At 41.2% G+C, this 101,229-nt stretch overlaps 1 protein-coding gene and 1 pseudogene across 1 annotated transcript; one reads left to right on the top strand and one right to left on the bottom strand.

Annotated features, from left to right (window-relative positions):
* Positions 1 to 6,362: 6,362 nt before the first annotated feature.
* LOC122915754 lies at positions 6,363 to 8,198 on the bottom strand (annotated as a pseudogene).
* Positions 8,199 to 17,546: 9,348 nt separating this feature from the next.
* On the top strand, positions 17,547 to 82,041 carry EIF2AK3 (eukaryotic translation initiation factor 2 alpha kinase 3). The gene is made up of 17 exons (XM_044261586.1): positions 17,547 to 18,017; positions 29,501 to 29,630; positions 49,283 to 49,477; positions 50,948 to 51,078; positions 52,672 to 52,906; positions 54,237 to 54,399; positions 55,384 to 55,524; positions 56,985 to 57,107; positions 58,471 to 58,691; positions 59,034 to 59,146; positions 62,606 to 62,728; positions 64,821 to 64,970; positions 66,089 to 66,866; positions 70,451 to 70,618; positions 76,814 to 76,915; positions 79,258 to 79,320; positions 80,808 to 82,041. Exons 1-17 carry the CDS (start codon positions 17,713 to 17,715, stop codon positions 80,985 to 80,987), a joined length of 3,321 nt encoding a protein of 1,106 aa, XP_044117521.1. The 5' UTR covers positions 17,547 to 17,712; the 3' UTR covers positions 80,988 to 82,041.
* Positions 82,042 to 101,229: the final 19,188 nt, after the last annotated feature.

Below are 101,229 nucleotides of genomic sequence, written 5' to 3'. Positions count from 1 at the left end.
ATGTTCTTCTTGTACCATCTTTTCCCAGAGGTAACCTCTGTGTCCTCTACTGGTCTTTGAGAGCTATCTTATTTTCTTATAAAACAAATTATTTTAAAATCATCTTGCACATATCTTACCCAAATCTGGAATGAGTTGTTTCTTCAAGAATGCCTGATTCCTTTAAGTGAAAATTGATATTTAAAGATGTAGGTGCTAGGAAGCCAAAATATTCTTTCTCTTTGAAAAAAGTTTTTTAATTTATTTGACATAGTGAGACATGGCAAGAGACAGATCATAAGCAGAGGAGTGGGAGAGGGAGAAGCAGGCTCCCCACTGAGCAGGGAGCCTGATGCAGGGCTCGATCCCAGGGCCCTGGGATCTTGGCCCGAGCAGAAGGAAGACTCTTAATGACTGAGCCACCCAGGCATCCCACCAAAATATTCTTAAGTTTAAAATAAAGATGCAGGGGCACCTGGGTGACTTAATCCATTAAGCGTCTGATTCTTAGGTCATGATCTCGGAGGGTCCTGGATAAAGCTCCACATCCAGCTCCATGCTTTGTGGGGAGTCTGCTTGAAGATTCTCTCCCTGCCCCTTTGACCCCCCACCCCCAACTTGCTCTCTCTCCCTTTCTCTAGAAAATGAATAAATAAATCTTTAAAAAAAAAATGAAGGGGTGCCTGAATGGCTCAGATGGTTAAGTGTCTGCCTTCAGCTCAGGTCATGATCCCAAGGTCCTAGGATCAAGCCCTGCATCAGGCTCCCTAAACAGCAAGAAGTCGGCTTTTCCCTCTCCCTCCACTCCCGCCCATGCTCACTCTCTCTAAAATAAATAAAATCTTTTTTTAAAAGGTGCAAAATAAAGAGACCATGGTATTTTTTAAAAGCAGGGAAAATAATAAACATTTGCATTAGCTGACTTTTCATAACCGAGTTCAGAAGAATTCATAAGGAACTAATAAAAGTGGTACCTTTGGGTGCCTGGGTGGCTCAGTGGGTTAAGCCGCAGCCTTCGGCTCAGGTCATGATCTCAGGGTCCTGGGATTGAGTCCCGCATCAGGCTCTCTGCTCAGCGGGGAGCCTGTTTCCTCCTCTCTCTCTCTGCCTGCCTGCCTCTCTGCCTACTTGTGATCTGTCTCTGTCAAATAAATAAATAAAATCTTTAAAAAAAAAAAGTGGTACCTTTGAGGCATTAAAGGAGGGGGTAATGGGCAATTTTTTAAAAATCACACTTGAAACCCTTTAAATACCCCAAAGAAGAGAATACAGATGTATAAACTCTAATAAGTCAGACATAGTCAACACTGGAACAGGTTAATTTTTCCTCTGGAAAACACCAGATGAAATTATAGGCTTGAATTGGGGGGGGTCATTTTGAGTGACAAATACATGTCTTTAAATACTAAATCACACTCAACACAGCATGAAGTCCCAGCTAAGAGCAGTAATTAGGAATCAAGACCAACCCCAGAGATTCTCAATGCTGCCTGCACAGTAAAATCACTTGAGGAAGAAGTAAAACGATCTCTGTTTGCAGATGATATGATCTTATAAGGAGAAAACCCTTAAGATTATACACACACACACACACAAACCTGTTAGAACTAAATAAATTAAAGTAACAAGATATAAAGTCAACACATAAAAATCTGTCACATTTCTATAGACTCACAATAAACAATCTGAAAAGAAAATTCAAAAAAAAGTTCCATTTATGGGGCACCTGGGTGGCTCTGTTGGTTGAGCACCTGACTTTGGCTCAGGTCATGATTCCTGGGTCCTGAGACATGCAGCCCAATGTCCGGCTTCCTACTCAGCAGGGAGTCTGCCTCTCCCTCTCCTTCTGCCTGCCACTCCCCTGCTTGTGCTCTCTCCCTTTCTCCCAAATAAGTTAAAAAAAAAAGTTCCACTTACAATAGCATAAAAAGAATACAATATTTAGGAATTGAGTAAAAACTTGTACAAAAACTATAAAACATTACTGAAAGAAAGTAAAGAAGACAGAAACACACCCGTGTTCATGGGTTGGAAGACTTAAAATGTTAAGACATCAATACTACCCAAAGTGACCCACAAATTCAATGTAATCTCTAACAAAATTGTGCAGGAAAAGAAAACCATCCTCAAATTCATATGGAATCTCAAGCAACAGTGAAGAGTCAGGAGAGTCTTGAGAAAGAAGTCCAAAGCTGGATTACTCACTATTCTTGATTTCAAAATTTGCTACAAAGCTACAGTAATCAAAAACAATGTGGTACTAGAATAAAGACAGACATATAGACCAATGGAATAGAAAAGGCAACCCAGAAATAAACTCTCACATATATGGTTAAATGGTTTCTGGCAAGGGTGCCAGGACCATTCAGCAGGGAAAGGACAATCTTTTCAGCAAATGGTGCTGGGGAAACTGGATATCAGCATGCAAAAGAATGAAGTTGGACCCTTACCTAACACCACCTACAACATTTAACTCACAATGGATCAAAGACCTAGATGTAAGACCTAAAACTATAGAACTCTTAAGAGAAAACATAAGGCAGACGCTTCATGATGTTCAACATCAATGATTTCTTAAATAGGACCTCAAAGGTGCATGCAACAAAAGAAAAGATAGACAAATTGGACTTCGTGAAAAAAATTTTAAATTTATGCATCAAAACATACCATCAACAGAGTAAAAAGATAACCAACAGGGTGGGAGAAACTATGGGTAAATCCCGTATCTGATAAAGGGTTAATATCCAGAATATATTGAGACATTCTAAGACTCAACGGCCAAAAAATAAATAACCTGATTCAAAATGAATAAAGGACTTGAATAGATATTTTTCCTAAAACAATACATTAATACCCAATAAGCACATCAAAAGATGCTTGACATGACTATCATTAGAAATGCAAACCAAAACTATAACAGGATATCTCCTGAAAATGACACGTGTCAATAAGGATGGGGAGAAATTAGAACCCTTATGCACTGTTAGTGGAAAAATACATTGGTGCAGTCATTATGGAAAACAGTTTGGAGTTTCCTCCAAAAATTAAAATAGAATTACCATATGATCCAGCAATTCCACTTTGGGCTATCTTCATGGAAGAACTGAAATCAGGATCTCAAAGAGATATTTGTGTACCCATGTTCATAGAAGTGTTATTCACAATGGCTAAAATATGAAAGCAATGCAAGTGCCTAATGACAGATGAATGGATAAGCAAAATATGTTATATACATAGAATGGAGCATTATTCAGACTTAAGAAGAAAGAGGATTCTGACACATGCTAATGACATGGATGAACCATGAGGATATTATGGTAATTGAAATAATACAGACCAAAAAGTCAAGTACTGCATGATTCTACTTATATGATGTAGTTGGAAAAAAAATAATAGAGACAGAAAGTAAGATAATGGTTTCCTGGGGCTGGGCTGAGAGGTGGGATTTGTTATTTCATGGGTATAGAGTTTGGGTTTTATAGATGAAAAGAGTTCTGGAGATGGATGGTTGTCATGGTTGTATAGCATTATGAATATATTTACTATCACTGAACTGTAGCCTTAAAATGGTTAAGATGATAAATTTTATGTCATATGTATTTTACCACAGTTTTTTTAATTAGGAAAAAAATCACTGTGGAGCTCTTAACCTGAAGCTTAGGCTGTGCCTCTGACTAATTAATTACATCAGGCATCTATATATGTTTTTTTAAGCTCCCCCGGTAACCCAAGGGGTCAAGCTAAATCCCTGATCACTAAACGTAAAATAGATGTCACTTCTCCCTTCTCAAGCTCCTCAGGAACAACACTATGTGAAATGTTATGTAGGACCACCTATACATTAAAAAAATTAAAAACCTGTATTATTGGGACACTTGGGTGGCTCAGTAGGTTAAGTGTCCAACTCTTGATTTTGGGCTCAGGTCGTGATCTCCAGGGTCCTAGGATCAGGCCTCATGTTGGGCTCTGTGCTTAGTGGGGAATCAGCTTTAGTATTTCTCTCCCTCTCCCTCTGCTCCCCCCACTCCCCAGCACTCACTCTCTCTCAAATAAATAAATAAATCTTTTTTAAAACCTGTATTATTTAAATGATTATTTCTCTTGTATCTTTTTTTCCCCACCTTCCCCCATTTTGTACTTTCCCTCTTCCTCCCTTCCTTTCTGCCAAGTATACCTGATTGAATCTATGCAAGTTCAGTATTTGTTTGATGCTCCACTTGTCCTCCATCAGTTTGTCTTCCAAAGCAGAGATTCACGCCTTCCTGGCCTTTCCAGCTCCAAATCTGTATCCTGTCTTGAGATCTAGTTCCAGGGGCACCTGGCTGGCTCAGTCCTCAAGCGTTTGCCTTTGGCTCAGGTCATGATCCTGGAATCCCAGGATTGAGCCCCACATAGAGCCTGCTTTTCCCTCTTCCTCTCCCATTGCTTGTGTTCCCTCTCTTGCTGTGTCTCTGTCAAATACATAAAATCTTTAAAAAAAAAAAATCAAGATCTAGTTCGAGTCCATAACTCACCATCCCCTTTCCTTTCTTTACCTTTCATCCATTAGGTATGAACATAAGAATGAATATAGCTCTCACCTAAATTACATGCCTGAGTTGCTGCCTTTAACTTCTAGCATTCCTGAGATGATGTGCCCATCAATTCTGTCTGGAATCCTCATTTTCTCCTATTCATTGCACATTGTTGGGTACTCAGGGCTTAGTAAGACATGTTAGCCGATTGAAGAGGAGAAGTCTTTGGGCTCTTTGAGATTAGGTGTGGGGTTGTTGATTGAGTTGGGTGTGAAAAGCAGGACACTTAGGGGAGGTAGAAATATGAAAGCTTTTGTGCACCAGTCTCCATGCAAAACCCCAGAGATCCAGTTATGAAAGGCACAGCATCTGCCCTGAGGAAATCACTGTCTAAAGGGGACCTAGGTAATTAAACAGGTGATTAAAATACCTTATAGTAAATGCTGCGCTAGAGGTGAGTATAGGTTCCATGGAAACTAAAGGAACCAAAACTACCATGGGAAGGTGAAGGTGGAGTCAAGGAAGGATTCTTGTAGGAGACCTTAAGTTCTAACTTATTTTTAATTTAGTTGGGCCCTGTGCTGGGAGTGGAGTCTATGTGAGATTCTCTCTCTCTCTCCCTTTCCCTCTGCCCCCCACCCAACCTCTCTCTCTCTAGAAAAACAAAAAACAAAAACAAACATACAACAGCAGCAACAAAAAACCCATAGGTAACATAGATTCACTATAGCAAATTAGAGTGAATTAAGAAAGAACATTGAAGATGAACATAAACACCTTTTTGAAAACTCTCTGACTTGTGCCAAGTTGGAGGGAGTTAAGAGACCAAATGTATGATCACTCGTTGCACATGATGCTATCCATGCTTGGTGACAAGTACCTGAAAATGCTGACAGAGTGCTATCTGAAATCAATGCTCTGTGAGAGGTAGGTCCCTGGAGATGCAAGAGAGGGTAAACATGGAACACAGAGAGCTTCCGTCCATTCTCTGATTGCTGGCACAAAAGTTACCCAACCACTGTTTTCGTTAAAACATTGAAGGGTCCTTCCATTTGGGGTATGCCTTGCGCTCTATTTTATTTTTTCATTGCATGGATCCCATAAGCACCAAATGTGTGTCCCCAACTACTGAGGGCTGCAGAATGCAAAAGGGGATACATACAGTTGGAGTTCCTCCAACTCCATAGGGATACCAATTTTTTTTTTTAAGATTTTATTTATTTGACAGACGGAGATCACAAGCAGGCAGAGAGGCAGGCAGAGAGAGAGGAGGAAGCAGGCTCCCCGCCAAGCAGAGAGCCCGAAACGGGGCTCCATCCCAAGACTCTGAGATCATGAGCTGAGCCGAAGGCAGCGGCTTAACCCACTGAGCCACCCAGGTGCCCCAGGATACCAATTTTCCTAGGAACATATAAAATGAACACTGTATGCTTCTGAGGACAGGATTATTTTCTGAGTATGCAGTCTCAGTGCTTATGGGGCTGGTGACAGCCTAAGAATTTAAATTACGTGGGGTGCCTGGGTGGCTCAGTGGGTTAAAGCCTCTGCCTTCGGCTCAGGTCATGATCCCAGGGTCCTGGGATCGAGCTCTGCTTAGTTTGACACCCAGACTCCCTGGTCTTTTATGACTATAAATGGTGGCAAACATATCCCAGTGTGCACAGGACTTCCTGTTTTAAAACAAAAGTTCCAGAAAATCTCCCAGTCCCAGAACTATTAAATCATCCTAGTAGATTGATAGCCTTTATTTCTTTTTTTTCTCCCCAGGAGATGGTGAGTTTTATTTTATCTTTTCTAGACAGAAGTTTGATTTGCTCTTGAATGTTCCAGGGTGGTGAGAGACTAGGAGGGAGCACAGGATATAGAGACCTATTCCATGTAACCTTCTCCCTCATTCCTATCTCCACTATCAACTGAGAGAGCGGCATGCCTGCTTGCAGACCTGGACTTGGAACTGACCTTGGAAGCCATATTTTCTTCAGGTTCTTCGTCTCACGTTCAGATTGGAGGACTTGACCTCTTTTGCCGTATTTCCTATGTGACTCCTTCCAGTGGTCTTTCTTCCCTCATATCCTGAACCACAGCTGGAGTTCCCACTTTGACCTTTTTTATATTCATCCCATATACTTAATTTTCATTTTTCCATGCTGGTTCTTTCTCAGATGGTTGAGCAGGAACTACCTCACCCTTGCAGGGGGTTGCTGCTCTGTGTCTGAGCTCTGAGATCCAATGGATGGCTAGAACTTCACTGTACCCAAGTATTCTACTTTGGCGGAGGGGCTGGCATTACCTTTAGAGGCTGTTTGGGTTTGGGAGATTTAAAAGTTGGAGAGTGACAGTCTTCTTCTTAATTGAGTGTTTCCTTTGTAGAGACATCTCACACTGTCTCCTTGGTGCACTTCTGCCAGCTGGGGCTGAGGTTCCAGCCTGTGATGATTCACTTCCTGCCCTCAACCATTCCCTTACTTGAGTTTCTTTATCTTGCCAGCTTGGAATCTCTCCCAAGGCTGACATTCTAGCTTTGCTTCATCCAGCTGACACCCCTCTGTTCCTTCTTCCCCCTGTCCCTTCTGTAGCTACTCTTCTACTTCTCCTGCTCTAGCACCTGTGTCAAATGGCTTTGCCTCTCCATAGACAGGCTATTTGAATGGGTTGTGAGGTGCTAGCAGAAGAACCATCCTCCTTGGAAGTACTCCAAGGCTTTAGACTCAGTTTGTTGGGGGCACCTTTATCATCATGCCTATAATCATCTTGAGAATATCATCTCTGGAGTTCCATGACCAATCATTTCTTCTGTCATATCTGTTTTCATAGTGGTCCCTTCTTCCTCTATAGACATTATCCTTACAGTACCTGCTACCAAATGCTCTTCTGCCACTGCATATCCTGGAATCATAGCCTCTGTCGTAGTCTCCACTGCTTCAGTCATCACAGTGATCCCAGCTCCCATACCAATCCATATTCTGGTGTGGGCCTCATGGTACCACATCTCAATGCCCATCAGGATATTGGCCAGAATCACAATCTTGAACATGTCTCCAAAGCTATCATTGCCTCTTCTAGGAAGGCAGTCATCAAAGCTGTCTGTAGCAGGATGGGCCCTCCAGTGTGTATCTGTTTTGTCAGAATCCTGATTTCTATCTCCACCAGAAGAATGATCATTCCTGCTTTCGGCCTCAGTCTGAGGAGCAAGATCCACTCAGATTCTCCTGTTACCTAGAGACTCTTCATTTGAGGCTCAGGGCACTTAGCAAGGAAATCCAACTCAGGTCCTCAAACTTAGCATAACCCAAATCTTTCAGCCTCTCTGTGTTGCTGGGTTCACATGGCAAATGTATTGCACTGATATATAACCTTCCAAAGAATTCCTTAACAGAGTCTTCTGTCACAGCACAGGGCACATTCCCTAGAAAAGCAGTGAGGGTGGCAATTTGGGAAGATAGGTGTGCTCGATAATGGGTTCCTGTGCAGCCCATGGAACAGCGGGCAGGATAGAATGGTCAATTGGAGGAATCCTACACCCATGGTCATTGGTACTGTGCCAAGTGGCTGAAATATCTCCTTGCAGGTTATATGTTTAATCAACCCAGTCTACTGGTTTAGGGACCTAGGTTCTTCCTCCACCAGTTCCCCATTCTCAACCAGAAAGTCTGTTAGGTAGACAATCTTCCCGTTCTTATTCTTGTTTTTCACTGGGGCTGCCATGTTGGGAGAGAGAGAGTGCACTTTGATCCATGTATGATTATAAAATGTCCCCCTGTATTTCTAGAAATCTTTCTTACCTTAAAGTTGACTTTACCACAGACTGGGAGAAAATAGTTGCAAAAGACATATCTGATAAAGGACTGTTATCCAAAATAAACAAAGAAGTATTAAAACTCAACAATTAAAATAAAGAACAACTTAGTAAAAAAAAAACAGGCAAAAGACCTGAACAAACACCCATTTGCTATATATAGAAAGCAAACAAGCAAAGAAAAACATGCTCAAATTATGTGTCCTTAGGCAAATTATGTCCTAATGCAAATTAAAATGAGATACCATTACACATCTATTACAGCAGCTAAAGTCCAAAGCACTGACAATACCAAAATCTGGTAAGGATGTAGAACAACAGAAACTCTGGGTTATTGCTGGTGGGAATGCAAAATGATACAGCCTCTTAGGAAGACAGTTTGCTGGTTTCTTACAAAACTAAATAAACTCTTACCTTTTCCCCAATGGAGTTCAAAACCTGTGTCTACTCAAGAACTTGCACATGGGTATTAATAGCAGCTGTATTCATGATTGCCAAAACCAGGAAGCAATCAAGATGTCCTGCAGTGGTTGAATGGCTAAACAAACTGGGGTCCATCCAGATATTTAGAATATTAGTCAGTGCTAAAAAAGAAATGAACTATTTATAACCACAAAATTACATGGAAGAAGCAATGCACTTAGGATATTAATTATGTTATAGCCTTTGTCTGATATCATCAATATCTCAGTTTCCTGTGGATCTGATCTATTTCTGTGTTTTTCTTCTGAATATCTGTCACTTGGTTCTATTTACTGACATAACTTGTAGATTTTTGCTCAAATGCTAAACACTGTGTATGACTAATTGTAGCAGCTCTATATAATGTTTTCTTTCTCCAGAGATAATTTCACTTTCTTCTGGCAGAAAGAGTAGGGGCAGATCACCCTCATCCAATTAGGGAATACAGTATTTTAAGGCTCGTTTTTTTAAGGCAAATTTATTTCTACTTTGTCCTCCTTTCCCTTCATAGTGTGTCTAGAGACTCACCTGGAAATGTTTTCCAGAGCTCCAACTCCCTGCTGGGTCTTGACTTCCACTTTTTGACTCTCCAGCCCAATGAGATTGTTTCATTTATCAGCCTGTTATCTGCTTTTTTCTGCTTGGACTCCTGATCTCTTCCCTGCATGGTGCCCAGCTAAGGAATCAGCAAATGCCTTGGTGGGGAAAGGAGTTGGAACATCCGCTCACTTTTCAATCATTCTCTTTTCTCTGGGATGGGAACACTTCCAATCCTGGCTCTCTTGCTAGCCTTGAACTCCACATTTTGTTCTGGTAGCCCAGAGACTCCTCAAAGCTCCCTGAGAAGCACCTCTCTGCTTGGGTTCTAGGCCCTGCACTTTTTGCCAATAATTCAGCAAATGTCTCAGGCAGGGAATGATAGAGAATGTTATCCCGATCTCATTACATTTTCTTTCTTTCCTATTCTTAGCCCTTTGAATCCTAAATGCCTTGGTTGCTTTCCGATACCTTCAAAGTTTGGTTTAAAAAAAAAAAAATCAAATTTACCATCATTCTCAGTGAGATATTTGGTCTAAAAGCAGCTCTTACATCAGAGCTGGAAGCAGTTACTCAAATATTGTCAGCTAAGATACAGTTTTCAGTCTGGTTGCCTCATAAAATTATGTGTAGTGTGAGGATCTGACTCTCCCACCACTTTTCTTTATTTGAGCCATGTAGAACACTTGCTCTCAGAGGAACCATGTCTTTTGTTTTTTGATAGGAATGAATCTTTCATATATAAAATGCAGCTTATTTTTTTTCTCTGTTGCTTATGAGAATTAAAATTCATGCTAATTCAATAAACATAGATGCAAACTTGGGCCTGAAATGTCAAAGAGGTTTAGCCAGATGAGGCAATAATTATATTTAATTTTTATTTAAAAAATTATCATCCAGGGGCACCTGGGTGACACGGTCGGTTAAACATCCAGCTCTTGGTTTCAGCTCAGGTTATGATCTCCGGGTCTTGAGTCCTTCCCCCCACCCCAAAATAAATAAAATAAATCTTTAAAAAAATTATCACTCAAATAGAAACACAAAATTTAAAATATTTTATTCCGTACTTGCTGACCATTAAGAATATATTGGTGAGCCCATGAGAGAAATAATTTTAGCTATGACTAGTGATATAAAGAGATACTTGCATTTGTCTTTACTTATTGTTACCCAGTTGTTTAGATTTTTTTAAAGATTTCTTTATTTGAGAGAGAGAGAATAAGCAGGGGGAGCAGGAGAGGAAGAAGGCACCCCACTTAGCAAGGAGCCCAATGTGGGGCTGGATCCCAGGATCCCGGGATCATGACCTGAGCTGAAGGCAGATGTTTAACGACTGAGCCACTCGGGTGTCCCTATATATATATTTTTTTTTACATGTAATGTTATATAAATATTCTCTATAGAAAAAAGAGGCATAACATCATAGAAAAATGAAACCAAGTGACCAAAGAGAGTCCCTGGTATAAGGGACCAAAGAAAGCCCCTGGGGCAATTAACAGAAGAGCGTCTGGGACAAATGACCGCAGAAAACACTGAGATTCAGGAAGAAGCAGATTGTCCCAGAGAACACAGCAAGTTACTTGGCATTCCAAAATTAGTGCTGATTAATGTCTCTATTTTGTCTTAAATTGGAAGAATTACATATAACTGGGAGACTAAAACTACCCTCTCCCTTTCCTTCAGATAGAAAATAAAGGCAATGAAGCCCTTGAGTAAGAATTTTCCAGTGCAACGGTCTTCATGCATTTAAGGAAATGCTGGCTGCTTTCCTGTTCTTGCAGACCCACAGGGATTTGATCACGAAAAGGTAAGACTGAAGAAAAGTCACTGATATTACTCAGCATAATGTAAAATCTTAATATCATCATGAAATAGGATTCTTTGCAATTTATGGAACAGTTAGGAAAAAATCCATTTTCTACTTAAGAGTTTAGCCTCTGAAAATCTCTGAGATTCAGCTTCTTTTGAAGGAAAGCCACATATAACTGGACATGTACACACACACACGTAGCACATGTGTGGGTATATATGTAGGGATTTGTTCCTGCATTTGTGCATACACGCCTGCAGATCCCACTTTTAGAGAGATCTCCAGGGGCACCAGAAAGGATCATCTATATCCATCCAAGACTAGATCCAACTGTGTAAATTCCGAAGTTGATAATCATCAGTTACCATCCTGGTGAAGCCTTAAGGCACTTCTGTAGACTCAGTCACCCAGATAAGGGAACAAGTACGCATCATAGGTGTGGTCGACTGAAGTCTGGTCTTCTCTCTCCTGTGGTAGTAATACACATGCCCACTATAGCCATGGTCTCTTACTGTGATGGCTCTGCTTCCTGTCCTTCCACTTTGGATGTGGTTGTGTGGCATACTTTGGCTATAGGGATATTATCAGACATATGAAAGCAGGGGTTTGAAATATGTATGTGTGATGCTCTTCTTTATTGCTAAGTAGTGTTCCATCACAAGGCTGTCCATCCATTTGCTTCTCCATTCACTAGTTGACATGAGTGTTTCCAGTTTGGGCAATTACGGGGAAAGCTGTTATACACATTCACATATAGGTCTTTGTGGGAACATATGCTTTCCTTTCTCTTGGGTAAAAACCTAGGAATGGGGCTGTGAGGTCATATGGTAAGTGTATGTCTAATTGTGTAAAAAGCAGCCAAAGTGTTTCCAAAACAATTTTATCATCTTACATCCAGGCCAGCAATGTATGAGAGTTCCAACTGCTCTATGTCCTCACCAGCCCTTGCTCCTTTCTTCTCCAAGAGCTGTTCTAAAAGCCATGGAGTGATCTCATTGTATATACTGCTTTGAAGCAAATTATTCATGCTAGGCTCAGGCACAGATATAATTAATTACTCTCATAGCACTTGGGCTAGATTGGAATTTTGCTCTCTGAAATCCTATACCCATGACCTTTGTCGTGTGATTTTTGCAATTACTCTCACTAGTGGCAAGACATACTTTCCTGCTTCATTGATATTGGGCCTGGTCATATGCTCACCTTAGCCAATGGAATCTGAGTAGAAGTGGCAATACTGCAGTTCGGACTCCAGTTTTCAGAGGCCCTATAAACTTCCAATCATCTTTGTGTTTCTGCCATTGCCATATGAAAGATGTGTTCTGTGGGTGCCTGGGTAGCTCAGGTGGTTAATTGTCCAATTCTTGGTTTTGGCTCAGGTCATCTCAGGGTCATGGGATTGAGCCCCCAGTCAGACTTTGCTCTGAGTGTAGAGCCTGCTTGAGGCTCTCTCTCTCTCTTTTCCTGCCCCCTCCTCTGCTTGTTCTCTAAATAATAATTAAATAAAATCTTTAAAAAAAAATTCTTTCTCTCTCCCTTTGCCCCGCCTCCCATGCTCTCTCTCTCTTAAAAAAAAAAAAAAAAAAAAAAAGACGTGTTCTGGCTAGACCGACCCCCACCCCCCAGGTGAAGGGTATGAGTTCCATATAAGTATAAATGTTACACAAGCACATCAAAGAAAGGTCAAAATCATTAGTCATCACGGAAATACAAACCAAAACCACAGTGAAATACCTCCACATACTTACTAGAAAAGCAAAAATTAAAAGACTTAACAATATTAAATTTGTTGAGGATATGAAACAACTAGAACTTTCAGACACCGCTGGCAGGGGTGTGAAATGAAATCACTTTAGAACACAGATTGCCTTATTGGAGAGTTACATCTCTTTTTTAGGTATGATTGCAATTCAAAGCATTTACAAAGGAAAGAATTTATAGGGGTAGGCACCCAACAGTTTGGCACACAGTGAAACATACAGTGCTTTATCAATTGACTATTGTCTTAATAACGCTGTGTAAGAAAGCACCCCCAGGGCGCCTGGGTGGCTCAGTGGGTTAAGCCTCTGCCTTCGGCTCAGGTCATGTCTCACGGTCCTGGGATCGAGCCCTGCATGGGGCTCTCTGCTCAGCAGGGAGCCTGCTCCCCGCCCCACCCCCAGCCCCACCTGCCTCTCTGCCTACTTGTAATCTCTCTCTCTCTGTCAAATAAGTAAATAAAATCTTTTTAAAAAAAAGAAAGAAAAGGGGCGCCTGGGTGGCTCAGTGGGTTAAGCCGCTGCCTTCGGCTCAGGTCATGATCTCAGGGTTCTGGGATCGAGTCCTGCATCGGGCTCTCTGCTCGGCAGGGAGTCTGCTTCCCTCTCTCTCTCTGCCTGCCTCTCCATCTACTTGTGATTTCTCTCTGTCAAATAAATAAATAAAATCTTTAAAAAAAAAAAAAAAAGAAAGAAAGAAACCATCCCCAAATGCAAGGCTTAAAACAACAGAAATTTATATTCTCACACTCTTCATGTGGGGATTGATTGATCTAGGCAGAGCACAAATACTGCTTGACAGATTCAGATAACGTTAACATACATCAACCAAATGAGCCAATAATTCCACTTTACTCAAGAGAAATAAAAACCTATACCTACATAGAGACTTGAATATGCAGGTTCACAGAAGCTTTACCCTCGACAGTCCCAAATTGGAAATATCCCAATGTATACCAACCAGCAATGGAATACAATTCAGCAATAAAAATGAAGAAAGTGTTGATACATATAAGATCATGAACGATTTTTAAAACATTATATGAAGTGAAAGAAACCAGACACAAAGTATCTAACTGTACAATTACATTAAAAATTCTAGAAAATCTATTATGACAAAAGACAGATCAGTGACTACTCAGGGCCTGGGGTGGAAGAAGGACCTGTGAGGAGATACAAGGAAGCTCTCAAGCATGGTGGGAATGTTCTGTTACCTTGTCTGGTGTGTACCTCTGTTGAAACTTATTCAGGCAGGCACTTTCTACAAGTACATGTATTAAACTGCAATAGTGTGGATTGCAAATTCTTTCCCTCATCCTCACCAGCAGAACCCTAGTTTTGTTCAGAGTGGCAGTATGCCTCCTTTTTAGCTCCAGATGACTATTTGACATGGTCTTGGCCTGTGAAAGGTAAGCAGAAGTCCCTTACTGGGGCTTTGAGAAAAGCTCTTGACAGAGAGCAAATTCAGACAGCACCAGTTATAGACTTTCTCTGCTAATAGACTGAGTCTTGTGATTTGAAATCACTGACCTCTTTTGCTTACTTCCAGACCATGCTCAGTTTTAGAATCTCAATTCTGAGCCGTGGCAACACTGGCTCAGATCCCTAAGCACCAATTTCTTTTCCCGGCTCAGGCTCATTGATCAGCTATCCTACCTGGTTCCAACTACTCCTAAATTTCCCTGAGGAACTCACACTCATAGTCCATGGCTCCCATGCAGCCACCATGACTCTCCATGTTGTCCCCAAACTGGCAGGTTCTCTCTTCCCCCCTTCAAGTTATTTTCCTAGTCAGCTGACCATGACTCATGATTATGACTCTTCTTTTTCCAAAATGGAAATATTCGTATGTTTTTTTCAGAGTATAAACCTTGATTGTCCTTACTGGCATTTTCCACCACCGAACTCTTCTGCCAGTGCCTTTTCCTCATGGCATTTATTTTGTTTTCATAATATAAATATATATGTAATTATTAAAACAGTGTCAGTCTCCTTTACTAGAGGAAATGTTAAGCTCCAGAAGGGCAGGGACCATGCCTCCTTTGTTAACATCCTTATTCATATGGTACTTGCTAAGTGGTAATGAATAAATAAATGAACACAACTTTGACATCTATTGCAGGTGACAAGCAGACTCCTAATTCGTTAGCTCAGATTACTGTTCATGCCATGATCATTTTTTTGAAAAAGTTAAAAAAACATGAAGACTACGTTCACTAACATATACACACTAGCTAATTTCAAATTGATCATTACAAATAGTCAATAATCGTTTTTCGGCTCCTGTTAATTTTTTTTGACACCTTTCTTATATTATCAATTAAATATCACTTTGGCATGAAATCTTGTTTTCTGTTTTATTGAGTAAATCATGATCAGCTAGTTTGAACTCTCTCAATATTTTCTTTTGAGAAATATATATTTCTCACCTATATTTTCTTTCAAAGTAAGTTGTTCTTGGGACGCCTGGGTGGCTCAGTTGGGTGTTTGCCCTCGCGTCCTGGAGTCCCCCATCTGGCTCCTCGCTCAGCGGGGAGCCTGCTTCTCCCTCTGCCTGTTGCTCCCCTCTACTTGTGCTTTCTCTCTCCCTGACAAATAAGTAAATAAAATCTTTAAAAAAAAAAAAAAAGGTAAGTTATTCTGTAGGGGTACTTCTTCAACTTTCAACATGAAAGACATGCCTCTGTTTCCCCTGATACTCTGGAATCTTGCTTCCTTAATCATCTCCTTCGATCTACAGCAACTGCAATCTTCCCTACTATTTGTCTCTTTCCCCTCTGTCCTGTTGAATGAATTAAGAAGTGACATGTAGGACATGTTTCAGTTTTTAAAAGGGTAGTTAGGGGGCGCCTGGGTGGCTCAGTGGGTTAAAGCCTTTGTCTTCGGCTCAGGTCATTATCTCAGGGTCCAGGGATCAAGCCCCACATCTGGCTCTCTGCTCAGCAGAGAGCTTCCCCCTCTCTCTGCTTGCCTCTCTGCCTACTTGTGATCTCTGTCAAATAAATAAAATCTTAAAAAAAAAAAAAAAGGTAGTCAGGAGAGGCTTCACTGGGAATGTAACAGAACCTTGAAAGAAGTGAAGATATCTGGTTGTTAGAGACAGAACTGAGTACCCTCCCCCATTTCCAAAGTCCTATGAAGTCCTTAACCCACCCCACCCCCCCAGTACCTCAGGATGTACTGTATTTGTAGAAAACCTTTAAGGTAATTCAGATAAAATGATGCCTAACGAAGGTTATGACCTGGCCCATGGGGCAGGAAAACCAGGGAAATATATTTTCGCAGGGAAGACTGAGTTACTGGGTTAAATATAGCTGAGAAGATGACAACAAAATTGTCTTTTCAGCAATGGTGGCCTCAGTGAGAGCAGTTTTGGTGGAATTGTGAACTTGAAAGCCCGACTGTAGTGTGCTTGAGAGGGAGAGAAGAGGAATCGACGACAGTGACTTTAGACCACTGGAGAGTTTTGCTGTTCTGAAGAGAAGGGAGATGTGGTTGGATGTGCAGGAGGAAGTGGGGCTTTTTGTTTGTTTTGCTTTCGGAAGAGGAGATCAGAGCCTGTTTGTACGTCAGTGTCTTCTTAAAAAAAACCTTCAGTTTTGATGAGGCAATGGCCTCCCAGCTAGCTTCCTCATCTTTGGTGTTATTCTTCTGAACACATTGCCGAAGGACGCATTTTGCTGTTTCATTCATCTCAAAAATTTTCAGGGTCTCTAACTGCTGTATGAAAAGTCCCAATGCCTTAGTTGAACATTCAAATTTTCTGCAGTTTGGCCTTTTGCAGTTTGATCTTGCCTTCGTCAGAGCCCTATGGTGAGGCGCAAAGCATGCCAGACCAGAGTCGGAAGACTTGGATAAAGTCGGGGAGCCAGGAGCACTAGGCGTGTGACTTTGGACAAGGGAGGGCAATGCACTGGGCCCGGGCTCCTTCCCCTTTGTAACGAGGAAGGGGGCGTGTCAGGTACATGCATCCTCCGTGGGTCCCCGACATCTCTAGCAGGCTGCAATTTCAGCCCCAGCGTGGCCACACGCACGATACTCTCCTGAGCCCGCCCTGCCTCTTCCACTTCTGGGGACCACACCTCCCGGACCGTCACGTATGTTTCCTGCTTCGCTTTTGCCTTTCCAAACAGAGCAGGCTTTAGAAGAACCACAGTGGCAGCTCCTTTAAGGTCGGCCGCCTCCCGGCCACCAGGGACTCGCCTCCTACTCCCGCTTTCATCTGGGACCATCCACTTCCACAGTCAGAATCGGCCACGTATTAAGTGCCGCTTCCAACCAATCAAGAAGAAGTTACCTCAGACCTTTGGAGGGACATCCACTTCTACCAATGATCTTCGAGTCTTCTCTAGCGCCTCATTTTTTAGGGGCGAGGCCAACCGCAGCGATGACCAGTCTGCTCCAGGGAAATGTAATTCGGGCTGCGGAGCCTACCAATCAGGAGAGGGGATTGAGGGGAGGGGCGATTCTCATTGGTAAGCGCTTCCGGAAGAGGGCCGAGCCTCGGGAGACGGCAATACGATTTGATTGGCAGGCGTGATGTTGACATCCGGGGAAAGCCCACCTTCTCCAAGAGGACTAGCTTAGGAATCCAGAGTGACGGTGGCCGCGGCCAATCACGGGGGAGACGCGCGGAAAGTTTGTTCAATGGGCGATGACTGAAGGAGGCTGTCACTCAGGTGGCGGTGGCGGAGGCCGGGCTAAGACGTGGCCGGTGGAGCTCCGCTCAGCTGTCCAGGCCGTCGGGGCGGCGGCAGGGTGTCCAGCGCGTCCTCGTCCTGGTCAGGCGCTTCCAGCAGCGAGAGGGGCAGGCGCGGGCGGCTGCACCTCCATGCTCGTACGCGGGGCGGGACGCTGATGGAGCGCGCCACCCGCCCGGGGACGCTCGCGCGGGCGCTGCTGCTGCTGCTGCTGCTGGGACTGGCTGCGGGCGCGGTGGCAGCGGGGCGCGCCTCCGACCTACCCGCGCCGAAGGCAGAGACGGCGTTCGGCCTGGGGGCAGCGGCTGCTCCCACTTCTGCAGCGCGGGTGCCGGCGGCCGGGGCCGTGGCTACGGCCGAAGTGACGGTGGAGGACGCAGAAGCTGTGCCGGCGGCCGCGGTGGAGCAGGAGCCGCGGGACCCGGAACCCGACGACGAGGCCGAGCTACGACCGCGCGGCAGGTGAGGGGCGCGGGGTCGGCTTCCCGGGAAGCCACTTGTTTATGGCACATGTGCCGCGGAGGATCTGGGGTTCGGGGTCCTCCCCCTCTGCTGTGGTCTCTCTCAGAGGATGGACAGCTGGTGACCCGGGAGCAAGCGCTGGGCCGCGTTCCCATCCCCCGGGCCAGCGATGGGCCTTTTCTCCCGTCCTTGCTCGCAGGCAAAAGCAGCATAATCAAATGTGTCTGGAGGGTGGATGCTCAGAGAATGGAGCGCAAAGGTGGGAAAGAAACGTCACTTTCCCTCTTTTTTGGTTTTCGAACTTTATTCGTGTTGCAAGGACTCCCTCCCCTTTTCCTTCTTCCATGAGTCATTCCGTATCTCTGCTGGGTTGACATCAGTTTGGGAAAGGGACTTTACTATGACATTTCTACATTTCCATTTCAACCTTTCAACCCTGTAGTGGCCCCTGGACCGGGGGTGATGTCAGTATTTCTCGAACTGAGATCTGCAGAACATCTCCCTCAGAATCGCCTTGGGGTGCTGGTTAACTGTACAGTGTTTTAGGCCCCACCCCAGTGGTACTGAATTAGGCTTTCTTGGGGGCAAGAACCTGAAATCTGCAAGTTTAACAAGCACTCCAGGCAGTTCTTGAACGCACTGAAGTTTAAGAGCTGCTGGTAGATCTTGAATTTTGGCAGTTCTTTGATATTTAGAGAGCTTAAGGTACGTAGACATTTAAAATAGGGTTGTCTTGGTTAGTTTGCTTAGCCTCCTTAAAATGTTACTGCAAGGTACGTGTTTTAAAACACTTTTCAAAATCTGGACACAAATGTAAGGTATTTTTAATGCTAAAGCATTTTGCAGGCAGTTGATCTCAGCACAACTGGAGAGAAAGTGATGTCCCATCTAACAAATGGGGGGATAGAAGGAGCATTCGGTAAATTAAACCAGAGTGGGCTAGAATCTGGATTAGAACGTATTGTAAGCTTATAATGTAGCAATTGCTAGATCCCAGCAAGTTAGATTTGATTTTCAGTTAAATATCAGAACCTTGATCTATATACCTGGAGACTACTAAAATTGGATAAGTACCAAAATTTTCTAGGCACTGTATGAATGCTTATGTGTAGATTTTTTTTTCCTTTAAGTAGCACATATTTGACAATATTTTCGTAGATTTTGCTAAGGGATTAACATTCCTGGAAGAGTGTTTTTGTTTATCTTAAGTGTCTGAAGCCCCTGCTCGAAGTACATTACATGAAGTAAAGTGAGATGTTTCATTTTTCTTGGAATACAGATCCACCCGCCACAGGAGCTTACTGGCACGTACAACCCACAAGATGCCCCAGGGTTAACAAAGGTTAGGTAGACCGTCCCTGCCTTCCAGGAGGAGGGTGTTGCCTAGCAGTGAGGATTGACTGAAGAGACCCATAAGGATAGGACAGAGCAGAAGTAATGCAAATGAAGTGCCGTGACTGTCCCAAGGTTTTTGTAGTGTTCCATGGGTGGGGTCTGCGGTAAAGTAGTTAAAAAGGTAAGAGAAGGCTATGGCAGAGTGAGTTGGTTTGTGAAATGTGAGTAGGATCATAATGAGCAGACACCGGACTTGAAGAAACAGCAAGAGAGGCACAGAAGCTAGAAAGTATGTTTAGGGAACATTTTTGTTTGTATTCCTCTGTGTGTGCGTGTGTGTGTGTACTCTGTGTATGTGAGGGAGATACAGACATGCACATGTGTGTTGGGCAGGGAGTTGTGGAAGATGAAACTAGAATAATAGGTTAGGACCAGATCGTATGTGTCGAGTCTTAACACCAGTAGCATCGTCATCACCTGGGACGTGTTAGAAATCAGAAGCCGGCGCCCCCCAGACCCACTGAAGGAGTATATGCATTTTGACAGGATTACTAGATGATTCCCAGGCACGTGACAGTTTGAGAGTTATTGTTTGAGAAGTGTTGTGTAGGGTATTTTGAATGCAAGGTCTGATTACAGTTTGTTGTTAAGTGGGTCTAGAACAGACAGGAGAGATTTGAAAGATTTGAGGCAGAATCTTGGTTCTTAGCAAATGAACTGATTCCTCCTCAGTGACGCCCCCATCCACAGATTGAGATGGGATGGTCAGAAGATGGGAGCACACATGGGAAAGTAGGGAGATTGAGGAGAGCAGGAAAGAAAAGGTCAAGGGCTCCTTTTTGGACATGTGACTTGAAGGTACAGGCAGGCCATCCAGAGGGAGAAATTTGGGAGGCAGGTAGAAGAGACCGACTGTAGTTGGAGGGGGGTCAGAGTCAGGAGGTGAACGTGTGAGAAAGAGAAGGCCCATGATGAGACCTTAATGAATGCCTTAAATTTTAGAGAAGATGAGCCAGCAGAGGAGACAGAAATCCAGCTGGCTGGATTGGAGGTGTCGGGTGAGGGCTGAGAAGAATGAGGAGGGATTTGGAGGTGAGCATACGTAAGAATTCAAGTCAAGCAGCAGAGAGCCCTCAGATTGTAAGACGGTAAGGATTCTTCCTTCTAAAGCCCCACTTCCTCCTTCGGCCCTATTCAGCCTGACAGCAGACAAGTGTATACATTCAGAGGAAGGAGCCTGCATAGACACGTTGAAAAAGAAAGGAATGGAGGAGGGAGTGGAGGTAGTTGAAGAGGATCTCCTTGGCAAGCAGGAGGACCACTTCCTCTTCAGAAATGAGAGTGAAAAATAGAAGAGTTGGGCCTGGCAGAGTGTAAATGATCTTCTGCTCACAGAATTCTCTAAGAAGAGATAGGCCCGTGTTAAGGGGTGTGCCTGGTAGCTTGAGATAGTGTGGAAAGTTTGAGAAGCCTTGGATAAGTAAATTGCTAGTATCAACAAAAGATCAATATGCAAAGTTTATAAAACTTCTTCCTAAGTGCTCTTTAAAAAAGTGAAAAACCAGAGACTGTCAGTGTTCCATAATAACAGACCAATATCCTGTTTGTTTAAAGGAAGAGGATTAGGGGAACAGACATGAATTAACCAAGCATTTCTCACAAACAGCTGTGAAGAACTATGGTACTTGCAAAACTGTTTTAAAAAGAGGGAGGTGGGGAATTAAGGTCACTCTTTTTGCATGTTGTCTTTTGATGCCCAGGAAGCAATATAGACTTTCTGGTTCATTTTTCTTCCCTTGATAATGAGCACCTTGATAATGAGCATGATGGAGTTTTCATTGGTTTTATCCTAACTTCTTTTCTCTACATATCAAGAACATGGGAATGAGTGAATAAACATTTTTTTTTAAAGTAGCTAAAATAAACTTGTTTTTTCTGATAGCGGCCTTGTCAGTGCTTCTGTTGAACGTTACATTTAGTTGAAATCTAAATGGGATGCTCCCTAAGGAAAGCTGGGAAGAAAGTTGCAGTCTCGCCTCACTGCTAGATTTTGTGCACATTGACGTAGTTAAGAATTCCCTGTTTCCTGACTCCAACGCAGACCGGCAAATTGCTAAGCGTTACTTGGGGTTTTGGGGATGGGGTGGGCATCTTCATAGTGACTGCCTCTGATGACCTCAGGAGTAGTAAAGAACTAATTTTATCTTAACTGTCACACTAATTTGTAACCTATTTCTACCTCCCCCCGCCCTCCTTCTAATTCCCCTCTAACAACAGTGTTACTAAATTTAATGTTAATCTGTGGTGTTTCTTTAATTTGTCATCTGTGAACTGAATTCTTTGTATTTAATGAGATAACATGAAAATGTTTTGCAAATGTAAAATGATTTCATTTATTTCTCTCTCCTGTCTATCCTTTCACAAACTGATTGGCTGTGAGTCGTGGTACGGAATCTGGTCACCCTCAGATTCTCAGATTCATAATTAGGCTTTTTGTTTCTTTGTTTAAGCTAATATACCCATTGAATAATAGAATTTCAGCATACAGTGTTGAAAGAGAACTCAGTCATCTGGTCCCAGTACTGCTCACTTTTCTGACCTCGACTTTTAAAGTTAACTAGAAATCACATTTAAAGAAGAATCAAGGGGCGCCTGGGTGACTCAGTGGGTTAAGCCTCAGCCTTTGGCTCAGGTCATGATCAGGGTCCTGGGATCAAGCCCCACATCAGCATCATTGGGCTCTCTGCTCAGCAGGGAGCTTGCTTCCCCCACCCACCCCCACCCCGCCTGCCTCTCTGCCTACTTGTGATCTCTGTCAAATAAATAAGTAAAATCTTTCAAATCTTTTGCATAACTTTCAAGGCAATTTGTAAGCCAAAATAAACCTTGAGGCATGTAATGAATTATCCTTCCTGTCTACAGTTGTCTTTTTAGCTTTATTGACACCTGGGCTCTAGATATGATATGTGAGAGGACTGAGGAGACTCCTTCTTTATTCGAACTCTGAAGCCTTTACACACCTAGGCATTTTGCAGAAAGGGACTTGGTCTTCATCAGCTGCTGTGAGCTGTGGCTCCAACACACCTCTTCACTTCTTAAATACTGCCTGAGAACTCTCATCTGATTTTTTCCTCTTTTTGTGAGAGAAAAGCTACTGAACATTTTTGCAACAAATTATTTTAAAATATAGAGAGCAGAACTTGTAAGTTACAGAACTAAATGTGTGTGGGGGGGTTAACTTTGTTTTTTATTTTTTCACACTGTTCTGTTTGCAAATGACCATTTTGATTAAAAATCTTTCCTAGAACAAAGTTGAAAATGTGTGTCCAAAATTGTTTTAACCTGATAGAGAAAGAATATATGTTGCTCAGGTTGTCTATAACATTGAAAACTTAAATGGTATTTCTTTAAGGTATAGCTGATAGGTCAAAGTTACACAGTCTATTTGGTAGTATTTGACATGTTTGTTTTGATTTGGGGCAGGGCTAGTCTTGTGATATGTTTAAATAAAGGAAGTTTGATTTGAAGATTTACTTAGTAGGTGAGGACTGAGCAGTACAGTCCAATTAGTACTAGTTTGTTTTTGAACAAGAACATATGCTTTCTTGACTAACAGCATGTGTTTAGATGGAGGATTCTTGGCTACATCTATCAAAAAGCAGGTTTAACTAAATCACATTTTTTATTTTCTAGAGCTTTTTTCCCCTCTCTTTCTCTCTCCAGGAGAGAAAATGAGCAATTTAAAAATAAGCAGTTATTAGTGTAGAAACTATTCACTCACTGTAATGTTCTCCTGTCACCTGCTTCTCTTTCACATGGGAAATTTTTACAAGAAGTAAGCCTCCTTTAGAATTATTGTATCAAAGAATTCAGCATCTACTTCTCAGACTCTGATAAACTTAATTGTAAATAGGCAGGTATTCTGGGTGACTTAAGTCAGAGTAAACAATTTTTTTAAAATAGGATCTTCATTGAAGTAAGGTCATTTCTGCTCAGTTGAGGGTAAATCAGAGCAGTAACAGGATAAATGGCTTCTTGATGAAAATGAACAAAAGCTGCACATTATAGTAATATAGTAGTCACTACTTAATGAAAACTTACTGTTAACAGAATGATAGAGGTTTAAAAACCTAAATTCATGCTTCTGTCTAAAACCTCTTATTTGGTGCATGACTTGAGGCAAGTCACATCTTTTCACATCTTTCTCAGCTTCTGTTTTGTTTTTGTTTTATGTGTATCATAGTGTCTGCCCTACTAAGATGTTTCATTTTCATTCAACAAACATTTATTGCACTTCGTTTAGGGACTAGGCACTGTTTGGTGCCTTAAGTAGATAAATGGGCCGCTGAGCTAGCCCTTGAGCCCTAAGTCTGACAGGGAGATCATTGTGTTAAAGAATTAACTACACGAGAATGGATAGTGAGTGACACAGGAGTAGTTTGAGAGTAAAGACAATGGAAGTATCAAGTGAGTGAGTCCTTGAATGTCAAGTGTCAAGGCCAGTCTAGGCAGCAGAGCCCAGAGCAGTGATTTCCAAGCCAGGGCTCCTGGACATCTGTGGATCTGCAAAGGTACAAATGGGGATCCATGAGATTGTTAGTATTTTTAAATAACTGAACGAATTGGATATCCAGTGAGGAGAAAGCTAATAAAACAGTCAAGTTTCTTGGCTTTGAACTAGAATTTTATCAAACTTAATATAGCAATCTTAGCTATGTCTTCTCAGAAATCTTCAGTATTTTGATTGGTACTTAAATATTTTCTCTAGAAATAGGGGAGTTCATTAGAAATAATGTTTATTGGTCAAAATGAAATTGTTTAAGATGTGAGATAAAGGATAAATTAAAAAGGAACTTTGTTGAAAATTTAAGAAACGTGTGTGTGTGTGTGTGTGTGTGTGTGTGTGGCAGTGAGGTAGGGGATTTTGCCTGATTATGAAAGGCTCTATGTGGTATACCAAGCAGTGTGGCCTTTATTCTGTGAGCACAGGAAGCTTCAGAAGTTTATCGGATTTCTGTTACAGAAACAAAACTGTTGGAACTGCAGAGGGGACAGAGACCTGAGGCAGGAAAAAATGCCAGAAAGGCTTTTGAAGGTATTCTGATGAGAAGTGAGAATCAATTCTAGGGCAAAGGCAGTGGTAATGAAGAAGGACAAGATTCAAAAGCTTCAGAAATAGAATCAATAGTAGCTGACTGTTGTTTAAATGTAGAGTGTGAGGGAGAAGGTAGACTTGTTGTCTGATGTAAATGTTAAGTGACAGAGTACATGGAGAACTATGTAGGAGAAGAGATTTATCTGAACACATTGTGGGGTAACAAGCATGCCCTGCTGAAAATGCAGAACTAGAGCGGGGAGAGAGTCAGTGGACTGTAAACACCATATAGGTTTGGGAGCTGTCATGTTACAGGTGAAGCTGTGGGCAATGGCTAAAGCTAGAATTCCATGGCCTGCTTCCTGGAGTTTGAGAGCGCTAGGAATGATGGGATGAAGGGAAGTGGCCTTGTAGAAGCTGGTGTAAGGAGAAGGTCTAGAATAAGGAGCCCAGCACTTTTTCAGCTGCTGCTGCAGACAGATTTGATGAGGAGAATGGATCTGGCAGGAGGAGTTTGTTGAAAACCTTGAGAATAGCTTTGAAGAATTGGGTCATGCGAAAGAGAACAGTGCTTGCTGTTGAATCATCCAAACAAATGCCTTTGTAAAGTAGAGCAAGGTGTAAGGAAGAGATAGAAGTTTCTAAAGAGTTTATTGGCAGAGTTGGCCAATAGGCCTTCTTCATCCAGGTAATAGATTATTTTTTTACTCAAGGAAGCAGTCCTTTGAGGTAAGTCAGTATCAGCCAACCTGGTCTTATTGCAAGACTCAGCTTGGGTACTTGTCAAGCTCTGGCTCCCAAGCCCCGTCTGGGGATGGGACCCAGGAATGTTTACTGGCTTTTAACAAGCACCCCAGATAATTTTTATGATCAGGCCAGTTTGAGTTATGCTGACCCAGGGAAGTAGTCAGATCTTACCTGTGAGAAAGCAGGTGGAATGAAGCTGTGAGCAGAACAAGTGCATAGTCATGGGGATGTGAGCACTGGTCTGATTTCAGAGCTCCAGTTCTCTCCACAGGAAATGCTGCCTCTGCAGTACCGTCAGTTCTTGAATATGTTAAGGTTTTTATCTTGTTCATAGAAACCTGAAAACGGAGCAAATGGATTGTGGGGATATAAAATGGCCTTATATTCTCCCTATTTGGGGAGGGGGGTTCATTTTTCTTCTCTGATTGATGTTTGTTTTGAACACTCACTGCTATCCTCTGTTTATCCCTGCATTCAGCATTGTCTGTCTACTTGATGCTTTTCTCAGTTGGTAGTATGTCCGTGAGCATCTCTCTCTTAGAATGTGATTAGACGTAATAGTCTAAATCGTAGCATCTTTTACGCCCTGTCATGCTGCTCAATTTCAGCCACAGCAGAAGGGGTACTTCCCTCCAGAGACATGCTGGGGAAGGTGCCCACAGTGAATATTATGGCTAGCTTGTAGCAGATGAGAAAGTGAAGGGGTTTTTGTTTGTTTGTTTTAATGCCTGATGGAGTTGTAGGGGATTTACTCTTATTCCCATTAAGAGGGTTAGAAGAATTAAGGGTACCCCATTCAAATCTAAGAACCAGATTACATTAAGTATCAAAAACAGTTAAGAGAATAATATACTTAATTGTTCCTGCCCCTATGTTTGTATTTCTTTTGTTACTCAAATTTACACTTATTCTCTAGATATAGTACAAAATCTAAAACTATCTTGTTTAAAAAAACAGAACTCTTGGGGCGCCTGGGTGGCTCAGTGGGTTGGGCTGCTGCCTTCGGCTCGGGTCATGATCTCAGGGTCCTGGGATCGAGTCCCATATCGGGCTCTCTGCTCGGCGGGGAGCCTGCTTCCTCCTCTCTCTCTCTGCCTACTTGTAATCTCTCTCTGTTGAATAAATAAATAAAATCTTTAAAAAAAAAAAAACAGAACTCTTGACTCAAATGCAGTAAGTTGTCAGTGAAAGAATCATTAGATGTTAAACTCCAGGTGACTTATTAAAATGTAGTTTTTATATACACAGACATATATGTGTATTTTATTGTTGGATTTTTCTTTCTTTTGAAGATGAGGCCTAGAATTTTACCATTCTCTGCTCAGAAAAATTACATACTCAGAAAAATTACAGGGTTTTGTTGTTCTTGTTGTTGTTGTTATAAGTAGAATGGCTAGGGTGATAAACAATGTTCATTCTGAATTTAAAACAAAAAATAGTGTCTGAAGTGTTGCAGTGATCTAAATTTTTCATGGGTTAACAATGCTTATAGTAAGTTTTATTTCAATTAGAGTGGTTTTCATTCAGCCATTTATTTGTGGTTAATGGTTACTGAACAGAATAATTAGACATTTCTACAGTGGTACTAGGAAAGAGTTAACTTGGCTCGGAACCTTGGATCATTAACTTAATTAGATTCTGTTGCATTTATTTGTAAATTGGCACATGTAAGGTATGAATTTTTTATGCCCTTCATTATAAAATAATTTTCTTCCTCATAGTATCCGTCTTCCCCCCTAGTTCCTGCTCGCTGTCTTTAAAAAGCAGGGTAATGTGTGGGGAGGGTAGTTGAGTTGTTCCTTTTATTTTTGTTAGTTATCTAAAATTACTAGGATTTGTAATGTGTCAAAAATCTTTATTTTCACCAATTAGACTTAGAGTTACCATTTGAAAAATTCAGAATGAGAATTAGTATATAGTTTGGGAAGTAAATTAACAATTTTATTTATTCACTTGATAAATTTATTCATTTAATAAACAATTAAGTTCTTTGAAAGGTTTCAAATGAGTTTATTGAACTGTTTTGTCTTGGTCAACTTATAGCTTCACTTTGAATTTGTATACATTGTATTTCAAGTGAAATAGAAAAGATGAAAGTTGTATTTTTAATCTTAAAGTGGAACATAAATGTGTGTATTCGGAATTTGCACAGCCCTTGAAGCAGACAAATATACCTAACAAATTCCTAGAACAACTCTATAACACATTCTTTCATTCAAAAGATATTTTGGGTGGACCTGTTATATATCTAGGAGAATATGTTCCAGGCAGTAGCTGCAAAGGCCTTGAGGGAAAATCACGATGTGTTTGAGGAATTAGAGAAGTCATTCTGGAGAAGCCATTCTACCCTATAAGTCTGGTAGGCAGTTAGGTATGTAAGTCCATAGAGTTAGGGAGAGATACAAATTTGAGAGTTGCCAGCATATAGATGGTATTTTAAGCTATGAGACTGGATGAGGCCATCAAAAAAAGTACATGTGGGTAGAGAACACTTTGAGAGATAGAAGCAGTGAGGAAGAACCAGAAAATAAAACTGACAAAGAGTAGCCTACAACTAAGAAACAAAAATCAGGATAGTACAGTGTCCTGGAAGCCACACAAAAAGTATGTCACATTAAAGGCAGGAGATGTTGCTGGCCTGGTGCTGCTAGAACAGGTTAAGTGAACTGAGACCGTACCATGGGATTTTTCAAGATGAAGGTCATCTCAGTGACCCCAACAAGAACCTTTCAAGTGAAGTGACAGAAGCAAAATCTTGATTAGAAATAGTTCAAGACAGAAGAAGGGGAGAGGATTTGGAGACAGAAAGTCTATGAACTCTTTTAAGGAGTTTTGTTACAGAGGCAAAATGGAGTGGTTTGGAAGCTTAGAGGGGGGAGAATGGTTCATTTTGTTTAACTGGTTTGGTTTCTAGGTTGGGGAAAACAATAGCAGGTGTGAACATTGAGAGGAATGCTCTGGTAGAGGGGAAATAATTGATATAAGAGCACAAGGAGATATGTGAAGACTGGCAAATAGGGATCTGCTGTCTGGGCAGAAGTGTGGGTAGTACATGGGACCATGAACAATTCACCCGCAGTAATTGGAGGAAAGGTAGAATGCATGGGTCCAGGTGGTATAAAGAAAGACTTGATGGTGGAATTTCTTTTGATTATTGCTGAGATGAATGAACTTGGAAGAGCTAGTGTTGGAAATTCAGGAGAAAGGAGAAATAACATAGTTTAATCTAGGCCATCGGTTGAGTAGATAGACCAAGGTAGTATGCTGTGATAGTGGGGCAGCATTAATAGCCCTTTTCACATTGGTGGCCATGACTAAAGTGAGTCCAGTCAGCATGATTGTGTTTTCCTTTGGCCACATTCAACTGCACGGAAGCAAGAGTGAGAAAATGCAGATCATTGAATTTAACCAGGGTTGGAGTTCTGCTAAGTGTGATGAGTGAGGGGCCAGGAAGTGGTCAAAATGAAGGACTGTGGGATTTAAACTCAGTAAAAAAAAAGAAGTGAGGGCCTAATGATGGTGCAGCTTAGGGTAAAAGTGTCAGATTGATGGCTTGAATGCTCTGGGGCGGTTAGAGATTAGTGGGAAGCAGAGGAAATGAGCTGGAAAGGCATTGGTGGCAGGGGCTGGAATGCTTGAAATTTCAGTGGGGCTGGGGAGTTGTAGCAATTGGTAATGCCAAGGGCTAGGACCTTGCCATGGCAGTGGATGAGGCAGGGTTAACAGATAATGAAAACTCAAAGGCTGTGTTAATAGTTACAGTTAAAACCGGTAGCTCAGATCCTCAAGGAGTGAGGCTAGTGACCCAAGGATCAGTAGACAGTTACTGGGAAGGGTAGTGGCTGGAGCAATCTGATCCTGAGGATTTGTAGAGAGGAGAGAAAGAAGGTGGTCTGAAAAGTGGTCTCTTTGCTTTGGAAGTGACGTTCTCAGGAAGATCCAGGTTTCTACTCAAGCAAGAAGACAAGTGAACGGTTTCCGGTTTCAGAGATTGGGGAAAGGAAGAAGAGGACAGCACTGGGAATATTGAATTCCATGTGGGAATTACAGTGTGAGAACAGGTGGTGACGCAGGAGTCTGGGGCTTTTCATAAGTGACATAAACAGATAAAGTCCGTATTACAGTGGTCTTGGTGGGCTTTAGACCAACAGCGATAGCAAGTCTGCAAGTGTTGTGAGGAGGTGGCGCCTCTCCCCCAGCAGCCAGAGGTCTGGGGACGGCCTGGTTTTCTTTCCAGTGTATACTGTAAGTGCTTGATCCCATTAATACCTTTTAAACTTTGTCTTATTGATTTTTAAATTTATAGATCATTAGTGATTATCAGCACTTTAGATGGGCGAATTGCTGCCTTGGATCCTGAGAATCATGGTAAAAAACAGTGGGATTTGGACGTGGGATCCGGTTCCTTGGTTTCATCCAGCCTCAGCAAACCAGAGGTAAGAATTTTCTATTAAACGTTGGTTCAAAAAAGCTACAGTGAGAGTTGCTCATACTCGTAGTATGTATTTGCTGGTACAGCTGGGACTCAGGGCCTGATGGCCTAAGTGTGAGGCCAGTCTGCCTTTTATGAACTTGATCACCTTCTGGCAACTACTTAACTTTTCTGTTCCTCAGTTCCCCTTCTTTAAAATGAGCGGCTGATATCAACAACTTCTTAGGATGGTTTTGAATATTTAATGAGTTAATCATATACACGAGTGACTGAGAATGCTACCTGTCATATCAATCAGTTTAGCTCATTATCTGAGCTGTAATTTGATCATCATTTCTTCCCCCTTATTATCGCAAGGTGCCTAGGAATAACAAAACAAATATAAGTTAACTTATTAACTGCATCTTAATAGTTAGAAATACATACTGCAAAATCCCATAAATAATTCCCTGCGTTTTGCCTTAAGCATACATCCTAATTATAAGCATGAAATTTTCTAAGAATGTTATTTTAGACGAATTTGATTATTTGCAAAAACAAAAGGAGAGCTGGTGCGTCTAAAAGCTCCACTGACACATGACTTCAAGACTTGGGCAGCAACTTAGCTCCTCAGAACTTTAGTGTCCTCCTCAATAAGTAAGGACACTGCCTACTTTGTTGAGGTTCAGGGTGGGTTAAATGAGAGTTTATTTTTCTCACCTTTTATCTGGACTCTGATAGATGAAGTTTCTATCCTCTTCTAGAGCCTTATTCTCTAGTTTAAGTCAATAAACTAAGTAAGTCCCTCTTTTGAGTTGTAACTGCTAACATAGAAGCTGTCACCTCTGTTTTCCAGAATACCCTCAGCCTTCTATCTAACCAGTCTGTTCCTCTGGGACACTCTCTCTGGGTGGTGGTGGTGTTGTTGTTTTTCTCTCATCATCAGTTGTTCCCTTTCAGAAAGCTTTCTAGGGGCCCCTGGGTGGCTTAGTCAGAGAAGCATCCAACTCTTATCGCAGCTCAGGTCTTGATCTCAGGGTCATGAGTTCAAGCCCTGCATTGGGCTCCATGCTGGGTATGGAGCCTACTTAAAAACAAAACTAAACTAAAAGCTTTCCAGCTGGTATCAACTTTGAAAAAGACAAAACCTAACATGAGGGACTTAAGAATGACCTGATTAGTGGTGATGGAATTTTCTGATGGGAATACTGCTATCAGTACCCCATCTGCTTTTCTGTAAACTCAGCCTGGATGCTTTCCTTGAGTACCCAAGCAGGTTCTTAGGGAAACAGCACTTCCCACCTCTGTGTATGCTAAGCCCTGACAAGGCTTTCAAAGTACTTACTATTTATCAAACCATACAGTTGGCTGAAAATATCTGTGAAGAATCCTGAACTTCTGTTGTATTGTGAATTATTAATATAAATTAATATAAATAGCAATTTTATTATAAATTATATTAGTAAATTTGAATCAGGTGTAATATTCAGATGAATTGCCATTTAAGCTAGACATTCATTGATTTGTGTTCTGCTGGGATTATGCTTGGGTATGCATGTTTTGCTTTATTTTTTAAACTAGATAAAAAAGATGATCAACAAAATCAGAAGATTATAAGCTGTTTACATCTGAGGTAATATTATGGTGTGTCTTAGTGGTACAAAGCATGTGTGTGTTTGCAAAGTAAAATAGACACATGGACAAAAGATAAATTGCATGGTTTGACAAAGTAGATGCAAATAGTTGTAATATCTTGAGTGCTATTGAGTGTGTTTAAAATATGTTAGCCATTTTTTTAAGTGCAGTTCAACTTTCTCATTGTTCCTAGTCCATACCATTTTCTGTGGTTTATTAGGGCTTTCTTGTTTTAAGTGCCCTCCTTTCCACCCACTGCAAACCCCAGATCCTTTGGCTAGAACACTTGTGAAATGTTGAATCTCAAGCATATTTGTGAAGTTTCATTGTGTCACTCTTACACAATAAATGAAAAGCTCACTGGCCGCCTTCCATGCAGGAGAAGAATCCTGAGGCCTCTTTGCATTATCCAGATTTTCATTTTCTATTTTATGGGAAAAAAACAGAAAATCTAAAGATACTGACCCTCTGGGGTAACATGACAGGTTTACTAGACTTTACTGCTACGCCAGGTTCTTGAGACCATTTCTTGAAACAACACTGTTTTCGGAGTTGTAATATACACCTTATGTACTTGACACACAGTATAATCCTCATAAAGATCCTCCTGAGGTTGATGTGTTGGTATCATTTTGTAGAAGAGGAAACGGAAGCTCAGAGAAGTTATCTGCTTGAAATTGCAGACCAACTGGATGATAAAGCTGCAGTTGAACCCGGGCTTGCCTGACTGTGCTCCATTCTGCCTGCTCTGGGGCCATCTCCCCGTTGTGGGTTCACCTCCACATCACAAACTCAGACTGCTCATCTAGTAGAGCAGGGCTCCGACTGTTATGTCTCAGGACCCTTTCCATTCTTCAAAGTTGTGGAGAGTTCCAAAGAGCTGTTTCCATAGGTTATGTCTATCTAGACTTAAATCATGTTGGAGATTAAAAAAGAAATTTTAAAGACTTGTTATTAAATCATTTAAAAAAAATGAACCCATTGATGATAGCATAAAAACATATTTTTATGAAGAATTGTTTCTCGTTTAAAAATATTTTAGTGAGAAGAATGGTGGCATTGTTTTATACTTTTATAAAGCTCTTTAGTTTCTAGTTTAATAGAAGAAAACGGTTTTCATATCTGCTTCAACACATTCAATGCATTGCGTTCTTGTTTTGGTTGAACTATATGAAGAAGAAAATCCAGGCACATGCATATATGTAGTTAGAGAAGGAAGATGTATTTTAGAAGCCTTTTCAGAATGATTGGATCATTCTTTTTTGATACTATACCAAAACAAGTGGAAATTTCTTAAAGGTTAGTTGCACTGTTGGATCTGAAACCATATCAATGAACATTCTGTACTCTGTTACATCAACATCCATATGTCTGTCTTGCCTTTTACTCATGCATGATGTTCTAACATCATTTGATAAATGTTGATTCAACAAGTTATACAGATCTTCCAGATGTTGACCTATTTCTTGGTAGATAGAATATTTTAAAAATCAAATTTGCTATTATTACCACTGATCTCATCAGAAAAGTCTCTAAGTCCTGGAAAACTGTTAGCTCATGCTGGTAGGGAGAGGGTTTCCCAAATTCTAATTTTCACTTGAAAACTTGAATTTTGTCACAAATATAATCTGTTGTTTTCCTTCAAGGGAGAGGGTGACTTTGTGTATTTTTGAAAAAAATACCTGACAGATTCCCGAGTCTCATAAACATCTTTTTCCCCTCAGTTTTTTAAGTAGAAACAGAGCTCTGTGAACAGAAAGTTCACAACTCGACCACACAAGATGTGTTTCATTCGGTATGTGGCAGGGTGCTGGTGCGTACTTCCTCTGTGGGCATGCCAGAAGAGTAAAAAGATGTGTGCTCAGGTCCCGAAAGAATGAAATTAATACTTTCTATTGCTTCATCAGAACATTCTTAAGGGAAACTTTTCTCTTTCCCTTTTTTTTTTTTTTCTTCTTGCTGTGAGTATATACCAGTGAAAAGTACAATGACTGCTAGTTTGGTGCTTGATTCTCTTGATTTTCGTGCTAAGGCACCAGCAGTTTTAGTCACCATTGCTTTTTCTTTTTCTTTTCTTTTCCTTTTTTTTTTAAGTAGGGCATGGAGCCCAGCATTGGGGCTTTAACTCATGACCCTGAGATCAAGACCTGAGCTGAGATCAGGAGTCAGACGCTTAACTGCCTGAGCCACCCAGGCGCCCCTAGTCACCATTGCTTTTATATCCTCAGTGCAAATATCACTGCAGTAAGGAAGCAATTAACACCTGAGTAGCAAAGCTTCTTGACTCTGTGCACCTCTAAAAGCATATGCAGACCACAGTTTGAGAATTGCTGATCTAGTATGGGATAGAAATATTATAAGAATATTTGTGTAAGATGAACAGGAAAGTATTGTGAGCTTGAGTCATCTGTTCCTCAGCAAGGTATGCGTTGCTCAGCATCTACAAGTTGTGTTCAGAAGTTGGACAAAATACCGCAAAAAGGACGCGTGGGTGGCTCAGCCAGTTATGTGTCTGCCTTTAGCTCAGGTCACGATCCCAGGGTCCTGGGATGGAGCACCAAGTTGGGCTCCCTGCTCAGCAGGGAGTTTGTTTCTCCCTTTCCCTCTGCCCCTCCTCCCCACTCATTCTCTCACTCACTCTCTCTCACTCTCTCAAATAAATAAATAAAATCTTAAAATACCACAGAAAGAAGATCAAAAATTGCTATTTGAAATGCCTTGAGTATGATGCATAGAGCTATATTACCTTTTTAAATGCATCTGATCCGGTATTTTATGAAGGACCCTAACTTTTTGTGAGAAATAGTTAATTTTCTCTGTCTGAAGCCCAGTGTTTGGTACAGAGATAAAGGCAAAACCATCCAGATGACAGGAGGTAGATCCATGGCTCCACGTGGGGACCTCTGTATTAGAATGTTGCTCTTTCCATGCTTTCATCAGGGACGCCTGGGTGGCTCAGTTGGTTGGACGACTGCCTTCGGCTCAGGGCGTGATCCTGGAGTCCCGGGATCGAGTCCCGCATCGGGCTCCCAGCTCCATGGGGAGTCTGCTTCGCTCTCTGACCTTCTCCTCGCTCGTGCTCTCTCTCACTGTCTCTCTCTCTCAAATAAATAAATAAAATCTTTAAAAAAAAAAAATTTAAAAAAAAAAAAAAAAAGAATGCTATGAAGAGGGGCGCCTGGGTGGCTCAGTGGGTTAAGCCGCTGCCTTTGGCTCAGGTCATGATCTCAGGGTCCTGGGATCGAGTCCCGCATCGGGCTCTCTGCTCGGCAGGGAGCCTGCTTCCTCCTCTCTCTCTCTGCCTGCCTCTCTGCCTGCCTTTCTGCCTACTTGTGATCTCTATCTGTCAAATAAATAAATAAAATTAAAAAAAAAAAAAAAGAATGCTATGAAGAGGAAACAGATAAAACCTAGATCAGGGAAGATATATTCCCTGTGGAGCAATTAGTAAAGCCACTTATTAATCTAATGAAAAGGCTTTGATAGACTGTGTAATAATTTTTTAAACTTTTATTTATTGAGTAATCTCCACCACCCCCATGGAGTTTGAATCACAACCCCAAGATCAAGAGTTGCATGCTCTTACAACTGATCCAGCCAGGTGCCCCAACTGTATAAAAATTTTTAAGTTACTGGGGCACTTGGGTTGCTCGGTTAATTGGGCATCTGCCTTTGGCTCAGGTCATGATCCCAGGGTCCTGGGGTCCAGTCCTGGTTTAGGCTCCCTGCTCAGTGGGGAGCCTGCTTCTCCCTCTCCCTTTCCCCTGCCCCTGCTCATACTTACTCTTGCTATCTTTCTTTTTCTCTCAAATAAATAAATAAATTTTTTTTAAAAAATTTAAGTTATTAATGATAGAGCAATTGCTGATGAATCACATGTACTTTTGCTGAAATAAAAAAATAAAGCCACACAGGAACTTCTTACACTGTGTAGGATTATGGAGGAGGAGCTTGGATTCAGGATCTTGAGTTCTAGAATGTCAGGGTTCTTCCATTAACTGACTAGATGGCCCAGCTAAATCCTTCAGTTCAACAGAGCTTTAATTTCCTTCTCTGTAAAATTATGGGATTGTACTAAATCTTAAAGATTGCTGCAACTTCAGGGATCAAGTACCATCAGATACATGATACATGTAAATAAATTATCTAGAGGGAGTTTTCAACTCCCCCCCCCTTTTTTTTTAAAGATTTAATTTATTTATTTGACACACAGAGATCACAAATAGTCAGAAAGACAGGCAGAGAGAGAGGAGGAAGCAGGCTCCCTGCCTAGCAGAGAGCCCAATGTGGGGCTCGATCCCAGGACCCTGGGATCATGACCTGAGCCGAAGGCAGAGGCTTTAACCCGCCCCCTCCTTTTTTTTTTTAAACTACATTTAAGGATTCTTTTAAAAAATAAAGCACTTGGGGTGCCTGGGTGGCTCAGTGGATTAAAGCCTCTGCCTGGGATCAAGCCCCACATCGGGCTCTCTGCTCGGAAGGGAGCCTGCTTCCCCCTCTCTCTGACTGCCTCTCTGCCTACTTGTGATTTCTCTCAGTGTGTCAAGTAAATAAGTAAAATCTTTAATAAATAAATAAATAAATAAATAAAGCACTCAATTCATTAGAAATTACCATTAGGTGCATATGTTATTGCCTCCTGGCCTGTTCTGATATGATTTTTAACCTTCTCTGATCCAAAAGGCATATAAAATAGTGTATTATGTTGCTTTAGTGGTGTTTTGATTATGTCAGTGAAAAAATAAATTCCTAGAGGATAAGAGAGATTGATGGTTTCATTAAACAAGCATTTTACATTATATTTAGAACAGTCTGATGTTGGAAGGTTGAGGTGTCTTGGGACACAGATCTGATTTGCCACTCTTTCCTCTTGATTAGGTATTTACAAACTTCCTCAAAAGAATAATGATAATAAACCAAGCTAAAACTGTGTGTGTGAGTGTGTGTGTGTGTGTGTGTGTGTGTGTGTAGTTTACTCCATTAGCTATAACAGATGTGCCCTAGGTTTTAAGCTTAATACTTACATAATAGTAGCTAAGTATTTTGTTTTTAATTTTTGAAAAGACCACCTGAGGTGAAGTCTGATTTGCTTTCCTCTGGTAATTTATATGCAGATTAAACTAGAAAAAGCATTGAGGAGGTTTGGCTGTGGTTCTTAATTGGTTGTCTTATTTTCTTTTTAAAGGTTTTGTTTATTTATTTGAGAGAGAGGGAGAGAGAGAGAGATTTTATTTATTTATTTGCGGGAAAGAGAGAGAGCGAGTATGTGTGTGTGTTTGTACCAGCAGGGGGAGGGGCAGAGGGAGAAGCAGACTCCCCATTGAGCAGGAAGCCTGGTGTGGGGCTTGAGCCCAGGACCCCAGAATTGCAACATGAGACAAAGACAGACACTTAACCAACTGAGCTACCCTGACGCCTCTCCTTGGTTGTCTTAAAATTTTGTTTTGTAACATATTGGCATAGTTTTTCTTTGGGGTCTGTGGGTGACATTTGGATCACACTTCAAATCTAAGTAGATATAATATTCTTGAACTATCCACTTTTCTGTGTTTGGAGCACATTCATAAAAACACTGAGACCTTCCTTATCTTTATTTAGAATGCATGTTATAATTATAAATAGTTTGTCCTTAGATAATACCTATACCTTTAGAGATACCATATCTGTTCTTTTGTTTCAGTTTTCTGTTAAAATGCCTTTTTCTTCCCCCTCTTAAAAAGAACAAACAACTCTATTATAAGTCTATAGTTAGAGTTTGGGGTTTTGTTTTATTTTCAGCTTGTTTCTCCCCTGGGGACACCGCCTTTCTGTTTCAGACAGATGCAGAAACAGACAACTATGATGCTAGAGCTTTCCAGCTTCTTCCTCACCCCTCATCAGATTGCATTCATTGAGAAGGGCCTTCATAGGTGGGGGTGAGGAGAGCTTTTGAAAAGGGTATACTCTTAATGGTTAACTTGATTTGCTCACAAAGAATTCATTAGTAGACGGTTAGGGTAGTGCTTTTATTAAGAGAAGATCCGTAATCTCTTTTAAAGATTCTCCAATTTACACTGAAAGGTGTCTGGTCATTTTAGTTTTTTCATTTGTGCATAAACCAGCACATTTTGGGCTTGGATCTGTCCTTGAAGATTGCAATATATTTGGAAAAGTCACTCTCAATTCAGTCATGTAGCAATGCAATATGTAAATAATTGCTTAGGTTAATTGCTTTTCTTTTAATTATAGAAATGAAACAGTGCTTTGATTTAATTTTGTTTTATTAATCCCTTAGCATGGGTGAAAGCCTTGCTGTGAACTAAACCAGTTTACTCTAGCATGCATGTTGCTAAATGAGAAATTGATTTGACCTTATTTTTTAGGAAATTGACTTCGCATGCATATTACCTACTTCATGAATGTATAATGATCTAAATGAAGGGAGAGGAAGTTACTAAAATCGGTGTTTTTCATCGTGAATGTGAAAAGTATGCCTAAAACTAACTTTTACCTCAATACTCCTTGAGGTATTTTGTTCTATAGGTCGAATGTAGTTTGAGGAAAGAAAGAATGAAATAGGGGCACCTGGGTGGTTCAAGGGTTTCTGGGTGGTTCAGTCTTTAATCATCTGCCATGGGCTCAGGTCATGATCCCAGGGTCCTGGGATCAAGCCCCACATCGGGCTCCCTACTCTGCAGGAAGCCTGCTTCTGTCTCTTCCACTCCCCCTGCTCTCTCTCTCTCTCTCTCTCTCTCAAATAAATAAATAAATAAGATCTTTGATTTAAAAAAAAAAAAAGAATGAATGAAATAGTCATTATCTCCTTGGCATCTCACTGCTCTGGGTGTTAATTCACAATCTTTGATGACGAGAAATAATCAAAAGGGTTCAGGATTTGTTTTTTCTTCAGCATTTCCTTTTTAAGAAAAAAAAAAGTCTACATTTCCTCTTAAGCACATCACGTGGGATGCCTGCTCTAATACCCAGATCTACCGAAAGACCTCATAATCCCTCACGTTAGATCATCTAGTAGTTGATAACCGTGCCCCATTCCTTAGTTTGTGAAGTATGATTCCCAGGAACACTTTACTTTCAGCAGAAAAGCTTTCTTTATTCTCCCTATCATGATAATTTCAAGGTTTTCTGGGAAATAAAAAAAATATTTCCTTAGTACAGTACTAGAACATTTTTTTTCTTTGAAAGTCACAGAAAGTCAATTCTGGCATCTAGTCATCTAGTCACTTACTGGTTTTTGTTTATTAAAAGTTAACCATTTTATGTTGAATACACAGTGTATCATTTTTAAGGAAACAAAATATACAAAAATATGCCTGTTAATTTTAATATTGTTCATCTTTGTGATAAATAAACTAGTTTACAATCCTTTAGAACTTCTACGTGATAAAGGAGCATTTTAGGATTGATAGAGATTTCTGGTAAATCAAGACTGGTACAGTTCGGTGTATTTAATTCTTACATTGAATTCATCTTTATTTACCTTTGAGGCTTTGTTTTTAAAGGGGTGTTGTAAATCCAGGGTTGGGAAAGAAATAATTGATATGGCATAGTTAAGCTTTCTGCTTTCTCCTTGAATTTACTTTTGGAGAAGCTATTTAAATGCTAAAAGCTTTTTTGCAATTTTTGAAATTTGGTGATCCTGAACCATAGTTACTTACTGAAGTTACCTTGTAGAGAATAAAGGAGGGTTCATGATGAATTCATAACTACTCAAATGAAGAGTTTATATTTTGTTTTAAACATTTTTTTCTTTAATAAGTATACATATATACGCATATACACATGAATTATGTTAGAGATTCAGAGTAGCATTACGTATACATAACAACTTTTGTTTGATTATTATTTTATAGTGTATAAAGTGATACCAAAGCCATTCTTATTTAATCTTTGCATAACCTTGTAAAATATTCTTTTTAAATGTTATTTTAGAGAGAGCGTGCATGTGAAGGGGGGTTGCGGATCCTAAGCAAGCTCCACGCCCTGCATGGAGCCCAACTCAGGGCTTAATCTCAAGACTCAGATCATGACCTGAGCTGAAATCAAGAGTCAGTCACTTAATCTACTGAGCCACCCAGGTGCCCCATAAAATAAATATTCTTATTAGCTCCTGTTTTTCAGATGACAAAATTAGGGCTCAAAATGGGTCAGAGATCTGTCCGATATGATAAAGCCAAGACTCAAACCTAGATCTTTGGACAAGTCTCTGTCCTCTTTCTGATGCTTCGTGCTTTTTTTTTTTTTTTTTGCATAGTCTTAAAAAATCTCCCATCATTCAAATATTTATTCTTTACAAGGGAAAAAAAGGAATTGTACAGTGGGGAAACCCAGCAGATACCAGACATCTCCTTAACGAAGTGATCAAGGTTAACATCAACGAAAAGAAGACTTACTATCCTTAGGAGCCTCCTGATACAATGCAGTGAGAAGGGTACAACATCACTCCTGTAGTTTTCTTGCCAAAAATGCATAACTTCAATCTAATCACGAAAAACCATTGGGCAAAATCACATTTAGAGACATTCTACAGAACACCTGACTGGTGCTCTTCAAAAGCCTTAAGGTCTAAGGCTTGAACAACAGCAGGACTAAGGAACTGTTACAGATTGTAGGAAACAGAAAAATATGAAAATACAGTATGTAACCCTAGACTGGATCCTGGACCAGAAAAAGGACATTAGTGAAAATACTCATGAAATTTAAATACAGTCTATAATTTATTAATGACATTCTTCCAATTTCTAAATTTCAAGATGGTAACATTAGGGGAAGCTAGATGAAAGGTTTATAGAAACTCTTTGTACTAATTTGCAACTTTTCTCTCAGTCTAAAATTATTTCAAATTACAATTAAAAAGAAATCCATACATTGGGGGGAAATTCCCAGGAGTTCCTTTTTTGGCAGTCTTTCCTAAAGAAAGAATCTGGAATATAAAAGATGTTCATCATAGCGTATTCATAATTTTAAAATTTAGAAACAACTTGTATGTTCCTTAAAATGTTGTTGGTTGTAGGTTGTTTCTAAATTTTAAAATCATGAATAACACTATTTTATGAACATTTTTTGTATTTCAAAAGGATACTGGTTAATAAATTATGATCTCTGGGCTCTTGGAATTAAACAGAACCTGTGTGCTGTTGACACCCCAGATACATCTCTGCTGATAGAGCTGACTTTACATCTCTATGTAGAGGAAGGTTTAAAAGTCACATCAAATCAGTATCTGCAACCTCAACCTCAGTCTTCCCTGTGGCTTAGGTGAAACCTACAAGTCATCTTTGAGTTCCTTTCATTTCATTGTCTTCCAGACTTGCGCCATTAACAAGTCCCTTTGCTCTCCCTCCAAAGCATTCCATTGACCCATTTACTCTCTTCAGCACCATTGCTCCTCATGATGCAAGCCCCCACCACCTCCCTTGGACCACTGCAAAGTATTCACACCAACTAGCAGTTGGGGCAACCTGGAAGAAAATAGGAAAGTTCTTAAAATTCATTGGAAGCATCAACTCTTGTGTTATTCTAGAGATGCTTAGAGTTCTTGAGGTGGGACAAGTTCTTGAGATGTGCCCCTTTAGTCAATATTCCAGAGTAGTTTTTTCCTGTCCTTTCTCATAGCCTTTGTTCCTTCTTCCTTATCTGTACTCTTGACAGGTCTGAGTCTTACCATATGCAGTTTATGACCCCTTTTGTTCACCTTCTCTTCCCTTTTAACTTTATTGCTTTTTAGCTTGTACTTGGGACTTGGCTTTTGTATCTCTCAGGACCAGCGTATTCTTTTTCCCTCTATCCTGGTCAGGGAACACTGGATGCAACTCTTTAGATTTGAAAGGATTTAATGTCTGAATCACCCCTTGAGAAAATAATAGTGTATGTAAATCTAGCTTCCAAGGCTAAAGGAGAGAAACTTCTTATTTATAGAAAAACTCTCATTAATAAATGCAGGAAGATATAGAATTAGATATCATGGTCTTGTTCCTTTACTGAAATAGTAGGTCATCAATTGATAATCAGATGGTGAAAAGGTGATGGAACACTTTAAAATGGAGAGATCAGGCTGACTTCCCCAAATCTACTGATTAATAGTAACAAATATGACATAGCACAGGGGTTGGCAAACTTTTTCTATAAAGGGCTAGACGGTGAGTATCTTGGGCTTTGTGGGCCTGATGGTCTATGTAGTCGTGGGGGAAAGCAGTCAGACAATACATAAATAAATGGGTATGACCGTGGTCCTATAAGGCTTTACTTAGAAAAACAGGCAGTGGGTCAGGTTTGGATTCTAAGCTGTAGCTTGCTGGCCTTTGATGTAACAGAAAGTGTGTAGTGCCACCTATGAAGTAGTCTTTTGGTGGGAGAGGGTCAGAGAGAGAGCACAAGCAGGGGGAGTGGCTGGCAGAGCAGGCAGAGGGAGAAGCAGCCTCCTGGCTGAGCAAGGAGTCCGATGTGGGACTCAATCCCAGGACCCTGGGATCATGACCTGAGCTGAAGGCAGACACTCAACTGACTGAACCACCCAGGTGTCCCACCGATGCAGTAATCTTATAAGAAAACCAAACCTGCATCAGACCAAAGTTCCAGGTTTAAAAACACACTTTCAAGAAAATACAGGGGATAAAGGAACAAGTTAAATGACATGCAAAAGCCAGACTCTGGGACAGTCTGCAGATAAATAATATTCTGGTTTCTCAAGCAAATCAGTGCATAAAAGAGGGAGTTAAAGGGGCTCCTACGAGGGCAGAAAAGAATCAAATTTAATGCATGGAGTTTGAATTCCTTGTTGGAGCAAACCAATTGTATATGTTTGAGACAATCAGGGAAATTTAAATATTAGATGATTTTAAGGAATTACTCTTGGTTCTGTTAGATGTGATGTTGACGTGGTAGTTACTTCTCAGCAATGAATCCCTGAAGTATTTATAGGTGAAACGGCATGATGTCTGGGATTTACTTTAAAACATTCTAGTAAACAAATATATGTCCTGGGTGGATGGAGAACAGATGAAACAATTGGCAAAATTTGCTACTTGTTGAAACTGAGTGATAGATGCGTGAGGGATTGTCTCTTTATACTTTGTATGTTTGAGAATGTTCCGAATAAGTTAAAATAAAGTTGGATATACCCCCAAAAGTATATGTGCCCATGATGAGGGGTGGGGGTACGTAGAAAAAGAAGGAAGAACCAAATTTAAAAATGTATTTTATACAGTTACAAGAATTTGTGTTTTTATTGCTGGTTATATTCATTTTAGTAGTAGCACATCCTACATTTTTCTCAGTTGAAGTTCCTTCTGTCACTTAGCAATAGAATTTTTATTTTCACACTCTAATTTCAAATAGTGCTCCCTGATTACATGTGCCACTGGTATTCATTATGCCATTTAGGTTTTGTTCAGAAATAGAAATTGAATTATTTTACCAGACTGCTTTGCGATTGCAGAGATAAAGATCTTGATTGGCTCTTTGGCATGAGTTTGCCAACGAATGCGATAACCTTTTATTTTAAAATTATGAACAGGAAAAAACAAATGGAAGGGGGGGAAGCCCATAAAATAACAAGAACTTATATTTTTTAAAAATGACTGCTAGAGGAAGCAAGTCACGCAGTTAGCCTGAGAGGCAGAGCAGCGAATCTGAGCAAACAGCTGCTCACGGAGACGAATCAGTGGAATGTGAAAATGCATCACTTCACCATAACCTACATTTTTTTCTACCAAGAGATTTGCAGCTGACTCTCTGAGTGACTCATTCCTGTGCTGGGAGGGTGAGGTAATGCTCTGGTGAGGGCTGATGTCATCTCACTACCTGAACGGCATGCATATAGCATTCTTGTGGCTGTCAAGGAAAAGCGCCATCTGCTTTCACATATGCAGCCTGAAAGACTTCACCAGGATTGGTGAAAAGGTTAGCAGCCCTGGGGATGACTCATCAGCAGCCAATTAGCAAAGAGCAGCTATTTCAAAGTGAGCTTTTAAAATCATCCTCCAGAAATATGACATGATAATTAAGTATTAAATCAGAAGGCTTTTTTATTGCTTTGGGTTTTGCACTTTTCTCACCGAGTTGATGCTGCTGAAGGTTTCACTTTTATAAACAAGGCAGCTTTTCTCAGTATGGTCCATCATGTCAAATCTTCTTGGTTGTTTAAACCACGTATCTGTATGTATGTATGTATGTATGTGTCTAATTTTTTTTTTTAGTATATGTGTGGCCAAAGTGAGCATTAAACCTTTTTTTTTTTTTTTTAAAGACTTTATTTATTTATTTATTTGACAGAGAGATCACAAGTAGGCAGAGAGGCAGGCAGAGAAAGAGGAGGAAGCAGGCTCCCTGCTGAGCAGAGAGCCCGATTCGGGACTCGATCCCAGGACCCTGAGATCATGACCTGAGCCGAAGGCAGCGGCTTAACCCACTGAGCCACCCAGGCGCCCCTAAACCTTACTTTTAACTGTGGAAAAGTTTGTTTTCTTTTACATTTGGAGGCATGTAAATCCATCTTATAGCAGAGATGAATTGTAGGTCATATTAGTTTGACAGCTTTTTGTTTGTTTTTTAGTTTTGGGGCTTTTTGCAGCACTTAATTATGTTTCTTAAGGATCTGTTACTGCTTTAGGAGAAAAGAGGTGGTTAATGGAAGAGGAAACAAGTAAAAATAAATGTTATCTGTTTCCTACAGACCCTCTGACTCCTCTTCCTCTTTCTTTTAGTGATGCACACCTGCTTTCCTTGTTTGTACTTAACTAGAACTGCTGTTGATATGACCAGATGACTGAAATACCTATTTTTTAACTTTATCATAATTTGAATTTACTGTTCTAGTGAATAAAATAAAGAATACCTAACATAAGGTGAAGGGTAGGAAGCAGTAAATACTTTATTTTCTAACTGATAGGTAACTCAAACTGGGAGATCATATTAGCTACATACTGTTTTCATAGGGTATGTATACTAATGACCTAACTCGGTTCTTAATGACAGCTTCAAGATGGATGTTCTACAAAAGATGAAAAGAAAAGTTTTAATTTTTAAAAAACAAAGTAAGAAAGCAAAGAATAAGATAGTAATGTGAAAACTGTATGAGGCAGTATACTGATCCCATTTAGAGTTTATTAAAAATTTTTAAAGGTTTTTATTTATTTGACAGACAGAGATCACAAGTAGGCAGAAAGGCAAGCAGAGAGAGAGGAAGGGAAGCAGGCTCCCTGCCGAGCAGAGAGCCTGATGTGCGGCTTGATCCTAGGACCCTGGGATCATGAACTGAGCCAAAGGCAGAGGCTTTGACCCACTGAGCCACCCAGGTGCCCCCAGATGTTTTTTTCAGTAAAGAGCAGTAGTGAGATTCAAATACCCAGAATTATGATGAACGTTTGTTTTCTTGACATAGCCTTCTGAGTTTAATTACAGAGCTCTTGTATGGCTCTTGTGTACCATCCTTTTCTTTTCAACCTTTTATTTGGAAATAATTTCAAACTACAAAAAGTTACACAAGTAAAAATGATACCCCCCCCAAAAAGGGACCAATCATTTTATACTGAGGTTTACCTACCCCAAACCTTGTTTGCTTTATCTTTTGAGTTGTCTCTCTTTCTTACTTTTTCTTTCCCACAACCTCTCCTACGCATTTTTCCCCTAAAACATTTGGAGATAAATCAGCTATCCATCCATTGGGGTCCTTTACTCTCAAATACTTCAGTATCTATTCCTAACAGAGATATTCTCTTAACATAATCACAGCATAGTTGTCAACTTCATAAATTTATATTGATACTTTAATCTGCCATCCATTTTGCATTTTGTGAGTTTATCTCGTACAAGCATACCTCGTCTTACTATATTTTGCAGATAATGCATTTTTACAGATTGAGGGTTTGTGACAACCCTGCATCGAGCAAGTCTGTCAGCACCATTTTTCCAGCAGCATTTGCTCACTTCACGTCTGTGTGTCACCACCAGTAACTCTCACAGTATTTCAGACTTTTTCATTATATTTGTTAAGGTGATCTCTGATCAGTGATTGTGACTAACTGAAAGCTCAGATGATGGTTGGCATTTTTTTAACAAAAAAGTATTTTTTTAATTCAGCTGTGTACATGATTTGGTAGACAGAATTTGGTAGACAGAATGCTAGCATACGTTTAATAGACTACAGTATAGCATAAACGTAACTTTTACAGGCACTGAGAAACCAAAAATTCATTTGACTCATTTTATTGAGGTGGAACCAAACCCACAATATCCCCAAAAGACACCGTAATATCTTTTGTAGTGTCCTTAACTTCCACTACACCTTCTGGTCTTGGGTCAGGTAGTACATTTATTTGTCTTGTTAGACTCTTTTAATCTAGATTTACCCACAGACTTTGTCTTTTATGATATTGACATTCTGAGGAATACAGTCTCTCTACTCTTTTATTAAAAAGAAAAGGAAATTTCTTCATTTCGGTGTACCTGGGTGACTCAATAGATTAAGTGTCCAACTCTTGCTTTCAGCTCAGGTCGTGATCTCAAAGAGTCATGAGTTCAAGCCCCATGATAGGCTCAGAGCTGGGCATGGAGTCTACTGAAGATTCTCTTCCTTTCCCTCTCCCTCTGCCCACGGCCCCCCTGCCACACACACCCCCCGCATGTATACATGTACATTCCCACATGCACTCCCTCTCACAAAAAAAAAAAAAAAAAGAAAAAGGAAAAAGAAATTTCATTGTGTGCTTGTCCAGTGTTCCCTGGTGATTAGATCTAGATTGTTAATTCTTAGCATAGAATCCTACACAGGGGAAGTGACCTCTGTCAGGGTATCACATCTGTCACTCTTTGATGATGTTGATTTTGAGCATCTGGTCAGGGTATTATCTAAATTCTCCACTGTATAATTACTAGGTTTTTTTGTTGTTTGTTTCTGTTTTTAGTTTCGTCTAACTAATAAGCAGTCCATGGGCAGATGCTTTAAGACCATGCAGTTATCCTACTCCTCATCAAATTTTCCACCTTCCTAGATTTAACACCATTGCTTATTTTTGCTTGCAGTCTTGACTACAATGTTTGCAAAATTTTGATTTTTCCAACTTCGTCCCTCCCTTCATATTTAAAGGCATTTAATTGCAGTTAAGAGCCCTCCCTGGGGCACCTGGGTGGCTCAGTGGGTTAAAGCCTCTGCTTTCGGCTCAGGTCATGATCCCAGGGTCCTGGGATCGAGCCCCGCATCGGGCTCTCTGCTCAGTGGGGAGCCTGCTTCCTCCTCTCTCTCTCTGCCTGCCTCTCTGCCTATTTCTGATCTGTCTGTCAAATAAATAAATTAAAAAAAAAAAAAGAGCCCTCCCTTCTCCCCCATGTTTTGTTTATCAACTTATTATAAGTAGGCCCTTGGTACTTTATAATTCAGTACTTGATTATTTTGGTACTTAAGTTGTTCCAGATTTGGTCAGTGGTGCACTTCTATCTTTTTTTTTTTTTTTTTTGTAAGATTTTATTTTTTCTTTTCCTTTTTCCTTTTTTTTATTTTTTTTAAAGATTTTATTTATTTATTTGACAGAGAGAACTCACAAGTAGGCAGAGAGTCAGGCAGACAGAAAGGGGGAAGCAGGCTCCCTGCTGAGCAGAAAGCCTGATGTCGGGCTCAATCCCAGGACTGAGATCATGACCTGAGCCAAAGGCAGAGGCTTAACCCACTGAGCCACCTAGGCTGCCCTATTTATTTATTTTTCAGAGAGAGAGCACAAGCTGGGGTAGTGGCAGGCAGAGGGTGAAGCAGGCTCTCTGCTGAGCAAGGAACCTGATGTGGGACTCTGTCCCAGGATCCTGAGATCCTGACCTGAGCTAAAGGCAGACGTTTAACCAACTGAGCCACCCAGGTGTCCCTTTGCTTCTTTATTGTGCACATCCTTACTCTAATAATAAGAATAATAAGATGTTGAAGTCTTATCTTTTCCCTCTCATGCCCCAGCCCTGGAATCAGACATTTCTGTGAGGAACCTTGTCTCCTTCAGTGGGCAGTGGAATTGGAAAACAAAATGTGGGCACTAAGTTTGGGTGCATTGCTTTTATAGCCACGGTATAAAAACTGTAGAAGGGCACTGTAGAGGCACAGTAAACAATTTTTGAGAACGTAATGCTATCTCAGTTTATAGTTAGAGCAATAAGTACAGTGTTAAGGAACTGGAAGATCTTTGTCAGCAACCTTATGCTGCTAAAATTTTTCTTAGACTTGAAAGCAAAAGTGTAAATGAGGCTAACTTGAAGGCCAGCTGGGATTTCAGTGGGCAGTGTTGGTACCAGAGGGTATTCCAGGGAGAAGAGGTGACATTGACAATGACATCACTGAACAATAACAGTAATATTATATTAAATATCACGCCTAAGAGGTGAGACCTGATTTCTGCCCATTTGGGGAAAAGTGGAAGACAAGGAAGAAAAGGTTGTTTGAGGTCATGTTTAGAGGACTTTGAAAATATCAGACTTGGGATTTGGGGTCTTTAATAAGAAGATAATGGAGAACTGTTGAAGTCTTTTGAATAATGTCATAACAAGCTTAACTCTGACTCAGAGATTAATCTAGAAGATACCGTAGAGTTTAGATTGAGGAAACTGCCAGTTTAGAACTGTAAAGAGGCTATTATAATATTTCAGGCAGGAGGTACAGGGATTTGAACTAGAAGATGAAAGAAGTGGATGAGAGGAGTGGTTTTTTGCCAGCCGGTGAGAATCCCAAGGTGTGGGGCCAAGCTAGAGGGAAGGGAGGATGTGTAAGCACTTGTAGTGACTATATGGGCATTTTCAGGTTAAGTATCCCTTTGAAGATAGGATTCTACTTGAGAAACAAAGAAGTTCATAGAGAAATTTTACTGTAAAAAAAAGTTAAGATCATTTTTGGACTTTTTCTTTTTAACATTTATTTATTTTGAGGGGGGCAGAAAGTGAGGGAGAGAATCTCAAGCAGACTCCCTGCTGAGCCCAGAGCTGGACATAGGGCTCAATCTCACAACCCTGACATCATGACCTGAGCCGAAATCAAGCGTCAGACATTTAACTGACTGAGCACCCAGGTGCCCCTTGTTTTGGGGGGATTGTTTGTTTGTTTGTTTGTTTATTAAACTCATACTTCTTTATATTCCTTTTTTCCAAAGTTCTGAGCCTGGTCAGGGAAATAGTTGTGTCATTAGCTGAAGTAAATCAAGATGTATATTTTTTTTTTAATTTTTTTTAATTTATTTTTTTTTCAGCATAACAGTATCATTATTTTTTCACCACACCCAGTGCTCCATGCAATCCGTGCCCTCTATAATACCCACCACCTGGTACCCTGACCTCCCACCCCCCAAGATGTGTATATTTTTAAACGCCAAAAGGTCAATGTTACAAAGCCATGTACTAATATCTCTTTCTCAAGAAACAAGATGTTCAGGGCCAAAAACTTTAGAGTTTTCCTGAACTCTGTGCTTTTGCTTATACTATACAGGGACTCCTCCATGAAATCCCGTTGGCTTTGCCTTCCTGTTATATCCCAAATCTGACTGCCTGCAACACCTCCAGTGCTATTGCCTGAATTGGAGCAATCATCATCTCTTGCTCTCCATGCCTCCCCCCTTGCCCCATAGCCTTGTTCCCACTCCTTGTGCTTCCTCCAACGTGAAGGACTGTCTTGCACCTTAAGGTCTTCACAGAGACTCTTTCCCAGATATGGTCAACTCCCCCAAGTTAAGGGTTTGCTCAGATGTTACTTTCTCCGCAGGACTTAACCAACTGAGCCACCCAGCTGCCCCATACATTAGCATCTTAACTGCTGCAAGAACTCCTGTAATAACCCCTTCTTGAACTCACTTGATCACAAAACTTCCCTTTTGGCAGCTCGCTTACCATTATGGGACACCCATAGCAAGCAGAGTTTGAAAACACTAGAGTATTCTAGTATTCTAGTAGGCCCCGGGAGAGACTGGCCCTTGTTTCAAATTGTATTTTAGTTGATGAACCACCCCAACTCGCATACTGTTGAAGGAGACCAGAGAAAGTCAGGCTCAAAGTTATTATGCCTTTAAAAGTTAGATTTTGTTTTAGGTATTTGGGAATAAGATGATCATTCCTTCTCTGGATGGAGACCTCTTCCAATGGGACCGGGACCGTGAGAGCATGGAAACAGTTCCTTTTACAGTTGAATCACTTCTTGAATCTTCTTATAAATTTGGAGATGATGTTGTTTTGGTTGGAGGAAAGTCTCTCACAACATATGGACTCAGCGCCTACAGTGGAAAGGTGAGTGAAAATGTTGAATTATTTGGGGAGAAATCAGATAAATAGGGATAGAAGAAATAATGTATTAAGCTATACTATTATTGGTTGAGGTTAACTATTATTTGTTCCCCAAGGATATCATTTGTTTTAATAAAAACACTGCAAAGTAGAAGGAGCAAAATATTATTAAGGAAACTAAATGTATCCAAGACAACAGAATGAACAGCAGAGCCAGGAATAGCAGGAGGAAGAGAATTAATAAATAATGTCTAGTGTGTGTCAGTTGCATTTTACATACATTATTTTGAAATCTTTACAATATTCTTAAAGGTCATACATTTTTGTCTCCATTTGGACAGATGAGGACTCCTCCAAATATTAATGATCCTGATAAGAATAATAGCTACCAATTTATTTATCTAGTTTGATCCTCTAATCCAAGAGGAAAGTTGTCCTCATTTTACAGATGAGAAAACTGAGACTAAAAAGTTCAAAAATGTCTGAGGTTAAATTTGACTTAGGTGTGTCTGATGATAAAGTTATACTATCAAGACCTAGATTTTCTCTAACGTTAGTTTTTAGGATACAATCATAATCTGCTTCTAATATTGGGTCTTATACTATAGATCTCTTATTAGGAATAACTAAAAACATCCTTTGAAGAAAAGTAAAAATCTTTTTTTAATCCCTTAACCTTGATATGTGAGTATTTTATATATAGACTTAAGACTAAAGCAGGGAAGAGTAGAAAAATGACTTTTGACCCTTGAGTTTTTCAAACATTAGTGATTCTTTATCTAAGTGTTAGGCCCATAGCCCCTCCTTGCTCTTGCTGACACTTTTCTGCCTTCCCCACTCCCCACATCAGCGTTGTACTGAGGAGGCCTTGGGATCCTCTGTTGCCTTCAGTATTCTCATTTGTAAAACAGTGGGATTGAACCCAATCATCTGGTTCTCTGATTTGATGTGCTGCTACAAATTTCTGGTAGTCTAGCAGGTATGCTGTTTTCTGGGAGGATTTTAGTTCAGATCATGTGACGATTCCTTTTTCTTTCTAATGAAGATTTGAAGGAGGCACTTTCTTTTTTTTTTGAAGGAGGCACTTTTAAATACAATATCTGTTTGGTAAGGTTTAAGTCTTTAAATAACCCAATACTTCCATCAAATGGAAACTCTGAGGCTGATTTTTTTAAACTCACCTGGAATTTTATTAATGATATTATTGCTAGGAGATCACAACTGGTTCTGTTCTTTTCATGTATTCCATAGAAATGCCCCAAATAAAACTAAAATTATCTAAATCCTTAAAATCATTCCCTGAACTAAATATTTCTTGTTTCCTTTCTGGTTCTAAGTAACTCATTTTTAGGAGTTGGTAGTCTAACTGATGCTTCTTAATACTTGGGTATTTCTTAGAGATTCTTGATTATTTTAATGTCTCTGATCTCCTGTAACTTATATTTTTCACAAAATTTATTTCTGTCTTTTCAGGTGAGGTACATCTGTTCAGCTTTGGGTTGTCGCCAATGGGATAATGATGATATGGAACAAGAAGACATCCTTCTTCTGCAGCGCTCCCAGAAAACTGTCAGAGCTGTCGGACCTCGCAGTGGCAACAAGAAGTATGTGTTCAGAGAACATTCCTGTTGATAATTACAAGTTCAGCAAACCCCAGATTTATCCGATTTTCCTTTATGGAGATTTCCTGAACTCTGTTCATGTCCTTAAAACATACAACTCTTTTAAGAGAAATGTAGGCCTTAAATTAAAAATGGTCTCATGATTATTAACATATTACGAGTTGAAACTCTCACCCTAGGCTCTGGAAGCAGTAACCAGGTGAGGCCCATACAGTGACAGCTTCACTGATCAAAGTTCTTTGAATGCAGAGCACTCTTAAGACAAAGTTAATGTGCTTTATTTCAACGTGGTTCTCTAACTCTGTAGTTCCGTCTAGTAAGTAGTTTCACAGTGTGTTTGACAACCCCATTTTTAGAACGCATTTTAGTTTGGTCAAGTGCCTTTTTGTTTCCCTTTTCAAATAATGAATTCTTTATGTAATTTTTACATTTAAATATGTGATTAAAAAGCAGTATGATTAGATAACAAGTGCTGGTCCTAAATCACATGCTGGATTTTTTTTTTAACTTTTTTAAATTTTAACTTGCTGTAGTAAAAATCGTTTGAGATCTCATCTTTCTATCTTTGAAAGTCAACCAAACTTTCGGATTTTGTCTAGTCTGATGCAATATAATTCAGTTTCCTTTCCTGTTTTCTCAAACTCAGTTAAGAAAATATTAAAAAAAAAAAAAAGAAAATATTTCTATGTTCACTGGACTGTGAATAGGGCTTTGCATCTGCTGGCAACCTGACCTTCTTTATCCTGATGGGATTTTGTTTCCTTAAGTATCTGAGTGCCTGCTAGGTGTCCAGCCACCAATAGAAACAGATGTGCAGCTTAACAGAATTGTGAATCACCAGAATGGGAAGAGTCTGGGGTCTAAGATCAGTGTTCCTTAAGTATATTTTTTAAATAGATGTCAGGATTATTAAGCCATTTTATATCTAAATGATAGCTTATTATATTGTCATTAGTTAAGTGATTTTTCTGTATATTGATTATAGTGGAAACCTTGTTACTGCCACTTTATGAATGAGGACACTGAAACACAAGAAAGTTTCGATGACTTGCCAGGTCTCAGGAGAGGTCTCAGATTGGAACTGAGGTGCTATGACCTTCAGGCTTGGTGCACTGGGTGATATTGCCTTTCGGGGCTATGTTTTCATATAAATACAAAATTGATGCATTCAACTTGCTGTGTAATTGGTTTATTGGAATGTATTAATTTCTTTGCACTTGAATGAAATGTGCACAGACTTTAGTAAAGAAAGCAGACTGCTGCTACCCTCATTTTAAGGTGACTTTGGTGTGTCTGGAAAAAATCATTCTGATTTGGAAATGTGATTTGTTAATTTTTGAGGTGTCTCACAGCCATTTTTGGTTTGTAACTTAGAAACATTGTTTCTAAAGGATCAGAACGAAGTGATGCCCTCTTGTGGCAAAAACCAGCAGAGCACTTCAGAAAATGCTGTTCAGTTTTTCTTTTTCTCATGGCAAGGTTTTAGTGTTTGTTTCTTGAATGTAGAACTGTTCTGTATTATTTGGTCCATTTACATAAGTGTAAATTTCTAAAATAAACCTTTGTAAATTTAAGGTGGAATTTCAGTGTTGGCCACTTTGAACTTCGGTATATTCCAGACATGGAAACTAGAGCCGGATTTATTGAAAGCACCCTAAAGCCCAGTGGGAACAAAGAAGGGTCTAAAATTATTTCAGATGTGGAAGACCAGGAAGCCGCCATGATGGACACAGTGATAAAGGTCTCAGTTGCTGACTGGAAGGTGATGGCATTTAACAAGAAGGGAGGACATCTGGAATGGGAATACCAGGTACTAGAGACCACTGAACATTTGTAAATACATTTTTTCCTTTCCCGGTTTGACCAGACTTTTTGGGTAGAGGGAAAAAACTGTCATTTTGGATTCTCAGCCCGTTCTCTATGCTTTAAGAAGTGCTTTTAAAAAGTCACTCCTATTAGAATGACTCTTCTGAAAAAGACCACAGAAAACAAGTGCTGGTGAGGATGTTTGTATCTCTGTGCCCTGCTGCTGGGGGTGTGAAGTGGTGCAGCCACTGGGGAGAAGAGTGCTTTCAAAAAATTGAAAAGAAAGCTACCCTATGATCCAGCCATCCTGTTTCTGGGAAGATAGTCAAAGGGAGTCAGATCGGTATCTCAAGAAGATATCTGTACTGCCATGTTCAGTGCTTTGTTCCCAGTAGCCAAGATATAGAAGGAGCCCAGGTGTCCATCAGTAAATGAATGGAAAAAGAAAATGGGTTTGTATATGTACACAGTAGAATATTATCCAGCCTGGAAGGGGGAAATGCTGTCATTTGCAAAAACATGGATGAACCTGGAGGATGTTATACTAAATGAAATAAGCCAGGCATAGAAGGATAAAGAGTGCATGATCTTACTTACTCATGGAATTTTAAAAAGTTGAACTCACAGAACAGAGAGTGGAATGGTAGTTGCCAAGGGCTGGAGGGGGTGGTGATAGGAGAAATGGAGAGATGTTGGTCAAAGGGTACAAGATTTCAGTTATGCACGATGAAGAAGTTCTGGAGATGTAATGTACAGTGTGGTGACTATAGTTAATAATACTATATTATATATTTGAAATTTGCTTAGAGTAGATCTCAATGCAGGGCTTGAACTCGCGATTCCAAAATCAGGACCTAAGCTGAGATCAAGAGTCGGACAGACACTTAGACCAGCTGAGGTGTATAGATGAGAATTTGATATGCATATACATTGTGAAATGAAGAGGGTAGATTTTATTTTTAAGATTTTGACAGAGAGAGAGAGCACAAGTAGGCAGAGAGGCAGGCAGAGGGAGAGGGAGAAGCAGGCTCCCTGCTGAGCAAGAAGCACAATGCAAGGCTCGATCCCAGGGCCCTGGGATTATGATGTGAGCCAAAGACAGATGCTTAACTGACTGAGCCACCTGCACTTGATTTTGCTAATCATTTCATAATGTATACATATGTCAAAATGTGGCATTATATACTGTAAATATATACATTTTTATTTATCAGTTATACATGGGAAATCTGGAAAAAATTTTAAAATTTGTGGTTTTTAAATGCCATTTTAGGAGTTGAATTACATAAATACTGCTTGAAATAATGTAAAATTTCTTTTCTATTTTTGTTTAGTTTTGTACTCCCATTGCATCTGCTTGGTTGGTTAAGGATGGAAAAGTCATTCCCATCAGTCTTTTTGATGATACAAGTTATGCATCTAACAATGAAGTTTTAGAAGATGAAGAAGACATTGTAGAAGCTGCTCGAGGAGCCACAGAAAACAGCGTTTACCTGGGTGAGTAGATGTCTCTTATATAGTGATAGGACTTAATGACACTTAAGTTTTACTCCTGCGTTGTTCTTTTCTACCTCAAGTATGCCTATAGCAGTTTTAATTCCTAAATACATTCCCTGGCTTAGATTGCCCTTAAGATTTATACTTTGATTTCCATTCCTACTGGGTTTTTTCCATTTATCCAATTCTGAAACTTTGAATTACTCTGGTATATTCTTTTCCTCTGAGACCCTATTAGAAAGTCTTAGAAATGTTTCCATGATACAAGATGCTGTGAATTACTCATATATCCTTAGATTCTAAAACTTTCTACGTTTTTATTTGCATCTGCGTCAATTTGCTCCCGCTTAAAGATTATGGGGGGTTTTTTCCTGTGTATCTTTACAACTTATCTGAAAAATAGTAACAAACTTCTTGTGTGCTTGGGCAATTGGAGGCCTTTACCAAATAAAATTTGCAAACTTTTGAGTCTCATTATTTGCACTAGTGTTGGTGGTCAGATACTCATAAAATTCTTTTAAGCTCTGTCAGTGTGCTACCCACTCCTCAATCTTAATGAAATGCAAGCATTTGGAAGAATAACATGTCACACATGTATCGTGATAGTATTTAACTGATGTGTTAGCAGTACCTCTGGAATTACAGGTCTTTTGGTTTCCTTAAAAAGAAAGTTACTTCATCTAAGCTGTTAGTTTTATAAGTGTCCAGTGATTTATTTGAACTTCCTTACTGGAAGTGTTCCAGTAACTATTGACAATTACTATTTAGTGAGCAACATTGTAACTTATGTATAACTTTCCTATTTTTGTTAAATAACCTTTGAGTTGCATTCGAGTATTTGAGGCCTGATTCTTCTTTGAAAAGACTTATGAAGCACATAAAGAAATAATGAATGAATCTAACTGTACTAAATAAAAATGAACCTTTTTGAAAAAAATTGGTGCTTGATTCTAAATATAATTGACAATGTTCTCATTGATTCAGGGATGTTCCGAGGTCAGCTGTATCTGCAATCATCAGTCAGAATTTCAGAAAAGTTTCCTACAAGTCCCAAGGCCTTGGAATCTGTCAATAATGAGTATGCAATTATGCCTTTGCCAACAATCAAATGGAAACCCTTAATTCGTAAGTGAATTATGAACGTTTGTAGTATTATTGAGGTGTTCAGAGGCCTTATCATGACTGTCTTTGTCCTAGTATTGAATACCACAGAGATTACAACTGTTATATACTCTTTATTTTCTGACACACTAGGTAGGTATTTCAGATGTCGGAGAATTTGAATTATCTTTTACAGATTGATTTCATTAAAATAGCAGCTGCTTCTAAAGAAATCAGTGTTAATAAAGTATTTCTCTAGACAACATAGAAACACTCTTAGCCATTCGCTGACTATGACTAAATATCATTTAGCTCTTAACATATTAAGAATTTATGGGTCTCAGGGTCCTGGGATCAAGCCTTGCATAGGGCTCTCTGCTCAGCAGGGAGCCTGCTTCCTCCTCTCTCTCTCTGCCTGCTTCTCTGCATACTTGTGAGCTCTCTCTCTCTGTCAAATAAATAAATAAAATCTTTAAAAAAAAATATTTATGAAACAGGGGCACCTGTTTCATGTTTATGAAACAAAGGCACTAGGGGCTCAGTTGGTTGAGCTTCCAACTCTTGATTTGGGCTTGGGTCATGATCTCAGAGTTCTGGGATTGAGCCCACTTTGGGCTCTGTGCTGGGCATGGAGCCTGCCTGAGATTCTCCCGCTCCCTCTCCCCATCCCCTGTACTCGCTCACATGCGCTCTCTCTCTCTCTCTCTCTCTTTCTCTCTCTGTTATTCAGTAAAAAAAATTTTTAAGGGACGCCTGGGTGGCTCAGTTGGTTAAGCGGCTGCCTTCAGCTCAGGTCATGATCCCAGGGTCCTGGGATCGAGTCCCACATCGGGCTCCTTGTTCGGCGGGGAGCCTGCTTCTCCCTCTGCCTGCCTCTTTGCCTGCCTGTGCTCGCTCGCTTTCTCTCCCTCTGTCTCTGACAAATAAATAAATAAAATCTTAAAAAAAAAAAAATTTTTTAAGAATATTTATGAAACATTATCTGGTTATTACATCATATGCTTTGAGACGTTTAAATGAGTTGAAGTCAAACAGTAAGCCACCATTTCCTTCAGTTATCTTTCCATAGCTTGCATATGGTTTTTATCGCATATGTCACATCCTATTTTAATTACTTATTTAAATGACTCATCTTCTCTACAAGACTGCCTTTTTTTTTTTAAGATTTTATTTATTTATTTGACAGACAGAGATCACAAGTAGGCAGAGAGACAGGCAGAGAGAGAGGAGGAAGCAGGCTCTCTGCTCAGCAGGGAGCCTGATGCAGGGCTCCAACCCAGAACCCTGGGATCATGACCTGAGCCAAAGGCACACCACCACACACACTATTCTAAAAGAATTGCTTTTCAAGGGGAAGGAACCTTGAGCCATTTACTTAACATATTTGAACAGAACTGTGGTTGAAAACCTGTTTTTTTGAATGAATGAAGTACCTACATTTTCACTGAAGTTTTAACAGTTAAGATTTTACCATTTTCTTTTAGATTCTCCTTCCAGAACTCCTGTCTTGGTAGGGTCTGATGAATTTGACAAATGTCTTAGTAACGATAAGTTTTCTCATGAAGAGTACAGTAATGGCGCACTTTCAGTCTTGCAGTACCCATATGGTAAGTGTGATGAAGCTTGCATTGAAAATGCTGTTTCATTTTTCCTCTTAGTTTATTTATTAATTTGAAATTAATTAGTAGAATTCAAATGAATGGTAGTCATTTGGAAGGTCGAAAATATCCTCGGAGGAAAAGTATGAATGGTGGCCAAAGGTCTAAGTTCCAGAGTTAGAGTGCCAGGGTTCAAATCCCAGTTTTGCCACATACTAGGTTGGGCACACCTAACTTACTGCCTCTTGGTTCCTTCATCTGTAAAGCAAGGATAGTAATCCTGATATTTACTTATTGGATTGTTATAACTTCTAAATGAGATAATGTACGTATAATCTTAACTAGCACTGTGTCTGGCAAATATAAGTGTTCAGTAAGCATTAATTCTTGTGATTAGCTTTCATTTAGTTATCAGCCTGTCTAATGTAATCTGTATAATATCAGCCTGAGTAATGAAGAAAATAGGTGTTTCCTATAATGCTAAATGAAAACACTATAAAATGAGGGGGTTTTAATTTTGTCCTTCAACAAGAGAAATTAGTGCAAAAGTCAAGAGTAGGTGAAATTTGACCGGAAATACATTCCAGGGTATTTAAGGTTAGGATGCATTCAGCCATGGAAGGACTTTGAATAGTTAGATATAAAAAAAATTGTCAGTCTGCATTAGACAAAAAGAGACTCCTTAAGAGTTCACCTTAGATGCCAGTAATGGGAAGTTATTGTAAAATTTAAATTGACAGAAACACAGGACTCTGACCTAGAAGCAACAGTCTTTATCTGATGCTGATCCAAATACAAGATAAGAGAGAATTATGTAGTCTGTCCCCGTACTACAAAATAGAAGCCAAACAGTCAGGCTGCTTTCTAGGACAGCCTCCTTTTGACAGCTTAAAATGAACCAAGGAGACTGTTAGAGCAGTTTTCTTCTGAGTTTGCAAAGAATAATTTATGGTAAAATTTGTATATCATTGATGCCAAATGAGAGTAAAGCTTAAAAACCTAGGATTGAGTACTGTCTAATTCTTTCTTGCATTTAAAGAACTGGATTATTAATGAGGGAACAAATAAGGTGGCCCTTAAGGTTTTTTGCTAGTCTTATTAATTAGTACAAAAAAAAATCTATGATGCTATGGAATAAAGGAAAATATGTTTGTGTAGGAAAAAAGAAAAAGTAGGGTAATGAGGCTATTGAAAAGTGCTAAGGAAGAGATGAAACTTTAATAAAAGGAATTAGTAATAGAAGTGACAGGAAAACATACTTTTTAACAACTAAAGGAGACTCCGTATTGGTTTATCTTTTTTAAAAAATAATCTTTTATTTTTGTGTGTTTGTTTTTTGTTTTTATGTGTATTTTTATGTTTGTTTTTGAAGATAATGGTTATTATCTACCATATTACAAGAGGGAGAGGAGCAAACGGAGCACACAGATCACAGTCCGATTCCTCGATAACCCAAATTACAGCAAGAACATTCGCAAAAAGGATCCTGTCCTCCTCTTACACTGGTGGAAAGAAATAGTTGGAACTATTCTGTTTTGTATCATAGCAACAACTTTTATTGTGCGTAGACTTTTCCATCCTCATCCTCACAGAGTAAGACATTTTTCAGAATCTAATGTATTTCAGAGTGTTGGGAGAATAGTGTGTGTGGTGGGGGCTAAGGGAACATTTACTTAAGTTTCACCATGAAGTCAGTGTTACCCACCCTCTCATCTCTCCTGACTTACCACCCCTTTCACTTCTCAACCTCTACCCATCTGGCCTTTACCCCGCCCATTTCACTTCTCACTGACAAGGGAAATGCTGTATTCTGTGTTCTTATAATACTTTTCTTTTTGTTCTTGTTATTTATTTTTTAAATGTTATTTTATAGCTTAAGATTGTTAGCTAACTGCAGTTCAGTTTTGATAGTGATTTTTTCCCCCACCTTATTAGCAAAGGAAGGAATCTGAAACTCAGTGCCAAACTGAAAGTAAATACGATTCTGTCAATGGAGAAGCTAAGGACAGTAGCTGGAATGACATAAAAAATTCTGGATATGTATCACGGTAAGAGTCTTGTCATATATAAAGTATGTACGTGTTTGCTACAGCTTCGGGTGACAGCTGTTTGAATCAAGGAAGAAATGACCTCTTGATCTTTAAGATCTTATTTAACTTTTCCTTTAATGTGTCAATATCCAGGGAAGTAAAACATAGACTTAGCCCTGAAGTAACTTAAATTTATTCACAGTGATATGTATCCTAAGAGGTATAAAAATAGTGTTATATAAGTTCAAAATTAAGTTCTTTTTTTTTTTTTTAAAGATTTTATTTATTTATTTGACAGAGAGAAATCACAAGTAGACAGAGAGGCAGGCAGAGAGAGAGAGAGGGAAGCAGGCTCCCTGCTGAGCAGAGAGCCCGATGTGGGACTCGATCCCAGGACCCTGAGATCATGACCTGAGCCGAAGGCAGCGGCTTAACCCACTGAGCCACCCAGGCGCCCCCAAAATTAAGTTCTTATTCAGATAACTTTATTATCAAAGGTGTATTGTGTACTGGGCTTGGTATGAACAGAACCAAATTATTATTGTGTTATTAGAGTGTGATTAAATCTCTATATGTTACTTAATCTTCAATTATTTATTTAGTCTTTATTCTGTCTAGATAAGAAGTAGAAAAATGAGGGGAAATACACCAGTAGGTCATTTTTAAATTAGAAGAGGGAGGTGAGTCACATAAAAAGTAGGCAATTCAAATAATTTGAAGGTAAAATAAAAGTAGAGAATCTGTTAGCATTGGTCAGGTTTTCATGCTTTGTGGTACAGGAAGTGGAGCTGTGTTTCCCTTTTCATATTACTTGGTTTACTCCTACATTTTCCCTTTGTTTTTATATATTTTCCCTTTGTTTTGATATCATACTTAGTGCTTGGTGATATGGGGACAAGGAAGAGATACAGACCTTACTGCATAATATCTAGGGTAATGGTTTTATGACAGAAAAGATTGAAAATTACAGTGAAAAAATGTGTGATACTTAGATGATGTGTAGACATAATTTATCTAAGCTGCATTCATACTGTATTATCACGAGCTGAGAATTGACTGTAATCCATTTGTTTTGGCTACAAGTTTCCCAGAGCAGAATTTACCAGGTGACTAAGAAATGATAAAGGATTCAGTACCCTTTCTGATAAAGATGCTGACTAATTATGTCAGTGGCCGGCAATAGCAGCAGGCAGAGAGAGGGAGAAACTAGGGACCTGACAACTCTCACGCGGTAATCCGCCACCGAAGCCATTCACGGGCCATTCAGCATTTTATTCAGCATTTACTCTGAACATCCGAGCGCAGGACTTGTATTTCTGACTTTAGGAGAAATAAAAAGACTGGGCCTGTGCCAGACGGGCTTAAAGTCTATGAGGGGAGATAATACTGGACTAAACAAACAGCTAAGAAAAAGCGGCAAACTAAGTGACTTAGTCACTGGTTGTAATGATTCAAGAGGGCATCATACGTGAGGTCACATTTTCATTGAACCTTAAATTGTGAGTTAAGGAAGAGTTAGGGAAAGACAGCGAACAGTAGGTGGAGTGAATAAACTTACATCTATAAGGCTCTTGTGAGGAGAACTGGAATAATGTACTCTGCAATTGAATTCAATTTAGTTTTCCTTTCACTTTATTCAATGTGGTGAGTACAGCTGATTGTTTTTTAAATCCAGGTGGCTCTATGCTAATGCCTAATGTTTATTGAATGCCTGCTATATGGTGGGCATCATGAAGAACCAGAGCTCTGGGTTCAGTCATGAATTCAAGTCTGAACTTGGTCATTGTGAGTTGGGACCTTCGGCAAGATGATACTTTCATTTTATATGAATCATATAAAATGAAATCATATATTCATTTATAATATATAAGATGTCTCTCTTTTTAGAAGACGTATTCATTTTCTTTAATATAGGACAATAATGCAATTGGCCCTGCAGGAGTAGGATGTGAATTTCATGAGCTTTGTAGTTGGGGAGATGGATCTGTACCGAAGTGCCTTGACTAGCTATTTTTAGGGACGCAGATTATCATTCTTCATTCTCTATGAAGGTAATTGGCCCACAGAGGATTGGGATCGATTGCCTCTCCTCAGCTCTGTGCTGTAACCAGCTGAGCCAACTATTAAATGAATGAGTGTGCAAATCCTAAAGTAATAAACTTAGCCTTTTGAGAGTAAAGATAATCGAATTCAACTCTCCCCCATATGGCTGGAAGAACAACTTCTAGAGCGTGCATGCGTTCATTTATTTTTTCATATATTATCTGGCTGAGATTTGTTAGACCTTCCACTTGACAGGTAAGGCCAAGCTCTGGAAATACAAAAAGAAGTATGAATGCCTTCCTGCACTCAAGGCCCCCACAATACAGAGGAAGCAGGGAGAGCGAGCTTTCTACAAATAGCTGCAAGCTATTGAGATTATGTTTAAATAGTTCAAAAAACTATGTGCAAAGTGCTATGAGAACATTGAGACAGGTCTAGGAAGGTTCCAGAATAAAGGGAAAACAGAGGTTCATTAAGTACAAAGAAATAGGCCATCTCAGTAGAGCATCTCAGAAGCAAAAGCCCCAAAGCTGGGAGAGAGCCTGGTACAATCGGCTGGAATCTGGAGCGCCGAGTGAAGAAGTCAGGTGCGGAAGGGAGATGAGGCTACAATGTGTGTGTCAGCCTGTAAGTCACAGATGCGGAGTTAGTTTCTGTCTGAATTCCTCTGGTGGTGAGCACACTGACTCATGAAGCCACCCAGCTGATTCCACACAGCTTTGGTTCCTAGAAAGATTTCTGGCTAAAAGAAAAAAACAATGCTTAATAGGATTGATTACATTTTTTAAATAAAATTTATAGAGACTGACATAAAATTAAACTGCTTTTTCTTTTTTCTTTTTTTAAGATTTATTTATTTATTTATTTGAGAAAGAGTGTGCACACAACAGACGGCATTGAGGAGTCGGGGGACAGACAGAGGGAGAGAAAGAGAGAGAGAGAGTCCTCAAGCAGATTCCCCACTGAATGCAAAGCCTGACATGAGCTTGATCCCAGGACCCTGAGATCAGCACCTGAGCCAAAGCCAGGAGCAGGATGCTTAATCCAGATGCCCCTAAGCTGTGTTTTTCTAATTGAGTGCAGAATGCGACAGAAGGCAGAATTTTAGAGAAGGAAGGGTAGAATATTTTGGTAGGTGATGGAAAGTGCTGGACAGGTTAGAACAGTAGTACAGTTGCTGTAAAAACAAGTGATTAATAAGCAATTCCCAATAAACAGTAGCTTTTTTATAAATTTCCAAGAAAGAAGTTAGAATAGGTTTGCTTCATTTATTTAAACAGAAGAACAAAGAATGCTAGTAGTCGAATTTGAACTACAATCTATTAAAATAAGCTTTATGAGACTTACTGAGTCTATGTACTCTTTATATATCTATCATAAAGTAAGATTGAACTATTACCTTATGAAATTTCCTTTTTTTTTTTTCTTTTTAAGCTATCTAACAGATTTTGAACCAGTTCAGTGCTTGGGTCGTGGTGGATTTGGAGTCGTCTTTGAAGCCAGAAACAAAGTAGATGACTGCAATTATGCTATCAAGAGAATCCGCCTCCCCAACAGGTAAGGGAGGGTGTTGTTAGTGGGCTTGCAACTTGCGCCATATTGCTCATCTCATAGGCAATATGTCCTTCTTGCTATAGTCTGTACATATAGAAAACATTGTTTCTGACCTTCTGAACCTTAGCTTCTAAGCGCCACCAGGTAACCAGCCGTCGAAAAGGGCTGATGTATTTAGATTGCTTTGCCTTGACTTAAAAAAATGTGCCCTTGTTTTTGATTCTTAAACACTCAAGACTTTTCCAAAGTGGATTATGATGACTCTCATATTTACTATGTAGCACCATTTAAAAATAACTCATGTATTGTGGAAAATAGGGAAAAATATTAAAAATCTTCCTTGTCTTCTCTTCCTAGTAATGCTCACTATTACCATTTTTGGGTATTTCCTTTTATTTTTTTCTGATCATAAATTTCCCTAGTTAGTAGCATAGTTAACAATACAGTACAGCTTAACCTGTTGCTTCCTTTATTGTATCCTTGGCAATTTCTACGCCAACGATAGGCTAAGAGTATACATGCTGAAATAAACTGAAAGTATTTTATGGCTGCATAATAGTCCAGTTGATATATGGGAAATATTTTGTTTAACTGTTTCTTATTGTTAAATATTTGTGTTTCAAATTTGTTGCAGTTAAAAACAACTTTGTAGTGTCCATCTTTTATATAAATTTTTGACCACATCTGTTTTCATAGGATAGATTCCTAGAAGTAGCATTTCTAACTCAGAATAGTTTCATGCTTAAGATGATGGGCTTTGAGTAATGCATTCTCCATCGATTTTAGAAAGCTCCTATTGATTTTTTAAAAGATTTTTTATTTATTCATTTGAGAGAGAGGGAGGAAGAGAGAGCAAGAGCAGGGAGAAGGGGCAGAGGGAGAGGTAGAAGCATACTCCCCACTAAGCAGGGAACCTGATATGGGGCTCAGTCTCAGGACCCTGATCATGACCTGAGCCGAAGGCAAACGCTTAACTGACTGAGCTACCCAGGCGCCCGTAAGTTCCTATTGATTCTTGATTAAATGTTCACTGATTGCTTTGTTGTCTTTGTAACTGGTAGTTAATCAGTCTGTCCAACAGGGACACAAGCCTGGGAGGATTTTATGTACTAATTCTCCTTGGGACTAATTCTTTTCCTTGGTATATAATTTTTGAGTACTTTAAGTATCCATATATGCAGGCACCACGTAGGATATGAAATTAAGCAAAGTTTTTGCCTCCAAGAACAAATGACTCTTTGAGGCTTTTGAATATATGCAGACAACTGCAGTGCAACAATGGTTGTGACCTGGGGGCTTAGGATAGTAAATAGCTTCTCTTGAAAAAGTGCAGATGTAACTGAAATTGAAGAAGGCACGCTTTTTGGAGGTAATGACATTTATGCTGGGTATTGAAGAGTAGGCTGTCACTCACGCGACAGAGTGTAGCAGAGGGATGGCACTACACAAAATGACCTAACAAAGGCTCAAGGAAAAGCACTTGAAGGTGATACAGAGAAGAGTTAGTGGGATCCCTAGAAATGTGAGATTAGATCTACCAGAAAAATTATCAAAGCAGAAAATCAAATCTGGGTGCTTTTCTAACTAGACTTCATTGCCTGTGATATTCAGTATTTGAGGCTTGCTTTGAACAAATAAACATGCTAATACAGGTTTTTTGGATGGCAATATGCACCAGTTACATATGTACCAAGTAGGGTTATTCTCCATCCTCCTGAGCTGTCCTCCTGAGCTCTCTTTTCTGAATAGTTCACTTATACCTATTCATCCCCCTATTGAATTGACAAACATTAAGAAGTGGTCTTTATATCTTTAATGGTCTGTAGTCGTTCATTTTTAGTCATCCAGGAAAGTTTTTTTGAATGAAGCAATGTGTTCATAGCACTTACATCTATAAAAAGAAAAAAAAAATCCTAAAATACATGTTTTTAAAACTTAACTGTATGGCTTTTTAGAATTGTGCCTCTAGGGCTAAGTCATCTGTTTCTAGTTTTAGATTCAAGAGAGAATTTTATTTTCTTATCTCTCACCAAAAATATGATTACTTTTTCCAGTAAGAGTGATCTTCGGTGTTGTCTTTTTCTCTGTATTTCAGGGAGTTGGCTCGGGAAAAGGTAATGCGGGAAGTTAAAGCCTTAGCCAAACTTGACCATCCAGGGATTGTTAGGTATTTCAATGCTTGGTTGGAAGCCCCACCAGAAAAGTGGCAAGAAAAAATGGATGAAATTTGGCTGAAAGATGAAAGGTAACTTGGTTAGACATAGACTTAAAATCTAGTACTTTTTTTTAAGCTAGTTTTTTTGCTTATGTGAACAAATTTCATCTCTATAACTAGAGAAGAGTTTTGCTTATTTGTTTTAAGAAAAAAATGCTGTTCTCTGTCATGTTTTGGAACATTCTAGAACCACTTGTTAATTGAAAAGTTTACTTAAAATAAAGAAAAGTTTATATTTTAGACTATGAATTTTAAAAATTATTTGTAGATAGGGTTGTATGAATTGTAAATTGCTAAGGGATTTACAGTGGCTTTTCTCTTTAAGAGGTTCTGTCTGCTTTTGTCACCATTTTTTTATTTTCGATTTTCAGTTTCTCAGTAGTTAACAGTTTACAACTCCTTTAAAACTATTAAACTAATTTAAAGCAAACAGTCTTGAAACACTGCATCAAAAACTAATGATATACTTTATAGTGACTACCTTGACACAATTAAAAAAAAACACTAGTTTAAAGCTATTTGCACTTAAAAATACTTAAAGATAATGCCCATATTAAGTATGCTCTGCTATAGGAAGGAAGGCTCTTTTAAAAATGAGTAAATGAGAACAGAGAGGAAGCAGGCTGCATATAGGCTGTTTACCAAATAATTGGCAGTAAAATTCCTGCCTAAAATACCGAACACAGCCCTAGACCCACATGTAGTAACTTGTCCAGATGACATTTACAGATACAGTCAGTAACCAAACCACGGAAGATCCAAGTGAGGTGGCCCCATGGCTGAGGGCCCTGGTCACTACTGCCCTAATTCAGACAAGGGCTTCGGAACTGTGGCCCCTGAGGAGTCCTTTCCTTGGCTGTCTCTCAAGGCTTTGTGTTTTGCATAAATGCTCTGGCTGCTCTGGCGTGACAGTCCCACGTAACTGTTTCAAGTCTAAAATTAAGCTTTCCAGTTGAAATTTTTTAGAAGCAATGAAAGGCATATAATGTTCTTTGTCTCCCATAGTATGTTTTTTATTTCTTCTGTGTGTTGTATGTCATTTGATACTGGCTTTCTTATAGATAAAGCTTTTGGAATAAAGATTGTGGTTCAGATCATTTAATCAGCACATATGCCCTCTCTTCCTTTTGTGTCTGTCCCCCCTTCAGCACAGACTGGCCACTCAGCTCTCCTAGTCCAATGGATGCCCCATCAGTTAAGATACGCCGAATGGATCCTTTCTCTACAAAGGAACATATTGAAATCATAGCTCCTTCTTCACAAAGGAGGTCTTTTTCAGTAGGGATTTCCTGTGGCCAGACGAGTTCTTCCGAGAGCCAGTTCTCTCCACTGGAATTTTTAGGAACGGACCACGGGGACAGCAGTGAGTCCGCGGATGCCGCGTGCAACCTCCGGGACAGCTGTCTTACGGACTGCGACGCGGGAGATGGTACTCTGGACGGCCATGACGAGGGTCACTCCTTCGAACTGTGTCCTTCTGGAACTTCTCCTTATGAAAGGTCAAGGGAGAGAACATCCTCTTCTATAGTATTTGAAGATTCTGGCTGTGATAATGCGTCCAGTAAAGAAGAACTCAGAACGAAGCGACTGCATCTGGGCAACCACTGCACTAATAAACTAACTGCCCTCCAGCCTTCCAGTAGCCAGTCTACTTCTGAACCTACGTTCTCTGTTTCTCCTCCCAGACCTACCACTTTAAGTTTAGATCTCACTAAAAACACCGCAGAAAAGCTCCAGCCCAGTTCTCCGAAGGTGTATCTTTACATTCAGATGCAGCTCTGCAGAAAGGAAAACCTCAAAGACTGGCTGAACAGCCGGTGCACCCTAGAGGAGAGGGAAAGAAGCGTGTGTCTGCTCATCTTCCTGCAGATCGCGGAGGCGGTGGAGTTTCTGCACAGTAAAGGGCTCATGCACAGGGACCTCAAGGTCTGTACTCGTGGAACATCACCCAGGGGGTTCGGTCTGACCCTCTGTGATTGAGAGCAGTACTTTCGGTAGTTGTCAGATTTTAACCGAAGGGCCCTGAAGAGCAAAGGAGAGGAAGGGTATCAGAGAGGGGAGCAGAGGCCCGGGGAACCTGCTGCAGAAGGAAGTCTTGTGGTTTGAAAACTTGAGGCAGAGGATGTCTTCTCTCCTATGATGGGTTCATGTTCATTTTTATCATAAGTATTCCCCGTCCTCCAGCTAAAAAAGATAAAGCCACCATGAACAGCAGATAGACTGTTTTTCCTAGGACTTTGGGTAACCCTTACTTAAGTTCCCGAGGGTGCCAAGGTAGCGTGGTGAAGGGGACCCAAGTGGAAGGAGACACATAGTTTCCTTCAATAGCCAGCTCTGAACTGGAGCAAATCGCCAGGCTTTTTGCCCCTATTCTTGAACTATTTAGGCCCTGGGGAAGGGCATGTGAAGCTGGATGGAGAAAGAAAGCAAATAGCCAGGTTACTGTTTGCAGCTCTAAAGCCTTTTATTCTGTTTTCAGTATATACAATATTGAATATTTTGGCTATGTGATATGCTAAATTATATAAAATTCTTACTAAAATACTCAGTATTTCCTGGGTATGTGTTTCTGAAACAATTATATGGAACTCTGACTTGACTAATTTCTGCCATATTTCATATGCTCATAGTGATCATCAGTAAATGTACAGTGAATATATAAGTACTTTTCTGATGGAAGTAGCTTAAATTATTGAAGTATTTTCAGTTTTGTTTCATGTAACCAAAAACTTTGTTTCAGGCACCAAAGTAGCTACTTGGACATTGATTTCTCGTATCAGCTGTACATCTTCTAATCCTTGAGTTTGGAATAAGGGGGACAAGAATTAGAATTAGTTCCTATTTTCCAGAGTAACTGTTACTGAATTATTATATAATTACTGTGCTTCCATGATTTTGATGTGGGCCTAAACTGACTGACAGGTATTATTCTGCACTGAAGGAAAGGTTCAGAGATGATTTCTTTTGGTTGGAAAAGAGAACACAACTGACTTCCAGAAAGCCAGATACTAAATGAGAGGGTGCTAGCTATATGACTATAGTAAACACTTATCATCTGGTGAGAAACTATTAACTGCTTTACACATTCATTTTGCACGTAGCCCTTACTATACATACAAAATGCCAAGTTGAAAGACAATGTAATTATGTTTTCACTGATAATGATTATCCTTTGGCTGATTTTATAATGTTAATGAGCTATTAGTGAATATTTGTCAAATGCAGCAACATTGTCTATACAGATTTTTTTCTGTGTTTGTCTCTGCACCAAAAAAATTCTAGGAAGAAAATTAATTTTCCCCTAGTTTTTCTAGAAACCAAAAAGTTTGATTCCTTTTTAAAGATACATTATTTTTAACAATTTCTAGGGTACCAGAAAAATTACCTCCAAGATTTCTGTTCCCAGTTTGAATATCTCTGCATTCTGTTCACTCTGACCCAAGTCTCTGAGCTCCATGTTAACCCTTCTGGCCCTCCCCGCTTTTGTACCTTGTTCAATCATTGTCATTGGCACTTTCCCTCCTCTGATTCTCCAGACTTCCTTCCAGTCTCTTCCCTTCACTCTAGCTGGGCTTCACGCTGGGCTTCACACTGGGCTTTTCACAGTTCCTTAAGTACGTTGAGTCCTCATAGAGCCTGGTATTTCTTACTTAAATTCTCATCACACTTGTATTATTTATCCTTAAGTTCTGTGTTTATTTTGTGCCCTGTTACATTCTTGTCAAAATGCCTGACATAGTCTATATACTCATATCATTTTATTTGAATAATCTTTTGCTTGCAGCCCAAAGGAAATTTATTGGTCCATATAACTCAGCTGTCCAGGATCTTTTATCTAGGATCAAGTGATGAAGCCGGAAGCTGTCCCCTGTCCCATCACTGTCTCTTGTTTCCATTTTCAGCCATGCTCTCCCTTCACTGGCCTAGGATAGCTGCCAGCAATTCTCAGGACTACACATTATAAGTTTCTAGAGGTGGTTGGGTAGATAGGTATGGAGAGAAAAGGGAATGGGAAAAAAGTATCTCTCTCCCCCAGTATCAATCAGAAGTCCTGGGTTTCCTTCTAATTGCTAAGCCAAGGATACACACCCACCTCTAAATCCGTCTCCTGGCCAGGGGATGGAATCGTGCTGATTGACTTCTCTAACCTCTGGATGTAACCTCGGGATAACGTCCAGCTGAAGCATGAGGTTGCTGCACAGTTGGGGAAAAGGGGGTTCTCAAAGTCAAGTCAGGGTATTTCTGGTGGAAGCACGGGGGTAGATGCTGGAGAACCCCCCCCACACCCAAAAATATCCATTACGGTGTTTAGTAACTAACAACTGACACCAGAAGGTAGGGGAGAGGAGGGAATGTGAAATTTAAGGCATCACAGTCTGTGTTTTCTCTCACATAAGATCATCTATGGGAGAGCAGGAGGTTATTACTATAGATTTTGGTTATATGCAATAACTTAATTGCTTCAAAGCCAGCACTATAGAGTTGTATTTTGGAGTTCGGGAATAAAATGGTTTTTGTCTGGCAGTATTTGAAGCCAGATGAAATTCAGTTTCATGAGCTGAATGGCTCTCTTTTTCTTTATTTTAAGAGCTCTGAATGGTGGTTATGTTAGCCACAGTTAGAGTAGGTGCTGAAGGAAAGATGATCTATTTCACGCAGGGAGGTTTGAGGGCCCATGAGAAATCTGGCTGGATATGTCATACAAACAGTTACATATGAGAGTGTAGAACTCAGGACAGGTCTGGGAGTGTAGGTAAGCATACGGGTATAAAAGAGGCAGCACAAGGTTGTAGTGAGGAGCTCTTATTCCCCTTGGTAGCCTACTTCCCACCCTCAGACACAAACAAAAGGCCAGTTTGTTTCATTCATTCATCACATAGAAGTGATGAGCTCCCGTAGGGCAAGGACTTCACTGAATGCTGGTTCTGTGGCAGTGAACCAGATGTCTTTTTCTTCTGGAGCCAGACCACTTGGGTTTGAATCCTGCTTTACCACTTGCTAGGTGGATACCCTTGGGCACTTAACTTCTCTGGGCCTCAGTTTTCACAGCTGTAAAATGAGGGTCTAAGAGACTAATAGGGTTGTAAGTATTACATGAATTAAACTAGTAAACTGCTTAAAACAGCTCATGGCACATTACAAGTGCTCTGTATGCATTTACTATTATTACTACTATTATATCATGGCTTCGGTTATAAACATAAAGAGCTTGCCAAAGGAGAGTGTAAAGAATACTGAGGTTGATGACTGGGCCCTAGAGAACGTGAATCTGTAAGAGTTTAAATAGATGTTCAATAAATGTGCATTTCCTCTGCTACCCTTCCCTTTTCCTTACTCTAACAATACTTACTCAGCATTGAAGGATTGCTTTTATTTTCTAATTAGTCTGTTTAATGCTTGAGAACATCTGGTTTCTTGTATTTCTCTTCTGTAGTTATTTCAGTTCTCTTCACTTTCTCTGCTTCTCCATGCACACCTATCATGCTTTCGTCTGTCTTGTTTTTTTCCAGCCTTCCAATATATTCTTTACAGTGGACAATGTGGTCAAGGTTGGAGACTTTGGATTAGTGACCGAAATGGACCAGGACGAGGAAGAGCAGATGGTTCTGACCCCGATGCCAGCATATGCCAGACACACAGGACAAGTGGGGACCAAGCTGTATATGAGCCCAGAGCAGGCAAGTTTTTTCTTTTCCTTCTGAATTAACAATGGCTCTTTGGTTAGCATGGCTCCAAGCTAGATGTGCCCCATAAATCTCCATCCACATTCTTCTTAAAATACCCAGTAAGATCAAATCTGAAAATTATGAAAATTGGTAGTAGGGTTCATAGGTAGCACAGCTAGGGTGCAATTTCTAGAGCCTGAACTGGGGATGGATTAAGAAAAACACAGTGCATGAAACATGCACTCACCCCTGAACCAGAACCTGACAGCAACCCGAGTTCAGAAAAAGACTTTGAATGCCTCTCTCCCAAATTTAACACCAATTCTTCTTGTAAACTATGTAGAAAAGAGCCAGCTAGAGCCAGAGGTCCTGTACTGAGCTGCTCATTCCAATAATCACAAGCAACTTCTAGAATGTACCGTGGCAGGAAACAGAGGTAGATGAGTTGGGATGTGTTGCCTTGTGGGGATGCTTAGTCTCCAAAGGAAAAGTGCTGTGAACAGGACAGAGCCTGGAAGAGTGGTGGGAGCAGGGCATCCTGGGAGCATCAGAGAAGCATGCCCAGCCCAGCTAATGATGTTCACAAGCTTATATATGTTTCTGTATTAGCGGTTCTCAAAACTTTTTGGTCTCCATACATGTTTATACTTGTAAACATGATTGGGAACCCAAGAGTTTTTCATATGGGATTTCATCTATTGATATTTGCTTTAGGGGCACCTGGGTGACTCTGTGGGTTAAAGCCTCTGCCTTCAGCTCAGGTCATTATCCCAGGGTCCTGGGATCGAACCCTACATTGGGCTCTCTGCTCAATGGGGAGCCTGCTTCCTCCTCTCTCTCTGCCTGCCTCTCCACCTACTTATGATCTCTGTCAAATAAATAAATAAAATCTTTTTTTTAAAAAAATTTGCTGTATTAGAGGATAAAATTGAGAATTTCATTAAAATTTTATTTATTAAAAATAATATTAAACCTATCACATCTTAAAGGTATTTTTATGAAAAATATTCTGCAATATAAAAACAAATTAGCAAGAAGAGTGACATTTGTTTACATTTTATTTTAAAGATTTTATTTATTTATTTGACAGAGAGAAAGATCACAAGCAGGCAGAGAGACAGGCAGAGAGAGAGAAGGGGAAGCAGGCTCCCTGCCAAGCAGAGAGCCTGATGCGGGACTTGATCTCAGGACCCTGAGATCATGACCTGAGCTGAAGGCAGTGGCTTAACCCACTGAGCCACACAGGCGCCCACATTTGTTTACATTTTTATAAATCTCTTTAATCTCTCACTTAAAAGAGCTAGATTCTCTGGGAGCCTAGGTGGTTCAGTCGGTTAAGCATCTACCTCTGATCTCAGCTCTGGTGTTGATGTCAGGGTCGAGTTCAGACGCCTCATTGGACTCCACACTGGGCATGGACCCTACTTAAAACAAGAACAGCAAAAAGAGCTAGATTCTCATATCAGCTTTTACATTTAATCTGTTGGTGTGTTATATTGGCTAAAGTAAATAAAGAAAAGCTGACCTCACAGATAGATAGTTGGAAAGGGAGGAATATTTAATAGCATGTTCAGGTAATTTGGGTTGTCTTTGATAGTGCATCAAGACTCAGTAAGTGATAGTTTCTTAAAAGTTATTTGCCCAGGGAGCCTTGGTCGCTCAGTCAGTTAAGCATCTGCCTGCCTTCAGCTCAGGTCACGATCCCAGGGTCTTGGGATCAAGCCCCACATCTGGCTCCCTGGTTAGCAAGGAGCCTTCTTTTCCCTCTGCCTGCCACCGCCCCTCACTTCTGCTCTCTTTCTCCATCAAATAAATAAATAAATAAAAGCTTCAAAAAAAAAAGTTATTTGCCCTGTGGAATCCAAAACACTATCACTGTATTCTGTTACTTTAACATCCTTTGGTCTTTTTTGCATTGTGAATGGATCTCTCACCCTTGCACAATTTTGTAACATCGTGCATTGGTAACTTGAGAACTCTTGGTTCCCTAAGTTACGCAACTTTTCCAAAAGTTGTCACAATTCATTATACAGTGTTTAAAAAAAAAAAAAAAAAGTCACTTTGATTAATATCACCACCAATCTCACCAGAAAGGCTTTAGGTATTAAGAAGTGGTCAGGTTCCCCATGACTTTTCCAAAATTCTGATTTCATGTCAAAGCTCAATTTTTATCATTGGCTACAAATAGCGTTCAGTTTTCCTTGAAATGCCATTCTCACTTTGTTCATCTTTAAGAAAATGTCTGCAGAGTATCCAAGTCAGAATAACCATAGTTCATCACCAGTTGTTGCTTCAAGTCAAAATGGTGAACGAATGAGAAAAGTGACTGATTTAAATTGTAATTCCAACAATTGCACAGTTGCTTTGTTTTGAGACAAGCACTGTGCTTGGATATGGAGCAGAAGAAATGCTTTATGAACACCTGCCATTTTGTCATGCAGAATATTATAAAGATGTATATCTAAGGGTCGAGGTGTAATCAGATTAAGGATTTTTACTGCTTCAGCAAAGACATTTTGATTGAAACTGTCTTTTTTGTTGTTAACTGTGAGTATATAGCATTGAAGCACCCTTACTAGTACTACAGTTTGGTGTTGCTGCCTTGCTTCCCGCTAAGGTTCCAGCAGCGCCCATGTTAGCACACAGAAAGGATAAATCCTGCCTTGTATTATTATGAAATAGCCTTGACCCTGCAGACCTCCCGAAAAGATGTTAGGATTTTCAGGAATCTGTAGACCAAACTTTGAGAATCTATGGGTTAGATTATCTTTGGAAGGTTCTATCACAGACCAGTCATAGGAATTGCCTTTGAAAAAGAAGGATTTTATTTTACTGTTATACAATATCCTTTTTTACTCTTTGAGTTTTTACATTATCCAAGTGTTTATTCTTTCTGTTTAAATTTTTTTAATTAAAAAAATTTTAGATGCCCTTACCAGATTTGTGAGACTCAAAACATGATGTTTATGGGAGCACATTTTCAAAATGGAAAGTTCTGTTTACAAATGTGTTCTTTGAGAAATAGGGTTTGTAGTGGAAATTTCAAAATTAATAATAAATGGATATTGTTCATATATCAAGAGTCTTTACATGCAAAATGAGGTTCTTTTGTGATAGATTTACTATTAAAATACAAAAACAAAAAGAATATAAAGAGCCCCATAGTTAGACATCTTGAATTGCAAAGCTAAAAGACAAATGATGTAAGTATTGAGGTAGGAAAAGAAGGTTTTTTTAGCTTTTTCCTATAGCACTCAGCGCTAGAAGACAATAAAGCAACATGTGTAATTTTGAAGAAAAAATTCCTGCATGAATCTTGTATCTGGCCACAAAGCTACTCATGTCTGAAGAAATCAAGCATTATTAAATAGATAAGAGTTAAAAAGAATCTTTTAAGTAAAAAAAGCAGGTTCAGGAATAATGTGCATAGTATGCAACCTTTTGTGTAAAAGAGCAAAAGATAAATGTGTATTTTGCTTATGTTTATATAAAGGAACTCTGGGAGGATGTGCAAGTAACATGGTTTTGTGCAGAGGGGAAGTAGCTGGTGGGGGTGGGACCTGGGCATTTGAGGCACAGGTGGGAGGGAAAAATACATGCTGCTTTGTGAACCAGGTGAATGTGTTACCTATTGAAAGTGAGTATAAGGGGCAGTTGGGTGGCTCAGTCAGTCGGGCATCTGCCTTCGGCTCAGGTCATGATCCCAGGGTCCTGGGATTGAGCCCCTCATTGGGCTCCCTGCTCAATGGAGAGCCTGGTTCTCCCTCTCCCTCTGCCTGCTTCTCTGCCTACCTGTGCTCTCTCTGTCTGTCTCTCTGTCAAATAAATAAAATATTTTTAAAAAGAAAGAACTGATACCAGTGGAATAATAAAGTCACATGATGGTAGATTTTAAGTGTCCTAAGTCAAAAAAGATACCCTCTGTAGCAAATCTACTTAAAGGGAAAAACACAAGTAAATTTAGAAGTTAGCAAGGATACATGTAGCAGAGATTTCAATTTATGAGACTGTTATTAAACATAATTGATCATTCACAACCAAAGGTATCCAGACTGGCTTAAAGGAGGCAAAGAAAGCTGTTGGCCCCGTAACTGAATCATCCTGGTCAAATGGTGTGACCAGGACTTGGTGAAAGGAGAAATTAAAATTGTATGAAATGTGAAAATACTATAAATACATGTTTCTGTGCATAGGAAGAAAAGATCAGAAGGAAGAGCCAGAAAATGTCAGCAGCCACTGCTTCTGTGTAGGAAGCTTTGAAAGATATTTTGGACTTGTCTGTATTTTCCAATTTTTCTACATAGGCACAGATCAGAATTAACACTAATATGCTTTTAATAGTATGATTTTATTTTTTACTAATTATTCAAGAAGCTGGAAGTACACCTTCACACTTTTAAGTATTATGAAAATGGGAATGACTAAATAAAAGGCCTCTTGAGTGCCTGGGTGGCTCAGTGGGTTAGGCCGCTGCCTTCTGCTCTGGTCATGATCTGAGGGTCCTGGGAAGGAGTCCGCATTGCATCATCTGGCTCTCTGCTCAGCAGGAAGCCTGCTTCCCCCCATCTCCTCTCTGCCTCCTTCTCTGCCTACTTGTGATCTCTCTCTGTCAAATAAATAAATAAAATCTTATAAAATAAAATACTTCTCATTATATATAATCTATTCTCTATGTAAGGAGTATAAAATTGTGTAAGGAAAAAAATAAAAATCCCTTACTTAAAAACATCTCTAAAACATTACCAGTCATCATTAGTTCTTTCTATTATACGTATACACATCTTACAACATGTGTTTACACATACCTTATTTTGGAAAACAAAATTGGGATTCTAGTCCAGAAAACTTTGGATAAAATATTAAAATCAAGCCTTTCCTACATTATATCATGTTTTTAGAGAATAGTTTTTGGTGTGCAGTATTCTCTCTTTTGAGGAATGTTTTCAACATTTGATTTGGACATTTTTAGTTACTTACAAACTTTGCCCTTAAGTGTGTCACCTAAATAACTCTCCCTATGTAGTAATCTCTATCCACTTTTCCACTACCTTTGGGCAGACAAGATTAAATAGGACTATTAAATGGAAGTCAGCGTTTATTGCCAAGTTGCTTTTCAGGAAGGTGTGTTAGTTTAGATTTTCCAAATACTGTATGAGGGTGTGCTTTTCACCATACCTCTGTAAGCTCTGTCTTTGAGCATACTTTTTAGAGGGGAAGGTCATGCCGTTGATGTGCTCATTGAAACTTTGGATCTGATATTCTGTGCACACAGAGGTGGGCTGGCCGGCAGAAGGAGCCAGGGAGACGGGTGTCAACTACCCTTTAGACAGGAGGTGGCGGAGGTAGGAGATGGAGGAGGGCTTGGAGTCCCCCCATTAAGAAATGCCTCTTTGGAGTGGTTTCAAAGTGATGCCCTTCTCTAACGTTTGCCAAATATGAAGTTCTGTGCCTAGGGTAATTTTCACAAATAAAAGAGTTCTTCTAAGTCCCAGGAGGTCACTTTTAATTTGAATGAGGCTTTGTTTAATAGAGTAGTTGGGCTGTAATTCTTCTGTTCATTTTAACAAGTAAGTTTTTATTGAGGGCTTTCTCTGTACTTAGCCCAGTGCAGGATGATGGGAACACAAAAGAGGCAGTTCCTTCCCTCTAGGACCTTATAATCTGGTTGTGAACAATAAGAAATAGACACATGTAAAATACAACTAAGAATGCAAAGTAGTCCATAATTAAGTGCGTTAATGAGGGCTAACCGCAGTTGATGAGTGGTTTGGAGTAATGAAGATTTTCTCATAAAAATGGGTGAGGTCTAAGATGATTAGAAATGAGAGATCTGCTTTAGATAGTGTTGGCTTTGAAAATCTTCACCTCGGGGGCAGTGGAGCAGCTTTTACTGGCTCCCACAAACTTTTTTTAGCATTGCAAGGCTCCAGGTTTCTGCGGGGCCTATTTTACTGATGCATATCTCTGAGCAGTACCTGGGCTTTCCTTCTGTAATGCTGAGTAGTTTAATTACTCTTGCTGTAGTGAGTTAAAGAAAAGAGGCTGCAGAGATCATTAACTCTTTGCTAACGTTTTTTTACCTGAACAGTTACATCTAAACCCCGGAAATAACTAGGTCAAACTTTGGGTTTCACTAATGCAGTGTTACCAATTTGTATGATCTGTCTTAATTTTTTTCTAATATTTCTTCTTTATGTGGTATTTCAGATTCATGGAAACAACTACTCTCATAAAGTGGACATCTTTTCTTTAGGCCTCATTCTGTTTGAATTGCTGTACCCATTCGGCACTCAGATGGAGAGAGTCAGGGTAAGTTCCGTCCCCCCATTCAAAACAGGTAGAAAAAGAAAATATTCTTAAATTTACAGAAGAAAGCATTTTAAAAGAAGTGTTAGTCATTCTTAATACCAGCAGAGTAGTTCACTGCAAGTGGAAGAGTTCATGTGAGCATTATAGGGAGGGTTTGTAGACTGTTTGCTTCCATTTCAAGCTCAGTCTTCAAAAATTACTTGTTTGTTCCTTTTTGTCACTTCATACAAAATCCTGCACTCAGTAAATTTGTAATAAGTGCAAAGTGGGGGGAACCTCAAGGTAATGGAGCTGGAGAGGAAGTGACATGGTAGTCATTGGTCAGAAAAGAATTTTCTAGAAGGCAAGTGACCATACACTCTTACACTTAAAAACTGACAAAATAAACATAATTAGTTGGGGGTTTTTTTCCTCTCAAAATAAACCATGACCGTGGCTTTTGAGGAAGACTCCTGAAAGTCTTTTAAAAGGAGGCCAGTCACATTTACCCCATTGTTCATAGGTGGTCACTCTGAACAGTTCTAACCTTTGTCCCAGGTATATACCTCCAATATTTTCAAAGTTTATGCCCTTATCACCCTTTCTGTATCAATTTTACTTCTTATTTGACTCCTGTCCATAGCAGAAGAGGATGTAGTTTTCATATAGAACTGAAGGGCTCATATGTTCTAACCAAAGGGATCTACCAGGTGCTCCATCCAATAAATGGGAAAAAAAAGAAGAAAATTTAAAAACCAGAATGACTAAATATCAAAACATTCTAAAAGCTTCTAGAAGGATATGAAATGGGTCCAATATATGTAAAGAATCAGAATCATACAGCATCAAAATTTATGTAGTTATAAGTGCATCAAAGAACCCTATCAAGAAAATAAAAATACAACATACAGAATGGGAAAAAGCATTCATGAACCACATATCTGATAAAGCCTTGTAATCCAGAACATAAAAAGAACTATTATGACTCAACAAAAAGACAAACAACCCAATTAAAAAATGATCAAAGGACTTAACTAGACATTTCTCCCAAGAAGATACACAAATGGCCAGTAAGCACAACATCATTATTCATTAGGGAAATACAAATCAAAACCACAATGAAATGCTGCTTCACAGCCCTGAGATCATGGCGTGAGTTGAAGGCAGACACTTAACTGACTGAGCCACCCAGGGGCCCTCCATGTTTGATTTTCTAAGTAACAGTCGAACTGCTTCCATAGCAGCTGTACCATTTTACATTCGTACCGGCAATATATGGGGCTTCCAATTTTCTACGTCCTTGCCAACACTACTTCTTTTCTGTTTTGTTTCGTTACAGCTGTCCTAAGCGCTGTGAAGCAGCATTTCATTGTGGTTTTGATAAGTTCTTCTCCACTTTTTCTGTTTTATTTTTCTGGAACCCTGACTTAATCCTATAAATGCCTAATCTTTTTTTCTCCTACTTCCATTTGTTTGTCTCTCTGTGTACTATTCTTTGCAAGAGTTCCTTAATTTATTCCAATTTCCTAATTTTGTATTTTAACAATCCAGTTTTAATGTCCAGGATTGTTCCTTTTTATAACATTTCATTCTTTTTACATGGATTCAGTATTTTCTCTGAGACTCTCAGTTATGTGTATTTATATGCTTTAAGTAATGTCTCTTTCTTCTGGAACATAAAGAGAATGATAATATGTATGAAGATTTCCTAATGAAGTTTCAAAAACTTAGTTTTATACTCAGTAATTAGCACAATTGATTTGAGGTGTGTGTGTGTGTGTGTGTTTGTGTCTGTGTCTGTGTCTATGTGTGTGTGTGTTTAACTCAAAAAAGAAGAAGAAGAAAAAGAGGGGTGCCTGGCTGGTTCAGTTAGAAGAACATGTGAGTCTTGATCTTAGGATCATGAGTTTGAGTCCCATGTTGGGCAGAGAGATTATTTTAAAAAGAGAGAGAGAGAAAGAGGAAGAAAGCATATACTCTTTCATATACAATACAAAGAGGCTAGATACTAATAGAAAAAATTACTCACTTAAGGGCACAAATTGTATACTCATGAATAAGTTATTTTTTTACACAAATCAGTCCATTCTCAGTTAAAATCCAGGCATCGGTATAATATGTACAATTCAAGCATAATTATATCTGAATTGTTTTCTGGATTTTGATGATTTGGTGGCATGTAGATCTGTGCTCAGGAAAAACTGTGTAGATTATGAGGTCAGGAAAAGCTGTTGGTAAGTTTTCCATCTGTTTAATATTCAACCTTCCTTCTTCATCATTCCATTAGAGTATCAAAAAATACTTTTAAATAAATGGATCTACATACCAAAACATTTAAAAGTAACACTTTTCTCTCTTTGTAGATCTTAACTGATGTAAGAAATCTCAAATTTCCACCACTGTTTACTCAGAAATATCCTCGTGAGGTTTGTATGATTCTAATCTTTCATTTTCTTGAGAACCAAATTTAGAACTTCAAGGATTCTTAGCAGTTAATTGATCAGTTTCCCATTTTACAAATGAGGAAGCCAGAGGCATAGGGAGGAGAGGGACCTGATCCCAAGAGCACGCAACTTGCTAAAATCACAGATGGGAACCCGGGCCCAGGGTCCTCGGTGGGGTCCTTGTCCTGGTGCTCTGTGGTCCCCGCTGGGTGATGTGTAGATTGTAATATCCTTTTGCTTCAGTAAGGTTGAACTCCTGGCACATTCGGGGGAATCGATCCGCTGCTGTGGCTATGCCACTGATTTCTCTATTTTAGTGAATTTGGGAAGGATCTTAAAAACAGGCTTCTTTCTTCACAAAGGAGGGGTTTTCACTACTGTCCATTGACTAGAGTTAAAGCGCTTGGAATGACGCAGTAAAATGGCTCAGAAGAGTAAATTAAACTGGTCTTGATGGCAAAAATTGTGTATAAAGAGCCTTTGAAGTTTGTTTTTGTTACTTTTGTCATTTTTATTCTATAATATATTTGGTCCACAAACACATCATTTTATAATTTACACATAGATCCATCTTGAATTTTTGTAAATAATTAAACTGAAGTAAGTTAGACTGCCTGTTAATTATCAAGTTGGGAACAGTCTAAATTTATCTTTCAGGATTATAAGTATAATAAAGGATTGCATTAGAAAAGTGAACTTTATAGGGGTTCTCGGTTGGCTCAGTCAGTAGAGTGAGCAACTCTTGATCTCAGGGTTGTGAGTTTAAGTCCTCATTGGGTGTGGAGCCTACTTAAAAGAAAATAAAATATTTTTTAAAGTAGTACTTGATAATACAGAAGTACACTAAGCTAAGATGAAATATATTTTACTAAAAATTACTTTGTTACATATTTTGCAAAACTGATGACTCAGTTTCCAGGGAGGCTTATAAGAATATATGTTACATTAAGAAGGGCTCAAAAAAAAAAAAAATCAAGGAAAGAGGTTAAATACTGATTTCTGGCATGATTATTTTTAATTAAAATTTTTATTGAGATAATTGTACATTCACAGGATTATGGATTTGTTGTAAGTTATATAACACAGTTATAAGATGGAATTATTTTTAAAGTCAGATTATGTCTGTGTTAAAAGGATATGATTTAAAACCGTTATATGTTAGAAAAAACAACCAATTACCACAAAATGGTCTATGTTTATTTGGAGCAGTGGTTGACAAACTATGTCCCACAGGCCAGATGCAGCCTGTTGTCTAATTTTATAAAGTTTCATTGGGACACAGCCGTACCCATGTGTTTACTTATTTTCTATGGCTGCTTTTGTACTTTAATGGCAAAGTTGAGAAGCTGCATCAGAAACTGGCCTGCAACTTAACACATTTAGAGAAAAACTGTTCTGACTCCTAATTTAGCAGACTATTTCATGGTCTAAACCTGGCCCTTCATTTCAAAACGCTTATTATATTTCAGTATGTGATGGTTCAAGACATGCTCTCTCCATCCCCCATGGAACGGCCAGAAGCTACCACCATCATTGAAAATGCTGTATTTGAAGACTTGGAGCTTCCAGGAAAAACAGTACTCAGACAGAGGTCTCGCTCCATGAGTTCATCAGGAACAAAACATTCAAGACAGTCCAGCAGCTCCTAGAGCCCTTTGCTAAGCAATTAGCCTTAACTTTCGCTCACACCCCTAGCAGGTGACACAGAATACTGTCCGGGGAATGTGGCTCTCCAAAATTGTGAACTTGAAAATTTTGTTCTTTGCTCAATTTTATTTTGGACTACTTTTTCTAAGTCATATTTAAATTGGATTTGGGAGCATGACCTAATTTGAGCCAACTCTGAACTGCTGAACTCCAAGGGAGGGCTATCTGTAAATCATACGTGGTCCTTTTTCTTCAACGGTCTCTTGAAACTGGCTGACCAAGCTTGATAGCCCTGACCTTTGCCTGGGGAGATAGAAACAATCCCTGAAACAAAAAAAGAGAATTAAAAGGGAAATATTTTTATAGCACAGAAGAAAGTTCCTACATGTGGTAACTACATTGTTCTAGAAATACGCTTTCTAGAGGCAAGATGATGATTTTGAAATCATCTTTTTGAAATCATGATTTTGAAACTAATTTCCAAAAAAGCTGACTCCATGTTTGTCCTGGTGTGTAAAGGAAGAAAGAATCTGCACTATTTTGGAGGACGAGTAGCACAAATTGATTGTATAATGGTTTATGTCCATAGCTAGTTTTATAGTGATATTTGCAGCATTAAATAACTTTATTCCTTAGATGGTTCTAGGGAGAATTGAAGACCTTTTTTGTACTTTTACCTCCAATAAAGGGAAAATGAAGCTTTTTGTGTAAATTGGCCAAAAGTTCTGGTTTGGGGAAGTAAAAAGCCGTAGTAAGACATGAATCATATATTACAACTAACTTCTTCAATTATGAACTTTTTAAACCTAATGAAATCTTAAATGTTTATGTGTAATCCTGTAGGTAGGTACTTTCCCAAAACTGATCATAGATAACAGTTTCATCCTCTAACTTGCTAACATGTTTTTATTTTTCACTGTAAATATGTTTATTTTTTATTTATAAAAATTCTGAACTCAATCCATTTGGGTTGGTGGTGTACAGAGCACACTTAAGTGCATTAAGTATTGTGACTTCTTTCAAGTCTAAATGATTTAATAAAACTTTAAAAAAATATTTATAGTTGATGCTTATTTTGGGGAATTAGCCCCAAGTGGTAGTTTTTCAAATTTACAAAACGGGATCACGGGTCTCGGAAGGGTCATAACCCTACTTTCAAGAAAACTTTTCCTCACCTATTCCAAGCAGATGTGCCTTCTCTGTTCTTTCCCCAAGACTTAACAAAACCCAGTCTTTTTCAAAAGTCACTGGACTCATAACCAGGAGATGTTTGCTTGGTGCCTACTCTATGCCCCGAACTGGGGACAGAAAGAGGACCCCGCCCCGAAGGGAGACCTTGCAGAGACCAGGGCTGGGACAATGCCAGCTGTGCTGACGTCACAGCATGTCTGGCACATCCCCCGTGGAGGCATGTGGCCTAATGGGCCGGCAAGGCACTCACCAGCCCGACACAACTTTTCGAGACGAAAATGCATGATTACTACCATTTTACACACAAGTCATGCCTGCCCTGCAAAGGTCATGAGCAGTGTATAAGCTGGAAAAATACGTCACAGGTGTCTGTGCCCTCTATGCCCTCTACTCAGACCCTGCTTTGCAGGTACAGATTGGACGTGGTCTTCCTGCCGGGGTTCCACTTGGCTCCCGGCCGGCCCATCTCCCTCTCTCTTCATCTCATGGTCAGCCTCAGGTCCCATTACCCCTTTCCTCTTCACTCTGGGAAGGGATCCAATCACTCTCTTCCCAGCCTGCCCCTCTCGGTCCCAGCTGCAGGCTCTCTCAGTCACAACCCTGAAGCTGGCCATGGCAGGTGTCATTATTACCCTTCTGGTGAAACTCGGGTCCCAGAAAGGATGCTACGATGTGCCCAGGACCACAAAGCCAGAGCGGAACTGGGACCCAAACACAGATATTCCAGTTTCCAGTCAGGGTTTTGCCTACTCTCTTGCCCCAAGCTGTCTAAGGATTTGCAAATTTCTTTTATGACAAAATCTGCCTCCCCCTTTTTTAAGATTTATTTATTTATTTTATTTTCTAGAGAATGTGAGCAGGGGGAGGGGCAGAGGGAGAAGGAGAGGGAGAAGGAGAGGGAGAATCTCAAGCAAACCCCCGCTGAGCCTGGAGCCCAAGGCAGGACGCCATTTCACGACCTGAGCCAAAACCTACTAAAGTCAGGCGCTTTGCCTCAACTTGACAGAGCCACCCAGGCATCCCAGGCCTACTTTCATTTTAATTCTGTGTGCACCTTTGCTGGCTACCAGCAGGAAAGCAGGCATGGGAAATGGAGGGGCTGGGCCAACAGGCCCTACCTAGCAGGTCCTCAGTGTAGCCAGGACAGAGTCCCCTGCATTCTCCCCCAGAACCCTGTCTCCTGACTCCACACCTTTCGGGTTGTTGCTTTTCAGGTACTTTTCCGAGCCCCCTTGCTTCCACATTTGCCTCTCCTTCTAGCACATTGAGCTTAATAACACTTATCATCAGTCGGCTGCAAATGAGCCTGTCCTCTGGTGCAGATCAGCCTTCTTACTAGCAAAGGCCCTGAAGGGTAGGGGCGCACCTTCTGTCACCCGACATGTAGCCTAAAGCTTCGTTGCCTGATGATAAAGCCCAGGGGCTGAATTCAGAGAACATCTAGCCGCAGCCCTCAGGAAAGTGACCAGATGAGGAAGGAAAGAAATGTACCAGTCACTGCAATAAAAATTTGGCAAAAATGGGGGAAAAGAGAGTTGAACAATCCTAATGCTAAAAACAGAAGTCTCACAACCTGGAAGTCTCCTAAAGGAATGAAGCCTTAGGCTTTAATTTAAATGAGAGGAACAATAGCCTGGGACACTTGGCACAATGGGGCTCTGCCTGATAGGGGGCCCCCTTTGGCTCATTCCTCAGCTGTCACTGTGGGGCTTGGCATCCAGCACCTCCAGCCAGGTCCACAGGGGGTGGAATGCGGTGAGAGAGCCCCGCAGGCCTACTGACAGGGTGCCAGGAGAAAGCACCGGCACAGCTTCCAGCTTCCAGGCTCCGCCTTCATGGAAGGAGACAGTACTGAAGAGAGTGCTGGTCCCAAGGTCCGGAGGACCTTGAGAACTTTGAAAGCCAGCTACCCACTCTGCCCTCTGCCTCCCAGAGGTAGGCTGAAAAGCAGACATTTATGATACTGGGGGTGGTTTTCTTTTTCCATATTGTTTCTCACACATAACTTTTCTCTGGATGCGTTTGCACCAAAAGTAATTCTATTTCTATAAGAACGTGGACATGAAACAAGTTTCCAATCTAACCACGAGCCATAGAGGGACTTGGTCCTACTCCTGGAAAAGTCAAGGACTAAGCAGAAAATGCTGGATATTTTCTGGTCCATCTCTGGGGACAGTTTGCTCCTTCCATAGCTAAATTTACGAGGCACTGCTTAAGGACACTTCCTTATCCAGATTCTACTCATGCAACTAAGGTAGCTGCCCCCAGGGGGCTCCTCTTCTCACACACACACACACACACACACACACACACCCCAAATAGGTGAGGTCTGAGATAAAACATTCTTTCACCTGTAAAGGCATTCCCTTCCTCCAAACAGACAACACATTACGAAAACAACACAACGTGTATCCACAGGTGACTGACAAAAACCTACCAAATATGATAAAATTCAACCGCATTATGTCTCATGATGCTTTTCCATAAGCAGGTTTTAAATTCAAGTGGACAAGTGACTTAAAACAATAAACATGGGGCAATATGTGCCCGACTGCTTCCAACAAGTCTTGGCATCCCTAAGCCCTCCCCGAGCACCCCCCCTTTTTGGGAGCAGCAGAGGCTCACTAAGAAAAGATGGAGGAAGGCAGCAGGAACAGCCCAGAGGAAAAGGCTTGTGAGGAAGGGGAGGAAGGAAGAAGAGAGCTCTCCGTAGTGGGAGTGGAGAGAATAGATGATTTTGAGGATCATTTTTGAGACAGAAAAGCCAAGACCCTGGCAGTAACTGAACACAGGTGAAGGAGAAGCTGGCTCCCCGATTTAGGGTGCAAGACCTTGGATAGAATCCAGAAGAACGAGGGTGGGCACAGAGGTGCACTTTGAAATAGGACGAGTTTCCCAGGACTCCGCGGTAAAAACCTGGGGCTTTATTCTGGAGGAAACAGGAAGTCATCGCAAGTTGCTGAGCTGAAAAAGGACATCATGATATTGGAAGATTGCCAATATCACTGTGGCAATGAGGAAGCGGATTGACTGGAGGGAGAATTAGCTGGAGACCGAGAACCAGCGAGATAAGAGGCCCTGGAGCCAGGTCAGTGGGAGCTGAGAGATGTCCTTTGTCCAGCCATACCGGTGGCGCTGGCCCCCAACAGCCCAGAGGAGGATTCTTTGCCACTGCTCTGAAATATTGCATCCTGAAGGATTTCTCCAAAGGGGGTGCTTCAGGGCATGGCTCCCCATCTGCCTCCATCTGAAAGGACATGTGCTTTTAAAGAGCACCCAGAGAACATTGTCAGGACAGCAGCAACTTTGGGATTGGTTCCTGTCCTGCTAAGAACAAGAATGCGGGCAGGAAGAGGAGAAAGAACAGTGTCATTTGCTGGCACAGGGCTCAGGGGCCCCCAGGAGGACTCTAGGAAAATGTTCACTATCCAGAAAGGTCACACATCTGCCCAGAGGTAGGGAGAGAGTTTGATACTGAGAAGGAATGAAGCGGAAAAGATGTTCTCTGTCTCCATTTGAAGAAATAACTCAGGATCATGGCCACATAAGTAAGGATACGATACATTCATACTATGGATATATGCAGACGAGTCAGCAGCGTAAGTGGAATTATGAACAATCTGTTAAGCAGATGAATGACAAATCTGCAGGTGGCAGAGAGGTGGGAGTGGCCGGAGTGCTACCAAATCTAACAGCCTCTGTATCAGAGTAAAGAAAGTATTTCCATAGGCATAAACTTTAGAAGTATCCACACCTTCCGCAATGCCACCCTGGTTAACTTCAGGGGGTGGGGGTTGGAGGAGGGGGGAGGGGAGATTATTCACTTCAATTAACTTTATAACAGTATTGTTTTTCTTCCAACAGATGCACTACTTTCAGGATTAATAATATCAAATGAACAAGACAAGAAAAAGGAAACCAATAGGCAGCGTTTACAGTATGTTCATTGATCTCATCGTTGTACCCGCTCTATAATCTAGAAGGATTTAACATGGTCTCACTTAATTCTGCTAGGACCTCTGCAACTCAGATCTTTACGTTGCTGTTTTGCATGTGAGGAAGGAACACAATTATCAAAATAACTAGAGTAACAGCAGGGAGCACGTAATAAGGCACTCATCATCCCACCACCTTAGCATAACAATTCCACCTCCCCCAGTTCCCTTCAATCCAGAGGGCATTTGGAGGAGTGACAGGTGACAAGACCTCACCCGGTTTTGGCATCGCTGATGGCCACATGCCAATTTACTTGTTTACAATTTTCCTTGCACTGTTTCAACAGCAAATAACAAGTGGTGAAGATTCAGGTAATAGATATAATAAGGTTTAGCACAGAACCTGGGAAGTAGTAAGCACTCAGTTAGTAGATAAATCACGACCTCAGTGTCCTGAACTCCAAAATGGGCATAATTGGGTAAGACTTTCGGTGAGGACCGGATGACAGAAGTATGGGTTAGAGTCACACAAATACGTGCCTATATGCAATTCGATGATTATAAGACCCGAGGGAAAGATACAGAGAGAAACGCCGGCTAATTACTGTTGGGTACTCAGGGAGCAGAAAGGAAGGAAACAGGAGGTCAAGAAAGAAAGATAAACCGTTGCACAGAAATGTAGATACTGAATATGCTGGAACAAGGACTAGAGAGGCTGCCATTTGATCACGTGGGGATACCGTGTCATGCAGATGTGAAAGTCTGTTTATTATTAAAGCAACCAAGGAGCGTCCTTTGTTATCCTGAGGAGTTTGGGGCTGCCTATGGAGCCGGGCGAGGGGCTAGGGTTTGCTAATTCTTGCCTTCTTCAGGACTTCGACCCCAAGGAGCCGATCAACGGGGCAGCCTGCGAGTCTACCCTCGATTGCCTCCGCGGGGAGCCGGGGCGCAGTGTGGCCAGAGGGTCTGGAGATCAAAGACATGTGGAGACATGTGGACGCGCCCGGGATTCTCCGGGCTGGGCCGGGGGCGTCTGGCTCGCGCGCAGCCGGGAGCGGCGCCAGGAAATGTCGGGCGGAACGGGCCCCGGGAGGAAGAGGCACTCACACTGGCCACGCGGGGGCGACAAGACACCGAGGGAAGGCTGGGGCTCCCGGTTCCCCCGCGAGGGCTCGGGGTTTGGGGTCCCTACGTGCGGCCGCGGCCGGAGCGCGGGCTGGGCAGCGAGCGCGGTGGGGAGGGGGCGTGCGGTGGGGGAAGGGGCTGCGCGGGAGCCGGAGGAGGTGGCGGGAGCAGCGCGTCTCCCGACCCGGGACCTCTGCCCGCCGCCGCCCCCCAGCGGAGCAGCTGCGCCCCGGGACTGCGGCCGCCGGCGCGGCGGGAGCACCGGCCCCTGATGGCTTTCCAAGGCACGCGGTTCTGCGCCGCCTGCCGCAAACCCAGTTCTGTAGCGGGCACTGCGCATTCATGAAATGGCACCTAAGCCTCACAGCGACCTTGGGAGATGTGACCGCCCCTGTTTTATACGGGAGGAAACTGGGAATTACTCAGTCTAAGGAGTTACCCCCGTTGAGGTTAGTCAGGCAAATCAGAGGTGAGTCGGAAATAGGTTTGCATGAATGAATGAATGAATGAAAAGAATTCAACGTCGCTACTCATCAGCGAAATACAAATGAAAACCACAACGGGATCTCGTTTTTTCCAACACTAGATGGAAAAAAGATTTACCTGGGATGCATTTCAATGACTTTTTTGGTCGGTGTCTGCCTTCATCTGAGAGCTGGTTCTTCTTCATGCAGCAATTTTACTTCTGGGATCTGTTTACAGAAATAATCACACCGATCTGTTAACCTTAGTGGGAAAGGCAACTAAGGGGATCATTTCTTTAAATGTGATTTACTCCTTGTTGCCCTGCGGCTGTAGGAGCCTGGGGTCCAATGGGGCGCTTGCTAATTTTGAGAATCAGCACCCCCACACCTTTTCTTGGGAATCACTGCCATCAGGCATCTTCATTCATAGGTGGGGGGCGAGCGGGGAGCAGGGGAAGGGGGTCGGTGCTGGGAGCTTCCACGTGTAAGTATCATTCACCTGCCAGGGCTATCTCCAGAAGCCCTTACCCTAAAATCTACAATTTTTAAAAGCTCCCTAGGTGATTCTAAAGCACCTCTTCTCGATCTTGATAGCAATTTTACGAAACTGGATCCTCTTTAAAAAACGCCAACAGCCAGGCTGCACTCCAGCCCTAGAACTAAACCACTGGGTGAGGGGCCCAGGTACTGGGAGTTGTTAAAGCTCCCAGGTGGCTCCCCGGTGTAGTCAAGGCTGAGAAGAGCAGGCCTTATGTGGCTGCTGGGCTGGGAGCATCAGCAGAAATGCAGAGTCTCAGGTTCCGCCCCAGACCTGCTGGGTCAGAATCCACATTCCAGAATCCAGGAGCCCCAAGTCGTCCATATGCACATTAATATGTGCAAATCTCATATTTGCCATAGAGATTTGCGTGGTTTTAGATACACTTCAACTTTCTTCCTGTAGCCTACAGCTCAAGCCTGACTGCTGAGAGAACATGCTGGAACTCTGGGCTGCACCAACAGGACAAAATGCAGCAGGGCCATTCTGCTAGTATCTCTAGAGCAACTCCTGAGGGGAATGGGCTCTTCCAGAGGAAGCTATAACCCTCCTCCAGATCCCTAAAATCTGGGCCAGCGCAGGTTGGCGGAGAACCAAGCTGGAAACAGTATAAGGGCATTCACTCAGAACTCTAGGATGATTAAAGCTTAAAGTAAATTGACAATGTGAGGCCTCTGGAAAACTTCAGACCCAAGTAGGCTGCATTCTCCTTTCACTATATATCTCCTTTCACTGGACCTCAGAACTGCTCCCCACCTCCAATTTTCACACTGATAGGACAGAATGTTTTATAGCACAAATCTGGCCATGCGATTTATTTCCTGCTTACTCTCCTCTGAAGGTTCCTGGTCATCCTTAGTTTAAAATTGGAATTCATGAGCTTGGCATACAAGGCCCTCCACCAGCTGACCAGCAAAGCCTTAACCCTGAATAACCATCCTGTGATCACCCTGCTCGGGAATAATGATGGGTCCCCTCGCCTTCCCTCAAGCTGCCCAGCTCCCCAGCTTCTCTGCTCATCACCTCTTCTCTCCTCCCTCCGTGCACACGAACCCTCCCCTCCTCCTCCTGCTTCCTAGATTAGATCTCAGGATTACCGTCTCTGACTCTCCTCCTGATCAGCCCTCAGCCCAGTGAAGGGCGAACAAGATGACTTTAGGGGGAGGCGTGTCACCTGACGTCAGATTTCAAGACCATCCAGCAAAAGCAATGTGACTGTCCCCTAGGCACAGGGTGTTTGTTTTTTTTTTTTTTTTTAAGATTTATTTATTTATTTGACAGAGAGAGAGAGATCACAAGTAGGCAGAGAGGCAGGCAGAGAGAGAGGACGAAGCAGGCTCCCTGCTGAGCAGGCAGCCAGATGCAGGGCTCTATTCCAGGACCCTGAGATCGTGAACTGAGCCCAAGGCAGAGGCTTAACTCACTGAGCCACCCACGTGTCCCTGGGCACAGCTGTTTAAGAGCCCAAACCCATCCAAGAGGCGCCTGGGTGGCTCAGTCACCCAGTGTCGGCTTTCGGCTCCTATCATGATCCCAGGGTCCTGGGGTCAAGCCCCACATCGGGCTCCCTGCTCAGCAGGAAGCCTGCTTCTCTTTCCCATCCCCCCTGCTTGTGCTCCCTCTCTTGCTGTCTCTCTTCTTTGGCAAATAAATAAAATCTTTAAAAAAAAAAAAAAAAAGAGCCCAACCCATACGAGCTGAGACTAGTTCGGATACAGGTTTAGGTGTTATAAACCATCGGTTCTCAACCGTGGCTGGGGACTTTTAAAAATACCTAATGCTCGGGGCACCTGGGTGGTTCAGTGGGTTAAAGCCTCTGCCTTCAGCTCAGGTCATGATCTCAGGCTCCTTGGATCGAGTCCCGCATGGGGGGGGGTCTCTGCTCAGCGGGGAGCCTGCTTTCCCCACCCTCTCTGCCTACTTGTGATCTCTGTCTGTCAAATAAATAAATAAAATCTTAAAAAAAAAAATCTAATGCTCAAGCCATACCTCAGGCTGATTAAATCAGGAGTTGAGGAAGAGGGAACAGGCAATCAATATATTTTTTTAAAGCTCCTCTAGGTGAGTCTAATATACACTCAGGGTTGACTGGTGGTTTGTTTTTCTCGCGTGAGACCTTCCAGAGCTGATGGAGCTGCCGTGTACCACAGGCATCCAAACTCCTTCTCTCTTGTCTTCCCACCCACAAGGTTCATCTGGCTCACGATCTGCCTAAGCTCCAGGATGGAGGAGGGGAAGATGCACACATCACTTCTGCTTAGGGCCCCTTGGCTGAAACTTAGGTGGCTTCATTTTATGCCATGGAAGCTGGGAAATGCAGTCTTTAGCCCAGGTGGCCATGGCCCCGCTGAAAAGACTTAGGGGTTCTCTTAATACAGAAGAGAAAATGGCTGTTGGGGGAAATCAGCGAAGCTCAGCCCAAGGAAGAATTTCCTAAAGAACAGCGCTGCCACTTCAGGAGTGTTCACACCAGGAAAGGAATGCTGCTTTAAGCTGATTAGATGTTCCCTCAGTCTGTCCTTCTCTCTGGGCCCTGGCCTGCTTCTGTCCCGTGAGCGCACCCAGCCATCTTCTCCATCAGACAGCCTCGTGTTTGCCACTGAGTCTCTCAGCCCGCAGAGCTTCTCCTGTCTATCAGGTCGTGGGGAGGTCTGCGTCAACCACCATGCCAGACATGCTCTTCCACGCTGTCTGAATCCTTTTCTTTTTTCTTTTCATCATGTTTATAACCTTAAGAGCTAGACTGCTGGGTTCCAAATCCGAGCTTAGCCATTCACTTGCTTGTGACTTTTCTGTGCCTCTGTTTTCTCATCTGTAAAATGGGGATAGGAATAGTGCCTGCCCTCCTAGGGTTGTTAAGGGCTGTAGTTATCTTCTGTTAATACAGTTCATGCAAGCTGTTACATTGTTTTGTCAAGGGTCTCTTCTTACTGATAGGGATGCTCCCCAGGATCCTCTTGCCTGACTGTTCCCAGTGGGGAAACCAGCCCCCAGAGCAGCATTTGACCCTTGTAGGCCCTCGGTTTCTCTGGGGAACTGTACACGGCGGTGAGCACAGTGCCCACAGCATGCCTGTGTTTCAGAATGGCCTCAGGAGCTATTTTCCGTGTCACCAGACTGGGCCACGATATGCGACTCTGCACATCACCTCTGCGTCTTCACAGCACTGAGGTGATTCTGATGCCAGCAGACCATGGACTTGGGCTGTGGGAACCACTGAGTTAGGTCACCTGAAAGTCCCCTCTGATTCTGCATGATATGACCTCAATGTAGAAGTTTTTATTTTAAAGTGAATTCTTTTTTTTAAATATTTTATTTATTTATTTGACAGGGAGAGAGATCACAAATAGGCAGAGAGGCAGGCAGAGAGAGAGAGGGAGAAGCAGGCTCCCCATGGAGCAGAGAGCCTGATGCAGGGCTCGATCCCAGGACCCTGAGATCATAACCTGAGCCGAAGGCAGAGGCTAACCCACTGAGCCACCCAGGTGCCCCTTAACACAGCACATGTTCATGGGCAAAATTTCTTAACACAGCACATGAATTCTTAACACAGCACATGTTCATGGGCAAAATTTCCAATAGTGCAAAAGGATAGAAAGCAAACTATGTCACCTCCACCTTTGAACCCTAGTCCGCCTTTCCAGGGTCACCCCTATTTTCTTGTGTGTGTGCCTAGAAGTCTCTCAGACTCACACAGGCATGTATGTAGGTACCCCCTTTCATCAGAAACCAGAGATCATATGCCCTTGCTTTCCTTGTTTGCTGGTCCAGAACAATCCTGCCTTATCTACATACAAGGCTTGTGTTCCATTTATGGCTGCACCATGGGGCTTGGTGATGGACATCTGGATTTCTTCCAGGGTTTTATTATAAATGTTATAAATAATAATGTGAATATACCTGTACAAAGTCACTGAATATCTGTGGGACTTTATGCATTGGGACATTCCAAGGAGTAGAATTACGGGGTGGAAGCGTAAGTACATTTTTTTTTTTAAGATTGATTTATTTATTTATTTGACAGACAGAGATCACAAGTAGGCAGAGACTCAGGCAGAGAGAGAAGAGGAAGCAGGCTCCCTGCTGAGCAAAGAGCCTGATGCGGGGTTCCATCCCAAGACCCTGGGATCATGACCTGAGCCAAAGGCAGAGGCTTTAACCCACTGAGCCACCCAGGCTCCCCCGTAAATACATTTTTGCCAACCAGTAAGTCTGTGCCAATTTCAAGTCCTAAAACAAGGGATGATGGTTGGCTTCTCTGCCCTTCCAACAATATAGTATCAACTTTTAACTTCTCCTAATCTAGTAAGTATAAAATGACATCACTCTGGTTGTTTGATTACGAAGTACAGCATCTTTCTATGTGTTTAGAAGCCATATGTATTTCTTTGTCTGTGAACTTTCCATGTCTTTGCCCATTTTTCTTCTCCCCTCCCCCCACCACCCTTTACCACAAGGCTTTTCAACGGTTCTCTATACTCAGTGCTTCCATTTCTTCTGTCTCATTCTCTCTTGCCAGCCTTCTTCCCTCACCCAGGGTCCTTGCCAGTTCATCCATACCCTCACAGCATCCAGCAGGAATCCTCGGAGGTCTTGCCTCCTGGCCTTGGGGCAGCAGCTGACCCCATGGATCCTGTGATGGCTCCCTCCTCCCTGACACCTCTCTTCACTTGGTTTCCAGAACACCACATTGCTCTGGACTTCCTCCCTCCTCGAAGCTCTTCCCCATCCCCCTGACTTCTCCATCTTGACCTGCTCCAGACCTCGGTCCTTGGACCACTTCCACACCTTGGCAATGATGTCAGGTCTCCTGGTTTTCAATACCACCCATAACCTCTTAACTGCCAAGTTTCTATCTCCAGCTGGTCCTGACCTCTTCCATGTAGCAAACTGCCTCCTCAAATCTACACTTGGATGTCCTAGAGGCATTTCTAACTTAATGTGGTGGAATCCAAACTGATCTTACCCCAAAACCCATTTCAACTATTAACATCTCCAGTTCAAAGAAAAGCAGCTCACCTTTCCACTTTGCCCAAGTCCAAAACACGGAGTCCTCTTGATGCTTCTATTTCTTTCATGTGCCCCCCAGCCAATCTGTTAATAAATTCCGTTGGCTGTCCCTTCAAAGGCATCCCAAAACCAACCACTTATTATCTCCACAGCTGATGCTCTGGTCCCAATGACCAGCACCTCCTGCCTCAATTATCCTAATCCATTTCTCTGCCTCTGCCTTTGTCCCTCTCAGTCTTTCAGTAATCCAGTGGCCAAAGTCTCTCTTTAAACCTAAAAACTTGGGGGGGGGGGGCTGGGTAGGTCAGTTGGTTAAGTGTCTGCCTTTGACTCAGGTCTTGATCTCAGGGTCCTGGGATGGAGCCCCACGAGGGACTCCCTGCTAAGCAGGGAGTCTGTGTCTCCCTCTTTCTCTGAATCTCTCCCCAACTCCCCCCTCTCAAATATGTAAATAAAAATCTTTGGGGAAAAAAAAGACAACAACTAAAAATGGGGTTATGTCATCCCTTTCCTCATTACCTGCTCGTGGCTCCCATCCCATGTGAAAGAAGAGACTAAGAGCCTTTGCACCCACTCCCCCATCTGTAGACAATTGTGCGGGAGCCTTTGACTTCCCAGACCTCATTCTGCTGCCCTGACGGCCTCCCAGGTCTGACCCTTCGGGGTCTTTCCTGGTCATTTGGCCCCACTCATCACCGTGAGAAGATTTCTCTCCCCCGCGGGGCTTTGCTCAAATATCACCTTCACAGTGAAACCCGCTCTGACGAGCCACTTAACTTATGCCCTACGGCACAGCTCTCTTGCCCTCCACGCCCTGCCTGCTCTCCTTTTCTCTGTACCACTCATTCTTTTCCAACATATTACATACTTTCCTGGGTTAGTTGATTGTCATTTCCCCCAACTGGTATTGAATCTCCTCATCTTAATATTATGTATGTATGTTTGTTTGTTTGTTGCTACATTCCCATCACTTAGAATTGTGTAGGGCACATATGTGTTAAACAAATATTTGCTGAAAGAGCAAATGATTGAATTAAAATAATTTTTTTTTCTTCTGCATTGTTGGTCTTTTTCTTCTTGGTAGACAAGGAATCCAGATGCTTTTGTCATTTGTATTGCAAATATTTTCCCAGTTTGTTCTTTGCTTTTTGATTTTGTGTATGGTAATTTTTCCATGCAGAAATTCTGATTATTATGTAGGCAATGCATTGATTTCTTTAAGTTTATAGTTTCCAGGTTTGGGGTCATACTTAGAGAAGCTCCCTTTTGTACATGTATATATATTTATTGTGGTAAATTATACACATAACATAAAATTGACCACTTCACCCATTTTTAAAATATTTTATTTATTTATTGGACAGAAAGCGAGAACACAAGCAGGGGTTGGCAGAGAGAGGGAGAGGGAGAAGCAGGTTCCCCACTGAGCAGGGAGCCCAATGGCAGGACTCCATCTCAGGACCCTGGGATCATAACCTGAGCCACCTATGTGTCCCTGTTCCACCCATCTTTTAAAAGATTTTATTTATTTATTTGACAGACAGAGAGATCACAAATAAGCAGAGAGGTAGACAGAGAGAGAGAGAGAAGGAAGCGGGCTCCTAGCCAGCAGGGAGCCTGATTCGAGGCTAGATCCCAGGACCCTGGGATCATGACCTGAGCCGAAGGCAGAGGCTTTAATCCACTGAGCCGTCCAGGCGCCCCTATTTCACCCATTTTTAAGTGTATAATCCAGTAGCAGTAAGTACATTCAATTTGTTGTGCCTCCCACTCCCTTTCCAGCCGTGGGCACCCTTCTACTCTCTGTCTCTGTTTTGACTACTTGAGGTACTTCACATAAGTAGAATATATATTTATATATTTTAATGTTTGGAAATTAATAAACACATTCTGGCATGGTACTTGGCTCAGACATTCTGGAGATCTTTTAACCTGCGCACCTGCTCTGATCTACCCTCAGCCCCACACACCCACCCCTCCCACACCCGCTCCTAGTTCTGTTGATCGCCTGCAGCAATTTACTGGTGTCTGCCCGAAGACTTGCAAGAATTCCACATCCTCTTCTGCCGCTTCTCAAAGTATGATCCACGGAGCACCAGCGACCCAACCTCCACGTGAACTGGGTAAAAATACAGATTCTTGGAGTTTGCACCAGACCCAGTGAGCCCCCTACCCCCGCCCCATCCAAACCTGGCGGAGCCAAGGAATCAGCATTTTGCCAAGGCGCTCGGACGCAAGGCAGTCTTTCAGAGCTAGTGATCCGTGGTGAATGGCTGCTTGTTCTAGAAAAGGCACCGTGCAGTGCGAGCCTGGGGTTTGCCTCCCCACTCAGCCTTAGCTACTTGTCCCCTCTGTGAAATGGGGGTAAGATTTCCTGTGTCACGAGATGAAATGAGATTGCTGGGAGATACCATCTACGGCTGTGTTTTGTCAACTCTGAAGAATATACACATGTGAGGGCCGCCAGCATTATCTTGGAGCCTCCCAATCCTGTTTCTGCAGCCTCAGAATCAGGAATCAGGGCTCCTCCCCAGGCCAAGGAATGACAAAAACATCCCTTCAGGTTGACTTCAGGCTGGGGTGGGGCATGGTGCTGGGGGTGGGGGCAAATCCACTAGCAAGTGCTGCAAAACAGGTGTCAACTCCTTGTCTTTTATGTGAATAATTGAAAGGTGCGCTTTGTTAACCTTAAAGCAATTTTTTTTTTAAATCTACTCATGCACATTCTAGTTTGTACCGTGTGAGATGATCATAATTACCCTCTTTTTACAGATGATAAAATGGAAGGTCTTTATGGAAGTGAGATTTCATGAATGGAAGAAGCCTAGCTCCAAATCCTGTGACATTCAGGAGAACTACCTGAGCCCTCATTCTCTTCAGCTATAAAATGGGGTCAACAGCTGTATTAACTCCATGTTTGTGGTAGGTTTTTAGTAAGAAAAGGTCTGTGCTGAGCCGGACGCAGGCTGGGACGCCCCATGGGACCAGGGGTCCACACCACAGCACTTGCTCCAAAGTCTGTGCTTTTTCCCTCATGTTGAGATGTTTCAGGGACCCTAAGAAATGCAAGAGGAGGGGCGCCTGGGTGGCTCAGTTGGTTAAGCAACTACCTTCGACTCAGGTCATGATCCCAGGGTCCTGGGATCTAAGCCCCGCATTGGGCTCCCTGCTCAGTGGGGAGCCTGCTTCTCCCTCTCCCTCCACTGCTCTGCCTACTTGTGTCTCTTGTTCTTTCTGCCAAATAAATAAAATCTTTTTTAAAAATTGCAAGAGGAGTGAAGATAGATGGCGTGGCTCCTGGCATGCAGCCATGTTCTGCCCCAGGAATAAACTGGACAAGGAGCTAGGAATCTTCTTCTGAGAATATTACAATGTCCACGGACCAAAGCAGGCTTCTCCTGAATCCACTGATTAAACACAGTTATTGGGGGCACCTGGGTGGCTTAGTCGGTTAAGCAACTACCTTCAACTCCGATTCTGATCCCAGGGTTCTGGGATCGAGTCCCATATGGGGCTCCCTCAGCCTGCTTTTCCCTCTGCCTGCCTCTCCCCCTGCTTGTGCTCCCTTGCACGCTCTCTCTCTCTCTCTCCCCCTCTTTCTCTCAAATAAATAAATAAAATATCTTAAAAATCTATTTAAATAAATAAACACAGTTATTGCACTAGGCCAGAGTTGGGACTGGGAACATACAGGGGGTGGCCCAAACCCAGTTTGGAGTTTCCACAGACCGGCAGTCTTCCCAAAGATGACTCCATCTGGTTAAGAGAAGAATTTAATGGGCAAAGCTGTGGGCCACCTTCAGGAATGTCACTGAGGTAACTTCACCTGACATTACTGGGTACTGAGAGCTTCCCCAGGTGGGCACACACCCTGCAGGGAGCCAGAAGCTGCCTGGGGTAAGAGCGAGGAGAGCTGCTACAGAAAATGCCAGGAGGTCAAGCCTGGGGCCTCCTGATTGCTGGGCTTCCCCTTGGAAAGCCCTTCCTCTGGTACCCCCTTCATTTCTTCAATATTTATTGAGCCTCTACTGTATGCCAGGTTCCAGGAGCAACAAAGATATCTAAGACACTCTCTGAGAGAAATAAAACCGGATTCATTTTAAAGACAATAAAAGTGAAAATGAAAAACTTCTAGCAAGAATTGAGCAAGAATTGAGCTTCTCTGCCAGGGCCGAGGTGGAGCGTCCGGTAATCCCTACAGCACCCCTCTGAGAGATGTAGGAATGACAGGACCTGGGACTCCAGGGAATGGCAAATTTAGGGACAGGCTGAAAGTCCGGACAGGCTTTGCCAAGGAAACAGGAATTCCGCTGGGGGAAAGCCGAAGAAAGGGTTTTCTAGCGGACAGGAAGAACCAGCAGGTGCACAGGGGCAGACGTGGGCGATGAGTGTGCGCGGGTGGCGGGCTAGGAAGGCTCCGGCGCCCGGAAGGGCCCCAGAGCCCGGTTACGCAGTCCATGAGGAATGATGAATCACGTGCTCTCCGATTCCTGGGGGGGGGGGGAGGGCAGATATGGGGAGAACCTGCGGGGGGCGCTCCTGGATGCCAACAGAGGAGGCCGGCTGCGGTGGGGACTGGTGGAGGGCCCAGCCCTAGAAAGATTTCGGAGGCGGGCTCTCTGGACCTCAGTGGCTCTAGCCCAGACACAGCTCAGGGTCACCTTGAGCCTTTCTGTGGACAGGGTGGCCAGCGTCTGGAGGGCGGCGTGTCGGGGTCTCCACTCATTCTCGTGGCTGGAGCCAGTCCCTCCCTGTGCTCTGCCCCAAGAGGCCCAGATCCCAGCTAGCCTTCCTGCTGCATCCTTTGGCTCCCATGGAGCCATGGGACCTGTGTGCCCCATTTCAGATCTTAACCCAGGCCGGTCGCAACCCTTGTAAGTCTGTGATGGGGTCTGTGACCTCCTGAACACCTCAGATTCAGAATCTAGAGGGAGCTCTGAATCTACGCATATTCTAGGTTGGGCCATTGTCTCCCCACCCCCATCCAAAGGCATGGTTAATCCAGGAAACTTGGACACCTATCATATGAAAGGGCTGTCCATGATTTATGTAGAACAAAAATGGCATGCAGCATTCTAAAAATGACTGAGCCATTGGGGCTAGGATCAGATAAATCTGGGATTCACATTCTGGCTTTGCCATGTGTGGCTTTGGGTGGGTACTTAACTTCCCTGACCCTCTGTTTCTTCATCAGTGTGTGAGGACAAAACGATGTGTGTGTTGTATGCCGCAGAGCCTGGCCTCGGGTGAGTGCTCTATAAAGAGCGGGTATTGTTAGGAATGTTTTCACCTCAACTAAATCATTCTGTGGAAATAACTATGATCCACATGACCCAGCACTGCAAAAAAATGTCATTTGTCAACAAACATTTAAAAAGTAATGAACTTTCCCTCGTAGACACTCTTACAGACATTGTGGAAGACCTTATGGATAGGTTGTAACAGGTAAGGGAGAAGGGACTGCACACTAGTAAGAAAGCATTTTACAAGCGGTGGAGAGATAAGGATCATTTGTGAAATTATTCAGACTCATCAGGGACCAGAGACTATACTATGCAACTAACAGACTTTCTTTTTCTCCCTGCATCCCTCCCTTCCTCCTTTCCCTCCTTCCTCCCTCCCTATATCCATACTCTTCCACTTTTAATCCTTCCCCCTCCTCCCCTTCTTTCCTTCCTGCATCCCTCCCTCTTTTACTCCTTCCCTCCTCCCTCCCTCCCCCCTCCCTCGTTCTCTCACTTCCCTTCTTCCCTCCCTCCCTCCCCCTTCCTCTTTTAACTCTTCCCTCCTTCCTCTTTCCTCCCTCCCTTCCTCCTTCCATACCCTTCCATTCCTCCTTCCCCCTTCCCTCCTCCTCCCTTCCTTCCTTCCTCTTTCCTTCCTTCCTTCTTTTTCTTTCTCACTGAGAGTAGCAAGGATGACGAGGATAGTATAAATTAAACATCTTATAAATAGCTAGCATTTCTCTAAAGGGGTGCATCTCTCTTTTTTCCTCTTTTCTTTCCTGCTTTAATGTCTATGATGGGAAATTTCAAACATATACCAAAGTGGAGTGAGTAGAATAATGGACTTCTTTGCACCCATCATCAGCTACAGCTTTTATTTTGTCACTGATCTTATTTTATTTATTCCCTTCTAATAACACTGTTTTTGCTACATCATTTTATTTATTTAGTAGAAATTTTATTTATTTGACACAGAGAGCACAAGCAGGAGGAGCTGCGGGCAGAGGGAGAAGGAGAAGCAGGCTTCCCCCCTGAGCAGGGAGCCTGATATAGGACTCGCTCCCAGGGCTCTGGGATCATGACCCGAGCCAAAGAGAGATGCTTAACTGACTGAGCCACCCAGGCGCCTCTTGCTACAGCATTTTAAAGTATTTTAAAAGCTTTAAAATTAAAGTATTAAAAAGTATTTTAATACTTTAAAGCATTTTAAAGTAAATTTCAGACATCATCTCTCCTGTAAATATTTCAAAATGAAGTCTCTCTGACATAACCAAAATGCCATCATAACACCTAATAAATAGTAAAGATAATGCCTGTTTAGAAAGCGAGTTGGTAATACTCATTGAGACTATACCCATACACTTGGACGCAGTAACCTTCTTTTTCCACCTAATTACAGAAAAAAATTTATTCTGTAGCCTAATTTGTAAGAGAAAAATACATAATTGGCAACAACCTGAATGTCTAACAACAGTAATTATGGTACGTTTGTGTAAGGATATTTATAAAGTTTTGAGGTTGAGTGGCAATGTTTACAGTTAGTGCCACAAAGACCAAGCAGGATTTGAAATTACATATTCAGTACGAGATCTGTAACAATGCCTATGAAAGGTTTCCCTGAATACTGACTGTATCTCAGATGCTGTGCAAACAAGGTCCGCTCAAAAGGGAGGACTGTTACTAGTGCTTCTGCTGAGGAGGACATGGTTGATCAGAGACATGAAATAACTTTCTAGAATACCCCTCAGCTGCTGAGATGTAAACTCGGGCATGGATGGAATCCCACCTTTGTCGGGCTCCGCAGCCCAAAGATCTGACTGTTCTCTGGCACCCTGGGCATCAAAAGGTTAACAGTGGCTATCACTGAGTGGGTCTAGGGGTGATTTCTTTTTCATCTTCACACCTTTTTTTTTTTTTAAAGATTTTTCTTTATTTATTCCACAGACAGAGATCACAAGTAGGCAGAGAGGCGGGCAGAGAGAGAGGGGGAAGCAGGCTCTCTGCTGAACAGAGAGCCCCAATGTAGGCTCTATCCCAGGACCCTGGGATAATGACTGGAACCCAAGGCAGAGGCTTAACCCACTGAACCACCCAGGCGCCCCTCTTCACACCTTTCTTCACTATGCATCATTTGCTACTGAAAGTATTAATTTTATGTTAGAAAAAAAATGTTCAAATTACATATTTTAAATCATGTATTTAAAAGTTAAGACAGAACACGTTTGGAACACGTGCTAGATAAAGAGCTAACAGGGCCATGTGAAAAAAATTCCTATAAATTGGTAAGACAAAAGAGAATTCAGGGCCAAAAATGTGACTCAAAAACCCAGTGGCTAATTAGATAAAATAGATCCTGTATCTCACTAGCGGCCAAGTAATCGCAGATCGAAGTCGTGATGAGGTACCATTTCCTATTCATGAAATTGGCAAAAACCAAAAAGATTGTTAATATCCATGCACTGGTGAGGAGATGGGGAGGAGGAAGGGGGCTGTTCTGGTGTTATCTATGAGCACCAAGCATCTACCCCGTTTGACCCAGCACTTGGAAGACTCTGACTTACAGAAATAAAAGCATCGCTTGTAAGGATATATGCTCATGAATTGTTATTGCTGCATAATTTGCAGGAAAGAAATTGGAAAAGCATGAATGCCTCCTCCCATTAAGGACATCGTTTCATAAATCAAGATCCATCAGTTCAATGGAAAAGACCAACTGACTCAGAACCTGCATTTTAACAAGATCTCCTAGGGGAGCC

Source organism: Neovison vison, chromosome 8, assembly GCF_020171115.1.
Source record: "Neovison vison isolate M4711 chromosome 8, ASM_NN_V1, whole genome shotgun sequence".
Taxonomy (NCBI): domain Eukaryota; kingdom Metazoa; phylum Chordata; class Mammalia; order Carnivora; family Mustelidae; genus Neogale; species Neogale vison.
Note: the sequence above shows the minus strand (reverse complement) of the source record. Positions and strands in the feature narration are given on the sequence as shown.

Coding starts and splice junctions, on each gene's coding strand:
- EIF2AK3 (XM_044261586.1), top strand. CDS start 17,713: ATGGAGCGCGCCACCCGCCCGGGGACGCTCGCGCGGGCGCTGCTGCTG. Junction 62,729..64,820: donor AGAATCCGCCTCCCCAACAG/GTAAGGGAGGGT, acceptor TCTGTATTTCAG/GGAGTTGGCTCGGGAAAAGG. Junction 76,916..79,257: donor CTCAGATGGAGAGAGTCAGG/GTAAGTTCCGTC, acceptor CTCTCTTTGTAG/ATCTTAACTGATGTAAGAAA.